We start from the raw sequence: 144,179 nt of genomic DNA, 5'->3' as shown, positions 1-144,179 counted from the left end.
GGATAATTGCTTGAACTCAGGAGGCAGAGGTTGCAGTGAGCCAAGACTGTGTCACTGCACTCCAGACTGGGTGACAGACCAAGACTCCATTTCAAAAAACAAAACCAATCAACCAAACAAAACTTATGTGAAGTTTAAGAATATCTAACACTTAGAAAAGTCAGAATACTGGTTACCTCTGCATGGGTGGGTGGTATTGATTTAGAAAGATTCCAAAGGAATTTTTTGGGCTGCTAAAAATGTTACATAGAGGTTGCTCTGTATGGTTGTTACATGAGTAAATACAAATGAAAAAAATTATTGACTAAGAGAATTTGATTCATGGGTACAAATATACAGTTTGATAGAAGAAATAAGACCTAGTGTTTGATAGATCAGTAGGGTGACTGTAATTTACAATAATCTATGGTATATTTCAAAATAGTTAGAAGAGAATAATTCAGATGTTTCTAGCATAAAGAAAAGACAAATATTTAAGGTGATGGATAGCTCAATTACACCGATTTGATCTTTACAAATTATATGAATCTATTAAATTTTCACATGTACCCCCAAAATATGTACATCTATTTTGTAGCAATAAAAATTATTTTAAAACTTCACTGAGCTATACACTGAAGATTTGTGTATTTTACTGTCTGTATTTCATGCTTCCATAAGAAATAAAGTATGTATATATCCAGATTATAGGCCTAGTCCTGAAATCGTCCTGTGTGATCCTCCAGGTCTCTTTCCCCTGCTGCAGCAATTGGAGGAGAATTCTTCTTCTTTCTTCATCCTCCACATTCAAAATATAATTAAGTCTTGTCAGCTCCACTGTCAGAAACATCTAGAATTTACTTCCTATCTCCATCTTCCCTTGTCTACCCTAGTGCAAGTTATTACCATCTGTCACCTGGACACTGAAATAGCCTTATTCATTTCGATGACTGTATAGTATTCCATCCCAAACAGTATGTAGTGAGCTGAATGGTAGCCCCAAAGATATGTCCATGTTCTAATCCCTGGAACAGTCTCAGCCTCCTCGGACTGCCATAACAAAATATCATAGATGGGGTGGTTTACACAACAGGAACTTATTTCTCACAGTTCTAGAGGCTGAGAAGTCCAAGATCAAGGTGCTAACGAGGTAGGTTTCATTCTGAAGCATCTTCTCTTGGCTTGTAGGTGTCTACCATCTTGCTATATGCTCACATGACTTTTTTTGTGCACGAGGGGGTGAAAGACAGAGCAAGCTCTATGGTGTCTTTTCTTATAAGGGCAGTGATCCTGTCACAAGAACCCTGCCCTCATGACCTCATCGAATCCTAATTACCTTCCAAAGGCCTCACCTCCAAACACAATCACACTGGGGGTTAGGGTTTCAACTTAAGAGTTTTAGGGGGACACAAACGTTCAGTTCATAAAAAACCTGTATATGTGACTTTATTTTAAAAAAAGGATCTTGCAGATGTGCTTAAAGAGCTTAAGATGAAGAGATCATCCTGGATTACTCCATATAGGCCATAAATGTCAGCACAGGTATCCTTATGGGAAGGATGCAGAGGGAGATTTTACACATAGACAAAAGCACACATAGGAGGAAGTACATATGAAGACAAAGCAGAGAGATGTGGCCACAAGCCAAGGATAGCGACAGCCACCAGAAGCTGGAAGAGACAAGGAATGGATTCTCCCCTAGAGCCCTTAGAGGCATCATGGCTCTGCTGACACATTGATTTCAGAATTCTCCAGAACTGTGAGAGAATAAATATGTGCTGTTTGCAGCCACCCAGTTGGTGGTGATTTGTAACAGCAGCTCTAGGAGCTAATACACTATACTATAATTTATGTGGCCATCCCCTATTGATGGACACTTAGGTTGCTGTCGGTTTTTTATTTCAAATCATTTTGCAATGAACATTCTTGTACATTGTCTTTTCACAGTTGCACAAACATTTCTATTGGAGAAGCTCCTAAAAATTAAATTGCTAGATTAGTAGACATGAGCAGTTGAAATTTTGATAAGTACTGGGGACTGGGTTCTTTCAAAAAAATTGCTCCTATGCTGTGCTCTTTACATGGATATGAGTTTGGTATTATTATTGCTAACCTCTTGCAAATTTGGAAACTGAGGCTCAGAGAGCTTAAACCACTTGCCTAAAGGTATGCATTTGGGAAATGACTAAGTCAGGGTATAAATCTTGCCTCTCTGACTTTTTTTGTTTAAGATAATGAATGTAAACCATTTAGCATTCTATTTGGTACTGAGTTGGTGTTGACTAAATATTATTATTACCACACTTTTTGTTTTTTTCCTCAAGCAATATCATGTATGATGAAATTAATAGATATTTATTGAGTAATCACTATGTGCCATATACTGGGTTTGATGCTAGGGGTATAGCCATGAATATGTCAGATATGACCCTTGTGATTCAAGAGCTAATAGTCCATCAGAGAAGACAGATTTTAGTATAATAATTCTAAATGTGATTAGTACTATGGAGGGAGACGTGCCAAGCTGAGGAGGCATTTAGGGGTTGGGGAACCCTGTGGCTTTTTGAATCTGTGCCTAGTAGGTGAGGCAAATCTGGTTCTTTTCACTGGTTTCTGGGACTCTTTAAACCCCCATGTTAAGTAGAACAGTCCTGGGAAATAGTGATTTGTCAGTACCAAGCCTTAGGGGCCTTTACCGGGGTCTAACTCAAATGCAGAAGCCGAAGAGCCAGCCCAGAGTTTAGTGTGGATTTTACAAGTCAGTGAGGCTGAACAGTAGCTCCCAGACTGGTGATAAATGTGTTGGAATTTCTCGCTGGATCTTCCAAGGCCACTGTCAACTCAGTGTCTTTATTTCCCTAGACTGTTAAGGAGAGGCTGGAAAGAGTCATCCAGACTAGAATCCCACACTCCAGCAGGGGTCTTCAGGAGAACTTTCTTGGGTAGGGAGGTTTGAGCATCTGCACTTGGCCTGAGTCCTGGGTGATCTGGAGCATCCTCCATCCTAGGAGGTGGATAAAGATGGAAGGAGATGAGGGTGAGCTCCTAAAACAGGGACCATGTACCACCATCCCCATATCTCTGTGCCAAGAATTGTGCCAGGCACAAATAAATTATTGTGAAGTGACTGAGTTAGCAAAAGAAAGGTGCTTTACATGAAAAGCAGAGTCATAATTTACGAGTGTATTCCTATCTGTGACATTTTCCCTGCTTCTCTTGCTATGATTTCTGGCATTGTCCATTTAGTATTATTTCCATTCTCTCTCACCCCAGGCTCAAATGGATAATATGCTAATCAGTGGATGAGGAACCAGGTAAGGAAGGTGGGATTTTTTTTCTGAAACAACATAGACTGACTTGTCAGAGAGTAAAAGCAAACAGAATTATATGGGAGGGAGAGATTGTGTGAGATGTTCACGGGTAGTGGGGTTTGGAGATTTGGAGGGAGAGCTGGGAGTGATGAATGTGCCGGAGAGGTGTGGGGCAATTGGTCAAACAAAGGGGTCCTTTAAAGAGGAGTTTCTGTAGATCATGAATTTGATCCTCCTTTAATGCTGACCAAGAGATGCAAAAGACTGGACTAGCATACTTTTGGTTGCTGGACTGAGTTTCTTTAAATTCTACAGACTGGGCCACATGGGAACCTGAATTTGATACAGGTTATATGTATACTTTTGAATCAGTTCTGGCGTTAGTAACTGCTGGCCTTGACTGTTCTGAGATCCCACTGTAATTGTTGGTGGTCTTGATGCTTTTGCGCAATAATGCTAATAGCTAGTAAACAGCAAGAACTTACTAAGCACCACGCACTGTCCTAAGCTTTTTAGATATGCTACCCTATTTAATGTTCATGACAGTATTTTAAGGTATATGTTATTATTATTTCCATTTTACAGAGGAAGAAACTCATGAAAGAGAAGTCAAGCAACTTGCCCAAGGTCATACAACTAGCAGCTGGTAGAGGTGGGATGTGCACTCATAATTTTTTTAATCATAGAAAAGGTTCAAAAGGATGTCCATGGTGATTATTTATGGACTTTTCAACTTGCCCATTAAATTTTTTAAAAAAGGAACATTTATTGTCATGAAGAAAGAATAAGAAATCACTTCTGTGTTGGCTTGGATTGCTTTTGACTGCAAATAAGAGAAAATAACAGTGACTTAGACAGAAAATGGAAATGGGGGTTGTTTTTAATCTCTTAGCAAGCTGTCTAGAAATGCATGGCTGCTGTCATTAGTTCAGTCATCAGGGACCCAGGGGCATTTGCCATTCCAGATTCTACATTGACTCTAGAAACTGTGTTCTCAACCTCTTTTCTAAGCAGCTGTCCAGGCTTTCAATTCTCACAGTGCCATGGTAGGTCAATATTCTGTTGTGAAGTGTGAAGATACATTATCTGTCCTTGCTACATTTAATTTGAGAAGATCTCATCTCAATATTTATTAGAACTAATTTTTCTCCCCAGGACACACATACTCACACACACATAGCCCATCATTTGGCTTATGCCAAGATCCAGCTGTTGCGTCTTACCTAGACCTCCCACTTCCCTCTTCCCCGCAGATTCTGTAGTTGGGCCTCCCCAGTGCCAGTCTCCTTTTCATTTTATGATGAAATTTCCCTTAGGACCTGAGCCATCCCTCCATGCAACTGGGCTTCCATTGCCTGATCCATCTCCTCTAAGAAGATGTTCAAACATATATACATCCCGACTACGGAAAGGATTCAAGCTTTTTCCTCTGTCTTATGTTTCACTGTGATGTACAGAAACACTTGGAGGAAGAACCGTTACTCATCTCCACAGGTGGAAGTCTGTCAATCCCAGTTCTGACCCTGCTGGGTTCCCCATGAGATTTCAAATAAATGATACTGTTACACTGAAAGCAGCCTATAAGTGGAATTATTAATAAGGCCTAAATTATTGTAGATAATAAGTAGGATGAATGGTGGATGCTTGGGGTGGGGATTTAGGCTCCATAATTGGAAGCTATGATAGACATATGTATACTCAATATCTAAACTTCCTTGTTGCTTGACGGCAGAACCCCATTTTTGCTACAGGCAGTGGTTTATCCAGTCCTAGGCTATGAGTCCTGATGAGTCAAAGCCAATGATGACAAACCTGTTCTTCACATTGCCAGCCTTTCTTGCAGCTAGAAATGACACAAATCAGGCCAATGGGAACTAAATCAAGTCTGCTGTGAGTGCTTCTGGGAAAATGATGTTTCCCAAGAAAAGGGAAAAGACAGCTGACACCATTCTTTCCTCTCTTTTCCTGCTCGAAAAGTGTCTGCATATGAAGTGATCATCTTGAAGCCATGCTAAGAATGACAAATGTCCCTAGGTCTCTGATGACTGAACTAATGACCACAGCCACCTACTTCTGAACATCTTTCTAAGAGATAAAAACAATTCCCTCAACTTTCCTTTTTTTTGTCTAAGCCACTGCTAGTTATTGTTCTGTTATTTGTCGCCGAATGCAATCCAAGGTAATGGAGAAGTGATTTCTTATTCTTTCTGCTTGAAAATTAGTGCTTATTTTAGAAAAAAATTTAAATGGGCAAGTAAAAAATCCATAATCACTATTGACATCCTTTTGAAACTTTTCTACAATTAAAAAAATTAGTTATCATTTATTGAGCATTTAGTGTAACATGAGAAGTCCATGTTAAATATTTTACTTGCTTTATTTCATCTCATGCTTGCAACAGTTCAGAAATTATGCACTTAATCCCTCTGAATTCCCCTCTTCCTAGTAAAGTTGACCATTGGTATTGATTTGTTTCTTATGATTACAGATTTTTTCCTATGCAATTACATATGCAAGAAGGTTTGCATGGTAATTATTTCTTACTAGGCAAACAGTGCATCAACTTGCTTTCTGCCCTTAAGAATGCATCTTGGGAATCTTCCACCAAGATGGCCGAATAGGAACAGATCTGGAGCACAGTTCTCAGCGAGAATGACGCAGAAGGTGAGTGATCTCCACATTTCCAACTGAGGTACCAGGTTCATTTCAATGGGACTGGTTGGACAGTGAGTGTAGCCCAGGGAGGACAAACGGAGGCAGGGTGGGGTGCTGCCTAACCCAGGAAGTGCAACGGTCAGAGGACCCCTCCCCCTACCCAACAGAGGCCATTGGGGACTTTTCCGGCCACTCCAGCACTCCAGTTCAGATACTGCGCTTCTCCCATGGTCTTTACAGCCCACAGACCAGGAGATCCTCACTGGGGCAACAAGCGCCAAGAGTTTCTAGCACAGACCTGGGCAGCTGTTTCAGCCAGCGTTGTGGGTTTCTAGCACAAATCTGGGCAGCTGTTTTAGCAGGTGCCCAGAATGCCTGTGAGACAGAGCCATCCATTTCCCTGAAAAAAGGGGGTTGAAGGCAGGGAACCAAGTGATCTGGCTCAGTGGGTCCCATCCCCACAAAGACCAACAAACTGAAACCCACTGGATTGAGAGTTTTGCAGTTAGCACGGCAGTTTGAGCTCCACCCAGGAGGGTCGAGTTTGGTCAGGGGGAAGGGCGTCCACCACTACTGAGGCAGTCTGATATTACCAAGGCAGTCCACCATTACTGAGGCAGTTCTAACCTTACCTGTGTAAACAAAATCACAAGGAAGTTCACACAGCAGCTGGACAGAGCCCACGGCAGCTCAGCAGCACCTCTGCAGGCAGACTGTGACTAGACTCCCTCCTTGCTGGGTAGGACATCTCTGAAAAAAAGGCAGAAGCCCATCAGGGACTTAAAAATAAAGTCCTACCTTCCTGGGACAGAGCACCAGGAAAAGGGGCAGTTGTGAGTTCTGCTGCAGCAGACTTAAATGTCCCTGCGCAGCCACTCTGAAGGGAGCAATGGAGCTCCCAGCACAGCACTTGAGCTCTGATAAGGGACAGACTGTCACCTCAAGTGGATCCCTGACGCCTGTATATCCAAAGAGACACTTCATAAAGGAGAGCTCTGGCTGACATCTGGCAGGTAACCTTCTGGGATGAAGCTACTAGAGGAAGGAACAGGCAGCAATTTTTGCTGTTCTGCAGCCCCCGTGGGTGATTCTCAGGCAAGCAGGGTCTGGAGTGGACTTCCAACAGTCCTGCAGCAGAGGGGCCTGACAGAAGGAAAACCAAAAAACAGAGAGAGCTTCAACATCAACAGAAAGGACATCCACTCAGAGACCTCATCCAAAAGTCACCGACTTCAAAGACCAAAGGCAGATAAATCCATAAAGATGGGAAGAAATCAGAGAAAAAAGACTGAAATCACCAAAAACCAGAACGACACTCCTCCTCCAAGGGATCACTACTCCTCACCAGTAAGGGAACAAAACTGGATGGGGAATAAGTTTGATGAATTGACAGAAGCAGGCTTCAGAAGGTGGGTAATAACAAACTTCTCTGAGCTAAAGGAACATGTTCTAACCCAATGCAAAGAAACTAGGAACCTTGAGAAAAGGTTAGACAAAATACTAACTAGAATAACCAGCTTAGAGAAGAACATAAATGACTTGATGGAGCTGGAAAACTTCCCCAACCTAGCAAGGCCGGCCAACATTCAATTCCAGGAAATACAGAGAACACCACAAAGATATTCCTTAAGAAGAGCAATGCCAAGACACATAATCATCAGATTCACCAGGGTTGAAATGAAGGAAAAATATCCTAGGGGCAGTCAGAGAGAAAGATTGGGTTACCCACAAACGGAAGCCCATCAGATTCACAGTGGATCTCTCAGCAGAAACCCTACAAGCCAGAAGAGAGCAGGGGCCAATATTCAACATCCTTAAAGAAAAGAACTTTCAACCCAGAATTTCATATTCAGCAAAACTAAGCTTCATAAGTGAAGGAGAAATAAAATCCCCTATGGACAAGCAATTGCTGAGAGATTTCATTGCCATCAGACCTGCCTTACATAGCTCCTGAAGGAAGCACTAAATATGGAAATGAACAACCAGTACCAGCCACTGCAAAAATGTACCAAATGGTAAACAGCATTGACGCAATGAAGAAACTGTGTCAACTAATGGGCAAAACAACCAGCTAGTATCAAAATGGCAGGATCAAATAATACATAACAATATTAACCTTAAATGTAAATGGGCTAAATGCCCCAATCAAAAGACACAGACTGGAAAATTGGATAAAAAGTCAAGACCTATTGATGTGCTCTATTCAGGAGACCCATCTCATGTACAAAGAGACACATAGACTCAAAATAAAGGGATGGAGGAAAATTTACCAAGAAAATGGAGAGCAAAAAAAAGCAGGGGTTGCAATCCTAGTCTCTGTTAAAATGGACTTTAAACCAACAAAGATCAAAAGAGACAAAGAAGGGCATTACATAATGGTAAAAGGATCAATGCAACAAGAAGAATTAACTATCCTAAATATATATGCACCTAATACAGGAGCACCCAGATACATAAAGCAAGTTCTTAATGACCTGCAAAGAGACTTAGATTCCCACATAATAATAGTGGGAGTCTTTAACACCCCACTGTCGATAGTAGACAGATCAATGAGACAGAAAATTAACAAGGATATCCAGGACTTGAACTCAGATCTGGACCAAGAGGACCTAATAGACATCTACAGAACTCTCTACCCCAAATCCACAAAATATACATTATTCTCAGTACCACATTGCACTTACTCTAAAATTGACCACATAATTGGAAGTAAATCACTCCTTAGCAAATGCAAAAGTACAGAAGTCATAACAAACAGTCTCTCAGACCACAGTGCAATCAAATTAGAACTCAGGATTAAGAAACTCACTCAAAACCACACAACTACATGGAAACTGAACAACCTGCTCCTGAATGACTACTGGATAAATAATGAAATGAAGGCAGAAATAAAAATTTTCATTGAAAACAATGAGAACGAATACACAATGTATCAGAATCTCTGGGACACATTTAAAACAGTGTCTAGAGGGAAATTTATAGCACTAACGCCCACAGGAGAATCAAGGAAAAATCTAAAATCGACACCCTATTGTCACAATTAAAAGAACTAGAGAAGCAAGATTGAAGAAATTCAAAAGCTAGCAGAAGACAAGAAATAACTAAGTTCAGAGCAGAACTGAAGGAGATAGAGACACAAAAAACCCTTCAAAAAATCAATAAATCCAGGAGCTGGTTTTCTGAGAAGATCAACAAAATAGATAGACCACTAGCAAGACTAACAAAAAAGAAAAGAGAGAAAAATAGTTGCAATAAAAAAAGATAAAGGGGATATCACCACCGATTCCACAGAAATACAAACTACCATCAGAGATTACTATAAACAACTCTATGCACACACACCAGGAATGTAGAAGAAATGGATAAATTCCTGGACACTTACACCCTCCCAAGACTAAACCAGGAAGAAGTTGAATCCCTGAATAAACCAATAACAAAGTCTGAAGTTGAGGCAGCAATTAATAGCCTGCCAACCAAAAAAAGTCCAGGTCCAGATGGGTTCACAACCAAATTCTACCAGACATATACAGAGGAGCTGGTACTATTCCTTCTCAAACTATTCCAAACAATATAAAAAGAGGGAATCCTCCCTAACTCATTTTATGAGACCAACATCATCCTGATACCAAAACCTGGAGAGACATAACTAAAAAAGAAAATTTCAGGCCAATATCCATGATGAACTTCGATGCAAAAATCTTTAATAAAATATTGGCAAACCAAATGCAACAGCACATCAAAAAGTTTATCCATCACGATCAAGTAGGCTTCATCCCAGGGATGCAAGGCTGGTTCAACATACGCAAATCTATAAACGTAATCCATCACATAAACAGAACCAAAGACAAAACCACATGATTATCTCAATAGATGCAGAGAAGGCCTTTGACAAAATTCAACAGCCCTTTATGCTAAAAACTCTCAATAAACTAGGCATTGATGGATCGTATCTCAAAATAATAAGAACTATTTATGACAAACCCACAGCCAGTATCATATTGAATGGGCAAAAACTGGAAGCATTTCCTTTGAAAACTGACACTAGACAAGGGTGCCCTCTCTCACCATTCCTATTCAACATATTATTGGAATTTCTAGCCAGAGCAATCAGGCAAGAAAAAAAAAATAAAGGGTATTCAATTTGGAAATGAGGAAGTCAAACTGTCTCTATTTGCAGATGACATGATTGTATATTTAGAAGACTCCATCGTCTCAGCCCAAAACCTCCTTAAGCTGATAAGCAACTTCAGCAAAGTCTCAGGATACAAAATCAATGTGCAGAAATCACAAACATTCCTATATACCAGTAATAGACAAATAGTCAAATCATGAGTAAACTCCCATTCACAATTGCTACAAAGAGAATAAAATACCTAGGAATACAACTAACAAAGGACATGAAGTACCTCTTCAAGGAGAACTATAAACCACTGCTCAAGGAAATAAGAGAGGACACAAACAGATGGAAAAACATTCCATGCTCATAGTTAGGAAGAATCAATATAATGAAAATGGCCATATTGCCCAAAGTAATTTATAGATTCAATGCTATCCTCATCAAGCTACCATTGACCTTCTTCACAGAACTGGAAAAAAAGAACAAAGCTGGAGGCATCACACTATCTGATTTCAAACTATACTACAAGGCTACAGTAATCAAAACAGCATGGTACTGGTAACAAAACAGAGATATAGACCAATGGAACAGAACAGAGGCCTTGGAAGTAACGCCACACATCTACAACCATCTGATCTCTGACAAACCTGACAGAAACAAGCAATGGGGAAAGGATTCCCTGTTTAATAAATGTTGTCAGGAAAACTGGCTAGCCTTGTGCAGAAAACTGAAACCGGACCCCTTCCTTACACCTTATATGAAAATTAATTCCATATGGATTAAAGATTTAAACATAAGACCTAATGCCATAAAAATCCTAGAAGAAAACCTAGGCAATACCATTCAGGACATAGGCACAGGCAAGGACTTCATGACTAAAACACCAAAAGCAATGGCAACAAAAGCCAAAATAGATAAATAGGATCTAATTAAACTTAAGAGCTTCTGCACAGCAACAGAAACAATCATTAGTGTGAACTGGCAACCAACAGAATAAGGAAAATTTTTTGCAAGCTACCCATCTGACAAAGGGCTAATATCCAAAATCTACAAAGAACTAAAACAAATATACAAGAAAAAAACAACCCCATCAAAAAGTGGGTGAAGGATATGAACATACACTTTTCAAAAGAAGACATTTACATGGCCAATGAACATATGAAAAAGGCTTATCATCACTGCTCATTAGAGAAATGCAAATCAAAATCACATTGAGATACCAATTTATGCCAGTTAGAATGGTGATCATTAAAAAATCTGGAGACAACAGATGCTGGAGAGGATGTGGAGAAATAGGAATGCTTTTGCACTATTGGTGGGAGTGTAAATTAGTTCAACCATTGTGGAAGACAATGGTGGTGATTCCTCAAGGATCTAGAAATAGAAATAACATTTGACCCAGCAATCCCATTATTGGGTATATACCCAAAAGATTATAAATCATTCTATCATAAGGACACATACACACGTATGTTCATTATGGCACTGTTTACAATAGAAAAGACTTGGAACCAACTCAAATACCCATGTATGATAGACTGGATAAAGAAAATGGGGCACATATACACCATGGAATACTATGCAGCCATTAAAAATGATGAGTTCGTGTCCTTCACAGGGACATGGATGAGGCTGGAAACCATCATTCTCAGCAAACAGACACAAGGACCAAAAACCAAACATTGCATGTTCTCACTCATAAGTGGGTGTTGAACCATGAGAACGCATGGACACAGGGAGGGGAACATCACACACTGGGGTTGTGGGGTAGGGGGCCAGAGGAGGGATAGCAGGGGGTGAGGAGACTGGGGAGGGAAAACATTCGGAAGAATATCTCATGTAGGTGACGGGGGGATGGAGGCAGCAAACCACCATGGCATGTGTATACCTATGTAACAATCCTGCAAGATCTGCACATGTACCCCAGAACTTAAAGTATAATAAAAAAATGTTTTAAAAATGTATCTTGGAGATTTTTCTGTGTCCGTTCAAATCTATCTCAAAATTCTCAACAGCTGTGTAGTAAGTAAGAAAACCCTTTTAAAGAATCAGGGCAGCTCAAAGATGTCGTGGGCTGCTTAAGAGCTTCTTTTTAAGAGGTTCTTTTTTGTCCCTGGAGGAACCAAGTAGAAGGAAGATAACATTTGGAGAGGGAGGTTAGCATCACATGACAGGTTGGACTACGGTGGACTTGAACAACCATACTTACCCTGGGATCCTATCATTCTCTGGCTTGACAGGAACTTATCTAGTTTTCTTCTCCCTGACATAAGGTTGCTTGAGTACCTGACAGTGGTTGACTAAGCTGTGTTAAAAATCATGATTCAGCCAATAATACCACATGGATGATTAAACATGGAAAATTAGATCCATGGCCAGGTGTGGTGGCTCACGCCTGTAATCCCAGCCCTTTGGGAGGCCAAATTGGGCAGATCACCTGAGGTCAGGAGTTTGAGACCAGCCTGGCCAACATGGTGAAATCCCATATCTACTAAAAATACAAAAATTAGCTGGGCATGGTGGCACATGCTGGTAATCCCCACTGCTCAGGAGGCTGAAGGAAAAGAATCACTTGAACTTGGGAGGTGGAGGTTGCAGTGACCAAAATTGTGCCACTACACTCCAGCCTGGGCGACAGAGCCAGACTCTGTTTCAAGCAAACAAGCAAGCAAACAAACAAAAACAAAACAAAACAAAGAGAGAGAGGGAGAAAAAGAAAATTAGATCCATGGCTATTTCCTTGAATGCTCGCAGTCAAAGCAAGACATGCTGCTCCTGTGGACTGGGGTTGCCTGATCTTTTGGCTGTGGGTGAAACAGCCTCCTTGATGAGAAAGCAGGTATGACAGGCAGAATAATGGCCTCCCAAAGATGTCCACATCCTAATTTCCAGAACCCATGAATATGTTGTGTTACAAGGCAGAGAAGAATTAAGGTAGCGTGTGGAATTAAGTTTGCTAATTAGCTAACCTTAGGGAGATCAGACTGGAATTGCCAAAAATAACCACAGGGTCCTTAGATGTGGAAGAAAGAGGAAGAAGGGCCGGTGTCAGAGTGATGCAAGATGAGAAACACTTGACCCCCATTGCTGACTTTGAAGACGGGAGACAGGGCCATGAGCCAAGGAAAAGAGCCGCTGGAAGCAGGAAAAGGCAAGAAAATGGAAAATGGAGTCTCCAGAAAGGAAAGCAGCTCTGCAAGACACCTTGATTTTAACCCATTGAGACCCGTTAGCAAAAACAGCCTTCACAACAGTAAGATAATAAATGTGTGTTTTTAAGTCACTAAGTTTGTGATGGTTTGTTACAGCACCAGCACAACCTAGTACAGAGCCTAGCTCAGAACCAGGTAAAGAACTTGGGCGATCTAACAGCAATCTGCATTTAGTGAAAGAGAAAGCCATTTTCCAGTTTTTGACATATCTTAAAATAGTGGTTAAAGGCACAATTTACTAGATACGTAATTTGAGAAAGTCACTTCACCTCTATGAGCCTCAATTACCTCATAAGCAAAGTAGGACATTGCTTATACCTGGCTCCATGGTTTGCAAACTTGGCTGCATATTAGAATCTTTGTGGAGCCTTTTTAATCTGCATCAATGAATAGGCCCCTTCCTACATCAGCTGAAAAGAAACATTTTGGGTGGGATCTAGACATCTGTAACCAGAAAAAAAAAATTGTCCCCAGGTGCTTCCAGCACATTGTTAGAGTTGAGAACCATTGACCTGGCCCAGGTAGTTGGAGGTGTGGGAAAGAGAGGATGTTAGACCAATGATTAGAATCACCTGGAGGAGCTTTTGCAAATCCTGGTACCCAGGTCATATCTCAGACCAAGGAAATGAGACTTTCTGGGAGTGAACCCAGGGATCAAGAGTGTGTAAAGCCCCCAGGTGATACTAATGAGTAATCAAGGTTGACAATTTCTGGTACAGATACAGTGAAAAAAAAGCACTTGTTATAGGAGGAGTTTGCTCACTATTATTATTGCTTTTTTTTCTCTTGAAGGGCAATACAGCAATTGTGATTGATCGTATGAGTGTTGGGATCAGCCAGACCCGGCTGGGATGACTGGGATCACTCTGGCGCTTTCTGGCTGCAAGACCTGAGCAAGTGCTTCTCTCTGAGCTTCACCTTCATATCTAGGAAGTGTGCCTTAAAACGTGGTGAGTGTAATGGTTGGACAAGAGAATTTTTGTCATGTACTGTGCATCTGGTCAGGCAAACAGTGGGCACTGAAATGTGTTTTTGGGGGCAGTAATTACTATGATTAATAATAAGAGCCCAGAGTTGGTTGACAATCTTGGCTTCACTTGCTGAGCTAAGTGGTTCACATCTCCAAGCCTCAGTTTCCCCTTCTGTGACATTGACACTACTTACCTTAAAGGCTTCTTGTGAAATGGGTATACATTTCATAATGTACTGTATACATTTAAAAAATGGCAACTTGAATGATTACACACACACTAAAGAGAGGTCACATACCTCCCCTAGTTGCTCTGTCAAACACACCTAGTTTTAGAGCTGAGATCACAGTCTGGCTACGTCTTTCCAAAATATGTAATTATTTGATCTGAATTGTGTTTATATATGTTTTGAAACTAGTCTCCATTTCTTTAAAAATCAAAAGCTTGGCCAGGCGCAGTGGCTCATGCCTGTAATCCAAGCACTTTGGGAGTCCGAGGTGGGCGGATCACGAGGTCAAGAGATTGAGACCATCCTGACCAACATGGTGAAACCCCATCTCTACTAAAAATTCAAAAAAATTAGCCGGGCATGGTGGTGCGTGCCTGTAGTCCCAGTTACTCAAGAGGCTGAGGCAGGAGAATTGCTTGAAACTGGAAAACAGAAGTTGCAGTAAGCCAGGATTGTGCCACTGCACTCCAGCCTGGCGATAGAGCAGACTCTGTCTCAAAAAAAAAAAAAAAAAAAATCAAAAGCTTGGCCAGGCGCAGTGGCTCATGACTGTAATCCCAGCACTTTGAGAGCTGAGGCGGGCAGATCATGAGGTCAGGAGATTGAGACCATCCTGGCTAACATGGTGAAACCCTGTCTCTCCTAAAAATACAAAACATGAGCCAGGTATGGTGGTGGGTGCCTGTAGTCCCAGTTACTCAGAAGTCTGAGGCAGGAGAATCACTAGAACCCTGGAGGCAGAGGTTGCAGTGAGCCGAGATTGTGTCACTGCACTCCAGCCTGGGTGACAGAGTAAGACTCCATCTTAAAAAAAAAAAAAAATCTAAAGCTCATATATACATATATAAATGCCTGGTTTCTCTTGAAATATGAAGTTTTGGCAGCTGTTCCCAAGTTCACAGGTCATACTTTCCTTTCTAAAACTCAGTAGTAGCATTTAGATGACATCAGGCCTTAGTCAGACTCAATGCTCCTTTTTATAATAGAAAAATCTTATAATACCCTCTTTACTATCTGGAAGTGAATTTCACAGATAATATAATCCATATATACATATAACTTCAAAAAATCAATATTATGTCCTGGCAGTATTATAGAGAATAAAGTGAAAGCATTTACAATAAGATAGTACCTATATCCAGTATTTCAATATGTAAATGTTACATAGGCCTCTACCATAAAACATAATGATATAGCCAGATAATTGCTTCTATATATAATCACTGTGGCAGCCACAACTGCAAACACAAACTTGTACAGATGTGTTGTGTCACCTACAAAAAAGTACCACGCACAGGGCTGCTATCCGTGACCTGATTTTCTGAAACAGTGCCTAACTTTTATTAAAGCTCTTAACAAAACAAAGACTAACCCTTGATCAATTGACCTAGCAGTTGTATCCCTTTAAAACTCAATGTCTACTTAAACCATGCAGAAATTTTTAAGGGGGTTTATATGTACAAGGGAGTTAGGGTTAGGCTCAGGCGATTATGAAGAATTTGCTTTTTACGGATGTACATATTTGGGAGAACATTTATGAGATTGCATTGCACATCCCCAGACCTGGTGACAATCCAAACAAACCCCACAGTGTTCCAGACCTCCCCCAGGGGGCAACACCATCCCCATTGAGAACTTGTGCTTTAGGACAAGAAACTCGTAGACACTTTTGTGCTCAAGGGCTTTCATGGAACTTGATTATGGAGACTACTTAGCCACATCTCATATTTCCACTTATCAAGTGCTTGCAGTAGGAGATTGTTTTTGTTTTTCTTTTGTTTTTCATGGTGAAAGGCATTTCTTTGGGTGAGAAGAATCTCTTATTGTTATTATGGAGTCAACTGAGGAAGCACAGATTTATTATCCCAAGCCAGGAAAGCCATAAAAATATGAGATCTGTCAAAAAGAGCAATTATTTACTCAAAATGTAATAATTATGATAACAGTAATGGCTGTCTTTACTGAGCACCTACTGGGAACTATGCTGAGTGCTTTCTAAGGGCATTCTTATTTAAAATCAAGACATGTTTTTTACTGAGATCAGATATGTGCTATCAAGATCAAGATTAGTCTGTCTCTCTCTCTCTTTCTCTCTCTCTCTCTCCTCCCCTCTTTCTTTCTGTTTCTCTCTCACACACAGATGTGGTCCCTGGATATTGCCACACAGGTAGTCTCACGTGGGGGAGCAAGGGAGAACGATGCAACATTTATTGAGCACCTACTATGTACTGGCTCTCAGGAATTTTATATTTTATCTCTCTTTAAATTGCTCAGGTCAAAAACCTTGGAGCCACCCCAGAACTCTGCATCCAATCTGTGGGCAGTTCTGTTGGCGCTACCTGCAGAACATTTCCAGGGTTTGATCACATCCTCATACCCTCACTGCTAGCAGCTTGGTCCCGCCCCCTGTTACTATAAACCCTGATTATTCCAGCAGTTTCCTAACTGCTTCCACCCATCCTTGTCTTCCCCCTCCTCTCATTAGTTGCCCAGTTCTATGCCAAGCTATATGGGAGCCTGAGGCCAAAGGAAAAATCAGAACGCTAATCTTATATTTTATTTAAAAATGTTGATATTGGCCGGGCATGGTGGCTCCCGCCTGTGATCCAAGCACTTTGGAGGCCAAGGCGGGCGGATCACCTGAGGTCGGGAGTTCAAGATCAGCCTGACCAACATGGTGAAACCCTGTCTTTATTTAAAAAAAAAAAAAAAAAAAGTTGATATTTTGTTTATGATGGCTTTTTGCATAAATTTTGAGATTTTAAAAAAGATTGCATTAAAATATTATTTATCTTGATTACTGGGGGGATTTTTAGCTCAAGGCAAATGTCTCACTTGCCACACCCTAGTTTTTAAAACATAAGCCTGGTAGTATGACACCACTGCTCACAAGCAACAACTTACTCAGGAAAATCCCAATTCCTGACTGGAGCCCACACAGCCATGCATGGTCCGCTGTAGCCTTTCCTCCCATCTCCTTCCCTGCAATTCTTGGGTTTGATCACTCCATTCCAGCCACCCTGGCTTCCTTGCTGTTCCTTGGACACTGCAGGTCAACTTCTGCCCAGGGCTTTCCTTCAGTTTTCGAGAATGTTCCTTCCCTACCCATCTGCTTGGCACATTGCCTCACCTCCTTCAAGCCTTTGCTCAGAACTCACCATTGCAAGGAAGGCCATCCCAATCACCTTCATCACCCAACCTGTGGAACCTCAGCCCACACCCCTCCCCTGCTCTGCCCTGGCACCCCTGGCCTTCTAGAACCTGCCCTGTGTTTTTAGTTTTCCGTAGCATTTATCACTTTGCAAATCCTAGATAATCTACTCATTTATTAGGACTGTTGTTTGTCTTCTTCCTAGTGTGTAAGCAACTCAGGAGGAGAAATCTTGAACTCTTTTGCTCACTGAAATATCCCATGTGCCTAGAACAGTGCCTAGCACATGGTGGATGCTCCATAAATATATATTGCATAAATCCATAAATTGCATATAGTTCTTATATTCTTATCCTGGGACACTACTATTATTCCCATCATATACTTGAGCAAACTGAGGCTCAGACATAGATGGGTTTCCCTGAGCCACACAGTGACTGAGCAGGATTTCAGCCTGGAGTTTTGACTCCCATGTCCTCTTTGTTTAATTGTGGCAGCACTGGGGGCGGTGGTTAAGAGCACAGGCACTCAGGTCAAACCACTGGAGTTCAAAGGCTGGGTCAGACTGGTCCTAGTTGTGTAATCATTTACTCTGCATGACTTATATGATCTCTCTAGGTATACTTTCACACTTGCAAAAATAAAGCAAAACAAAAAGACTAATGCAGTATGGTCCTAAATCCAGCAGTTACATAAAATAAATCCTTTGTTTCTCTCAGCTCAACATCAAATACAAAGTCAAACTTTGACTGTTTTATCTTCTGAGTATGTCTCTTAAGCCTGTCCCCTTCTCTCCATCTTCACTCTACCACCCTAAGCCAAGCTGTGAGCATTTTTTGCTTGGACTATTGCAGTAGCCTGCTAGCTGGTCTCCCTGCATTCACCCTTGCCTATACATCATCCTTTACATGCCAGCCAGAGTCATCTTTTATATAAATCAGATCATGGTTCTCACATGCTTTAAACCCTTCATTATCTTCCCATCAACCTTAGAACAAATCTGGCCTCCTTACCTACCCCGTCCAGTGCTGCATGGCCTGGCCCCTGCCTCTCTCCCTTGTGATGCACCAGTCCCTCGGGCCTTCTGTCACTGCCTAGGACCTGCCAGACTTTTCTGCCACAGGACCTTTGCACTTGCTGCTCCTTCTGCTTGGAAGGCTCTTTCCTTGTCATGCAAAGCTTAGCTCAAATGCAACCTCCTCAGAGAGCTAATGCAGAGTTTGGGTATGGTGATGGTGATGGTGATGGTGATGGTGATGGTGATGATGATGGTGATGGTGATGATGATGGTGATGGTGATCGTGATGGCGATGGCGATGGCGATGGCGGTGATGGTGATGGTGATGGTGATGATGATGATGGTGATTATGATGGTGATGGTGATGGTGATGGTGATGGTGATGATGGTGATGGTGATGGTGATGATGTTGATGATGGTGATTATGATGGTGATGATGATGGTGATGGTGATGGTGATGATGGTGATGATGATGGTGATGGTGATGGTGATGATGATGATGGTGATTATGATGGTGATGATGATGGTGATGGTGATGGTGATGGTGATGGTGATGATGATGGTGATGGTGATGGTGATGGTGATGATGGTGGTGATGGTGATGGTGATGATGATGGTGATGGTGATGGTGATTATGATGGTGATGGTGATTATGATGGTGATGATGATGGTGATGGTGATGGTGATGATGATGGTGATGGTGATGGTGATGATGATGGTGATGGTGATGGTGATGGTGATGATGATGGTGATGGTGATGATGATGGTGATGATGGTGATTATGATGGTGATGGTGGCAGGCATTGCAGCAGGAGGTAGGGCTCACCTTCCTTTGCTCCTTTCTTCATATTTCAGGTTCACCTTGTGTCTCCTCACTATGTGTACAGCCCCATTCATCTGGGGCCCCAATTTTGGGCAGGTGACAGTTTTGGCTCTACATGGGCAGGTGACAGTTTTGGCTCTACATGTGTCTACAGCTGAAGCTACTCCCCTCTTCCCCCAGAAACTTCATCTGGCTTTGCTGATGTTCTGCTATACAGCTGTCTTTTTGTTTTGTTTTGTCTAAGCCATGCTAGTTAGGTTTTTCTGTTATTGGCACTTCCCTTCTCAGTGAGTCCAGTGCAGGGCAGGCAAGAAGGAGCTTTGTGCCCCTTATAGCAGGCGGTGGTGCAGATTCAAGTGAAGGGGATTGCCTGAAGTAAGGGATCACCAGGGAACTGCTGAAACCCAGATGAACCCCCTGGGGCTCTCTGCTGTGGGTCACATCATCTGGACCGAGGGAGCCTACCTTGCTGCTTCATTTCCAGCTCTTCCCCTAGGTTTGCCCTGGCCCTTGGCTGTTCATCATTCAATGATTTGTATCTTGCCTAGAGGCTTCCCTTTCACCTCTCCACCTGAAACATGTCATTGCAGCCTCCAAGGCTCAGCTTGAAAGTCACCTCCTCCTGGAAGCCTTCCCAGGTCTGTGATCACATTCCTATATGCACTTCTGTAGGTCTTGCCATGTGCCTTGTTATGATGGCATTGAATCTCATTACATTATAGGTTGTTTCCTGTCAATGACTTAGTCCATTCATTTATTCACTCATCAACTTTATACAAAGCTCTTGTTGTGTGCTGAGCAGTATTCTAAAACAGTGTTTCTTTTTTTTGAGATCGAGTCTTACTCTGTCACCCAGGCTGTAGTGCAGTGGTATAATCTCAGCTCACTGCAACTTCCACCTCTTGGGTCAAGTGATTCTCCTGCCTCAGCCTCCAGAGTCACTAGAATTACAGGTGTGCATCACCACATCTGGCTAATTTTTGTATTTTTAGTAAAGATGGGGTTTCAACATGTTGGCCAGGCTGGGCTTGAATTCCTGGTCTCAGGTGATCCACCTGCCTTGACCTCCCAAAGTGCCGGGATTACAGGAGTAAGCCACTGCGCCCAGCCAAGAACAGTGTTTCTTAAGAGTGTTTTTGAAGAACTTTCTGCTTCAGAATCAACAGGAGCCCTTGTTAAAATGCAGAGTCCCAGGCACTACACACAAGCTGTCAAGCTAGATTGTCTGAGACCAGGGCCCATGGATCTGCACAATTAAGATGGAGAAGATCTATTTGCTATACTTGCCGTTTAGATAAAAAGATCTAAATATCTACTTGCTCTTGTAGAGAGTGCTAAGTTGACAAGGACATGGTCCCTATCCTCGTCGTACTCTTAGTCTGGTGGACTGTCCGTCTTCCTCACTAGCTGTGAATTACTCAAGGACAGGGATCATCAGGATCTAGACCAGTGCTTTGTATGAAGAAGTGGATGTTTGTGTAAGTAACACGTTCAGTCAAAAGTGCTTATAGAGTAGCTTCCATGTTCTGTATGCCATTCTAAACAGGATGTAGCAATATCTATACCTGCTTCTGTATCTGATACTGCAAGACCAGTATCATGTCTAAACCAAATAGACATCTCTGCTGTCTTAGTTCATTTGAGTGTTGCTTCAAAAGAATACCCAAAGCCGGGTAATTTATAAGGAAAAGAGATTTATTGGGCTCACAGTTCTGCAGGCTGTACAAGCAGCATGGGGCCAGCATTTGATTTTGGGGAGGGCTTCAGGCTGCTTCCATTCATAGCAGAAGACAAAGTGGAGCTGCCATGTGAGGAGTTCATATGGCAACAGAGGCGAGAGAGAGAGAGAGAGAGAGAGAGAGAGAGAGAGAGAGAGAGAGAGAGAGAGAGAGGGAGGGAGAGAGAGAGAGAGAAAGTAAGTTACTAATCACTACAAGGATAGCACCAAGCCATTAGGGAAGGATCTGCCCCCATAAACCAAACACCTCCCATTAAGTCCCACCTCCAACACTGGGGATCAAACTTCAACATGAGGTTTTGGGAGACAAATTCCCAACCTATGGCACTTGACCTCATGGAACTCACAAAATGAAGCAGTCAATAAAGGAAATCCTAATTTTGTTTCGTGACATTGGTCTCAGCCTTTTGCTTGAGTCCCAAGTCCCATGTGGCTGATTCCTGGTGATGACTCTATCTTTACCCCATAATACACTCCTTGCTGTCTCTGCTACAGCCACTCAAATCTTCTTTCAGTCTCTCCTACTTCCATGCTCTTTCCTGCCACAGGGCCTTTGCCTATGCAGTTTCTTCTACTTGAAATGGCTTTCTCTCCTGTCTTCATGTGGATAATGACTTTTTTTTTTGAGACAGAGTTTTGCTCTTGTTGCCAGGCTGGAGTGCAATGGCATGATCTCAGCTCATCATAACCTCTGCCTCCCGGGTTCAAGTGATTCTCCTGCCTCAGCCTCCTGAGTAGCTGGGATTACAGGCATGTGCCACCATGCCTGGCTCATTTTGTATTTTTAGTAGAGATGGGGTTTCTCTATGTTTGTTAGGCTGGTCTCGAACTCCTGACCTCAGGTGATCTGTCGGCCTCAGCCTCCCAAAGTGCTGGGATTACAGGCGTGAGCCACCGAACGTGGCTGATAATGGCTTTTATCAGTCACACCCTATGTTGGTCATTGTCTTGGCAGAGAAGCCTCTCCAACCTTTTTCTTCGGTCACTTCCTCCATTGTAGATCCTCTGAGCACCAAGACTACTCTTTCTAGACACAGCCACAGTTACATATTTGCCTGATTTTTAGATGAATGTCTGCATCCCCTGCAAAACTGAGCTCCATAAGTTCAGAGGCCAAACCTGCCTTGCCCATCACTTTGTTCCCCACACCTACTTTAGTGCATGGCACCATAAATGTGTAGTGAGTGAAAAAATGTGTGGTTCAAACCTTGAATCTCGACTTCTGTGTCAACAGCATGCAGTTATGTGTGCCTGTGACAAAAACAAGCCATTGCAAGAGCAACAGAGTGTCTGCAGAGGACAAAAGGCTTGACCTTTTCTCCTTCCCAGGGTGAAGGCACAATGAACAGGTACCCTATGATAATGGGATACTACAAATGGTAAAGAGCCCAGCACTGGAATGTGAAGAGCTGAGGTTCCAATCTTGTCTCTGCACTCATTAGCCAGGTAGTATTGGGCAATTCACTGCACAAATATGGGCCTCAGTATTCTCATCTGCAAAATGGGTTGATGACCTACTTCACAGGGTCATTGGGAGAATCAACACTTGCTAACATTTATGGAACACTAACCACGTGCTCATCTCATGTTCACAATTGCCCAATGGAGACGGTAGCAATAATAACATTATCAAATTTTAGAGATGGAAACACTGAGGCCCAAGGTCACGTAGTGAATGGTGGATCCCGAGTTTAAGGCAGTCTGGCTCCAGAGCCTGTGTGTCTAATTGCTGTGCTGTATTGTCAGATGGCCTATACGTGGTTCAGGAGAGCACTTAGCATGGTGCCTGGCACATGCACTCACTAAATGTGGTCTGACCTTCTCATTGTCCCCATGGCTTGAGTTGGGGGTCAGAGAGGACTGACCCTGGCAACTATTTATGGCTTGGCACAGTCAGGGAGAGAAGGAAAAGGACTGAGGAGGGAATCTCAGACTTTGAGATGCTTAACATACTCCTGCGAGTTGCTCAGCCCCACATGAAAAGGCTTTTTGACAAACATCTTTATCATCAACATGAAAGAGACTGTTTTATGCTGAGGAAATGGTGGTGCTCAGACCCTGGCTTTCCAGCTATTTCTAAAGGTGACCTGAAGCTGGGAAATTTAACCCTTTTTCTTTTGGCACCTCTGAAATCCTTTCCATATTGTTCATCATCTCAGCAGATACTTATTCAGCAACTACTGCATGCATAGCACCATACCAGACATCATGGGGCATACAAAAGAAATAGGAGATGCAGCCCCTGCCCTCTAGGGGAGTGTAGTCTTACAGGGTAGGCTTGGGATTCAGACAAACTTGGCTTGAATCCCAGCTCTACAAGCTAAGTGACTTCAGATGAGTATCTTAACTTTGCAAAACCTGTTTCCTCACCTGTAAAATAGAGATGATAACATCACCTTCTTCAAAGGTGTGTTATGAGCTAATGAGCATAAAATACTCAATACAAAGACTATTTCAAGAGAATTGTTAAATAAATGTTAGCCATTAGATGGTGACGGTGATGATGATGGTGGTGATTCTGGTGAAAAGTAATGATTATGGGAATAATGGTGATGGAGATGATGCTAATGACACTGAGTTAAGTCCCAGTTTGTGATGGGCAGATTTATGACCTATACTTACATGGGTTCAGATGGACCTGGGTTCAGATCTGAGTTCTGCTGTATCTTCAGTTATGTGACCTTGGGCCAGTTCCTCAACCTCACTGAGGTTTAAGTTCACCATGTTTAAAACAGTGATGAGTGTCCCAATCTTGTACAGTTGTCTCACATTCAGGAGTGCACTCAGAGGGGCTGCTGCCCAGTAAGCACCCATTAAGTGGCATTTCTCCTCCCTTTCCTTTCCTCCCTCATAGAATCTCTTATTAAATCCCAAGGAGTTGCATATTCTCAAGAAAAGAGCTTGAGCCCTGAAGTCTGTGCTTTGGTCTCAGTACTCTTCTCCAAGTAAGAGGAATCTCCCTAGACTAGGGCTGTATCAGGAAGTGTGTGGGGAACAGGTGCATCCAGGCCTTCCATAACCCTAGAACTGTGTGTCAGAAAAGGTCTAGAACTCGGACAAATACCTAAATTCTTTCTTTCTCTTTCTCTCTCGGTGGCCATAGACTCTTTCTCTTCTTTTGTGGTTACTTGGTGGGAAATGTCATCCTCCTGACTCCTGAATTTCCAGGTTTTCAGTTTAAATAGACAGCAGAGCCTGAATAGCTCCTTTAATTCCATCCCAGGTATTCTTGGGAGGAAGAATCTGATTGGTCCAGTTCTAGGGAGGCGTCCTCCACTGTCCAACCACCATTGGCTGGGAATGTGGGATAAGGAGTGGGGCTCAGAGAGTATAAATATAGTTGCCAAGGGTTTCAGTGGAGTGTGGAGTGAGGGATATTCTTAGAGGAGGATGAACACCAAACTGCTTATTGTAGCTTGGCTAAGATTTGTTGCACATTTCCTATGAGCAAGGCACTGTGCTAAGACCTCTGCATTTATTATTATTGAATCCTCCCAATAACCCACTGAGTGAGGTTCTGCTTTTATCCTTACTTCAAAACTGGGTAAAGTGAGGATGGGAGAAAGACAGCAATGTGCCCAAATGCACACAGTTGGAAGTGGCAGAGCCTTCACTCAGCCTCCCCTCATGTCGCTGTTTCCCTAGGGAGCTGCTGCCAGATTGATGTGCTCTTGCTCTTTGAATCTTGGAGAACAAGAGGCTCCATGCTTTGGTGAAACTCCAGCTGCCTGATGACGATTGTTATAAAGTTAGAGCACCTGAAGTTTGATCACTTAGCATTAGCTATGCTGGTCATAGCCTGTATTCCAGAACTGTGTTGAGAAATGCAATTTGTAGCATCCCAGGTGGAAAATTTCTGATTCTCTCTGATGGAGGGTGCCAAGGAGAATTGGTCTCTATCCTGGTGGAAACATAAACATCAATTCTGAGAATGAAGGGGGAAAATAAGGTCCTGGAAATTGATGGAAAGCTGTCTGTTTGGCATCTTGAAATTAACCAGGACTCCCCCTGTTGCTGCCTTCTTGGGCTCTGTCTATGGATTTCTGAGATACATTTTTAATCCTCCTGTTACTTCCTGTGACCTGGAAAAGAATATAGATTGTTAGGTGCTTGGGCCATAGAATTTACACACAGGGAGAATTGACCTGATGGGGGATGATGAGGCTGTTCACTCACCAACCACACAATTGTATGTGCAGATGATGGACGTGTCCAGGACATTGCCTGGCACGCAGAGGGTGCTCAGTACATATCTGTTTTGTTCCTTTCTGTTCCTTTAGAGCAAATGTCATGCTGAGTTTGGGCCGTTATTTGTTGTTGTTGACAAATATCTGTTGCTAACCAGCAGAGGGCACTATGAATGCATTTGGTACATATTGAAGGGAGGACATTCTAGGAAAGAGGAAGTAGTACACCACAATGCGATATTGCACTGTGTAGTAAGCCTATTGATAGTTAATGCCTCCAGGGACACACTCTTCCAGATACTCAGCAACCAGATATTAAACACCCATTATAGTCTTGATCCTGGGTTAGGTGCTAGTAGGGATGTAATAAACCACATTATTCTATACCTCCATCAGATATAGTAAAGCAGAGCCCTCAGTTTACAAGGTTAAGGGGGACAAGGGTAACAAAAGGTATGAAGTGATAGCTACCATTTATTAAGCACTCGCCAAGTGCCAAGCATTGTAGCTTGGCTAAGATTTGTTGCACATTTCCCATGAGCAAGGCACTGTGCTAAGACCTCTGCATGTATTATTATTGAATCCTCCCAATAGGAGGATGCATTTGAATCCTGCCAAATGCATTTCATATGTTATCTCGCTTCAGCTGCCCAACAACTCCTGCAAATAGGTAGACATTTTACAGAAGAGGAAAGTGAGGCTTATGAAAAGAGTTTAAGTAAATATAGTTTTGAAGGGTAGAATGGGGATTTAAACACAGGTCCCTATGGCTTCAAAGTCCACACATTTAACTTCAAAGCATCGTGGCTTCAACAAGTAGTTTAGGCAGTAGAACTGTGACTGTGAGGGATGATGAGAGTAACTATTCTTTCATCTTGCCACTTTAGCTATTCCTGGGCATTTAGTATTACAGTTAGACTGTATGTGTCTTGGCAAGCAGATTTAGGATGCTATATTGTGATCTAATGTCTGTAATAGCATATATGAAGCAGAGAAGCAGGTATACCCTCTCCCTTCCATACCCCTTTCTTAGGGTCTTCAGAGTAAGTGGAACAAGAATAAATGCTTAAAGTGAGAGAAATATGGTCTTATGCATTCCTTCTCTGAATAAATAAAGTCTGGTGCACCCTCACCCTTAACATTTGCACATGAATTTGATATTAAAGAGCTTGAATAATGTTTCACATTCATTAGGATATTAGTTATCTGTTTATACCAAGCTTGTTTTCCAAAATATTCAGGGTAGCTTACAAGGATGCGTAAAAAACAGAATAAAAAAAATAAAAATTAAGATAAATAAGACAAAGAAGGGAAACTATCTGGAAAAATAAGATGAACTCAGGAATAGAATAATGCATAAATTACATGGCAAATAGCATGATCCTGATCTGTAAGCATCCTGAAGCCAATGCAGAGAGGGAAATGTGCCAGTCAAAGAATGAGTAGAGTTCATACGGCAAAAAATTTGGTGGCTCAGGAGAGACACGTCTATTACTGATTCAAGGATGAGGAAGACATTGATATGTTTTCCTGGAGCCTGATAGAAAGGACACTATGTAAAGTAATGAACAGTATCTTTAGTGATGCCCTTATAGAAAACACGACTCTCATCTGACTGTCCTGTAATATGTCCCACCAAAGTGGAATTTAGAAAAGTAAGAGTTCTCATGAAGGGAGGCAATATAAGGTGCAAGTAGTCTGCTCCATGATAACATAGGATGCTATTAAGATCACACTGTTAGAGACACAAAGAGAAAATAGCTAAGGAGATTATCAGAATCATGAAGATTACACAGGTAGTGCGAACATCTAGGTCAAGTTTGGAAAGTGGGTTTAATATTGCATGGCATCCCCAATCAATTACAATGGAGAGACATTTGAGCTTCTATCTGTGGTGAAAGTGTGCTGCAATTGATTAGTGATGTCTGCCATGGGTGAGTGGTATCATTGATGGTTTGGACTGCTGTTGATGCTTGTTAAGGACCCTAGCTCTGAATGAGGTCATGGGTCACTTCAGTCACTCTAGTCCCTTACTTCATGACAGTTTTGTTCCTAATTGATCTCATGCAGATGGGTATCTCTTATCTTGATATACTTCCTAAATTAGCCAAATGTAATGTTTCATGAAGCACTAAAGGAGAGTCAATAAACCTTCCTCTTGGTGTCTACATCCCATTTTGCCTTCAACTGTCTGAGGCCATAGGAGAAATCCCAGGTCACTGTACTTCATTCTCTCATAACACAGAGTTGGAAGACAGCCAGTCAGTAGAGTGCTTTGAGCAAGAGAAGTAGCTTGAGGAGAGCTGGTTTTCTTGTGTGTTTCTGGAGCTCAAATGTTTCCAAACCAGGAGGAACTCTTCATTCTCCAGGGTCCTCATCCCAGACACAGCAGCTTCCCATTGTAGGAACTGCATCTGGGGTTCTTCACCATCACAGATGATCAGAATCGTGTAGTGAGCATGACTGACAGGAAGGACTCTTGGATTTCTCAAGTCATTTTCCACAGCAACAGCCAGGAGGAAAAACCAGGGAATCCACCAAAGTCAGCAGAATGGAATGCAGAATCTTGATTATACTCTCATTCATTCATTTACTCATTCAACAAGCACTTCCTGAGCATTTCCCATGTGTTAGGATATTTCTTTTTGTTGAATATAAAAACATAAATACTTTTTTCTGCCCCAATCACTCAGAGCCCATCTGGATAGACAGTCATGTATATAATTCCAGTGCAGAATGGCAGGACGTATGTAGTAAGAATATGTTCAGAGTACAAATTGGAGAAATGGTGAAAAAGAATAATGGCAGCCATTTATTGAAAGCCACTTGCCGTGTGTCAGGCACTGTGTGGAGTGCTTATATACATTATTTCACTGAGTGCTCACAACAATCTATGCAATAGAAAAGCACTATTATTGTCCCCATTTCACAATGAAATTGAGGCTTATGGTAGGGGGTGCCCAAGGTACCAGGTAGCAGAGCTAAGATTTGAAGACAAACTGTCTTTAGGTGCAATGACAGGCATAGGATAACTGCTATAGACATTTCTACTTGCAAAGGGGAGATTGTGAGGCGTACAGAAATCACTGGCCCATAGCAATCCTAAACTCTAGCTGGCTCAGATTGGCAGTCTTTTGGTTCAGACTCAAGGCCTGGAAATAATTCTCCATGGCATTGGCTCCACTTTCTGGCTCTTGGTTTCACCATTCAAGTTATCTTTTTTTTTTTTTTTTTTTTTTGAGATGGAGTCTCACTCTGCTGCTTAGGCTGGAGTTCAGTGGCATGATCTCGGCTCACTGCAACCTCTGCCTCCTGGAAGTTGCTCACTGCAACCTCCGCCTCCTGGGTTCAAGCTTCAAGAGATTCTCCTGCCTTAGCCTCCTGAGTAATTTTTGTGTTTTTAGTAGAGATAGAGTTTCACCCTGTTGGCCAGGCTGGTCTTGAACTAAGTTATCCTTCCTTTTTTAAAAAAAGGTGGTGTGTGTCATTGCTGAGTAATTTTTGCAGCCTGTCTCCCACTTACAGAAATGTTGTGGTCTGAAGGTCTCTTTCAGTTTTGTTCTCTCTGTCCCTATCAGTTTAAGATCGTAGTTTTTTCCCAAATATAATTATCTTAAAAACATTGTGTGTTCCTAGTAAATAGTGTCTAACTTAATTTCCTAGTCCATGTGCATAAACTACTGTTCTATACACTGCAAAGTGAGCAACTTTGGAAGGGTGTAAGCGTCAAAGAAGAATTCACAGAAAAAGATGAAACTCTTATGCTGTCCCTCTGTGAGGTCTGGAGCAGCTGCAGTCATATTGCATCCATGAGGGGAGGAACAAAATCATTGCAGAGAAGCTGATGCAAAATGCTTCTGTAGTTGAGCTACTGAAATAACTCTAGAGCCATCTGCCCCTAAATATTTTTTTCATGAGAAAAAAAAATATGTTTTTAAAGGCCAAACAGTGAAAGCATCCTGACTACCTACATTCTCCTTTTTTTCTTTTTTCTTTTTTTTTTGGCTTGGTATGCTTTGCCTACCTGACCTTTTCTTGTCCAGCTAATTTGCATTTGATCTATAAGACTCCGACCCACTCCTTTCCTGACACCTCCTGCCCTTTCTCACCCCAGGCTAGGGGCCCTTTCTCTGGACTCCAGCAACTCCTGTGCTTACCTTTCTTATACCTATCACAATACATGAGTACCTCAGATTCTTTCTGTAGAAAGTCAGAGTTGAAATAAATAGTAGTCATCACGTGGTGTTACAAGTGAGAGATTACTTGTCTGTATAATTTCATCTGACCCACAGACTAAGAGGTGTCTTTTTCTTCTTTGTCCCAAAGCCCATCGTTTGGCATATGAGAGACATTTGGTATATGCCTTTCAAATGAAAGGGTGAATGAAAAAGGTGCTATACCAACTTCTCTCAGAACTGAGGCATGTATGTCCTCCATTCAGGACACCTGAAAAGAAAGAAAAGACCTGGGTCCCTGGTAGCTGAACTAAGGTCCCTGACCTCTGGATTTCTTGTAATGTGGTAGGAACGAACACTCCTCTGTCTGCTGTGACTTGCAGCCAGATGCATTCTGAGCTGAAACAGAACTGTCTTCAGGAATGCAAAAGAGTACCTAGACTAAAACTGATTCAGTTCAGCCAAGGACCTGCCCTCATTAAGACTGGCCTCCCAGCCAGAACTTATGTCAAAAGGAGGGCTCTGGGCCCAGGCTTAGAGGTCAAGTGAAGTGGCAAAAAAGGAGGACCCCGGAGTCAGACTGCAAGAGTTCAAGTCTTGACTCTACCACACATACTTGGGAAAATAGCTTAACTGCTCTAAGCTTGCATTTCATCCCCTAAAATGGGGATTCCAACAGTGCTTACCTTATAGGGTTGAGTGGAATAATTAAATAAGATGATGCATGTAAATCCTTGGCCCATAGTAAGGATGCAATAAATATTTACTCTTATTATTAACTATTGTTATGAGTGAGATCAATGCGTAGGTCAGTGCCCAAATCAAAGATTTCTATTTGGAGATGCTGCACACCACAGCCCTCCCTCTCTTGGATATTCACAATGTCATGAAATGTTCTGAGAAGTCCTGGAGTAAACTTGTTTTTCTACCTTTTAAAAATTTGTAGAGCATTAAAAGCTTGAGAAAAAGCAAAGTTATATAAAATGCCCTAGTCTCTTGCTACTTAAAGTAGCATCAACATCACCTAGGAGCTTGTTAAAAATACAGAATCTCAGGCCCTCCCCAAGACATACAGAATCATAATCTGTACATTCTAACAAGAATCTCCAGGGGAATCATGTGCACATTACGGTGTGAGAAGTGCTGGACTAGGAAAGATTGCTAAGGGGAATATTGAAGCATGTGAGTTAGTCTCAACCGTCAAGGGGGCTCCAAGATCTCATACCTGAAACCAGTAAAGCACAACGTGAAAAAAAAAAAAATGTAGTAGGGGGAGGAGTTAAAATGTTTGATGCAGACTGTGCCATAGGGATAAATAGATGGGAAACAGAGTATGTAGCTTGCAACACCTGGGAAGTTTGCCTAGATGAGGTGAGCCTAAAACTGAGATTCAGAGGATAGGAATGTGGGAAGGCATGGGAGTTTGAAAGCTGTGAGTTTGAAGAGGAAGACAAGCATGGCTTTTCTGGGCCAGTTAGACTCATAGGCTTTGAGATGTTCACCCTGATGTGAGCTCCTTGCTCCAGTTTCTCAACCAGTCAGCTATCTTAGGACTATCTTAAGTCAGCCCTTTTAGTCTTAGAAGACCTTAAAGGCAAAACTGGAGCAGTGAAACTCATAGCTTCAAAGCCTCCACTTTAGCTGTGTGCAGAGTCTGTTGGTGCCAACATACCAAAGTCCTGGACTGAGAAGCCTTTCTTTCCAGGCCCCTGCCTGTTCTAGGCACTAATGTGTGATTTGCATCATAACAATATTTACCACTTAGTGAGCACCTACTGTATGCTGGCTGATATGGTTTGGATCTCTGTCCCCACCTAAATCTCATGTTGAAATGTAATCACCAATGTTGGAGGTGGGCCATATTGCCCAGGTTGGTCTTGAACTCCTGGGCTCAAGTAATCCTCCTGCCTGGGCCTCCCAAAGTGCTGGAATTACAGGCATAAGTCACTGTGTTTGGCCAATAAAGTCCTTTCATTTGGAGCTTCCCTATCTATCTCTCTTGGCAATTCTGGGGTCTTTGTTCTTCAAAGCTCTCCAGGGCACTGTTGCCTTCTAACACTGTGTCATGCTCAGCAGTGATGAAACTTGAATTTCCTGGAGGCATCTATTTGTCTTGGTGCTTCCAATAGTCCGTGGCCTCATCCCTATCCCATTCTGGGTAAAAATATAGACAGACCAGGGATATTGTGACATTTAGAAGCCTCCAAAATGTTGTTAATTTACATCAGTTTATTAGGAACTGGGAACTTAGAATCTCTTTAAAGGATTATTTGCAAGAGCTGTTTTTATTAGCATGCTGGGTTTAGGTTTCTGTTTAATAATGCCCTGGTGGGCAAGTTGGAGGGAGAGTTGATTGTGTATGGGAAAATGCATTAATCAAGAGTATTACTGATGCAGACAGAGTTGGATTAAGAAGCAGAGTTGGATTAATCAGGGCAGTGGTCCTATTTCAAGAGGGGTTAAAACATCACTGGAAATAAAATCAGACAGAAAAAAAAGAATGTCCCTCAGGACGATTCCAGGATCAGATAACTTGTGTAAGATGCTTGGATGGGGATGGGGAGAGACATGCTGTCACAATAACTGAAGTTCAATCAATTTCCTTCCAGGTAAGTGGGACCCTGTTACCTGGAGGTTTTGCTCAGTGGGCTATGCAGTCTTGGGGCTGGAGCTGAGTTCCCTGGGCAATGGAGGAGAAGCTCTGGTGATTAAGATAGGGCTTTCCATAAACTCGTTAAGTTTGTTCATTCACTCATTTATTCACTGTATCAATCAATCATTCAATCACGTGTCTAGTAACTATTTACCTGGCTCCTACCTGGAGGAGCCATGTCTATTCTAGATGCTGGTGATATGGCAGTGACCATGACAGACAGGATTCATGTCCTTCAGGAACATTCTAGTAGGGGTGGTGGTAGACAATAAACAGACACATGAATAGGATAATTTCAGGTTGCACTAAGGTGTGGGCTGGCCAGTGGTCTACAAGTTGACTTTTTCTGGAAACTCCTCAAACAGGGATGAAGATGAATCCCTGCACCAACTGGATCCTCTCCTCTGGGAATTTGAACTAGAAAGATGGCAAAGTTGGTCAGTTAGTAGCAGTAAGAGGAAAACATCCATCTTGTTCCTGCCTAACCTATCATAGTTCATTAAAATACTCACTTCTTTATTTTATTAAGTTCTGGGGCGCATGTGCAGGTTTGTGACATAGGTAAACATGTGCCGTGGTCATTTGCTGCACCTAAAATACCTACTTCTGCTTTCTTGGAAATACTGCGGAAGGCATCATTCTGTTCTTCCTCCTTTCTTCCTCACTCTACCCGATGGGAGTACGTAGACGATCTGTTGGTGATGTTGGGAACAACACCTGAGCACGACCAGCTCAGTCTTTTCTTCAAGCTCCGGTTTCGGAGTTGCCCCGCTCTAAGGAGCTCCATGCCTGGCTCTTGCTTCTGTGTCACAGGATGAGATGCCCTCCATACCCCCTCAGGCCTCTTCTGGCTCAGCAGGTGTGGAGCTGGCTGTGCTGGGAGCCTCTACTCTTGGCTCAGATCTCTGCTCCAATTTCTAGTCTTGAAGAGAAAGAGTTCTTGCCACTGGTCACAAGTCTACATTGTGTTTGTTGCCCAACTTTACCTCCCCTAAAGCTGATATCTTTATTTTGATTTGAGGGGCGGGGGGTGAGGCATGGGAAGGATGGCAGCTGCTTACAGGTGGATCTAGAATTTGAACCCAGGTGGCCAGGCCCAAACCTGCATCCTTGATAATTTTGGTGTATGGATAAGGCCCTGTATCTCCCTCGAGGAGCTCACCACTCTATGCTCTATGACTATTTCTCAGTTGGGTCATAACCCAGAAGGAGAAGAGATGTAATTGGAAACACAGAGAACTCGATGGAACTAGAAGCTTGTACAAAGAGAGGCAAGACAGAACTAGTGAATTGTGTTAGCAATAGACCTCTAGACGGAAAAGCATTCTGCAGTTCAGGGGATGCCAAGATAACCCAACCACTGGAGCTGTTCTTAGATTTTGAGGCTTCATATTTCCCAATTATGCTCCTGCCTTGGTATGGTCTGTGGTCTGGCTGGCTGATTGTTCTACGGTTCCCTAGAGATGCCTGTCTCTATTCCTATAGTCATAGTCTTATAATAAGCTTCCTTGCTTGTGTTAGCTTGAGTGAATTCTTGGCAACCAGAAGAACCTCGCTAACATGAAATAAAAAGACTTAATAGCCTTTCTTCATCCCCAGAGATTCAACACGCTTTAACAGGCAAACTTTTTTTTGAAGCTGCAGCATATGCAAGGTTCATTTCTAGACCTTGAGAATAATAACAGCTAATATTTAGAGTGTTTTCTATATATCAGGCCCTTTCCAAGCTCATATTAGCTCATCTCATCCTCATAACACAATTGCATAGGTAAAATTATTTCCACTTACAGAAGAGAAAACTGAGACACGGAGCATGTAAGTAATGTGCTCAAGATTTCATAGCTGGTAGGGGTTATGGTCATAGCTAGTAGAAGTTTGGTTTTCTCTAGAAGTAGCTCCTGATTCAAGGATTTGAGAGCAAGTGGGGAGCAAAGGGGAGTGAGGGAAGGAGACATGAAAAGGAAGACAGCTACTCAAGGGTGAATTTTCCAGCTAGCTACCACTGTGGGCATCTAGAACTTAATTCCACTGGAGAAACACTGGGAGCCAGGTAGACCATGTGCCTTAGCTATATCCCACCTGAGGGATGAGGGAATTCTGGCTCTCTACAGTTGACCTTTGGACAACACAGGCTTGAACTTTGCAGGTTTACTTATATGCAGATTTTCTTCCACCTCTGTCACCCCGAGAAAAGATCAATCCCTCCTCTTCCTCGTCCCCCTCAGCCCACTCAACATGACAAGGATGAAGACCATTACGGTAATCCACTTCCACTTAATGAGGAGTAAACATATTTTCTATTCTTTATTATTTTCTTAATAACATTTTCTTCTCTCTAGCTTGCTTTATTTTAAGAATACAGTACATAATGCACATACAAATATGTGTTAATAGACTATGTTATTGGTAAGGCTTCCAGTCGACACTAGACTATTAGTGATTAAGTTTTGGGGGAATCATAAATTGTGTGCAGATTTTCAATTGTGTGAGGGTACACACCCCTAACCTCGTCATTGTTCGTGGGTCACTTCTCTCAGGCATTGCTTGAGCACTGCTTCTGCATTGGAGGGCAGGTATTAATGCTCTGGCACTTCTGCCTGGACATACAGGCAGCAAAGTGGACTCCATCATCAGGCAAAGGCCCTTAGGTAAAGATATGCAGGTGCCAGCTGTTGAAATAACATGAGCTCAAAAGTCAGACTGCCTGGGTTCAAATTGTGGCCTTGCCACTTGTAGCTATGTGACCTCAAAAAATCACTCAGTCTCCTACTGAGCCTCACCTTCCTCATCTGCAAAGTGGGAATTAAAGGGTGACCAGCAGCTGGGGATTGTTGAAAGCAGGAAATGAGATTACATATTTGAAATCCTAGCACAGAGTAAGTCATCAGTCAAAATACCCAGTACTGCCGCTGCTGTTGACGTTACTCTGGTGCTAACCTGTAATTACCCTCACTTCTCCGTTCTTCCCAATTCCAGCCATACACGGCTCCTCAGATAGCCCCATGCTCCTTCATATGTCTCTGCTGTGGCTGGGATATTTTTCTCTACACCTCACCTACATCCCAGCCTGTCCCATTTGTTCTTCTAGGCCCAGCCCCATAGTCACCTCCTTAGAGAAGCCACCTAGAGGTCCTGCCCAATCCCAGCAGAATCAAGGGGTGGGAGTGAGGCATGGGAAGGATGGCAGCTGCTTACAGGTGGATCTAGAATTTGAACCCAGGTGGCCGGGCACCAGATCTGCACCCTTGGTCACTTTGGTGTATGAATAAGGCCCTCACCTCCCTCGAGGAGCTCACCATGGGCTGGCTTCTTTCTTATGAGACAGCCTGCTCAGATTTTCACAGAGTGAGCCCTGGGCCAACAGAGCTGGATTCTGCTGGGATTGGGGTAGGGGCTCTAGGCAGCTTCTCTAAAGAGGTGACTATAGGGCTGGGCATACAAGAATGAACAGGACAGGCTGGGAATTGGGTGAGGTGTAGAGAAAAACATCCCAGCCGCAGCAGAGACATACGGAGAAGCACGGGTATGGCTGGAATTGGGAAGAACAGAAAAGTGAGGGTAATGACAGGTTAGCACCAGAGTAACATCAACAACAGCAGCGGTATTGGGTATTTTGACAGATGACTTACTCTGTGCTAGGATGTCCAATATGTAATCTCATTTACTGCTTTCAGCGATCCCCAGCTGCCGGCCATCCTTTAATTCCCACTTTGCAGATGAGGAAGGTGAGGCTCAGTAGGAGACTGAGTGATTTTCTGAGCTCCTGTAGCTAACAACTGGCAGGGCCATGATTTGAACCCAGGCAGTCTGACTGCTGTGCTCATGTTCTGACACTTAACCATAAGGATCTCTCAAAAGACCTTGTAGTTCATGAGAGAGATCTGAACTTGACTTTTTAGAGCAAGAGACTGATTTAAGAGACTTTTCAGAGATTGAGCCAACAGGAGATGGTGACCAAGTGAATATGGGCTGAGGATGTTTGACCCCAAGGACTGCAGACACGTGCAGCACAGAGGAAAAAAAATGGGATGTAGGATTTGGAATTAGACCTGTATTTTAAAATGCTGTCTTGGCTAGGTACAGCAGCTCATACCTGTAATCCCAGCACTTTGGGAGGCCAGAGCAGGCAGATCATTCGTGGTCAGGAGTTCAAGACCAGCCTGGCCAACATGGTGAAACTCCGTCTCCACTAAAAATATAAAAATTATCTGGGCCTGGTGATGGGCTCCTATAATCCCAGCTACTTGGGAGGCTGAGGCAGGAGAATTACTTGAATCCAGGATGTGGAGGCTGCAGTGAGCCAAGATGGCATCACTGCATTCCAGCCTGGGCAACAGAGCAAGATGCCATCTAAAAAAAAATGCTGTCTTCTAGATTCATCCATGTCTCTACAAAGGACAGGAAGTTGTCGTTTTTTATGGCTGCATAGTATTTCATGGTGTATATGTGCCACATTTTTTTGTCCAGTCCATAATGAGAACACTTGGGCACAGGGAAGGGAACAACACTCACAGGGCTAGGTGGGGGAGGGGAGGGGATGGGAGGGGAGGGGAGGGACAGCAGTGGGGGCGGGGAGGATGGGGAGGGATAGCACCGGGAGAAATGCCTGATGTAGGTGATGGGTGGGGCGGGGGATGGAGACAGCAAACCACCATGGCCTGTATGTACCTATGCAACAATCGTGCAGGATGCAGGACGTGCACATGTACCCCACAGCCCAAATACAATTTTTAAAAAATGCTGTCTTAATCCCGTTTTGAGGCCCTGGCTAGTGGTCAGTCAGTTCCCCTTTGTGAACATCTGATTAAGTCATACTCCAAGCACTCTGTGCCACCTTGGGGCTCTCACACTTGGGGACACTCTGTTCCACCCCAATTGCCAGGTACCATGTAACTAGGTACCATGTAACTAGGGTTAGCCCCTTGTGCTGGAACCCACACAATTATTCAACTTAGCAAATCCATGAGAAGTCAGTGAAACCTAGCTAATTCCACCCTCCTTGTCATATATAAGCTTTTACTTACGGTCCAGCTTGTTGTCACCCTGTCCCCGGGTGCAGTCCCTTGTGTGGCCCTGCATGGTGAACTTCTCTGTTTCAGAGCTGGAAGTAACAACATGTTCTGCCTTCCATCTATCTGAGTGTCGCTAGATTGTATCTCACCATCCAAAGAATCCTTAAATCTCACACACCGCCACCTGGGCTGGAATCCCTGGCTCTGCCACTTAATCACCCAGCGATCCTGGGAAACTCATTCATGTCTCTGAGTCTCAGTTTTGTTTTGTTTTGGTTTGTTTTTTGAGCATTTTTGAGACAGAGCATTTTTTTGAGACAGGGTTTCACTCTGTCGCCCAGGCTGAAGTGCGATGGTGCTATTTTGGGTCACTGCAATCTTTGCCTCCTGGGTTCAAGTGATTCTCATGCATCAGCCTCCCGAGTAGCTGAGATTACAGGCACACACCACCACACCCAGCTAATTTTTGTATTTTTAGTAGAGATGGGCTTTCACCATGTTGGCCAGGCTGGTCTCGAACTCCTGACCTCAGGTGATCTACCCACCGTGACCTCCCAAAGTGCTGGGATTGCAGGCAGGAGCCACCGCACCCAGCCTTGAGTCTCAGTTTTTTCATCCATAAAGCAGAGTCAATATTCGATGCCTTGAATGGACCAAGGAGAAGGGAAAATTAAATAATGCAGACAGAGTCTCTGGCACATGTTAGACGCCCCCTTTTCCTCTCTTTTTCTCAAAGAGCCAGTTTGGGCATTAGAGAGCAGGGATGAGGCTTCCCAATGGTTCCTGGAAATCCCAGAATAAAAATATCATCTCTTGTGTCCACTAGGAAGATCCTGGTCAAGTCCTCCCTTGTAAATATCAGCAAAATATATTTGGGGGGCAGTACTGAGAGGCTCAGGGGGACCCTTAGATGAACAAATAAACTATTTGTGCTGTGTGCATACCTTGCTTTTCTGGCACCTGTACACCTATTTCCTCCTGGCCTGCAAATGCCAGAACACCACTGAGCGTGCCCATTCGACTTCAGAGATGTTTATGCTACAGGGCAGGAAACATGATTCCTCCAAATGGCTGTGGAGCAGGGAGGTCTGCAAATCACAGCACGGAGCCCCTCCCAGCTTCCATCACTGTGTTTCCTTCTAACACGCAAGCAGCGGAGGAAGAGCCCCCTGAGACCATCAAAATGAAAAACACCAGCCTGTTTTCCACGCATGGGGGACGTCGATGCATCCGGAATCAGCTATTTCACAACCTGTTTGTCCGGAATCTTATATCTAAATTATATTCCGCGAAATTTAATAAATGAGGTTTAATAGAATGCACTCGGGCAGCACTGATGAAATCTGTCATGGAAAATATTACGATTTCATTGTTTTTCTATAACCTCCTTGGGACCTGTTTCTTCTTATTTCCACACCTCCTCCTTTTCCTCCCATTTGCGGGTTTTTAAGTTTTTAGCTTAGCTTTGGAGTCTGGTGAGGCCGCTGGAGAGTGATTCGCTCTCTCTCACCTCCATTACCCACAGCAGGGAGGGGCTGGATGCCTTGGTCTCACCCTTGCTGGGAGTAAACAAAGTTATAAACAGTTGTTTTAAAAAATAGTTGGTTTCAGATGAAAAATTTCTGCATTCGATTTGTCTTGTGTACCTAGAATGCCACAGTAGCACTTCTCCCCCAGGGAAATATGTTGGACATTTCGGCTTCGGTGTATAGCCTGTCACGAATGCCATGGAAACCCAGCGCTGCACAGAACAGATAAGATCATCGCAGATGCAAAGACTGCCTGGTCTGTGCTGGGCCCTGCACTTCATAGCTCTACATGATGTTTAATCCCTAGGACAACCCTATGAAGTAGGTCCTTTTATCGTCATCAGTTACTGCAAAGGAAATTAGGACTCAGAAAGGTTTAGTAACTTGCTCAAGTTGCACAGCACCAAGCAGTGAAGGCAGAATTTGAACTGAAGTCCATCTGGATTGAAGGCTCATAGCTTCAGCTTCTTTACAACACTGCTTTCTGCTGTCTCACTCTGCAGATAGGAAAACTGAGACTCAGGTAAGTGAAGAATGAGTCGTGGTTAAGAGCCTGGGTTCTAGAGGACAAATACTTTTTGACAGGGTCTTGCTCTGTCACCCAGGCTGGAGTGCAGTAGTGTAATCTTGGCTTAGTGCGACCTCCACCTCCCAGGCTCAAGTGAACCTCCCATCTCAGCCTCCTGAGTAGCTGGGACCACAGCTGTGCATCACCATACCTAGCTACATTTTTTTATTTTTTGTAGAGACAGGGTTTGGTTGTCTTTACAGCCTGTTGCTCAGGCTGGTCTTAAACTCCTGAGCTCAAACAATCCACTTTTCTTGGCCTCCCAAGGTGCCAAGATTACAGGCATGAGCCACTAGAGATCAAATGCATTTGTGGTATCACCTTGGGCAAATTACTTACCCTCTCTGAGCCTTGGTTTGTACATTTGTAAGATGGATTAGTATGAGGATTAGGAGAGAATAGATGTGATGTGCTTAGCACATGCTTGTCATGGAGTGAATACTCAATGAATTTTAATGGAAAAAGAAATGACCGCTTCAAGCTCAGTTAGAATTGTGTGTGGTTATAACTGAAGACCAGGCAACCTTGTCAGGAATTGTATTTGGTTCATAAATCAAGAGGCTTGCTATCAGATGCTCAGGATTACATCTGCAAGAACATCCTCAGGGACCCAGGCCCCTTCTACTTGCCTGCTGTACCATTCTCCATTCTCATAGTATGGATCTCTTCCTCATGGTGTCAGAATGGCTGCTGTTGCAACTTCAAGCATTCTGTCCATGATCCAGGCAATAGAAAGTGGGTGTGGCAAACCCCTTTATCCGAAGAAGCTTTGTCTTTCTGTCCCGGAAGACACTATCCCTAGATTTGTGTCTCCTCTCTGGCCATAACCACCCCTAGCTGCAAAAGCCTCTGGGAAGGTGAAGGTGTTGGCCACATGGGCTGAGTGTGTGTGAGTTGATATTTGAACTTGGATCTTATTAAGGCCAAAGCCTCAGGCCTTACTACAATGCTACACTTCCCCTCACTGTCTCTGGTGTGGCCACAGGAAAACCGAGGCCCCAAGAGGAGAGATGACTGACCATTGCCACCAGGACACAAGTTAGAGCCTGAGCCGGTTTCCTGAGTTCCAGTCCAGCCTTTCCACCATGCCAAGCAATCTTACCAATGGTAATTTTATGTTTACATAAATTGAAGCCCTCTAGTTCTAAATCCCAGACCTTATCTTCAAAGAAATAGGCCAGAGGATGTGACAGGGGCTGGAGGACAGAGTCAGCTCAGGGGCAGTGCTGGCCTCCGGCAAAAGTCACTCAATAACCTCCTCTAGCTTCAGTGTTTCATAGCGAGAGCCCTTTGATGTTTCCTTAATGGCTCTGACCGTTCCTCATCCCCAACCCTCACTTTAGGGATCTGAGTGTCATCCATTCCCATCCTGTGCCCTCATTCCATGGAACTCTGCCTGCTGCTCTGTAAGGGGACACTCTTGTCACACAGGTGCACCACACAGTCAGATAACCCAATAGGCATCAGTGACATTGAATGTATCGGTAAATTAGATCATTCTATGGGTGGACTTTGCAAATCCATATGATGGATACTCCTCTGAAAGAGCATTTAATTTTTTTTATTTATTTATATATTTTTCTCTTTTTATATATATATATATATAATATATATATATATATATATAATATATATATATATTATTGTATTTAGGCTCTGGGGTACATGTACACATCCTGCATCCTGCAGGATTGTTGCATAGGTACATACAAGCCATGGTAGTTTGCTGTCTCCATCCCTCCCACCATTGCCTACATCAGGCATTTCTCCAGGTGTTATCCCTCCCCATCCTCCCAGCCCCCTCCCCCACTATGCCCTCCTCCCCTCCCCTCCATCCTCCACCTAGTCCTGTGAGTGTTGTTCCCTTCCCTGTGCCCAAGTGCTCTTATTGTTCATCACCCGCCTGTGAGTGAAAACATGTGGTGTTTGGTTTCCTGTTCTTGTGTCAGTTTGCTGAGAATGATGGTTTCTAGATTCATCCATGTCTCTACAAAGGACACGAACTCATCATTTTGTATGGCTGCATAGTATTCCATGGTGTATATGTGCCACATTTTTTTTGTCCAGTCTATGGGCATTTGGGTTGGTTCCAGGTCTTTGCTATTGTAAATAGCGCCACAATGAACATACATGTGCATGTGTCTTTATGATAGAACTATTTATAATCCTTTGGGTATATACCCAGTAATGAGATTGCTGGGTCAAATAGAATTTCTATTTCTAGATCCTTGAAGAATCACTACACTGTCTTCCACAATGGTTGAACTAATTTACACTCCCACCAACAGTGTAAAAGTCTTCTTTTTCTCCACATACTCTCCAGCATCTGTTGTCTCCAGATTTTTTAATGATTGCCATTCTAACTGGCGTGAGATGGTATCTCAATGTGGTTTTGATTTGCATTTCTCTGATGACCAGTGATGATGAGCATTTTTTCATATGTTTGTTGGCCGCATATTTGTCTTCTTTCGAAAAGTGTCTGTTCATATCCTTCGCCCACTTTTTAATGGGTTTGTTTGTTTTTTTTCCTGTAAATCTGCTTTAGTTCTTTGTGGATTCTGGATATTAGCCCTTTGTCTGACAGGTAGATTGTGAAAATGTTTTCCCATTCTGTTGGTTGCTGGTTTACTCTAATGATTGTTTCTTTTGCTGTGCAGAAGCTCTTACGTTTAATTAGGTCCCATTTGTCTATTTTGGCTCTGGCTGCTATTGCTTTTGGTGTTTTAGTCATGAAGTCCTTGCCTGTGCCTATGTCCTGAATGGTTTTGCCTATGTTTTCTTCTAGGGTTTTTATGGTGTTAGGACTTATGTTTAAATCTTTAATCCATCTGGAGTTAATTTTTGTATAAGGTGTAAGGAAGGGGTCCAGTTTCAGCTTCCTGGATATGGCTAGTCAGTTTTCCCAACACCATTTATTAAACAAGGAATCCTTTCCCCATTGCTTGTTTTTGTCTGGTTTGTCAAAGATCAGATGGTTGCAGATGTGTGGCATTCCCTCCAAGGCTTCTGTTCTGTTCCATTGGTCTATATCTCTGTTTTGGTACCAGTACCATGCTGTGTTGATTACTGTAGCCTTGTAATATAGTTTGAAGTCAGGTAGTGTGATGCCTCCAGCTTTGTTCTTTTTGCTTAGGATTGTCTTGGCTATGTCAGCTCTCTTTTGGTTTCATATAACGTTTAAACTGTTTTTTTCCAGTTCTGTGAAGAAGGTCAATGGTACCATTGAATCTATAAATTACTTTGGGCAGTATGGCCATTTTTACAATATTGATTCTTCCTAACCATGAGCATGGAATGTTTTTCCATCTGTTTGTGTCCTCTCTTATTTCCTAGATCAGTGGTTCATAGTTCTCCTTGAAGAGATCTTTCACCTCCTTTGTTACTTGTATTCCTAGGTATTTTATTCTCTTTGTAGCAATTGTAAATGGGAGTTCACTCATGATTTAGCTCTCTGTTTGTCTGTTTTTGGTGTATAGGAATGCTTGTGATTTCTGCACATTGATTTTGTGTCCTGAGACTTTGCCGAAGTTGCTTATCAGCTTAAGGAGGTTTTGGGCTGAGATGATGGGGTCTGCTAAATATATGATCATGTTGTCTGCAAATAGGGACAATTTGATTTCTTCTTTTCCTAATTGAATGCCCTTTATTTCTTTTTCCTGCCTAATTGCTCTGGCTGGAACTTCCAATACTATATTGAATAGGAGTGGTGAGAGAAGGCATCCTTGTCTAGTGCCAGTTTTTAAAGGGAATGCTTCTAGTTTTTGCCCATTCAGTATGATATTGGCCGTGGGTTTGTCATAAATATCTTTTATTGTTTTGAGATACATTCCATCGTTACCTAGTTTATTGAGAGATTTTAGCATGAAGCACTGTTGAATGTTGTCAAAGGCCTTCTCTGCATCTATTGAGATAATCGTGGTTTTTGTCTTTGGTTCTGTTTCTGTGGTGAATTATGTTTATAGATTTGTGTATGTTGAACCAGCCTTGCATCCCCAATATGAAGCCTACTTGATCATGGTGGATGAGCTTTTTGATGTGCTGTTGGATTTAGTTTGCCAGCATTTTATTGAAGATTTTTGCGTCAATGTTCATCATGGATATTGGCCTGTAGTTTTCTTTTTCAGTTGTGTCTCTGCCAGATTTTGGTATCAGGATGATGTTGGTCTCATCGAAAGAGTTAGGCAGTATTCCCTCTTTTTGTATTGTTTGGAATAGTTTCAACAAGAGTGGTACCAGCTCCTCATTGTATGTCTGGTATAATTCAGCTGTGAACCCATCTGGACCTGGACTTTTTTTGATGGGTAGGCTATTAATTGCTGCCTCAACTTCAGCCCTTGTTACTGGTCTGTTCAGGGTTTCAACTTCTTCCTGGCTTAGTCTTGGGAGTGTGCAAGTGTCCAGGAATTTATTCATTTATTCCAGATTTACTGGTTTATGTGCATAGAGTTGTTTGTAGTAATCTCTGATGGTAGTTTGTATTTCTGAGGAATTGGTGGTGATCTCCCCTTTATCGTTTTTTATCGCATCTATTCAATTCTTCTCTCTTTTCTTTTTTATTAGTCTAGCTAGCAGTCTGTCTATTTTGTTGATCTTTTCAAAACACCAGCTCCTGGATTTATTGATTTTTTGAAGGGTTTTTTTGTGTCTCTATCTCCTTCAGTTCTGCTCTGATTTTAGTTATTTCTTGTCTTCTGCTTGCTTTTGAGGTTTTTTGATCTTGCTCCTCTAGCTCTTTCAATTGTGATGACAGGGTGTCAATTTTAGATCTTTCCTTGTTTCTAACGTGGGCATTTATTGCTATAAATTTCCCTCTAGACACTGCTTTAAATGTGTCCCATAGGATCTGGTACGTTGTGTCTTCATTCTCGTTGGTTTCAAAGAACGTCTTTATTTCTGCCTTCATTTCATTGTTTATCCATTGGTCATTCAGGAACAAGTTGTTCAGTTTCCATGTGATTGTGTGTGGCATTGAGTGCTTTTCTTAATCCTGAGTTCTAATTTGATTGCACTGTGGTCTGAGAGACTGTTTGTTATGATTTCTGTTCTTTTGCATTTGCTGAGGAGTGCTTTACTTCCAATTATGTGGTCAATTTTAGACTAAGTGCAATGTGGTGCTGAGAAGAATGTGTATTCTGTGGATTGTCCTATAAATGTGTATTAGGTCTGCTTGGTCCAAATCTGCATTCAAGTCCTGGATATCCTTGTTGACTTTCTGTCTTGTTGATCTGTCCAATATTGTCAGTGGAGTGTTGAAGTCTCCAACTATTATTGTGCGGGACTCTAAGTCTCTTTGTAGGTCTTTAAGAACTTGCTTTATGTATCTGGGTGCTCCTGAATTGGGTGCATAAATATTTAGGATAGTTAGCTCTTCTTGTTGCATTGATCCTTTTACCATTGTGTAATGCCCTTCTTTGTCTCTTTCGATCTTTGTTGGTTTGAAGTCCATTTTATCAGAGACTAGGATTGCTACCCCTGCATTTTTTTGCTCTTCATTTGCTTGGTACATCTTTTTCCATCCCTTTATTTTGAGCCTATGTGAGTCTTTGCAAGTGAGATGGGTCTCCTGAATACAGCACCCTGATGGGTCTTGACTTTTTATCCAGTTTGCCAGTCTGTGTCTTTTGATTGGGGTGTTTGGGCCATTTATATTCAATGTTAATATTGTTATGTTTGAATTTGATCCTGCCATTTTGTTGCTAGCTAGTTGTTTTGCCCGTTAATTGACATGGCTCCTTCATTGCATTGTTATTCTTTACCATTTGATATGTTTTTGCAGTGGCTGGTACTGGTTATTCCTTTAGTTGTTTAGTACTTCCTTCAGTAGCTCCTGTAAGACAGGTCTTGTAGCGACAAAATCTCTGAGTAATTGCTTGTCCATAAAGGATTTTATTTCTCCTTCACTTATGAAGCTTAGTTTGGCCAGATATGAAATTCTGGGTTGAAAGTTCTTTTCTTTAAGGATGTTGAATATTGGCCCCCACTCCCTTCTTGCTTGCAGGGTTTGCCAACATATCCACTGTGAGTCTGATGATCTTTCCTTTGTGGGTGACTCAACCTTTCTCTCTGGCTGCCCTTAGGGTTTTTCCTTTCAACCCTGGTGAATCTGACAACTATGTGCCTTGGGGTTGCTCTTCTTGAGGAATATCTTTGTGGTGTTCTCTGCATTTCCTGGATTTGAATGTTGGCCTGCCTTGTTAGGTTGAGAAAGTTCTCTTGGACAATATCTTGAAGAGTGTTTTCCAACTTGCATTCATTCTCCCTGTCACATTCAGGTATGGCAATCAAGTGTAGATTAGGTTTTTTTCACATAATCCCATAGTTCTTGGAGGCTTTGTTCATTTCTTTTCACTCTTTTTTCTCTAATCTTGCCTTCTCGTTTTATTTCATTGATTTCATATTCTATCTCTGATATCCTTTCTTCTGCTTGATCGATTCGGCTGTTGAAACTTGTGTATGCCTCGCATAGTTCTCGTGCTGTGTTTTTCAGCTCCATCAAGTCGTTTCTGTTCTTCTCTAGGCTGGTTATTCTAGTTAGCATTTCGTCTAACCTTTTTTCAGGGTTCTTAGTTTCTTTGCGTTGGGTTAGAACATGGTCTTTTAAATCAGAGAAATTTGTTATTACCCACCTTCTTAAGCCTGCTTCTGTCAATTCGTCTGATTAATTCTCTTTTTTTGTTCCCTTGATGGTGAGGAGTTGTGATCCTGGGAGGAGAAGAGGTGTTCTGTTCTTTGATGGTTTCATCCTTTTTGCGCTGGCTTTTCCCCATCTTCGTGGATTTATCTCCCTTTAATCTTTAAGTTGGTGATTTCAGGTGTCTCTTGAGTGGACATTTTTTCTATTGAGGTTGGAGCTGTATCTTTTTTGGCCTGTAGAGGGCGTTGCTGGGCTCTCGGGTTCAGTCAGGTTGCTGGGTGGGTGGTCCTTCCCTGGAGTTTGTTTGCAGGTGAGATTGGCCCCGCCTTCCCAATGGCGTCTCGTCCACCCCTGGAGCTTCCTGGTTGGGGCCAAGCTGGTGTATTTGCTGCCAAGCTCTCTAGCGAGGGCTTCAGTTTAAGTTCTGTGGAGGTGGGGCCTGCCGGCCTTATGGCCTGTTTCCCTGCTTTCAACTCTGCCTCCCTCTGTGGGATGGTCCCTCCTGCTGGCGTTAGTCTAAACTCCCGCCCAAGTCCCTGCGACAACTTGCTGCGCCTGGCGGTAGCTGCTGCTCAGATTTGCATGGACTCCCCACGGCGCCCCACCGTCTGGCAGGCCGCCGTGGACCGTGGGTTGCAGGAGAGATGAGGTAAGCACAGGATCCGAAACGGAGCACCGAGGGGGTTAAGTGCCCCGACCCTCCCAGCCGGCTGCACGTTTCAGGTGGGGACGCCCCTCCCATCTTGATTTCCTACCCCTGGGTGGCTCTCGCCCTGCGGTTCCTTCCCTGGGCCCAATTCCAGGCCCTATCAGTCCCGCAGAAAAGAATCCAGCACCTCGTTTGGAACCGTGAAGTCCTCCAGCCCTCTGCTCGCATTAGCTGGGAGCTGTGTTCTGGCGCTGCCTTCTCTTGGCCATCTTGGCATCCCCTCCCCCACACTATTTTTATTTTTTTAAGACAGGGTCTCACTCTGTCACCCAGGCTGGAGTGCAGTGGTGCGATCACAGCTCATTGCAGCCTTGACCTCCCCGGGCTCAAGTGATCCTCCCACCTCAGCCTCCCCTAGTAGCTGTGACTCCAGGTGTGCACCACCATGCCCAGATAATTTTTATATTTTTTTGTATAGGCAGGGTCTCCCTATGTTGCCCAGGCTGCTCTTGAACTCCTGGCCACCTTGGTGGATCACTTGTAATCCCAAAGTGCTGAGATTACAAGTGTAAGCCACTGCACCTGGCCTGAAAGAACATTTTAACAGGGGCCTTCTGGAGACAATTTCCTTCTCCAAGGATGACTCCACTAGGGAAGGTCCTAATTCAGCAAGTGGTTGGGTGGGCTCCCCCCTACACACACACACACACACACACACACACACAGACACACACCCGCCCAAGTGTCAGGAGACCATCAGGTGATGATCAGGCTGTTAACTATCTCTCTAAAATAACAATTGGTCACAGTTGGTGCCAGGGAAAGGCAGTCTCCCAATAGATAGGAAACCCCTGAAACTGGTGATCAGCAGCTTCCCAGTAAGCTCTCAGGAGTTGGGCAGGTGGGCTCAAGTGTGCGCATGTGGACAGCCCACCCCAAGGGAAAAATCAGGGCAGATGTAACGCAAGACCCCGGCATTATGCCAACGTATAAAACTCCAAGTCAAAAGATCAAACCGTACACTTGATCGCTCAAGTGGCCTGCTTGGCTCTCTTCCAAATGCACCTTCCTCCTTTTCATTCCCATTATAAAGCTTTTTAATAAACTTTCACTTCTGCACTGAAACTTGCCTCGTTCTCTCTGCAGTTCTGCCACCTCTTGAGTTCTTTCTTCTGAGGAGGCAATAATTGCGGTTGCTGCAGACCTGTACGGATTCACCACTGGTACCGTACCTTGGTGCCATGTCTCAGATATGTTCCACCACTAACCCCTTTCTCTCCTCTTCTGCAGTGACAGTGGAGGTCATGCATTGAAGATTGCAGCAGCACATGACAAATGGAGCCTGGATCCCTGAGTCATTGCTTGGAGGAGAGCCATCAGGAAGACCTCCTGAGTGGCATCAAACTGTGAAGTCGGTAAGAAATAAACCTTGATTGTCTTAGGCCACTGTGATGTTAAGTTGGTTTGTTATGGCAGCCAGCAATGTCTTCTTATATCACACAGGATCTGTGATGCCAGAAATTGCTATCCATTGTTATCTATTTGCATCAACTGATTTGCACTGGAGCCTTCTGGGGGATAAATGCCACCAGCCTCAGTGACTTGGTGTTCAGACATAATGCCATGCATGATAGCTTGGGTAGAGGGAGATGGAGCCGAATAAGGAAAAGTTGTAAAGGGACCAAAGGATCCATTCAGGTGAATCCACTGGTAGGAGAACATTTCAGTGGACATTGTGACTCAGTTTCAGCAACAAGTCCTGGGGGCTCAAGGAAAAGAGTAGTTCTAAAAAAAAAAAACAAAAAAAACTGTGATTCTTTTATCATCATAGATTTAGCACTGTTGGGAGAAAAGGATTGTATGGGTAAAAATACAAAGTACCACAACACTGTGGTTCCCAGCACCAGTGCAGTGGGGTCCTCCTGTGGGGCAGGTGATAAACTATTTACATCGCTAGGAAAGTCAGTGCCAATCTGAGGGAGCTCTGAGTGCCACAGGTGGAAAGCAGTGCTGTGGCAGTGGTGGTATAAAAACAGCAGCTTCCCTGTAATTCCAGCACTTGGGAGGCCAAGGTGGGCAGATCATGAAGTCAGGAGATGGAGATCATCCTGGCCAACATGGTGAAACCCCGCTTCTACCAAAAATACAAAACAAAACAAAACAAAAGAGTCAGGCATGGTGGCGCATGCTTGTAGTCCCAGCTACTTGGGAGGCTGAGGCAGGGGAATTGCTTGAACCTGAGAGGAGGAGGTTGCAGTGGGCCGAGACCAAGCCACTGCACTCTAGTGTACAGACAGAGGGAGAGTCCGTCTCAAAAAAAAAAACCCAAAAAACAAAAAAACAAAACAAAACAAAAAAACCCAGCAGCTTCTGGGAGTACCAAATACTAATGCGACATCATCCCGTAGGAATTTCTAGACTGGAATGAGAAACTTGATGGGGATCAGGGATTTTGCCAGTTATGCCTGTGGGAAGAGGGACCATGGAGCTGGTGAACTCTGTTCTCTCCCTGCGTGTGACTGTATTTGTGTGCATACCAGCCCTAGAGTCCTGGCAGCGCTCAGGGCGCCATCCACACCAGGCAGCATATCCATAAATGCAAAGTGAACACAGAGCAGCCCGAGGAGAGGAATCCCAAGGGGATTTATAGCAAAGGAAACAGTAGGACAGGCTCTAGCGGACTCACCCTTGTTGCCTGAGAACACCGGAAGATAGATGGTGGCTCTAAAATGTCACAACAATGCCCAGCTTGTAGGGGCCCCTAACTCCTCTTCCTTTCTTCCTCCAAACTGTTTGTCTTTTCAGACTCAGCTGTCAACTCCCTTCCCCTGCCATCTCTCTATAGGAAATCGCAGCCCTTATCCAGCACGGGTGGTCTCTCTGTCACCAATTTTTAGCTGCTTAGAATGTGAACACAAAGGGGGAAATACAATTTTAAAAAAATGCATGACTGTAACTGATTTATTAATAGCCCATAATGTTGGTAATGGGCAATCTATAAGTCTGTTCTTAAGAATTTATAGGGCAAATATTCCAGAACCATATTAAAGACACCACTCATAAATGCCTGCAAGCCTCAATCTATTAACTTAAGTGGTGGGAGAATAACATTATCTGCAGGAAAACAAACAGAGATCCAGCCCCCAGTTCTGATTTCCTTAGATGCTCCGAAAGGCGCACAGTAAGTAAGCAAATTGTATGACGTGCCGTCGGCAAAAGTGTCCTGTGCATAGATATCAGCCATTGCTTTCTTAACATGTGTGTGTTCATTTCAGAAAGGCTTGAGCTTGGGGAAGCATGGAGGTGGGATCAAGAAGTCAGCTGGGCTAGGGGTGGTGGCTCAAGCCTGTAATCCCAGCACTTTGGGAGGCCAAGGCAGGTAGATCACGTGAGGTCAGGAGTTTGAGACCAGCCTGGCCAACATGGTGAAACCCCATCTCTACTGAAAATACAAAAAATTAGCCGGGCGCGGTCGCGGGCACCTGTAATCCCAACTACTTGGGAGGATGAGGCAGAAGAATTGCTTGAACCCAGGTGGCAGAGGTTGCAGTGAGCCGAGATCGCGCCGTTGCACTCCAGCCTGAGTGACAAGAGAGAGACTCCATCTCAAACAAAACAAAACAAACAAAAACAAGAAGTCTCAGCTGGTGAGGGTAGGACTGGGGAGAGGCAGAATCAGGCCAGGCATTAGAATCTTTGCCTTTTTTTCTTTATTTGTTAGTACCCAAAATAATTCTGAATATAAAAATAAAACATGCTCTCTATTGAATATTTAACAAATACTGGCAAATGTTAAAGAATAGGAAAAAAAAAATGACCCAGCATGCAAGCCACCATGGATATCCTCTTTTTAAATCACTGTTTCTTACAGAGTGGTGGGTAGGCCACTTGTATCAGAATTGCATCAGGGATGAAGGGTGGGGCCTCATTATAAATGAAGATTCCCAGGTCCCACCCAGATCTAAATCAGAATATCTACGGGACTTGGCTCTTCAGCGTCTATACTTTCAGCAAACTCTTCAGGTGATTCTGAGGGAAGCATGCTGAAATTCAAGAAGTTTGATTTTTTTTTTTTAAGTGATTGTAACCTCAGTACTGGTTCCCAAATGCCAACTCTCAAGTTAGTAAAATCAAAATCACTTGGGGACAATATTATGCACAATTGCCAAAAGGTGAAAACAACCCAAATATCCATTAGCTGATGAATAAATTAACAAGTTGTGGTATAGCCAGGTTGGGTGCTGTGGCTAACACCTATAATCCCTGTACTTTGGGAGGCCGAGGCAGGCAGATCACTTGAGCCCAGGAGTTTGAGACTAGCTTGGGCAACATGGTGAAAACCTGTCTCTACAAAAAGTACAAAAATTAGCTGGGCGTGGTGGCATCACCTGTGGTCCCAGCTACTAAGGAGGCTGAAGTGGGAGGCTCGCTTGAGCCTAGGTGGTGGTGGTTGCAGTGAGCCGTGATAGTGCCACTGCACTCCAGCTGGGGCGACAGAGTGAGACAGAAAATAATAATAAAAAATTAATGAAGCGATACATGTTTTGACATGGATTAACCTTGAAAACATTATGCTAAGTGAACAAAAACAGTCACAAGGAACAAATATTCAATGATTCCATTTATGTGAAATGTCCAGAATAGGCAAATCTATACAGAGAGAAAGGAGGTTAGTGGTTGCTAGTTGCTGGGAGGAGAGAGTGAGAGATGGGCTTTCCTTTGGGGATGATAATATGTTTGGGGATTAGATAGAAGTGACGGTTGCACACATTGTGAATGTACTAAATACTGCTGAATTGTACATTTTAAAATGGTGAATTTTATGCTGTAAATTTTGCCTCAATAAAAAATTAATTTTAAAAAATTACTGAAGGAAACAAACAAAAATCCAGATTCCCTGGCTCTGTACTCGGAGATTTTGCTTTGGTGTATCTGGGGCAGAGCCCAGGACTCTGAATTGTAGAAGGAAACCTTCGCAGCTACTTCTTATGCAAGGCCAGGTTTGACTGCCCCCGTCTGAGCTAGAACTTAAGCCATAAAGATTCAGAAGGTGGTTGGGCACTGTGGCTCGTGTTTTCATGTTTATAATCCCAGCACTTAGGGAGGCCAAGGCAGGAAGATCGCTTGAGTTCAGGAGTTTGAGACCAGCCTGGGCAATGAAGCAAGACCTCGTCTCCCACTAAAAGAAAAAGCAAATGAGGTGGGCATGGTGGTGTGTACCCAGAGTCCCAGCTACTTTGATGGCTGAGGCAGGAGAATCACTTGAGCTCAGGAGGTTGAGGCTATGTGAGCTATGATTGCACCAGTGCCTTCCAGCCTGGGCAACAAAGTGAGACCCTGTCTCAAAAAAAAAAAAAAAAAAAAAAAAAAGATTCAGAGACAGGATGTGTCAAATATTTAAGCCATGTGCAAAATGATAGTCTCCCTTTTTGCTTCCCTTAAGTCTTTGTTGTGGACCAAATGTTTGTGGCCCCCACCCTGCCCCAAATTTATATGTTGAAGCCCTAACCCAATATAATGGTGCCCTTGGGTGGTAATTGAGTATAGATGGGGTCATGAGGGTGGGGCCCCCATGATGAGATTAATGTCCTTATAAGAAAAGGAAGAGTCCAGAGCTCTCTACCATGTGAAGGTACAGCGAGAAGTCAGCCATCTGCAAGCAAGAAGGCAGACATCTGCAACCTTGCAACAGGCTCCTTACCAGGAACTGAATCTGCCCTCACCTTGATCTTGAACTTCTCAGTCTCCAAAATGTGAAAAGTGTTTCTTGTTTAAGCCACCCAGTCTATGGTATTTTGTGATAGCCCCCTGGGCTAAGACAGCCTTCTAAGACTTCCACGCCTTTGCTTGTGCAGCGCCTCTGCCCAGAATTCTCTCCTCCTTCTTGACCTCTGCAAACTTATCCTAACCCCCAGCTCAAGTTCTGACTTTGGAAGGCTTATTGAATGAGTCTTCTCACCTTCTGAGGCATTTTGTCATTACTCAAGGCATTTAGTGGGTTGAATTAATTCAGTCTTTGACTGCATTTGATTTGCCTTCATCTTGCATCTGGTTCTACTGGCTGCATATTTTTTTCTTCTACTGTCATTTGCATTTATTTTCTGTTGAATTACTCCCATGCCATCAGTTTTGGTTTCTTCAGTGTCTTCTGGGATATCTTTTTCTTCTGTGCAACCTCCTCTTCTGGCTGAGTAACAATCTGTTCCTATTCCTTAATGATCAGCTCGACGTGGCAGGGAGAGCTCATGTATGGGTTAGTCCAGCCGTGAGCTCTTGAAGTCCGGCAGTACGTTTTTAGGTGCTTTGCTTACCTGCATAAGCTCAATGACCAGAGAGTCTACATCTAAACCCCTAGGTTCAGCAGGACTCTGCATTTGTAAGTACATACAGCAAAAATTCAGCACTCTTTTTGTGGGCCACTTTCCCTGTGTCCAACCTTACTGTTTGGCCTGGGCACACCCAGAACGCTACCCTTGTCACATTGCAATGATACACATTGTTTCTGTAAAGTGACATCTTTCAGATACTTGGCGGCTTTTTGTATATGCATACCCATGATGGCCCAGGCAGTTCCACAGCTCTTCTAAAAGTGAACATGAAGATTTGAACCCCTTGATTTGCATGATTTTGTGGGGTTTTCTGGGTCAGTAAATTGCAAACCATTTTCACGAGTCACCTCAAGATGCTTGGGCTGCGTAATTTTTTCATCGTATGTTTATTTTTTTTCCCTTGTTATTAAAATACGAGGTTCATACTTTTTCTTGGGTGAGAATTCATCTGTCTCCCTCATTCAACTCTGAGCTTCAATAAGGCAGGGTTCCCATCTTGTTAATCTAGCGGCTGCCCATCACAATGACTCCTTCTCCATCAGGCTCTGCCTCAAGTCAGCAGATTCGCTTCTCTCCCACGCGTCTCATAGGAAGAGCAACGCTGATCAAAACAGTAGAATATTGACAGTGTGTCTTATTGAACACTTATGTCCCAGGCGTTGCAGAAATTCATTACATAAATCTTTTTCTTTGATCCTTACAACAACCTTACAAAGATACTGTTAGAATTATCACCCCTTTACAAATAAGAAAATTGAAGTCGGGAGAGCAATTTGCCCAGTGTCAAAGAGAGCAGAGTCAAAGATGAAAGCGAAGCTGAAGTGGAATTCACCTGTGTCTGACTCCTAAGTCTGTGGTTTTGAACACTACCTCCCACTTGCCTCCCGTTCTTTGTGCCTCAGTTGGTGCTCTTAGCACTTTTGCCTTGTAGGCTGTGGTTCCCCATCATTCATTCATTCAGCAAACTTTTTGAGACAGTGCACAAAGGGGTGGAGACTCAGATGAATGAATGAATGAAGTGAAATCCCTGCTTATATTCGAGATTTCTGTTTGTTCACTGGGCAGCTCCCACTTTCATTTCACAGATCGTTTCCTTTATTGAGGTAACCTCTCCCCATTGGAGACAGTGTGATGGGGCCATAATTGGGGGCTGTGCTCTACTCTGGCCAAGGAGAGGGCCTTTGCTCTTAACAAGGCCAGTCCACCATCCCCTCCCTGGAACTTGATGCTGAGCATAGGGACAAGCGGCTGAAGAGATCTGAGGTTCTATTTCCAAACTAGCTTCCTGGAGCATCCTTGGTTCATTCCCAAGGCCCATTCTCCAAACTCATACTGATTTCTTGAGCCCTGACATCCTTCTAATAAACTCCCTTGTTGTTTTAAGTTAGCCAGGGCAATCTCTGTCACCTACAACCAAGGAGCCCTGAATTATACAGGTAAGAAGTGTATGCAGTAGGGGTGCAGGGCAAGGGTACCTAATTCAGCCTGAAGAGGTCAGGGAAGGCATCCTGGAGGAAGTGACATCTGAACTGAATCTTGGAGGAGTAATAAGTTATAGAAAGGGATGGGAGAAGGGTACACAGGCTGAGGGAGAAGGATGCTCATAAAAAAAAATCAGTAGCTTCTATTGGGCACTTTTCTCACTTAGCTCATGTTAACAACTCCTTGAGGTTGGTGCTATCACTGCTCTTATTTTATAGACATAGACAGGACTCAGAGAGGCAGCGTGATTTGCCCAAGGCCACACAGCTAAAGAATGGTAAAGATGGGGTTTGCACCTAGTTCCATCAGCCTCCAGAGGCCTCGATTTCACATTAGGAGGATTAATATTTAGTCTCCAGACACCAAGTCTAGGGGCCATTGTGGTCAGCTGACAACATCCCTCCTGGGGCAGTGGTGGTCTTTTTAGTAGTGTGATTCCTGTTTCTGGGCGTTCCTCAAGGAGGCCTCTCTGCAGGCATATGGGGCTAATGGCTGAGTTGTTTTTATTTTCTCAGTAAGAGTCATCGTTTATTTCTTTTTAGGAGTTTGGGCAATTAGGGGGGCCAGGTGGCAGGCCCTTGTGAATTGCCTTTGTTTGTGGATCTGCTGCAGCCTCCACTGTGGCTAGGGAAGCAGGGAGCTGCTATGCATCTAGCTTCTGGGAGGGCATGAGGGGCTGTCAAGAGCAGAGAGAGCCTGGAATGCAGCCAAGGGCAAGGCCAAGTCAGGGAGGGCTTCCAGGTGTGTGTGTGTGTGTGTGTGTGTGTGTGTGTGTGTGTGTGTGTGTGTGTGTGTTTGTATTTATGTATGAAAGAGATAGAGGATGGAAGTTGGGGGACAGGACATGGGCTGAATTTCCACAGCCTAAATTAATTTCTCCTTTTCTTAGCCCCCTCCTTTCTTCCTTCATTCAATTTATACATTTATTTTTCTCCTTTCAAATATTACAGTTCATTTTAAAGAAAAATTCAGTTATAAAAATGGAAAACAAATAGAACCCAAGTTCATGACCCCCAAATCAATCGCTGTTTAAAATCTGTCACTTTGGGAGGCTGAGGCGGGCAGAAAACTTGAAGTCAGGAGTTCACTGGCCAACATGATGAAACCCCATCTCTACTGAAAACACAAAAATTTGCTGAGCATGGTGGCGGGCACCTGTAGTCCCAGCTACTCTGGAGGCTGAGGCACGAGAATTGCTTGAACCTGGGAGGCAGAAGTTGCAGTGAGCTGATAGTGCCACTGCACCCCAGCCTGGGTGACAGAGCGAGACTCTGTCTCAAAAAAAAAAAAAAAAAAGTCTGTGATCACCCACTTTTATCCTCATCTGTAATCTCTCTTTTAAAAAAATAACTAAGTGGGTAACGGGTGCACCCAAATCTCAGAAATCACCACTAAAGAACTTATGTAACCAAATACCACCTGTTCCCCCAAAACCTACCAACATGAAAAAAATTTTTTTAAAACCCCAAGTGGTATATCACATATATTTTTGTAGCAGAAATTTTTTTGACTGCATGGTTTCTTTGGTTTTACAACTGTTTATTGGGTGTCTTCTGTGTATCAGGCACTATTGTAGGTGTTGAGGATACATCAGTGAACAAAAAGACAAACATTTCTGTCCTCCAAGTACAAGCCAAAGTCCTCACAAGACCCTATGTGATCTGCCCTCCATGTTGTTTCCCTGACATCATCTCCTGCCACGACCCTTTGTCTACTCTGATGCAGCCACAATAGTCTCTTCTCTATTCTTTGAACAAGGCAACGAGGGAAATGCCTGCCTCAGAGCCTTCGCATTTGGTCTCTTTGTCTTAAAGCCTCTTCCCTTAGATATAACATGAATCACTCTCATTTCCTTCAAGTCTTTACTTCTTAACAATGCCTTCCTGGCCACCCTCTTTAAAATTTCTAATTCTACCCAACTAATTCATACCCTTATCTGCTTTAAAGTTTCACCCTAATAGGTATCGCTAACAGCCTATCTGATTTCTTTTTCTTTGTTATTATTATGTTCAGTGGAGTATACACTCCCTAAGGGCAGGGATTTTTGTCTGTTTTGCTCACTGCTATATCTCCCAGAGATGTGCCCAGAATTGGCACATACCCATTGTTTAATAATGTTTGTTAAACTAATTGAATGAATAAATGAAAACAAGTCGACTTATATATGTTTCCCAAAATGATTGGCATAAATACCATCTTATTTTAGTTTTTATTTTCTTGACTGTAGATGAGGCTATGCATCTTTCCATGGTATTTATTATTTGTGTTTCTTCTGTGAACTGCCAATTTTTCTCCTAAGTTGCTTATTTTATTCTTATAATTTACAGGAACTCTCTATATACTGTTGCTTTTAACTCTTTGTTGGTTATGTGCATTGCAAATATTTTCTCTGGTCTGTAGCTTCTAAAAAAATTATGGGTTGCTTTTACTTATGATTTGTTTTGTTGTGTATAGTTTTTAAAAAAATCTCTGTTGTAGAGTTTACATTTTGGTGGGATGAGACAATAAAAAGAATAAAAAATAAACAGTTATATGGCACACATATATTTTAATATATATGCAAATATTAGAAGGACATAAGTAGGAGGAAGAAAAATAAAGAGGGAAGGGGATAAGTAGTCTGTGTAATTTAAAGGGAATGGTCATGAAAGGAGTTAGGGAGAGAGACATTTGAGCAAGGATGAGGTGTGCACATTTGTTAGTACTGCTTCAGTTGTAAGTTGCAGAAACTTCCTTGATCTTGTTAATTCAAAAGGACATTTATTAGAAGGATGATACTGGACAGACCATGGACTCCTGGGGTGGGCGTGTGGCTGGGACATGAAAAGGTTGACACAGAAAACTGGGGATTGAACTAGAACATGGCAGTCCATCTCTACTTTTTTTCTGCACACTTGTTTCAGCTTTCTTAGCAGACGGAATCTCTCTGCCACTTAGTCCACATGGTGGGTGCAAAAGACGGCCCCTGACCATGTTCACTCATTACAGGTCCAGTTACCCAGGGAGACTGATTTTCTTGGTTCCAATTCTGTATTTCTAGGAAATGGAATCTGATTGGCTGGGCTTGGATGAGGTGTTCATCCCTGGTCCAATCAGCAGCAGGAATAGTCCCATTGTACAAACTGGGGGGCATTAAGGGTATGGCAGTTGTAAGACCCCGTTTAAACACTGATTATGCATGCAGTGTGCATGGGCAAAACACACACACACACAAATACATACACACACATAATGAGGCTTCTCATCTGCTATTCTAAATACTTGGTGTGGGATTTCCACCTTGACTTTATAATCAGAAAAATCTCCTTTGTTTTTAATTAAAGAGATAATTGGACTTTTTTTTTTAAGTGAACTAGGGAACAGGGGGGTATCTCCCCACTGAAAGCACAGAGTTCTTTAGTAACAAATTCCTGCTTGTTATGACTACTCATGATGCCAACCAATGGTGCCAATTACAGCAGTCAATCTTAGATTTTTCTGCAGCCTGACATTTATCTAGTGGTCCACTTTGCCTCTCAGTTTTGTTGATAGCAATTGGAGGAAGGATTAGAGTTCTTACTTGGAAAGGTCAATAAGCAAAGGCCCGGAAGCCATTTGAATCCTCCTCTGTCCTTTCTAGTTCTGACTCGACTCTGACTCGTGTGATATGGTTTGGCCGTGTCCCCACCCAAATCTCACATTGAATTGTAATAATCCCACATGTCAAGGGCAGGGCCAGGTGGAGATAACCAAATCATGGGAGCCGTTCCCCCACACTGTTCTCTTGGTAGTGAGTAAGTGTCATGAGATCTGAAGGTTTTATAAATGGGAGTTCCCCTGCACAAGCTCTCTTGCCTGCTGCCGTTTGTGACGTGACTTTGCTTCTTATTCACCTCCCCTCATGATTGTGAGGCCTCCCCAGCCTTGTGGAACTGGGAGCCAACTAAACCTCTTTCCTTTAAAAATTACCCAGTCTCGGGTATGTCTTTATTAGCAGCATCAAGACAGACTAATACATCATGCAAAGAAATTAGGGATACAAAATGGGGATTGCAGAATGGACCAGTTTTTGTCTTAAAAGAGCTTGTGCTTTTAGTGGAGAGATAGACTAATCACACCAATCAACCTGTGATTATAAACGGAGATAATACTGTGAAGGAAAGAAACCCATTCATGAAAATACACAGTAACGAAATGAGACTACGTTGGGGAGTTAGAAAGGAAGTGACATCAGAGTTGATATATAAAGGTAGGGAATTAACCAGGTGAGGGAGGGGCCCAGGGTGTTAGGAGAGAGCAGCCAATGTCAAGGTCCTATGGTAGGACATTTGAGGTCCCAGTCTCTCTTGCCTAAGGGCCTCCTATTCCTCATTTGAAAAACCTCATTGTGTCCAAATATGGTGGGACATCTGAGCGACCGCGAGGAGGCCAATGTGGCAGGTAGGCAGAGAGTGATCAGGTGGGTGATTCAATAAGAAGAAGGGAGGCAGGGCACACCCTGTATATGTGGCCTTCTGAGCTATGGTGAATATATTGGTCTTTATCTAAAGGACAATGGGAGGCCATTTAATGGGCTTTAAGTGGGGACAACATGATTATATCTGTGTTTTTAAAAGGTTCCCTGCCTAAAGATTAGATTGGAGCTAGAGTGACTGTAGCAAAGTCAGAAAGGCAATACATTGCAATTGTCCAGGCAAGAGACGGAAATGGGTTAGATTAGTGTGGTTTAGGTTGAGACAGAGATAAGAAGATGGATTTGACATATTCAACAGCGATTTAATAGAGAAAATAGACAGGGCCCAGTGATAGGTTAGAAAAGGAGAGAGAGAGGAGAAAAAGGGAAGGGGAGATGGGGAGGGAGATAGGGAGGGAGAAGGGGAAAGAAGAGGCTAAGTGAGGAGGGCGAAAGAGGGGAAGCCATGAATGATGCCGTGACTTGGGGAACTGCGTGGATGGCTCATGAAGATTGGGTCTGTTGGAATAGAAGAAGATCATGACTTTGACCTTGGACATGCTGAGCATGGAATGCACTTTAGACAACAAATACGATGTATTATGTTCAACAAAAGATGTTGAATACAAAGTATTTTATATGAGTCTGTAGCTGAGAAGAGAAAACTTTCCTGAAGGTAGATATTTGGAAGTGTTTGTCAATAAGTGGCAGTTTAATTTTGGGCATGGATAAAACAACCTAGAGAGAGAATAGAGTAAGCCTTGGTGTTCCTCACTAAAACTCAGCGAAAAGACAAAGTCCAACATGCCTCCTTTTTTCAACACTCACTATAAACACAACAAAATAGACCTCTCTTCTTTCTCCTTGGGGCAGAAAAAAGGGTGTGGTGAAACAAAGTGAATTTTAAGCAATGAGAAGCAGTCTATATGTATGAAGTGAGGGCAGCAGTTCCTACCTCCCAGGATGGGATCATATGGCTGGGTTTTATTGGCCTGCATTAGTAGCTTAATGAACAGGGGCAAGTGGTTGCATTAGAAGCCTCTCCTGATCACAGCGGAAGCATGACTGCATCACTGCAAAATGATGATACTTGGGGTCCCAATCTCTCTTGCCTCCTATAGGTCTTCCTGTAATTCCATAGGTCCCGTTCCATAGGTCTTGCCTTCCATGGGCCCTCCTATTCCCCATTTGGAAAAGGCTATTGCTTCTCTTAGCAAGAGCAACACATGGATCACTGCATCAGGGTATAGAAACCTCATTCCAGGACTTCTAGCTTGGCATGAGAGCGAAGTCTCTAGTCACTTAGAGAGCAGGGGGTGGCTGCATAGACAGCAATAATGGAAGAACAATAGCAATGAGCATCAGCAAAAACAGCTTCCGGGAGATCGACTGGGGAGTCTGGCCTTGGGAGAAGGTATCTGAATTGATAGCTGACACCTAGCCTGATATTAGGACATATTAGTGTTAAAAAGACCGAAGAGGTACTGTTTTTTTTCCTGCACATTTGGGCAGGTAAAGTCTCCCTGTTGAGGCACTCTCAAGTATCAATAAGAGGGTGGCATCACATGTCCCCAACCTAGCGGAAACTGGGGATACCACTCGCAGACATTTAGATGATGTGCAAGCTTTCCCATGATTAATGAATAGCAATGAGCCCTAGAGGATCATGTTGGGGAAAAGTGGGAGAAGATGTTGCTGTTGGTCTGAGAAGATGTGGGAAGAGGGTCAACATGCCATTCTGGGCTATGGAAATAGCAGTGGAACATTCTTTTAAGAGTAAAGAAAGCTGGGCTTTGCTGCTTGTTCAGTCCCTAATCTTTGAAGTCCTGGGATGATCTTTAGCAAAGAATTCTACCTTTCTGAGAGCTTCCAAAGACCCCTTCAGAAAATGGGAGTGAAGACATGAGGCTTTCAGAATAATTTTCTCCAAAAGGGATGCATTTTTTTCTCTGGATGACTGCCTCTCATTTATGAAGACTTCGTGCTGTTTCCCCATGATCTGGTTTGTACTAGTTACCATTTACTGAGCACCTTCTTACACCAGGCATTGTCCCAGGCACTTTACATGTGCTACCTCACTCAATCCTATGTGGTAGAAGTGATTATATGTCTCCATTGAAAGATGCGAAATCCAAAACTTAGAGAGGTTAAACAATTCACCAAAGGTCACACAGCCAGGAAGGGGCAAGCCTGCCGTACCCACACGAGTCTGCTGAGGGTGAAGCAGGTGTGCTTTTTCTTTTGCTAGACAGACTAGAATAACTAGCAGTTCTTTGCATTCTCTAACTCTCTCAGGATGAAGTACAAAACTCTTCAGAAAAAGCTTAGCGTTGCAAAACCAAGCATCCTGGAATGGAACTGTAAAAAATACATTTCAAAAGAACATAATGAAGTTTTAAAAAAAATGTCTTTTCATTGTTTTTCTTTTTTCCTTATTATGAAAGCAATTCATGTTCACTATGGAAATTTGGAAAATACAGAAAAATATAAAGAAGAAAATAAAAATCACTCTAATCTTATTACACAAAGAAAATTGCTGTTAACATTTATTTTATCTCTCAGCAGTCTTTTTGGTATGCCTAAATGTACATACATATATATTTTTAACATAATTGGGATTGTCCTGCCAAATTGTCTTCCAGAACGGTTGAGCTAATTTACATTCCCACCAGCAGTGTTGGAGCATATATCCCTCATCCTGGCCAGTACAGAGGTTTTTTTTTTTTCTTTTTTCTCTCTTTTGTCTTTGCAAGTATAATATGTTTAAAAGGCAGTCTTATTGTTTCCATTTGCATTTTTTGATACTGAAAACATGACTTAATAAAAATTTAAACATTTTCAAAGCTTATTAGACATATATATTCTACCGAGAATTATGTTTTTCGTTAATCTTTTATTGGAGTTTTAGTTTTCTTTTATATGTCTTATTGATTTGTAAGAGCTCTTTACATATGACAGTTTTTTTTTAAATTAGTCTGGGCTAGCTGGGGAAATGAAGTTTCTCCTTTGTCCTTTATCTTCATTAAAATTTCTTCTTAAGAAGTTGGTGTGTGGTGTTCTAATTTAGCTTACAATTTTTGGAGGAGCAAAAAAGTTCTAAGTTTTAAAAAAAAATCTTGATCAAATATATAGATAATTTCTTTTTGTTAAAAGTTTAAAAGGTATATTTAAGACTTTACCCCATCACTCTAGATTATTCATTAGCTAACCAATGCCCCCTAGTTTCCCTAGCTTCGGTGGAAGGTAGGTGTCCTCTGCAGAAAGGGAGAGGAGATGGACTCTGATTTAAGTCATTTGGAGAAGAAAAAGTAAATGCAGAGGAAAGAGGAAGCAGTGGAGAAGCCTACTTTTATTATGTCCATTTTTACTAATGAAGAAACTGAGGACTAGAGAAGTAGAGCCAGTTGTCCAAGGTCACTCATCAATTTGTGGACTGAGTCATCCGTTCAGATTTTTAAGGAGCGGGAGAAACCTTCACCAGGCCTCCTGCATCCATCCATCCATCATCCTAGTTAGTGCTTGATGGGAGTTCTTCCTTTGGGGTCTTGTCTGCATTTTGAACAATTAGGGGGGTGGGGAGTGGGGGAGAGATAACATGGGGAGAAATGCCAGATATAGGTGATGGGGAGGAAGGCAGCAAATCACACTGCCATGTGTGTACCTATGCAACAATCTTGCATGTTCTTCACATGTACCCCAAAACCTAAAATACAATTAAAAAAAAAAAAAAGAACAAGAGAGAAGTGAAAGTTCCATTCTCCGGGTATGGTGGAAGTTTATGAAAACAGTTAAAACCAATTATAATTGACCCTTGAATAACAAGGAGATTAGAGGCACTTGACTTGACCCCCCTGCTCAGTCAAAAATCTGCATATAACTTTTGATGCCCCAAAACTTAACTACTGATAACCCACAGTTGACGGGAAGCCTTACCAAAATATAAAAGTCAACGAACGCGTTTCTTGTGTCTTACATGTATTTTATACTTACCATAAAGTAAGCTAAAGAAAATGTTTAAGAAAATCATAAGAAATAGAAAATAGATTTACTATTCATTACATGGGAGTGGATCATCATAAAGGTCTTCATTCTCATCGTCTTCATATTGAGAAAACAGAGGAGGAGAAGAAAGGGGAGAGGTGGGTCTCCCTGATTCAGAGGTCGCAGAAGCAGAAGAAAATCCAAGTATAAATGGACTTGTGCAGTCCAAACCCATGTTGTTAATGAGTCAACTGTACATTCAAGGGTCAAAAGTAATTTTTGGTTGGTTGTATCTAGGATTGCCCAAGCCACAATTCCTTTCTGGTGACAAAAGTAGTTGGAGGTTAATCAATGGCTAGGCTGCTACTTTTATTAAGGATGTGGGACTACAGCCCTGTTGGGAGAGACTGGGTAGATTTCCTCATGTCTTGTAGTGTGTCAAGCACGATATCCTGTCAACTGGGGGCCAAACTGGAGTTGTTTGGATGAGGTACTCCAATAAGGCACTCTATTCAATCTTCACAACAGCTCTAAAAAGCAGGTTCTGTTACAGGAAAGAGGTTCTGATGCAGGCCCCAAGAGAGGGTTCTTGGATCTCCCACAAGAAAGAATTCAGAGCCAATCTGTAAAGTGATAGCAAGTTTATTAAGAAAGTAAAGGAACAAAAAAATGGCTGCTCCATAGACAACAGCCCCAAGGGCTGCTGGTTGCCCATTATTATGGTTATTTCTTGATTATATGCTAAACAAGGGGTGGAGTATTCATGCATCACTTTTTTAGACCATGTAGGGTAACTTCCTGACATTGCCATGGCATTTGTAAACTGTCATGGAGCTGATGGGAGAGTAGCAGTGAGGATGACCAGAGGTCACTCTCATAACCATCTTGGTTTTGGTAGGTTTTAGCTGGCTTCTTTACTGCAAACTGTTTTATTAGCAAGGTCTTTGTGACCTGTATTTTGTGCTGACCTCCTATCTCATCCTGTGACTTAGAATGCCTAACCATCTGGGAATGCAGCCCAGTAGGTTTCAGCCTTATTTTACTCAGCTTCTGTTTAAGATGGAGTTGCTCTGGTTCAGAAGCCTCTGACAGTACCAGCTTTATTCCCATTTTACAGATGAAGAAACTGAAGCACAGAGTTTAAGCCATTAAAGACTCCTTGACACATGGCCCAGGAATGACCAGGCCTTATTCCCAGGGTTGCTGCCACTCTCCCCAGGATGATCTTCTGACTCAGCTACTTATGCTGATGAGGGCAAGTTAAAGCTCAAGGTTACTCATGCTGCTAAAGGGCAAGGTGGAAATGCTGTGAAGATTATATACAATCATCTGCCTATGTCTACCCCAGCCCAACTAGAAGCAGGTCCCCCTATTGTGTATCTATTACCACTTTCTTCCTCATTCCCTTCCCACCCCAACCTCCACCCGGAAGATCTGCCTCATCAAACTTCTTTCTCATCAGAGGGAGACAGTGTTTCTCTCCAGAGTGGCTCTTGGCGTGTAATTACTAATCAGATGTAGGCAATCAAGAAGCATTTCCATCCCCCCATTTTCCTTCTCTCCTCCCCTCAAGGGACGCCTTTCTGGGGGAAGGTGACTCCTTCAGGAGTTCAGATTAACATCAACAACAGGGGTTGGGAGGTGGGGAGAGGCTGAAGAAAGGCATCAAACTCGTTTGCAAATTGCAAATGACAAGGCATCTTTTGCTGCCGGTTTGCTCTCTGCTATTTTAAGGGGCCTCATTTAGCATAATATTTGCATCATTTGTGTCTTACCGGATAATTAGGAGTAGAGACAAATTCTTCTTGTTCCCAGACTAAGGGCATTGGGGTGGAGAAGAAAGGAATCTCTGGAGATGTCTCAGGCTGGAAAGCTGTTAAAAGTTACTTCCTCCAGCCCCCTTCTCTTGCTAAAATTCCCAGAACATTAGACATTCTGAACTGGGGTCATTGCTCATTGTTTGACTTCAGGGACCCTTCTGAAACTCTAAGCAGAATTCTGTGTTTATAAAATTGCTTGCAATTTTTTTTTCCCTTGGAGAGAAGGTACATAGCTTTCATCAGCCTCAGAAGTGTGCAACTCTCAAATTAAATGACATACAGTGGGCATCTGCTTTGCTTCACCAACATCCATTTACCCTTTTTCAAGTCCCAGCATCTTGTTTTTCCTTAGGGGAAACGAACCGTCTTCCATCCTCATTCCATTTTAGGTCTGCCCTATAGGACTTTCTGTCATGATGGCAATATGCTCTAGAATCCACTTTTCCAAAGAGGGCCAGGAAGCTGCCCATGCTTTATGCAGCAGCCATGAGGGTCCCTGGTGGTGGTCTACATTTTAGCCTGGCTTCTCTGGAAGCCTGTCAAATTCTCCCTTCCCTCTCATTTACTTGTGTTTCCAGTTGCTACTGCGGTAATGAGTCAATGGCTGAATATATTTAAATGCAAAATACCATTATCCTTCATTAAAAGGCTTGTCACCACTGGCCTCTGTAGAAGAGAGTGATTATGCTATTAAAGGCCCCTTGACACATGGCCCAGGAATGACCAGGCCTTCTTCCCAGGGTTGCTGCTGCTCTCCCCAGGATGATCTTCTTCTGACTCAGCTGCTTATGCTGATGAGGGCAAGTCAAATCCCTGTGAAGCCAAATTTGTAGTTGGGGGAGGGTGTCAAGGGCTTAGGACAATGCTGCCTTTTTTCCTCATCCTCCCAGGTGTCTGAGTAGAATCCTGTTCCCTGCTAGAGATCCACTTCCCGTTTCTCTGACCACCGGGTTCTCAAGCCTGACTTGACATCCTTCTTCTCTTTCAGTATCCTTTTAGAAAACGTGACTCTCCTCGAATAGTCCACCATTCAACTTTGAAAATCTAATCCTTGCCTAGGACAGGATTTGACAGTAGTTAATAGCAGCATAGGCTGTGGAGTTGGGCATAACCATGTTTATAATTCTGCCACTTATTCACCGCGTGACCTTGAATAAGGGCAGACAATTTTCTTTAAGCCTGTTCACTTAATTTCAAATAGGGATAAATAGTGTGATAGACACTGTTGGTCTCTACTCAATAGCCATGCCACATTTCTTCTTTTCATGCCTATCTCTCTCTATAGAGGTTGAAAAAGCCAGATACATTCCCACCCTTTCTTGTAGCCAAGGGTAACCATGAAACTAAGTCTTGGCTAATGAGATAAAAGGAAAGTTGGCTTAGAGGATTCTGGAATAATTTTTTTCCAGTAAAAATAGAGTAGTGTTTGAGAAGAGGTCTTTTGCTACCTTTCTTCCTTTCTACTTTGGATGCTGTTGTGTGAGGTAGTGATGTCTGGAGCCATAGCAGCTATTTTGTGACCATGAGGCAACACATTTGTGAATTTAAACTAGCACTCTGAGGTTGATGGAAGAGCAGGATATAAGAACCTGGATCTTTGATGGTTGTCATTGAGATGCTGAACCAATAGTGGGGCATTCTACTTCTTTGTTCAGAATGTCCTTATTGCTTAAGCCTTTGGCAGTCATATTTCCTGTTATGGGCAGAGAAATATCATTTCTAAATGATATATCAATCCCAGGCTCACAGGTGGTTGTAAGGAATAAATAACATAATATATGAAGAATTTCCCACATAGTCTCACAAGCATGATAGCATACAATAAGAGCAGCATTTATTATTGGCAGGAATAGCAGTACCCAGAGATTCACAGGTGAGATTTGAGGAGGCATTGGGAAATTTGTGATGTGTAAAATTTGACCCTCTTTTGCCCTCCTTTCTTACCTGGATAGATATTGGAATCTGAAAGTGTTAGCACCAGAAGGGAATCTTCGATCTTAGATTCAGCTTAACCCTTGTCTTTTTATAGACAAGAAGACTCTCCCTTGGAGTAGGAAAGAGACTCTCTGAAAGTCACATAAATCATGACACATGGTGGCAAAGCCAGGGCTGAAGATTGACATCTCTTGGATTTGGAGGCCAAAGTTCTTCTTCACTCAGTTGCCTCCATTCCTATTCCAACAAACTCGAAGGTTGTTGGCAGGGAGAGGTTAATGAGACATCATATGGGGAATTGTTGTGATTCTTAGTGCATGTGGTTTAGTGTTTTGCTTCTCTGTCAAATGGGCAGAAGATATCCTGGAAGGGGAAAGGTCTTAGCTGGAGGCTCTGTGCCTTGCTGGGTGGTACATCTGTATTCACGGATTCATTAATCCATTCACCGATTGATTCATTTATTCAAGAACTATTTACAAAGTGCCTACTCTAAGCTAGACACTGGGTAGATTTTATTTAAAATTTGTGGGAATGGGCCAGGTGCGGTGGCTCACGCCTGTGAGGCCGAAGAGGGCAGATCACTTGAGGCCAGGAGTTTGGGACCAGCCTGGTCAACATAGCAAAACCCTGTCTCTACTAAAAATACAAAAAATTAGCCAGGTGTGGTCTGAGCTACTCAGGAGGCTAAGGCACGAGAATTGCTTGAACCTGGGAGGTGGAAGTTGAAGTAAGCTGAGATGGTACCACTGCACTTCAGCCTGGGTGACAGAATGAGATTCTATATCTAAAATAAAACAAAATAAAATATAAAATAAAATAGGTCGGGCGTGGTGGCTCACACCTGTAATCTCAGCACTTTGGGAGACTGAGGCAGGTGGATCACCTGAGGTCAGGAGTTCAAGAACAGCCTGGCCAATATGCTGAAAACCTGTATCTACTAAAAATACAAAAATTAGCTGGGCGTGGTGGTGCACCCCTGTAGTCCCAGTTACTCGGGAGGCTGAGGCAGGATAATCACTTGAACCTGGGAGGCAGAGGTTACAGTGAGCCGAGATCATGCCGCTGCACTCCAACCTGGGTGACAGGGCAAGACTCCATCTCAAAAAAATAAATAAATAAAAATAAATAAAATAAAAATGAAATTTATGGGAATGAATTGGGGCAGAGAGTGGTAAGTGAAACTCCTACTCTCCCCACCCCCACTCCTGGAAAAGCCCTATTGTTTATCAAGTAAAATTGTCATATGTAAGGATGGATTTATAATCCACTTGTTATAGTGGATTCTTTTCTGTTTGGATTCTCCAATAATGTACCATAAAACCTGATGCTATTCCCTATTTCTGGGATTACCTTTTTTGGGACATGTATTGAGAAGGTCCTAGTTACTCAGTGAAGATTTGGGAATGGTCGTGCTGATTTCCAGGCCTCTTTCCTTGCAGGGTGAGGGATTACATTGAGATGGGGCCTGGAGCATGGAAACTTCACATAGGAAGTGAAAAGACCTGACTTTGGAGATGGGCAGCTTGGGACTGAAGGCAGATGGCAGTGGGTAGAGGGTGAAGAAAGGTAGAAGAACCTAACCTTTCAGGTCAGAGGGGCTTGTATTCTAATTCTTCCCTGCTAATTCCCAGCTGGGTGACCTTGGGTAAGTTGCTCGTCCTCTCCATGCCTCATGGATCTATAAAATGTTGTAGAGATAAAATGAGATGCCATATTTAGAGCTCTTTGCATAGTGGTTGGCTCACACTATCCTGAGATAAGGATTTGGGTGCCAGTAGTGTATCTGGAAAGTGATCCCAAGAAGTACCCTTAGGGGTGAGTGAAGTTACAAAGGAAAGGGGAAAAGTCAATACAGGGTTATTATTGGGTGAACTAACACTAGGGGCAACCGAAGCTCAGTCCCACTGCAGACTTCTGGGAGATGTGGTAGAACATCTCTCAGGGTCATCTCACTTATGAAGTAAAGAAGCTGGGCCATTTATCCTCTGACTCCCACCCACTATGGGGTAAGTAAGTGCTGCCACTGGGACATGAACTCCCAGAACTTCCAGCATGTCCTGAGTGAGCAGGGAGGAAGCTTTCATGTGGATTCCTGCAGTGCAACGCTCTTCACTCTTGGAACAGTGAACACCGAGGATGCATGGATAGACTGATCTAAGTTCAAAGTCATGTTCTACCACTTACCACTAGATATGTTTTCTTGAGCAAATCATCTACTCTCCTGGCTACTCAAAGTGTAGTCCATGGAGGCATGGGTGTCACCAGGGAGCTGTTAGAAATGCAGGTTTGGGGCCCCCATTCCGGATGTATTAGTTATCTATCGCTGCCAAACAGATTATCCCCAACCAAGCAGCTCAGTCACACATTTACTATCTTGGCCACAGTGTGTTACTTTCGTTGACATGTATGGGGGCTGCTGGTTTGTGGTTAAAGACAAGGGAGATTTAAGGCCAGAGGCCTTGGGGAGGAAGGAGAGAGAAATAAAGTCAGCTGAGTGTCTGTCCCTCTTTTTACCAACTCTCCACACCTAGGCTAATGGCTTAATTCTGAGGTCCAATAAAATCAGCAGCTGTGATGGAAAGTCAAAGCTGTCTGGTTTAAGAAATATGTCAGATGCTGCACCCAAGCAAAGCTTCTTGGGGATAAAGTGAGAGCTTGTTTTAAGGACGTCATCTCATCATCTCTGCTTGAGGCCTCGTGCCGAAGGTTCATGTTGACCTTTAGAGTATACAGCTGGGGATGGGGACAAAAGTCAAGGAAAGTGCTCTGAGCAACTGTAAGACCCAGCTTTCTGCTCTCTGTCCTCCTCCAGCCAGTGGCTCAGGAACTGTGCCAGCACATGGGGGTGCCATGGAGTAACTGCTCACTATGCTTATGGTGCTGTTTTAAACTCCTTAGGTGTATTAAGTAACTTAATTTTTACAACAACCCCATGAAGTAGGTATCTGTTATTATCCACATAATACATACGAGGAAACCAAAGTTCAGAATGGTGAAGTAACTTGCCTTGCCCAAGGTCACACAGAAGTTAATGTGACCTCAGTCAGGTGTACTACAGAATGCCAGTTCTGACACAGTCACGTTGCACACCTTTAGGCCATCAAGAAGTTGATGATTGCACTTCAGGGAATGTTATCTTATGTTGGTTTTCATGTTTTTTCCATATGTCTTGGTCAGTTTGTGTTGCTATAAAGAAATACCTGTGGCTTGGTAATTTATGAAAAGAGGTTTATTTGGCTCACAGTTCTGCAGACTGTACAAGAAGCATGGTGCCAGCATCTATTTCTGGTGAGGGCTTCAGGCTGCTTCCATTCATGGCGGAAGAAATGAGATCAGATCACATGATGAGGGAGGAAGGAAGAGAGAAAGGGAAGGTGCCAGCCTGTTTGTAACAACCAGCTTTTGGAGACACTATCAAGTGTACTAACAGAGCGAGAACTCATTACTGGGAGGACAGCACAGAGCTATTCATGAGGGATCTGCCCCCATGACTCAAACACCTCCCACCAGGCCAACTTCTAACATTGAGGATCAAATTTTAATATGAGGTTTAGAGGATCAAATATCCAAACTATGGCACCGAGTTACCTTTGCTTCTTCCAACCACCTTTCATAAAATACATTTTTATATTTCTACTGATTCATCCACTCATTTATGTAACAAATGTTTATTGAGTGCTTACTGTGTGCTGGTTCCATTCAAGGGGCTGGAGATGCACCAGGGAATGCAACAGACAAGATTTCTGGGTCTGGGACACTCATATGCTTGAGGGTGGGGGGAGACAGATAATAGACAGATGAATTAGCCACTATATTAGAAAACAACAAATGCTATAGAAAAAAAATGATCAGGGTAAGGGTGATTGACAGTGTGTGTTGGAATTTTAAATAAGGTGATCATGATGGCTGGGTACGGTGGCTCATGCTTGTAATCCCAGCACTTTGGGAGGCCAAGGCATGTGGATCATGAGGTCAGGAGTTCAAGACCAGCTTGGCTTAGATTGTGAAACCCTGTCTCTACTAAAAATATAAAAATTAGCTGGGCATGGTGGCAGGAGCCTGTAATCCCAGATACTTGGGAGGCTGAGGCAGGAGAATCTCTTGAACCCGGGAGACAGAGGTTGCAGTGAGCCGAGATTGAGCCACTGCACTCCGCCCTGGAGGACAAAGTGAGACTCTGTCTCAAAAATAAATAAATAAATAAATAAAATAATAAGGTGATCAGGAGGTGAGGGAATGAGCCGTGTGGACACCTGGGGGAAGAGCAATCCAGTCAGATGGAACAGCCAGTGCAAAGCAGATGGCCAAAGCATGCTGGGTGTGTCCTAGGAGCAGCAAGGAAATTGGTGTGATCAGAATAGAGTAAGCAAGCAGAGGGTAGTGAAAGAGATTATCACAGAGGTAGCTGGGGCTGTAAACAGGTAGGGCTGTTGCAAAGACCTTGGCTATTCCTTTGAATGATATGAGAATCACTGGAAGGTTTTGAAAAGAGATGTGACTTGAGTTATATTTCAAAAGGAACACATAATACAACAGTGTTATATTAAGAATAGGCTATAGAAAGGCAAGGAGGGAATCAGGAATACCAGTGGGGAGGCTACTGCAAAAACCCAGGTAAGAGATGATGAGGGGTTGGACTAGATGGAGCTGGTGAGAAGTGACCAGATTCTGAATACAGAGATGAAGAGTTTCCAGCAAGCACAAGCATGAGTTTGAGATTTGTTTTCTCTACTTTTCACAGCTGTCCAGGTCATGGGGGCCTGGGTAACTGAGATTCTTTGGCACCAAAGGCAGCTACTGAGACCCTTGGCTCCTTCACAGGGCTGCATAGATCAAACATGTCTCATCTAGGAGTTATTGCTGGCAACATCTTTAGTCTCTCTGGCAGGGAGATCAGTGGAAGCTTTTATCTTAATTAAGTTACATAGGGTGCCATCATCCATCCGTCTTCTCCAATTAACCTGGGGGAGAATGTGAGGATGATGGTGGCAGGGAAGACAGCCCCAAGCTGATAAATATGGATCAAAACAAACTGGTTGGATTCTCTGAGGACTCATCAGAAAGGAGGATAGAGGAAAAGAGGATCTGTCAAAAATGTTTTGGTGGAGAAAGGAGTTCAGAAGCCTGTCTTCTGGTGGAGGATTGATTTAGGAATCACTCCAATGGACTGAGCAGTGCTTCCTAAGCTTTCCTTAATGAGAAAACACCATCTGCACTCCCCAGACTTGTGGTCAGAATGCCAGGACCCTGGAATCTACTGATGTCTGCAGCTGGGGTGGCTTGAGTAGGCTGTCATAGCTAGATGTGATGTGGTGGCATATCATTCTGGATATACATTAAATTCATCAGCAGAGAACTAGAAAGATGAAGGAAGAAAGAGAAGGAAGAAGGGAGAAAAAGAGGAACAAAAAAAGGAGGGAGGGAGGAAAGGCGGGAAAGAGGAAAGGTGGGATGGAGTATGGAGGGAAGGAAAGAAGGAAGGAGGAAGTGAGTGAGAAAGGAAAGAAGAAGGGAGATAGGGGTCAGGTGCAGTGGCTCACACTTGTAATCTCAGCTCTTTGGGAGGCTGAGACAGGCAGATTACTTGAGCTCAGGAGCTCGAGACCAGCCTGGCCAACATGGTGAAACCCCGTCTCTGATAAAAATACACAAATTAGCCAGGTGTGGTGGTGCACACTTGTAATCCCAGCAACTCGAGAGGCTGAGATGGGAGGATCGCTTGAACCCAGGATGTTGAGGCTGTAGTGAGATGAGATTGTATGTCTCAAAAAACAAAACAAAAAAGTCTGGGTGCCGTGGCTTATGTCTGTAATTCCAACAATTTGGGAGGCCAAGGAGGGCAGATCACGAGGGCAGGAGATCAAGACAATCCTGGCTAACATGGTGAAACCCTGTCTCTACTAAAAATACAAAAAATTAGCCCGGTGTGGTGGCTCGTGCCTGTAATACTAGCTACTGGGGAGGCTCAGGCAGGAGAGAATTGCTTGAACCTAGGAGGTGGAGGTTCATTCTGAGCCGAGATCGTGCCACTGCACTCCAGCCTGTGTGACAGAGCGAGACTCCGTCTCAAAAAAAAAAAAAAAGGGAAGGAGGGAAGGAATGAGGGAAGAAATTTAGGGTCCTATATAAGATTGCAATCTGTTGCGCAGCCAGGGATAAAATTCCCTAGAATAAGGGCAGCGGGTTTCTGTCCAAGGTGCTGAATTTTTAGCTCTCTCTTCTTTTGATGCCCCTTTTTGCTTCCTACATTATTTTGGGGGGGTGGGAGGGAGCAAAGTCTCACTCTGTCACTCAGGCTGGAATCCAGTGGTACCATCTCGGCTCACTGCAACCTCTGCCTCCCAGGTTCAAGCAATCCTCCCACGTCAGCCTCCTCAGTAACTGGGACTACAGGCGTGCACCACCACACCCTGCTAATTTTTGCGTTTTTTTGTAGAGAAAGGGTTTTGTCATGTAGTGGCTGGTTTTGAACGCCTGACCTCAAATGATCTGCCTGCTTTGGCCTCCTAAAGTGCTGGGATTACAGGCATTAGCCACCATGCCTGGGTCTACATTCAGATTTTGATAAGTATTTATTAAGCACCTGTCGCCCTTCACCACACTCCAGGTCCTGTGATACACCATGGAAATTCAACAATGAGTAAAGCTGGCAAAAATTCCTGCCTTCTTAAAGCTTATCTTCTAGTAGGTGGAGATATATAAGAATTAGGGGGAAAAAGGTAAATTGTTTATTAGAGGTGAAAAGTGCTTTGGGGAAAAAATAGAACAGAAAAGAGGAACAAGGAGGGCAAATTTTGATGCATCTGCAAATGATATTGTCAGCTTAGACATCAGTGAGATAGTGGCTTCTGAATAAACATTTGAGAGGAAGCGAGCTATTCAGGTTTGCCTATATTTTCACGACAATCAGTGGTATCATTCACGTTTCCCACCAAATCCCTGTTCTTTCCCACGCCAGTGCTTTTGCTTATGATATATCCTCTTCTTGGTATGCTCTTCTCCCCGACTGCGATCACTACTGTGTTCAAAGCTGACCCCTTCTTTAAAAATCCCTGTATATTAATATATTAATAAATATCACCTCCCTTAAAAAGCCTACCCTAATTGTCCTTTGACAGGAAGTGATATTAACCTTCACAGCACAGTATAGGCATCACTCCCTGGCTCTTTGTGTCTTTGACTGTGTTTCTGCATTGTTTAGGTCCTGAGGTTGTCCCCTCTATTCTGGAAATTCCTTAAAGGTAGAAACTCTGCCTTGATGGTTAAGATCACAGTGTCTGACACTTTTCAAAAGAAGATATTTATGCAGCCAATAAACATATGAAAAAAAGCTCATCATCACTGGTCATTAGAGAAATGCAAATCAAAACCACATTGAGATACCACCTCATAGCAGTTAGGATGGTGACCATTAAAACATCAGGAGACAATAGATGTTGGAGAGGATGTGGAGAAATAGGAACACTTTTACACTGTTGGGAGTGTAAATTAATTCAACCATTGTGGAAGACAGTGTGGCAATTCCTCAAGGATCTAGACATAGAAATGCCATTTGACCCAGCAATCCCATTACTGGGCATATACCCAAAGGATTATAAATCATTTTATTATAAAGACACATGCACACAGATATTTATTGCAGCACTGTTCACAATAGCAAAGATTTGGAACCAACCTAAATGCTCATCAATGATAGACTAGATAAAGAAAATATGGCACATATACACCACGGAATACTATGCAGCCATAAAAAAGGATGAGTTCATGTCCTTTGCAGGACATGGATGAAGCTGGAAACCATCATTCTCAGCAAACTGACACGAGAACAGAAAACCAAACACTGCGTGTTCTCACTCGTAAGTGGGTGTTGAACAATGAGAACACACGGACACAGGGAGGGAAACATCACACACCGGGGTCTGGGAGGTGGGGGCATAGTGGGGGAATAGCAGGGGGTGGGGGGATTGGGGAAGGATAGCATTAGGAGAAATACCTAATATAGATGACAGGGCGATGGATGCAGCAAACCACCACCATGGCATGTGTGTACCTATGTAACAAACCTTCACGATCTGTACATGTACCCCAGAACTTAAAGTATAATAAGTAAATTTTTTGAAAAAAGATCACGGTGTCTGGAATCAGACAGACCTGCATCCAAATCCCAGTTTCTCTACTTGATAGCTGTGAGGTCTTGGACAACTCACTTTACTTCTGTGAACTTCAGTTTTCTTATCTGTAATGAAGAGGTAATAATATCACCTGTCTAATTGAGTTGTTGTGGTAATTAAACATCAATGAATGAGAGACATTTAGCAAGATTCCTGGGACATGGTTAGCATTCAGGAAATGACAGCTGGCATTATAATTACTTTTCCTCATATCCCCTCTGCCTATCCAAGGTCCTGACATACAGTTCTTACCCTATAAAATATGTGAATGAACACATTTCTTTATAAGTCTTTCTCAAAGAGTGGTCTATCAACCATATGTACAAGAACCAAGCAAGGGAACCTATTAAAATGCATATCCCTGACCTCTCTAGCCCATCCCTCCTGAACTTAGATGGCAGGAGCTCAAGAATCTGAATTTTAAACAGTGTCAGGGTAATTCTTATACACGCTACATTTTTAGAATCACTCGGAGTAAATACAGTTCAGAGATAAAGGACATTGATTCTCTGGAACTAGATTTTCTGGGCTTTAATTCTGGCTCCACCACAACGAAGCTGTGTAACCTTTGGCAAAGTATTTAACCTAACTATGCCCAAGTTTTCCCCTCTGAAACATGGGGATGGTAATAATAGTAGCCATAATATAGAGTTCTTTGGGAGACATGTATATAGTAGATGTATATATTTAGTAAGTATACATACACACACGATAGCTGATAGCTGTTCTAAGTTATACATCTGGCATACAGTGAGTCTTAGTTATTATATTCTGTTTGCAAGCAACCTCTGTGAATAGTCAGTTCACATGAATTTCACCAGGGGGCTTTTGAGATTGCTTCAGAGGTCTCCTTGCCTGACAGCCTTGCTTCACTCTGTGTGCACAGCTGTTCTGAAGACATGAACCTTAGTCAGAGGGAGAATGAACCCAAAATGAGCCTCAAGCACTTGCCCTGCTGCTGCTACTGCTGGTAGGAAAATAGCATTCTCTGCTCTTTAAAGAGTTCCTCTGGCAGATGTGCATACAGCTGTTCCACCTCCTTCCTGCAGGCAGAGAGCAGGCATATGCTGCCAAGAGTTTGAGAAAGAGTGCCACCACCAACTCACACAAGCAATGCCTGCAATGTCTTCCCTCCCCTTCTCTTCCTGAATTTCTCCTCAAGGAGGTCATGGGTGAGAGACATCTTAGTTTGAGCTACCTGTAGAGGAGAACTTGAGGTGGGAAATCCCCAAGGGGGGAGAATTTCTAGAAATGAAGAAGGAGGGAAAGAGGAGGCAATCTGGAAGGGTGGGGGTGGCTAGGATACACAAGGTTTGTTGGTTGAGTTTAGTTCTGACAACAATGTCTTGCTGTGTGACCTTGGGAAAGTCACGTTACCTCTCAGATTCTTATTTCAAGATGACCAGCACAGTGTAGGGGAGTGAGCAAAAGATTTGGAGCACAACCCACGTAGGTTGGAATCCTGGCTTTACCCATACCAGCTATGTGACCTTGGACAAGGTGTCTTCACTTCTTTGTATTCTTCATTTTCTCTAAAGAAAGATGGGGTGTGGAAATATTTGTCCTATTTGCTCAGCAGATTTACTGCAAAGATGAAGTGACCCAATGGATGTTCAAATACATCCAAAAATATTAAATGCTACAGATGAGTGAGGTTTCATCCACTCCATCTATGGAAACTTGACTCGTCCCCCTGAGCCTTGGGCAATATTGTGTGGGCGCAAAAAAGAATTGAAGACAAGCTGCCAGAAGAGGAGTTGCCTTGTTATGGGTGCTGCCTGCAGAATGATTAGGTTTCAACACACAGCTCACTCCATTTACAAACAGCTCCAGGCATTGGCAGAGGAGAAGGACATGGCTTTCATCCATCGTGACAATGCCTCCTTTTAGGAGGCAGTTTGGTGCTATGGTTGAGCACAAGAGGCGTAAGATGGGCTTATTTCAAATCCCAAGTCTATCACTTTTATCTTTGTGACTTTGGGAAAATCACTTCATCTCTCTGAGCCTCAGCTTCCTTTTCATGAAAATGGAATAATCATGCCTACCTAATAGCATTATGGAGAATTAAAAGGGATAAAGTGTATATAAAATATTTTGCCCAATATATTGTACTTAATAGATTTTCAATGGACAAATGCTAGTTTTTATTTATTTATTTTTTGAGTCTGAGGAAAGGACAGCCTTCATAGGGTTGACAAGTGATCCCGCAGCCATGGAAGCAGATATTCCATCAGCTGGAAATGTGAGGTATGTTCGAAAGAGCCCCAGACTCGGGATCACTGTGGCTGGAGGTTGAAACCCATTGTTGCTGTGTGATTTTCAGATGTGTCCCTTCCCTTCTCTAATTTTTAATATTCATATCTGTAAAATGGGAGTAAGCAGGCTTAATCTGTCTCAGAGGATTGTTATGAGGCTCAGATGTACAAATTCATGAGAAAATGCCTTGTAAATTTGAAGGGTGCCATATAGCTGAAGAGAGGGAGCTCTTGTATATGACAGCTGCATACCGTCTTGCCACCATAGACTTTCTATTCTTTACCATTCTAAAGCTTTTGAGCCAGGCAGACTAGGCCAAACGGAATTTGGCTTCTGAAAGTCCTCTATTTCTGGAGTCTGGATCTCTGGAAGTGGAGGACTGCCCTAGCTACAAAGCTCCACCCTCCTCTGATGACATCACACAGAGTAGAACCCATCACTCCAAGTTTCTTAAAGCTCTTCCTACTGGCAAATTTATTAATACCTGACTAGCTGAGCCAAGACTGTCCAACCCCTTGAGGACATACTACAAACTGCCACCCATTCTGCATTCCACACCCTCATTCTCAGGGCCCTATGAGGAAACAGAAAGATGGGAGTTTAAAGAAAACTCAGCGAAAGTACTATTCACAGAGGAGCAGGTAAGGTTGGGAGAACCATTGAGGGATTTTGAGGCACCGAGAAACTAGCAGTAGTTGGGGGCTGTTACCACCCCTAGGCTTAAATATGCAGAGAGGAGCGGGCCTACCAGAACTTGGTCACAGGTAGAACCAGGAAGGAAGCCAGCAGGAGCTGTAGTCAAGAAGGACTTAGCCACAGCTGGTTGGGTGCAGTGACTCATGCCTGGTAATCCCAGCACTTTGGGAGGCTGAGGCAGGTTCAGGAGTTCTAGACCAGCCTGGCCAACATGGTGAAACCCCGTCTCTACTAAAAATACAAAAATTAGCTGGGCATGGTGGTGCATGCCTGTAGTCCCAGCTACTTGGGATGCTGAGGCAGGAAATCCACTTGAACTCAGTAGACAGAGGTTGCAGTGAGCCAAGATCACACCACTGCACTCCAGCCTAGGTGACAGAGTGAGACTCTGACTCCAAAAAAAAAAAAGAAGGACTTCACCACAGCTGGAGCTGCAGCACTGAGGCTAGGGGCAGTAGGGCTGGAGAGAGAAATACTTAGAACTCCCTTCCAGCTTTCTAATCTTTTCTGGTAACTCCTGTTGGTCAAACCTACTGGGAAGCCACAGGACAAGGAAGCCTGTTGATACCAGCCATATAGGCCAGCCTCTTGGGACCTGGGGCAGTGCAGAGCCATGGCAGAGAGTGGATCTGGCTGGGGAAGTGCCACAAACAGAGAATAACCAGTCCAATCCCAAATGTATCCCCACTCACTTGCTCTGTTGGGCCCCCAGACCTTGTGTGAAATGTCCATTCTTCACTTTTTCAGAGCAATGTTGTCTCCCTCAGGGACTCTTAAGAGAGCTGACACAAGAAAATTAAAGTTTTGCCAAGGTGCTAAAAGCAAAATGCAGGCAGAGTTGGAATGCTTCAGTCGTAGGCTGGGCAGCGAGCTCCAGGAAGGTAAGGAGGTCGATAAACACAGTGTCCCACTCTTTCCAGGGCTGCTCTTGCTTTCTTCTTTCCTTGTTGCTTGAGGGGCATTTAATATTCTTGGCAACAGCGTAGTGATTAAGAGCATAGCTTTGGAGTCAGACAGACCTGGCTCTTCCACGCCTGACTGTGTAAACTTGGACGTGTTTGTTAACCTCTCTGAACGTTGGGTCTCTCATCCATAAAACAGGAATAAAGCTACTTCATAGAGTTGTTACCAGGATTGAAGGATATGCTAAAAACAAAGGATCTGGCCACGTAGTAGACTGTCGGGAAGTGATAGTTGAACTATTACACAGTTACTAGAGCATGACCTTCCCTGGTGGACTTACATGGCTGCGGTGCAGCCCCTTCTCAGCCCCCACCTCAGCATCCTTGCCTCTATCAGATGCATGCTGCTGGCCCTGTGCCCCCAAGAAAGGCTGTTTGTCTGGCTCAGTCTGCAGAGCTCTGGGCAGGGAGGCTTGGAGAATGCAAATATGCTCTTATCTGAGCAGCTGCAGCTGCTTCCTTCCTTGAGTCCGTCCCCAGGAACAAGGGCAGGCTCTGAGCCCCCCAGGATGCCTCAGGCTTCTTCTGGCCCTGCTGAATCTATAATATCAACAATAACATCCAGCAATATCATGGGCTTTTCCATTTGCAAAGTGTTTTGATTTTCATCCTCCTATTGTAGCCTCCCAATGGTCCTGAATTTTTATCACTTACCATAGTCTACAGAAGAGGAAAACCAAGGTCAGAATGGCCAAGAGACTTGCCCAAGGTCACAGGGCTAATTGTTGGCAGAATGAGGATTAGAACCCATGCAGTTTAACACCAGAGTTAAAGTTCATTGTATTAGGGAGGGTGCTTCTGGCTGCAAGTAATAGAATGATTCAATATATTTAAAAAAGACCTTCATAAAGTTTGTAACAGGTAGTCTGGAGGTCATTTGGTTCTGTGGTTAGTCAACATCTCAATGATGTCATCTGACTTGGATTCTTTCCATCTCTGAGTTCATGGGAATTACCCTCAGGTCAGCTCCTCTTAAGGTCACAAAGTGGCTGCTGTGATTCCAGGTGTCACATGCAGCTACAACATCCAGGGAAGATGAGAAGCCTGCTCTTAATTATGTGGCCTGGACCTCTGCCTCCTGACTGTGTGGTGCATTACGTCTGAGCTGACATGCCATGGGCACTTCCAGCCTGGATTCGTGACGCTGGAAGCTTCTCTTGATGACGGGCTCTTCCCAGTCTGCCACTCTTGTGACAGCTCCAGGACAACAGCTGCATGAGCCACTTAACAGGGAGGCTCAGTGGACTCCCAGGTGTCACTGTCCCTGGCCCTTTAGGGGAAAGAAAATGCCACCAGACACTTGGCGCTCTATGAGGAAGGCTGTGGTCTCTAGGCCCCTCCACGCTAGTTTCAGATAGCCCTGACCATCTGGAAAGAAATAGGTGGACTTTTTGCATGGCATGTTTACTGTGGAATAGCTTGTTCCTTCAGCAAACATTTTTCTGGCGAAAAATATTCCACAAAAAATTAAAGAGAATTCATTTTCATCGTTTACATGCATTTCATCATCAAAAAAAATTTTTTTAAGGAAATACTCTTCATTAAAATTGTTTTATATGTGAATGTGTTTATTTGGGAACAGAACGAAGCTGATGAGAAACAGCTGAACGAACATGTGGTTTTAAAAATGTTACATAATGACAGAGAAGGAAACAGGAACAAAAATTAAATAGGATAATGCATGTGACAGAGAAGTCTGGGTCCCCCACATACTTAGCGACAAGAACATCTATAAATCTTGACACTCATGCAGGGAGGAATTAGGGCCAGTTATCGAGGACTTTCTATGTGACAAGCACTTTGCAAAATGACCTATTTCATTTTTAAAATCTTCAGCACAGCTCTACAAGGGAAGTATTTTATCATGCTGCTTTTACAGAGGAAGTACGAGAGTTTGAAGAAGTGAAATGACTTACAAAGTGTTTCAGCTAAAACCTGGTAGTGCTGGTATTTGAACCTCGATCTGGCTGAGCCCACAACCCCATGTGCTTATCTGCTCCGTGGGTCTGGTCTCCAGGATTCCAGCTCTGTGTATCCTACACCAGGCCTCCAACCTGGCTTCAGCTTCAAAGTAGAAACATGGTCATTGGAGTGGAAGGTGATCAAGACCCTAAATTCTTCCCTCCCCAGCCCAGGCAGAGGTACCGCTGCTGCTCTGATTTATCAAGGCTCGAGGCAGTCCAGCTTGTCCAGCTTGCGAATTCTCAGGGTCTTTCGAGAGCCTTTTGTGATGTGCATCCCTATTCCTGTCCGGACTCAGCTGGCTGCTCTCTATCCATGAAAAATTTGATGTTTGACTTCCTGTTTGTGCTTGAAAAACAGGGCTGACTCTGGAGCTAAATTTATTTAAGCCAATAAATAAAATTTGAGCGGGGTGAGTTTTGGAGGGGTGGAGGTGGGATGCTGGAAAAGCCTGCAGGGAAGAAACCTCTTCTGCCTCTACAGCTGTTGGAAAGGAGACAAGAGAGTATGTTCCTGTGGTAATCAAGGAAGATAACAATGAGCATGCATTGAGTCTCTCCCAAGTGCCAGCTGCTGTTATCTGGAGTGTGGTTTGAGCATCAGGATTTTTAAAAGCAATGAGGAGAAGCCAAGAGGCATACAGAGCCAGCTGAAGGTGCTCAGAGGAAGAAAACACGATGACCGAGGGTGTTTGGGGCAGGAGGTAAAGTCAGTCTGTGAACAGGCAGTCTCTCTGACCACATGGTGGTCATGCATCTTTTTCTGCTTTCAACAACATCAGAGACCAGCGTCTGGCTGCCACTGCATAGACACTCTTAGCCTATTTCCTGGAGAGGATGCTTGTGACCGTCAGAGTCAAGCTTCATAGTTCTTTTGAGGTTTAGGCTTGTGGAGATACTTTTTGGCAGGCCAAGTAATTTTTACGGAAGAAACTGGGCTTACTGGATTGCTCAAACTTTGTTACCCAAGTGGGCAGAAGAGCTGAAATGGAACCGAAAAGCACGCACAGATCCCCATGTGTTCCTTTGTGTGTGGGAGTATGTAGGCTTGAGTGCAGGCAGGGAAGATGAACACATGAGGGACATGTGGATGAATGTGTGATGGTTGCAGGGACATCGCATGTGTGACTTTGGGAATATCTTAGGCATATGTTTATGTATGTTTGTGTGTGTTGATCCATGCGTATGCAGACCAAGAAAGTATATCTCTGTGTGTCTGTTGAGGATGTCTGTGGGTGAGTTTATGAGATGAAACTTGTGCACCTATAGGTACATGGAAACAAAAACATATGCATGTGAGAAAGTATCTAAAGTGTTTGTATTTGCGCGTATGAATTAGCCACTGCCACATAATGCTGTGTAACAAACCACCCCAAAGCTTATTGTCTTACAACAATTAGCACCAATCCTGGGGTTGGAAAACTTTTTCCATAAAGGTTTCAGATGATATAATTTTAGGCTTTGTTGACCATGTGGTGTCTATTGAAACTATTCAACTCCACCGTTGTAAAGTGGAAACAGCCATAGGCAATACATAAAGGATGGGCGTGGCTGTGTTCTCTTAAACCTTTACTTACAAAAATAGGAAGAGTTTGGGTTTGGCCCATACACTGTAGTTTTCTGATCCCTGGTCTAGTCTTATGCTTCCAGGTTTGTAGTTTGTGGTTAATCTAGATTGGACTCTTGTGGGTGGCTCTGCTTTGGGCTGTGAGTCCATCTGGGCTGCTGTACACACTGCACATGAAGTTTTGATCTGCTCTGTGTCCATCTGGGGGTCCTGACTGAAGAGGCATGCTCTATTCCTGGCAGATCATTGGAGACCAAGAGAACAACCCAAAGCTTACAAACATACTTAAACCCTCTTTGGATAATTGTCTGCTAATGTTTCATTGTCCAAAGCAATTGAGAGGCAATTGTGTGACGAAGGACATAGACATATGGTTTTAATGCAAAGAGGGTGCGAAGAATTTATTTATTTATTTATTTTTTGAGATGAAGTTTCGCTTCTGTTGCTCAGGCTGGAGTGCAATGGTGTCATCTTGGCTCACTGCAACCTCTGCCTCCCGGGTTCAAGTGATTCTCCTGCCTCAGCCTCCTGAGTAGCTGGGATTACAGGTGCCCACCACCATGCCTGGCTAATTTTGTATTTTTAGTAGAGAGAGTGTTTTGCTATGTTGGTCAGGCTGGTCTTGAACTCCTGACCTCAGTTGATCCACCACCTCAGCCTCCCAAAGAGCTGGGATTACAGGTGTGAGCCATTGCACCTAGTCAAGAATTTTCAAACAATGATGCAAAATACTGTAACATGTATAAAGGCATGTGTGAAACTGTGTGTGGTGGGGTGTATGTTAGAGAATGTTTTGTATGTGTGGTTTTTAGAGGATGCATTTGTGGCCACATGTGCAGCTGAAGTTGCTGCTGTGTATAACACACAAGCACAGCTAATAGAACTGATTGTAAAGCACTTCAGTGACTGAAGTGAGGAGGACATTTAGAAGATGCCATATACCTGAGAGACTATGTATGTGTGTGCCTCTGGGTGTATATGCATGACTATAAAGATGTCTCCGGATAGGGGGCGTGTGTCAGGGGTGCATATGGGAGCACCTGCATGCTTCTCAGGAGTGTGTGTGCATATATTGGTTTGGGGGAGAATGAGGGCAGAGAGTAGGAGTGAGAGATGAGAGATGGCACACACCCCCCTTCCCCTGGCACAGTCTCAAAAACCACTCCAATCTCACAACGTGAGTTCTTTGTAGCTAAGATTAATTTTCTTATTTAGCATTTATGTGGCACTTTGGATCTGCAAAGTGCTTTACAATCAGTTTTATTAGTTAGTTGTGCTTGTGTGTTATATATAGCAGCAACCTCAGCTGCACCCAGATACCGTCTCCAGAGATGTGAACTGAACAAGGCAAACTTTATCCTCTTCCTCAAGCTTTGCTCATTTCCTGAGATGTCGGCTTTTTTCGTGTGGGGGCAAATGTGAAAGTGGATTGGTGATGGTGATGCTTGGAGGTGCTAATGCGAACCTGCTTTCCAAGGCTTTCCCTTATCTGATGAGAAATCACTGATTGTAACCTCTAGATTACCTGCTTGAGGGGCTACTTGCAAGGCTAGTTTAAAATGACTTCCATTTCTTGTGTTAATGCACTTGTTTCTTGTATTTGTCCTGATTTAAACTCCTTGCAATGTGGCTACTGACCTGCCACATTGCAAGGGTGTGAGTTTCCCCTAAAGCAGACTATGCAACAAAGACTTAGGCACAAAGAATTCATTAGGGAGGCGATTCCAGGAAGCATAAGCCAATAAAAGGTGGGGTGTTGAGCAGTTACTGCTGTGAGCAACTGGAACTTAATTCTGCTGAGAAGCCAGGCTTCAGAAACTTTTCCTTAGAGAACTGAGCTACGCACTCCCACACCGGACTGGTTAGCGGTTGTGCCCCAGGATGTTAACTCCCCTACACATCTCAGTTGAGACTACTTCAGGCCAAGTAAGCTTCTCTGGAGTTGGAGAAAGTCCTCAGGTGAAGAGGATAACCAGACATAGTTGTTGAAGGTGGGAAGTTTCTGCATGGGGGAATTATCTGCTGCAGCTGCTGATAAATTCACACGGCCCAAAGGCAGGGTTAGGGATCAACAGTGTCTGCCATGCCCTCCAGCACCCTAGTGAAATCTTTTCTCGAGGTTGTAAATTCCATGAGTGGGTCCTTGGCTCAGTGTCCTCACCCTTTGCAGCAATTGATTGTCTGGGGACTCTGTGCCATCCTGGTTTCTCTTTCTCTCTCCAGCTGCTCCTTCTCTATTTCTCTCTTTTTTTTCTTTTCCGCGAATGTGGATATTTTCCAAATATCTCTTCATTTTTTCCTTCCCCATACTCAGGCTCACCAACATCCTATATGATGCGCCATATTGAAAGCTGTAATCATCACCCCTCTTTCCAGTGCCTAGTCCTGTATTAGCACTGCCTCATCGAAACAGTCATCAGATAATCACTTGAGCAACTCAAACTCAGCATTTCCAAATCTAACTCACCATCCTCGACCTCCTCCTCCTCAAATCAGCTGCAACCTTGCTTCCCAAGTGTGTTTCAGGGCCAGCCTCATCAGCATCACCTGGGAGCTTGTAGGTGTAGACTCACAGGCCCACCGCAGACCAACTGAATCAGGATGTGTGTTTTTAACAAGTCACTGGATGATTTGTGTGCATATTAATGTTTGATAAGCATTGGTCTACACTGTTGATTCTCTTGGTTTCTGTTAATGGCACCAGGGTTTTTCCAGTTACTCAGTCTTTCAAGCTTTGCAATCACTTGAATCCTAGGAGTAAGTATCCACTAGCTTTCTCTAGCTCAGGATTTTTGTGGGATTTGGGTCTCAGACAACAAGTAATAATAATAGTATAACTGGTATTGATATGTTTCAGTTGAATAAGTCCATGACAATACCATTGCACATACAATTTCACTTCAATAAATATTTATAGAGCTGGTCTATGGTTGGTTCCGCGCTAAGCTGTGATGATGTGCTATTGAACCAAACTCAATCTTTACCCTTGAGGACTTCACAGTTCAGAGGAAGTGGTCACAGATAGACACAGAACGAAGAAGCAAAGATGCCCTGGAAACCGAGAAACCCTAACAGCCCTGCAGGGTCAGAGGAGAGTCTGAAAGGAACTAGAAGGATGAGCAGACCCAGCTAGTGAAGGTGGGAAAAAGAAAGGGATCTGGGCAGAGGAATGGTTTGTGCACATACTGGACTGGGATTGGGGCAGGGTACATTGGAGGACTCTGCCCTGTTTGTGACTTGGGGGGAAATCACCGTACCTCTCCTGCCTCTCTTGTCTCAACTCTTAACATGCAAACAGTAGTGCCTACTCCTCAGGGTCATTGTGAAAATTCAGTCAAAATCAGTACATTTCAGAATTGTAACTACTTGGTCCTCATAAATATTGATTGAATATAAACTGTCAGCAACCGCAGCTTGTACCTTAATTATGGAAATAATAATCATGGTAGTGGATTGAATGGTGGCTTCCCCCCTCCCCCAAAAGATATGTCCCCATGTCAAATCATTTGAACCAGGGCATGCAATTTTATTTGGAAAAAGGGTATTTGCAGGTGTAATTAAAGACTTCAAAGATGAGACCATCCTGAATTACCTGAGTAGGCACTATATTCAATGTCAAGTATCCTGATAAGGAAAGGAGAGGACACAGGACAAGAGGGAGGCCACGTGAAGGTGGAGGCAGAGATTGGAGTGATTTAGCCACAAGCCAACCAAATACCTGGAGCCAGAAGCTGAAAGAGGCAGGAAAGGGTCCTCGCCTAAAGCCTTTGGAGGGAGCATGGCCCTGTTGACATGCTGATTTTGGATTTCTCCAGAACTATGAGAGAATAAATTGCAGTGATTTTAAACCATGAAATTTGTGGTAATGTATACAGCAGTGGCAAGAAACTGATACACATGGTTATGGATTTTTGCACATTCTCTACCCGTCAGGTGGGGATTCCTCCTCAATGATGTTTTGAAGTAATGCTATTATGCCCATTTTATGGATAAGGACTCCTGAGGCTCATGGAGGAGAAGCACTTCTTGCTTGCTCATTCATTCACTCAATATTGACTGACCTCTTAGCTGACCAGACACTGGGGGATAGAGTCATGGGTAAAGGTTTGCAGAAGTCTCAGGGTTTATAAGCTTAGAGGAGAAGGAATAACCATCTATACTGGGTTGAATGGTGCCTCCTCTCCCCAAACTCATTTCTACCTTGGACTTCGGAATGTGACCTTATTTGTGAAATGGGTGAGTTCTCTGATTCCCCTTACAGGATGTGTGACAGAGGTGTGGCTTGCCTGTTCAGTCACCCCGCAGCTCAAACCCCTAGGGTAATCAAGCAGGTGGGCAGGTGCAGAGGCTGTGCAAGTGCTTTGGGCTCTTGGCCCCACAGTAATGTCTAGGGGTAGGTGCTTGCAACCCCAGTGTTACAAAGCTCTTTCCAGCTTTGCCATCTGCAGACATCTGGAGTGTTAATCAGCTCAATGGACCCTCTGCCTTATCAGAAGGGCAAAGGGCCAGTGTGACAGCTTTCTATATCCCGAGCTCTTGCCCAGTGACCCAGAAGAATCGGATCACACGAGTGCTCAAAGGATGAGTGCAAGGTTTTATCGAGTGGTGGAGGTGGCTCTTAGTGAGATGGATGGGGAGCCTGAAGCGGGGATAGAGTGGGAAGGTGATCTTCACCTGGAGTCGGGCTGCCCAGCCACTGGATTCTTCTCCGACCACCCCTAGCCAAACTCCTGTTGGCATCCAGATATCTCTCCTCTTCTCTCTTTCTCCACCATGTTGTTCTGCCATCCATCTGCTTGCCTCCTTGTCTCCTTGCCTGCTGGTCTGCTCTGGAGCTTGGGGTTTGGGGTTTATATGGGGACAGGATATGGGGTATGGCAGGCCAAAAGGCAAATTTTTGGGCTTGAAAACAGGAATTCCTATTCTCATTTAGGGCCTCAGGTATCCAGGCCTCAGGGTGGGGCCTTTACCAGGGAACCACCCTCTTCTACCCAGTGTTTCCCTGTCTCCTTCCTGTTCATATCATTTGGAAATAACATGACAGATATAATCAAGTTAAGAGAGGTCATCCTGGATTAGGGTGAACCCGAATCCAGTGACTGGTATCTTTATAAGATGAGGGAAATTTGGACAGAGAGACATGGGGAGAAACCCATGTGACCATGGGCAGAGATTAGAGTGATGTATCCACAAGCCAAGGAATGCCAAGGATGCTGGCAGCTACTAGAAGCTGGAGGAGACAAGGAAAGATCCTCCCCTGGAGCCTTCAGAGGGAGCGTGGCCTTCTACACATCCTGACTTGCAACTTCTAGCCTCTAGAACTGGGAGACAAGGCATACGTGTTGTTTTAAGCCATCCAGTTTGTGGTCATTTGGTATAGGAGACCCTGGAAACTTATACGGCATTCAAGAAATATACATGATTGTACATGTGGAAAGTGCAGCTTAGGGGGCTGTGGGAACCTGGGAAGGGGAATGGAGGGATGAACAGGGAAGCTTCCTCCAGGAAGGCATGCTGGAGCTGAGATTGAGGGTCAGGTTGGAGTTAGTGTGCAAAGAGGGGAGGGAACTCTGAGCCAGAGGGAAGAACAGGTGCCAAGCCTCTGTGGATTGAGAAGGACCTCGGTGCTGGAGGAGCGGAAGGTCAGAGCGCAGAGGGCACAGGCCGGCAACAGTGGAGCTAGAGCTGCACGCCAATCGTGACACGTTCCAGGCCCGGCGCTTCGGGTCCTGGGTTCTCCTCCGGGGGCTGCTGGGTCGGTCTGTCTGTCTGTGTGTTCTTCGCTGGCTAGGTCTGCTCATCCTTTGCATTCCTTCCAGACTCCTCTGACCCCCCACACTGCCCACCACGCGGGATGTTTGAACACGAATTTGGAGGTCCTCATTTGTCCTTGAACGCGGTGGGGAGTGGAGGAGGGTGCCTGGAAGAGACACAAAAGCGCTTTGTGCGACAGCGCCCAACAGCCTCTCCGCCCGGAGCCTGCTCAGCGGTGAATGGGCCGCGGACAAAAGCGTCCCCTCCCGAGTACCTGTAATTGGAGCGTCCACGTGCGCGGGCGCCGCTGAAATGCAAGGGACAAAAGGGAGAGGAATGGCCGCAGCTTCTGGCTGCCCGTTGCCATGGTTTCCGCGGGGCTGGTGACGGGGAGGGCGGTTACCAGGCAACGGGAGAGGGAGATCAAGACAAAGAGAGCCCGGGAGAGGGAGAGGTCTGGGGCAGCTGTGAGTGCCCGTGCCGTGAGGTGGGGCAGAGACAGAGGAGGGTGCAGGAGAGACACAGAGGACAGAGGGAGGCAGAGAGGGGAGAGATGAAGGAGACAAGAGAGACAGAGAGCAGGGAGAGGCAGAGAGAGAGAAAGAAGAAAGAGAGCGCGAGAGCGCCACATTAAAAAACAGCTAACAGAGGCTCATAGAGACAGAGACATTCATTCACTTACTGTGTGCCAGGCCTGTGTGCCTCTGGAGACAGGGCTATTAGCAAGAGAGACACCCTCCCTGACCTGAGAACTCAGAGACCTAGGGAGAAAGAGCCAGAGGAAGATGCTCCCTGGCCTCCCCTGGGTGCGTGGGGCTCTCTCTCCAGGCCAGTGTCTCCCGGAAGCTGGTGACTTCAGGGCAGGGCGTGCTCAAAGCCATCGTACCCTTCCTCCTAACTTCGGGTGGTGTCCACAGGCAGCTCCGCTCCCAGGAGGCTGTTGGACAAAGTGACTTCTGGTGGAACAAGGCTCAGTCTCTCCCTGGCAGCTCTGCTGTGGTTTGCCGACTATGATGCTTGAATTTCCTGCTATTACAGTGATCGTGGACAAGTTAATCATTTAGTTATTATACAGCAACAAAATGCTGTTAAGTGTGTCGCTCAATTGCTCCTGTATGCTAGGTATGGTCAGCACTTCTACTTTACAAGAATGGAAACTAAGGTTCTGAGAGATGAACTGTCTTACCTAATGTCACACAGTTACTCAGTGGCAAAGCCACTAAGGTCTTCTGATCTCTAGCCTGATGTTCTTCCTTCTGCTTATATCCCTATCTGGGCCAAGGCTTATTTGTTTACAAGGAACAGAAGCCTACACAAATTAATTCTAGTGAAATGGGGGATTTATGAGAAGGACATTAAAGAGACTCCTGGGCCTCAAGGGCAGGAGTCGGAGCTGGTTTTCACAAGAAACTCCACTGGGCACTACAGAGAGCTCAAAAGTCATGGAGACTATTCTTTTTCTGTCTTTCTGAGACAGACTGTCTGGTGGCTCCTTTCTGCTTCAGTCTGCACACTGGCTCAGATCCAAAAAATGCCAAAGTGACCTTCAAAGAAGTCTCCTTTCTTTTCCAGTTTAAATTTTCAAGAGACAGCCTGATTGGCTCACTTAAATCAAATGTACAGTTCTGATCCAATCAATTCTGGCCAAGGGTCAGGCCCCTAGCATACACCATGAGTGGCCAATTGACTTGTGGTCAGTTCCTCAGTAGGAGTTGCCAAAACAGGTTCTGTGGATGGGACAGACACTGTGAGTTATCCATGTAAACTCACTCACTTCCATCCTGGGGATACCAAGAATAACCTTGCTTGCCTTCCAGGGCTGTTGTAAGGAGCTCACACTTATCAAAGGAGTTTGCAAAGTGTTCAGTGCCACAGAAAAGCAAGTCATTACTTAGGTGGTATCTGGATGACAAAACCATATTGTCCGTGTTCACCTCCTTTGCCAAGATCATGGCCTGAGGCCAATGGGGCAGTGTGCAAGAAAATTGTTATTGACAAAGGAGTGAAGAAAAGGAGAGTTCAGAGGATAAGTGAGCTAAAGTGTGTGCCATGATGAAATGAAAATGAAGAGGAGGATGTAATTCCTCCATTCTCTCACTTACCCATTTAATAAGCCCCATGAGCGTACAATGTGCCAGGAACTATACCAGATGATGGAGATACAATGGTGAAAAAGACATGGCCTCTGTTCTCTGGGGACTCAAAGGGGGCGAGGTACCAGGCATATAACCTGCCAGATACTATGTATTTTAAGATGTGCTTTGAAAGGGATGTAATGGGATCAGAGGAGGTGACTTAACCCAGCTAGAAGCACCAAGGAAGGTGTTGTACCGAACTCCTGTCAACAACTCCAACCAAAATGGCAGTGTGCTTTGGAGACAGTGAATGAGACCTAGGGTTTACTGGAGGGGTTACATACAGGGACATCTGATGCTCAAATGATCTCATCTTTGGCTAGTGGAAGACCATTAAGGTTGGTCCTTGAGTCCTCTAGAAATAACCCTAATATATCAACAGCTTTCTCATACTTTGGTATGATAATCCTTTCAGACTTATCTTGCACATTTTCTACTCAAAGCCAGAGTCAGCCATTTCTCTAAGGAGCTCTGACCTCTTTGAGTGGGAAAATGGTATTTGAGACCATAATCTGAGTGGTGGGAGTGCTCACTGCTCCTGGGTTAGTTATTGGCTCTAGGTATTTTAAGAGGGCAGTTAGAAAATGCATAATTTTTCAGAGAAAATACACAATCAGTTCAGACTGATATTTCTCATTCAAAATGAGGATACAGTGTTTTTCCTTTGATTGTATATCTCCTTTAAACTGAAAAGCTTGATTTTTAATGACATGAACTTAGGTACATATTGCTTCACTTTACAATACAAATATATGGTATTTTGGAATGGAAATAACCATATTATTACTAAAAATATCATTGAGAAAGATTATCAGCTAGCATTTATTCAGTTTCTGACTTTGTCCCAGTCATGGTACATAGATCATATTGCTTAATCCAAAAACAAACCAAGAGGGTGGTGAGATTATCATCCCTGTTTTACTGATGAGAAAATTGAGGTTTAAGAGGTCACAAAGTTACAAGTCAGTAAGTGATGAAAGCAGCATTTTAATCCCCAACTATCTGACTCCATTACTTTCTACTACTTTGGGTTTTATTTTTTTTCCTCTTGTCTTTTGGCATTAATAAGGTACCTGCTCTCTTACTGCACGGGCTACCTGGTTATTTAATACTCCAAAGATGCCTTGACATCCATTATTTGGTACTGCATAGAGGAGACAGAGAGAGAGAAAAAGAGGGAGAGAGAAAAGGAAGCAGTTTACTGGCTCAATGTTATTGCTAGAATAGAATGCTTCTTAAGAAACATGTTGGCTCATACTTTCAAAGTGACAGATTATTGCTTTCAGTTTTATTAGCAGATGAGTTCTGTTTAAAGGTGTTGAGTATTTCTCCTCTGCTGCCAGATTGTTTTAAGTGAGGGAAGCATATGGGAGGAATCCCAGGGCCTTGGGAAAAGATATTATCAGGCAAAAGCTTGAATCTACTGGAGAAGTTTTATAGGGGTCACTGGCTCCCCACCTTTGGGTGTTTGCTCAAGCCTTTTTCCCAAAATGAAATATCTTTTCTTTTTAACTCTGCTTATGCAAATAATAGTCAACTTTAGAGACCTAGATTCTTTTTGAACCTTTCCTTGATTTTCCCAGCCTGTAATACTGTTCTCCTCTCTAAACTGCTTGTACTGGGTTGAATAGTATTCCCCCAAATTCACATCCTCCTGGAAACCTAAGAATGTGACCTTATTTGAAAATAGGGTCTTTGGAGATGTCATTAGTTAAAAGGAAGTCATACTGGATAAGGGTGTGTCCTAAATTCAATTATTGGTCTCCTAAGAAGAGGGTGCAAAGATACACAGAAAGAAGACAGCCATTTGAAGACAGAGGTGGAGACTGGAATGACGTAGCCACAAGCCCAGGAATGCTAGGGTTTGTCAGTAGCCACAAGAAGCTAGAAAAAAGCAAGCCAAGATTCTTCCCTAGGGCCTCTGAGGGAACATGGTCCTGCTGCCATCCTGATTTCAAATGTCTAGGCTCCAGAACTGAGAGATAATACATTTCTCTTGTTTCAAGGCAGCAGTTTGTGGTAATTGGTTACAGCAGTCCTCGGAGACTAATACGGCACCTAATTCAGCACTGGGGGAGGAGGGCAAGAATGGATAGTCTGGGGTAAATCTTAAAGGATAATTAGGGTCCTCCTGGACCCTAGTGGACAGTGAGAGGGAACAGGGAAAGGACACTCCAGGAAGCAGGAGCTAAGTCCAGGAGCAGAGAAACTGAATATTGTCCAGGAGAAGAGAAATAGATCAGGGTAGGTAGGCACCTGCATGCAGGGGCAGCTTTTCTAGAATGATGCAGGACAAGTGTGAGATGAAGCTGGGAAGGTAGGTGAGGCCAGATTGCTCAGGGTCCCAGAGGCCACATGAGGAACTTTGAGGCTTCATGCAGACACCAGGGAACCCTTTGAGGCATATGAGCCAGAAAGAGACACAGCAGTCATCCTGAATGTGTCTGGAGGTTGCAGAGGGTGAGCTCAGTGCATGACTGATTTCTTCTCCATATTGACATTCAGTCTGGCACCTGCAGAAGACATGAAATTTCCTCCTTGGGTGGGAGCCCTGCCTCTGGGTCACCCCTAAGTCAAACCTCCCATGGAGGTGGTGTTCATGGAGATGAGTGTTCCTCCAGCTCCTATCTTGACTCTATCAGACACTGCCTGGAAGTCCATCCAGCTGGCAGCCACCGACCTCTATTTGGTCATTTCAGAAGGTTCTCTTTTAATCTATCTAGCCAAGAAAGCTGAGGAGGGGCCTCCCTCTCGCCTCTGCCAGTCCCCAGTCTAGATCCCACTGCTCTCTCTGGAGCACAGGGAGATCCACGCTGTCTCCAAGGAGACCAAGGAATTCTTTTATTACTATTATTATTTTTAAAACTCCCTAGGCTTGCGTTAATTGGCAGTTTCATGACCTCCAGGATGCACCTGGCAAGATCCTAGGATTCCTTCTGGGAGGTTGGGGCAGGGAAGCGAAGGGGATGGAGAGCTGCCTGGCTACTGGTTTAGCTTTCTGTCCATCAGGTTTAGCCCTAACTTTGCCCCCTCCCCCAACATTTCTCTCTAATTCTTGAGTACCTATCCTCCCCACCATCCCCTCACCAGCACACCTACTTAGATATTGGTCAAAGAGATGAGAGGACCTGCGATTTCATGGCAGGTGGAGGATGTCTGTCAACCCTATAGCTTGACAGAATACATCCCAGAGGTTATGTGAAGAGGGTCTAGAGTCATTCCCCACATTGCCACTTTCTAGCTGTGTGACCTTGGCCAAGTAGAACCTCTATGTGCCTCAGTTTCCAGCTCTGTCAAATGAAGATAAATACCTACCACCTGGGACTCTGGAGAAAATTATAGAAGAGAATGCTTATAGAAGGCTTAGCCTGGTGCCTTGAATATCTTAAATAAAATAAATGTGAATTAGCCTTAATAAGTGTGGCTGCTTTTATTTCTGGGAATAAAGGATGGTTGAATGAAAAAAGCACTAAGAGACAAGTAGACCTAGGCTTGCATTCCCACTTTGCTGCTTATGTGCTTGGTATCCTAGACTTAGCTAATTTAACTCTGTGAGCCTCCATCTCTTCATCTTTAAAATGGAAGCAATAATCCCTAACTCTCAAAGTTGTGTAGGTGAAGATGAGAGAATATTTATAAACTGCTTGACACTTAGCAGGGGCTCCAAAACTGCTTGATTCTACCACTTACTGTGACTTTGTGCAAATGACATTCACTCTCCTGCCTTAATTTCCCCATCAGGAAAATGATGACAATAATAGTACCTACCTCATAAGTTTGCTGTGAGAATTAAAAAATGTAAATGCCCATCAATGGTAGACTGGATAAAGAAAATGTGGCACATACACACCATGAATACTATGCAGTCATAAAAAAGGATGAGTTCATGTCTTTTGCAGGGACATGGATAAAGCTGGAAATGATTATTCTCAGCAAACCGACACAAGAACAGAAAACCAAACACCACATGTTCTCACTCATAAGTGGGTGTTAAACAATGAGAACACATGGACACAGGGAGGGGAACATCACACACCAGGGCCTGTTGGGGGGTGGAGGGGGTAGAAGAGGGATAGCAGGGAGTTGGGGGGATTGGGGAGGGATAGCATTAGGAGAAATACCTAATATAGATGACGGGGGGTTGGAGGCAGCAAACTGCCATGTCCTATGTATACCTATATAACAAACCTGCACGATCTTCACATGTACCCCAGAACTTAAAGTACAATAAAAAAGAAAATAAAAAATGTACTGTAAGCAAAGCTCTTAAAATGTGCTGGCATTGTTAGATATTATAATTATTATAGTACTAAAAGTTGATAACCAATATTTATTAAGTACTTAATTTATTAAGTACTTACTATGTTCCAGGCACTGTGCATTGCAGCCCTATGACTTAGGAGCTCTTATCAGCCCCACTTTACAGAAGACTAAGTTGAGGCTTAGAGAGTAAGATATCTTGCCCAAGGTCACCCTGCCTGTAAGTGACAGAGTTACTATCATTATCAATGAATACAGTGGTGTGGATATGTGGGAACAGTGACCAGAACCCAGCACAATAGCCATCTTTGTGTTTCCGGTTCAAAAGGCCCCTAGGGAGAACTGGACTTCGGGTGCAGCCGAGCCAGGGTGATGGATGAACAGTGACAGTTCCTGCTGAAGAGTAAACACAGAGAAATATAGGTCAGTTCTGACAGCCAAGCCCCCATCCGCTTGTTTTACCCCAAAGTCAATCTTGTCAACTTGATCTTCTGCCCTGAACTTCAGCTGTCCTCCGGATGTTCTTGTGTTTCATGAATTATGCAGACTTGACAAAACGTGTGCTGCAAAGATTAAAAACTCTGTTCTTTTTGTTGGAAGACCTTTCTTTCCTCCACTGGATGTTTTTTCTTCCTCTTGCTCTCATAGCATAGATTTTAGCCACCCTGCAGAGCACCTTCTCTCTTCTTTCTCTTAACAACTCAATTTGTGAATCCATTGCTCGGTGCTAGTCTCACTGCAGATTCTTTCTCATTAATGAAATCTACTTTACAGAACCCCAAAAGGTGTCCTGGATTAGCTTCTGGGAATTTCCCTGAACAAATTTAGTGGATTAGGACTCCCACAGAAAAGCCCTGAATTGTAGCATGTACTCATATCCATGGTATAAAGACCACCATGGTCAGTTTCAAGCTACCGTATGAAGTCACTAAATATGAACTTGGGAAGAGATATCCACAGTCAGCTCTCATGAGCTGGTAGGAGCTGGCTTCAGCACATGACTGGGTTCAATTCTTATATGCGATGGAGGCAATTATTATTATTGGTTCACGTATGGGTCCTGACCATGCCACTTATTAGCTGTGGGAATCTGGGCAATTTACTTAACCTCTTGGAGCCCCGGTTTCATCATCTGTGTAGCAGTCAGGATAGTCTGGGTGTTGCTATAGTAACAGATAACCCCAAATCTCAGAGTCTTTACATAACAAAACTTTATTTCTCATTCAGGTAGTGTGACAAAGGCAGGGGGGTGTCTTTGCTCATCAAAGCTTTTCAGGTAAGTGGGCTAATGGAGGCTTCTTGTTGATGTGTTTTCACAATCATTTTCATAGCAGGGAAAAGGGGATATGCTGAATTGCATGCTCTCTTTTAAAGCTTTTACCTGAAAGTGGCATATATCACTTGTACTTACATTTTATTAGCTGAAACAAGCAAATGGCAATTCCTAAATTCAAGAGGGTAAAGTACAGTAATCCTAACATGTGCCTGGAAAGAGAACCGGAATTTCTCGAGAAGCAGCCTTGATGATTGCCCTAAGCTCTTAGGTATCATTTTCTCTGGTGGCTTTTAATTTTTTTCATTAACCAGCCATGGTTGGAACTGAGCAGAGAATGTGGATGGGCATTACGTCTCTAGTTAATCCCCGTTTTTCCGCAGAGACCCTGGAGACGACCATTTAGAATGCTAGGACCTCAAATAACATGATTGAAAACCTACAAATCTTGTTCCACTCTCATTTTTTAGATAAGAACTTTGAGAGGGATGTGGAACCTAGCTCAAGTCACATGGTAGATGAAGGTCAGAAGCCTTCATCTGACCTTGGTTAAGACCAAGACCTAACTCCCAGCCAGTGCTCCTTCCCCTTAGTGACATTCCATCACCCCAAACATCATCCTTGTTCATGAGGATCACTGGTACAGCAGGTGGAGCTGGAAAGGTACACACTTAGTTATGTAACAATGAAGGGGTTTAAGCCAGAGGAAGATGTTGGTCATATGTGGATAGGACATGTCCCCAAGAGTCTTTGAAAGGAGAGTCCCCACCAAGCACAAGCTGGAGGCATCAAGAGGAGGGAAGCATCAGGGAGGAGTAGAATAGCTCTGGGACCACAGCGGGGGGTGAGGAATCATTCAGAGCTGGATTTTGGAGGTGGATGGCACATCAGTCAGGACTTTATGTTACAAGTGACGTAAAAGTCAATTCGCACTTACTTAAACAATCAGGAGAATTTATGGCCTAGGGTAATTGAAAAGTCCAGAGATGCATCAAGATGCAGGCTGGCTTTATTGCAGCAGCACAATGGATGTCACCAAGAATTCAGGTACTTTGTGACTTCCCAGGCTCCAGGATCTCTCTGTGTAGCTGTAGAATGGTTGTCAGAGTCCTTTTCACCGTGTTGTCTGAGGGGTGAGAGACAGTTCCTTCTGGTAGCACTTGTGGAAAAGAGAGAAAGCTTTTCCTTCCTAAGAACCTCTGCAAACATGTTCCGATAACTCATGGATCTTGAGACTGGCTACATATATTTATCCCTAAACCAATTGTGTGCCCAGGAGGTGGGCTATACTGATGGGCTCAAGCCAGTCAACCCAAATCATGTGGCTGAGAAGAGGGTCTTGCTGGCTTCAGAAAGGATGGTCAGGGTACTGTTAGGAAAGGAAACATGGATGCTGGGAGGCCCCAAACATAAGATTATCCATTGCCGCTGGGTGGACAGAGGAAAGAGAAGATGGGGTTTGAGGTGGCAGTAAAGCAGCTTACTCAATAAGAGTGAGCCTGTCCATCAGAGCTTCCACTGGGCCTGGTGAGTCCTGGACCCTCCTCTCTATATTATGCCACTGTTTCCCTGTCTAAAATATTGTATGGCCCCTGACTGCCTTTCAACAAATCTAGATTTTCCATTCGGGGTGCAAGACCCTTGGAAAAGTAATCCTGGGGTGTATTAACAATGCCTTTTATTTTCTGTATTTTGATGCTTTGACTTCTGGGGCCTCGCTGACCCTTGAGGGACTGCCCCTCCCAGGGTTAGCCAATTACTAGAGGTAGGAAACAACTAGGATACTGAGCGTGCTTTTAATCTGCAAACCAACCACCAGAAACCACACTCCAACCACCTCCTTTATCAGGCCCTCATACTTTGGGGTCACTGCTATAATTACCCAGGGCCTGGTACCACACAACTAGGGATGGCCCCTATACCCCAGAGACTGCTGAAATTATTCCAATTAGCCAATAATAAGCCTGCTTGCCCTGCTTTGCTTGTTCCTGCCTGTGGATACCACAACAAAGTCTCTGGCCCACAACTTCCGCTCTCTCCCTCTACCTCCTGACCAACTTTAATTCTTCTCTGTGTACCCCCCTCTGCCCAACGGCAGGCATCCTCCTCTTGGGAACTTTAAGTAGCAAACTGTGTTTCCAATGTCAGTCATCTTTTGATATATTGGCCTCACACACCTCAAATTTTCTATTTGTGCACTATATATATGTATTTGTTTTATTATACTTTAAGTTCTGGGGTACACGTGCAGATTGTGCAGGATTGTTACAAGATAAACACTTGCCATGGTGGTGGTTTGCTACATCCATTGCCCCGTCATCAACATTGGGTATTTATCCTAATGCTATCCTTCCCCAATACCGCCACCCCTCACTACTCCTTCCCTAGCCCCCCAACCCCCAGACCCCAGTGTGTGATACTCCCCTCCCTGTGTCCATATGTTCTCATTGTTCAACACCCACTTATGAGTGAGAACATAGTGTTCAGTTTTCTGTTCTTGTGTCAGTTTGCTGAGAATGATGGTTTCCAGTTTCATCCATGTCCCTGCAAAGGACATGAATTCATCCTTTTTTATGGCTGCATAGTATTCCATGGCATACACTATATTTTTTAAGTGAGGATATGAAGATGGCTGGTTTTAACCCCTGCATCTCTTATCTTTAGCTCTGGAATCTTCCGTAAATGATACAGATTCTCTGCTCTAGATTTATCTTCTCTATCACCTATAGCAGTTGTCTCTGCAGAATGAGGTTAAAGAAAGCAGCAGTTGCCTCCATTTGAGTGGAGGACCAAGCTTCATAGACAGGTGAGCCCAATTTCCCTTTCCACTCCACTGCACTCTATCTCTCTCAATATCACCACATTCAGCAGCTGGAGCACATCTCACCTGAAGCATTTACCTTATTTACCTTCTAATGCACCCTCCCCATAGGCCCCAGAGCTTTGGCAAAGCTTCTTAACACTTGGTTGATGTGGCTGCTACATTCTGGAGTTTAGGAGGATATTCCTGCAGTTGTTGCCAAGTGAGAGAATAAAGAGGCAGGTGAGGACCAGGAAGATGATCTGTATTCATCAGAGTCCCAGCAGGAAACAGATGGCACACTAAAAAGAGACTAGAAGAGTTTGCCGATCTATTTACAGGGGCAGGGACAGGGGCAGGCTCAAGGAGATGACCAAGGAATGGTAAAGCACCAAGGGGCTGGCATCAGAGGGGAGATGCTAACACACCAGATCTGAAGGGGCCAGGAAAAGAATCATGTTTCTGGAACCCTCCACATGACCTGTGGTTGTGCAGGGGAGCTCACCTGACAGGAGCCAAGGCCATAGGTAGACAAACAACCATTGCAAAAACTATAGCCTGGCAGGGAGGGAGCAGCGGGAAGAAACAGCTTCCCCCTCCTTCCCCACCTATTCTCTTGCTGCTGTGTCTCATTGCTCTAACCCAACTGAAAGCCAGAGGACAAGGCTGCACCTTCATGTAGTTCATAGAAATCAGCCTCCTAGGGAGAGGGCAGGGAAGAGAGGAACAGATGGTAGTTCTGACAAAGCAGATAACCAGCATAAGGTCTATGTTCCATACTGGTGACCCAGAACACAGCTGAAGAAAGCCTTGGCCAGAGAAGTCAAGGAAGCAAGGAAGTTGAGGGGGCGGCATGTGTGAAATCCTCTACTTAGCCAACTGCTTCTTCTTTGGCCACTCTGGGATAGCTAACAAAATAAAACATGGTGGTATATTACAGTGGAAGTCATGACTGGCATCAAGCAAAGAGTACAGGACTTGGAGTTACAGGACATAATTCATGCTAAAGTGTCAATGGCTGACAATGCCATTGCTTCACTAAGGAGACACCCGAAGCCTAGAACAGTGAGACATACTGTCCAGAAGGAAATGGGCCAGGGTATGAAGGATGAAGACAGGGTCTACTGAAAGATAGTTAGGATAAGAGACTGAGAGGAAAAAAGATTCAGAGACAATCTCTTTCCATTTTTCAGTTTGCTCAGAATGCATTTCCACTAGAATTAGCCTCAACAATCCAAGGATGTCACACTTTCATTATCCTGCCTTTAGAGCCATTTTCATATTTCCATATGGGGAACAAGAGTAGAGATGAGAAGTTACCATGGCCAAGCCAGGAGGAGATTGACTGGGTACCAAGATATAGCACCAGAAATTACGTGTTGGGTTAAACAAAAGGATTTGTTGGCAGTAAATTGACAGCCCTTGTCTCTCTTGCGTAAGCTTGTGCTAGTCTTAAAGGGATGAGCTGGGAAGAAGTGAGGTATTTCTGTCTTTATCTCAATTAGATATTGGAAGTGCAATTCAGAGAACTTCAACTTCAAGATTCAAGTCTAAGAGATGAATGATGGCCTCCAAGATGGCCCCCTGTAATTCTTACCACATGGCATTTATGAGTTTTTGTAGTTTCCTCCTCATTTGAATGAGGGCTACACCATTGGACCAGTAGAACATGTGTGACTTCCAAGGATAGGTCATAAGAAAGATTGCAGCTTCTTTCATGGTCTATGGAATTGCTTGCTCTGGCGAAAGCCAGCCGCCATGCTGTGCTGATGCTCAAGCAGGCCTGTGGAGAGATCCATATACAGAGGAACCAAGGCCTCCTGCCAGCAGTCGGCATCAGCTTGGCCATGATATGGGTGGACAACCTTGAGAGCAGATCCTCCAGTTCTTGTCAAGCTTCAGATGACTGCAGCCCTGGCCAACATCAACTACGTGAGAGACCACAAAGCAGAATCAAATTTTTGACCCACAGAAAGAGTGAGAGGTAATAAATGATTATCATTGCTTTAAACCACTAAGTTTGGGGTGGTGCAATAGATCACTAATACAAATGGAAATTATTATAAAAATGTATTCTTCCACAGTTTATAAACTTTCCCGATCCATTTACTCACTTCCTCAACATTGAATCACTTAATAAATATTTACTGAGCACCTGCTATGTGCCCAGGAAAGGGAATATAGCTGTGAACTAAATAGACTACAATTTCTGTTCTTATTGAGCATATAGGCTCATGTCTCTTGACTAAAGGAACCATAGTGTCATTATTAGGTGCATGGGCTCTGGGGAGAGCCTACCATCAAGTCTTTGCTTGGTTACTTCTTACCCATATAGCCCTGGACAAGGTGCTTCTTCTCAGTTAACCTCATTTTCCTTATCTGTAAAATGGGATTAAGAATAGTAGCTACTCCATAGGAGCATTATACGAAATAACTGAGATGATAAAGTTTTTTCCAGTGCTAGGCACCTAGTAAGTGCTCTGTAAATGGTACCTGCTGTTATGAGTAATCTTACAGCATCTCAGGAAAGTATGTGAGTGTTCTTGGTCCCATTTTACAGATGATGACTCAGCCTCAAAGAGGCCAAATGACTTTGCGCAAGGTCACATAGATGTAGGGCTTGATTCCTGTCTTCAGACTCTACAACCCAGTGCTCATCTGAAGTTCCACAAGAGACAGTTCCTCTGGGAGAGACCGTGAGTTGGGCCCCACTTCAGTTGTAGGCTGCATCCTTAGCTGTCTGGGTATTGCCTTTGATGTTTTTCTCATGATTAGGCTGGGGTAATGGGTTTTTGGGAAGAAGAGCACAGAGCTTAGGTGCCACTTTCTTGTGTCATATGAAGGGTACATGCTATCAAAATGATTTATTGCTGTTGGTATTGAACTTCATCACCCGACTGAGGTACTGCTTGTCAGGCTCCTCAACAGTAAAGTTACTCTTGCCCCACCCTTTGCATACTGTATTTTCTGGGAAGGGAGTCACTATGTGTAGCCTACACTTAGAGACGAGATTTGTGCTCCCCTTCTTGACAACAAAGAATCTACATAAATGATCAGTTTTAACGTGATTTTTGGGTGGTGGAATTTCCCCATTTCCCCATCCTTTTTGAAGATAAGAAGGGGGCAGCTAGACCCATACAGTGGAAGACAGGATCTAGTACCAGAAGACTTGAGCCCTGAGTAGCCCCAGTTGGTCTGGAAAAATGTGTCCTAGAGGTGAGGAATTCAAAGTGTCTCATTCAGGACGGATCAGAATTAATTAGTGAGTCGACTGGGCTGATTCATGTTCACAATTAATTATGCCAGAAGTTGACAATTACTCCTGGCAACAGGATAATGGGGAGGCCTAGGAGACTGAGCAAAGCTCCAAGAAGGCATCTTATCTGCTGGGAGAGAACACCTCCCCCAGCCTCAAAATCCAACCCTCCAGTGGAGTGATAGGCAAAGCCTGAGACTTGTAGTTTACAAAATAAGAAATATGAATAGCCTGCACTTATATGAAATGCAAATAAAACACACATCCATTTTTGCTTACCAAAATGGCAAAGGACAAAAAATATATAATACCTAGTACTGGTGTGGGTGTGAGAAAGTGGATATTCTCATATATTATTGACAAGAGAGCAATTAATAATATAGAAGAATTAAAGATATTCACACTCTGGATTATATACTCAACTGTTATGAATTTATCCTAGATTATCATAAATATGGGCAGAGATAAAGCTATAAGGATATTCATTATTCTCTTATTTATCATAATGAAAAATCAGAATTAACCTGAATGTTTAGTGGCAAGTGATTGGCTAAATACATTTTCTTTTGTCCGTGTGGTAGAGTTTCATGAAGTTGCAAAAATGGTCCTATGGAAGAGTGTTTCTCAAACTGTGCTGGGGAGATGTACATGGTCAGTGCCTCACCCATTTCTCCTCCCTTACTATTTCGGTGTATGCTTAGCAGGCTTCCAACTGCCAGCACCTGACTTCTTTGCCTGAAGGCTTTCTTTGGCCACTGAACTTCTGTTTGCCTTCCCTGATGAAATAACATCCCTTTCTCCAATATCGTTCAACCAATGACTGGCAGGAGCTGATCTATAACAGTGCTTCTCAACTGAAGGTGAAACTTTGCCAATGCCTGAAGATGTTTTTTGCTGTCATGACTGTGGAGAGTTGGGGATGCTGCTAAACATCCTGTAATGCATAGGACAGCCAGCCCTGTAACTAAGAATTATATAGCCCTAAACATCAATAATGCTGAGGGTGAGAAACTCTTGTCTATAAATATTCCAGTTCAGTTCCCTGCAAATGGGATAATCCTGAGGTGTGCATTTTACCCTAATTCCCACTGGAATTAATCTCTAGTTGCCCACAGTGGTAGCTGGCTTGACAGTGCACCTTCCCTCCCTCACCTACTGCTGTTTCTTGCACCTCTCAAATAAACTACTTGATCTTACATCCTTGCCTCGGGGTCTATTTTTAGGAGAACTCAGACTTAGCCTGTGGGACCACAAACTTGCCAGAGGATTTGATGATACCTTCCTTGGTCAACAAAGTGTGGGAGCGACTACATACTCTAGCACCTTTTTTCTGTTTTCTGAAATTCACAGTGCACATTGCATGTTCCTAGGAGTCCCACAACAGAAGTAATCAAACCTCTTTTTCCTTTTATTTTTTTTTTCCTCTCTCCCTTTTTTTTCCTTTCTTGGAAACTTTTGGGGAATATATCAACACTAGCTATTGAGATCTCATGGAATTAGTGGTCATGTATTAAATTCTCCTCTATACCAGCAGTTTCTTAGAAACTGCTGGTATAGAGGAGAATTTAGTAACATGAAAAGTTGTTTATGCCTTTTCCTCCATTCTTGTCTAGTTCCCTGAGACATTTTCATCTTGGTGTCTGCACGCCTAGCAGAGCCCTATTCAGAGCTGGACTGCCATGTGGTTGATGAATAAATGGATGAATGAATGCGTGAAAGAGTGATGGGCTGCAGTCCTTCTGCCTTCCTCCTCCACCTAGGCCCTCTCAGTTCCACATCTTGCTCAGTGAAATGACAGGCAGCGTAGTAAAGTGGTTGGGCTCTTAGACTCCACAGCCAGGCTGTCTGGTCATGCATCCTCACTCTGCTTTCAGCTGAGTGACTCTGTGCAAGTTATCTAACCTCTCTATGTCTCAATTTTCTCATCTATAAAATGAAGACAGCAATAACTTTTACCTCCTAAGGTTGTTGTGAGGCTTAAATGAAATAGTATCTATAGATGTGTTTAATAAGCACTGTATAAGCACTGCTTAGTAAGCACTATGTAAGTGTTGAATAAATAATTTATTCACCTCTGTGTGCCAGGCATTGTCACCAACATTATCTCATTGAAGTAAACAAAATGTGGAATATGCAAGGATGCGCTCTGATATCAAACTGCCTTGGTTTAAAGCCTAGCTCTCATAACATACCAGCTATGTGACCTTAGGCAAGTCACTGAATTTGGCCTCAGTTTTCTCATCTGTAAAATGGGGGATAATGGGTTCTTCGAGTGTCAGGGTAGTAATGAGAATTAACTGGATTAATATGCATAGTCAAGTGCTGTTAGTTATAAGCTTTTATTTTTATTTAACCCATAACAATCCTATGAAGTAGGTATTATTATCCCCATTTTGCAGAATGGGAAACTGAGGCACAAAGGAATGATGTCACTTGTCCAGGTCACACAATTGGGAGGTGGCAGCATCAGGATTGGAGTTTACACCTGTCTGACTCCAATAAAACTCCACTTTTGAGGGATCTGTCCTTTTTTGAGAGGGAGCCACCAGGCCCCCCAACCCCACATGCATATGGGGACTCAGAGGGATATCATTGACTGAGTCTAGGCGATTCTTCTGCAGACCAAGGTCTACGGTAACTTAACAAAAGCAAAAAGACAAACACGTTTATTGCAATGTAATTGCTGCCTTGCTTAAAGTAAACATCTCAACACAGAAGACCTTTTCGGTTCTGTAGCTGCAGGCAAGTTCGTCTTTTGGATCACTTAAATTGTTGACAGCCTGTATAGGAGGCTACACACAAATCAACAGCCAAGATGCCTTTAGGTGCAGATGTGTGCATGTGATGTGTGCTCCAGTGGGGCTGTGCAAGGGCGGAATGGACTAGAGTCAGCTTCAAATATTTTGATGTGACCCTCAGTAAGAAATACATTTTACATCACAACTAGTACATCTTCTCTCTCTCTGTCGCTCTCTGTCTCTGTCTCTGTCTCTCTCTCTCTCTCTCACACACACACACACACACACACACACACACACACGTATACATATGCATTGGGTTATTTTTTCATTTTTAAAAAATGCTGGTTCAACCCACTAAATTAATTTCATGACACTGTGGCACCATGTTGCCGCCCACAGTTTGGAAAAGCTTAGATTAGACCGTGGTTGCCCAAACCATAGTCTAATCTAAGCTTTTCCAAACTGTGGGCTGCAACATGGTGCCACACTTTGGAAAACTGGGGGAGCTGGGACACTCAGATATTACAGAGAAGATGGGAAGATGCCCTTGAAGTGTTGCCACAGGATTAAGGGCAAGTCTGTCAACTGGAGTGAGATAGACCCTTGCACTAGATGTTCGTAAAGTCCCACTGCCCCTCAGAAGCCCCTGCGTTCTTGCTGACCACCTCTCCCACCATCCTCCTTCTTGCTAACTTCATCAGGCTTCATTGACCCCTTTGCTCGCTCTTCCTATAACACATCAGTCATGTCCACATCCCAAAGCCTTTGCATCCAGCTGCTCCTAATGCTCTGAACCCTCTGCCTCCCAGGTCTTGCTTTCTTGATGTCTGTCTCTGCAAAGATATCAGCTTATCATCAAAACTTTCCTGTGCTCCTGCAAAATGGCAGCTATCACTTTTATATATTTGTCTTGCTTTATTGTTCTTTTTAAGTTATCACCACTTAATATATATTTAGTCATCGTCTAGCTCTCTCCACTCAAAAGTAAGTTGTATAAAGGCAAAAAATGTGTTTCTTTTCTTGCTGTCTCTCAGGGTTTAAAGTGGTGCCTGGTGCATAGCAGGCACTTAGTAAGCTTTTGTCAGATGGCCCAGTGCCCACCACATCATAAACAATTTGTAAATATTAGTGGTCATTTTATTTCTAGGGTCATTTTTTGGCATATATCTCCTAGGAAATCTTTTTAAAAAACTCCATTGAGAAATAATTCAAATGCCATACAATTCACCCAGTTAAAGTATGCAATTCAGTGTTTTTTAGTATATTCAGAGATATGTGAAAACATCTTATAAAACATTATAATTGCCGAAAGAAACCTTGTACTCTAAAAATTTTTTAAATCAACAATTAAAAATTGTATTTATCATGTACAACATATTGTTTTGAAATACATACATTTTGTAGAATGGCTAAATTAAGCTCATTAACGTGTATTACCTCACATACTTACCTATTTTTGTGGTGAAGACATTTATAATCTAATCTCTTACCAATTTTCAAGAATACAGTGCATTCTTAGTAACTGTAGTCACTATGTTGTACAATAGATCTCTTGAGCTTATTCTTCCTAACTGAAATTGTGTACCCTTTGACCAGCATCTCTCGGCCCAAGCCCAGTCCCTGGGAACCACCATTCTCCTGTCTACTATGAGTTCATCTTTTTTTGAATTCCATATATCTGTGAGACTATGTATTGATATTTGTCTTTCTATGCCTGGCTTATTTCACTTAACATAATGTCCTCCAGTTTTATCAATGCTGTCACAAATGAGAGGATTTTTTTTTTAAAAGACCAAATAGTATTCCAATGTGTATGCATAACGTTTGTACCACGTTTTCTTTTTCTATTATTTTATTTTAAGTGCTGGGATCCATGTGCAGAATGTGCAGGTTATATAGTTATACCTGTGCTATGGTGGTTTGCTGCACTTATCAACCCGTCATCTAGGTTTTAAGCACCGAATACATTAGGTATTTTTCGTAATGCTCTCCCTCCCCCACATACTAAACAAGACGACTGCAGGTGCAGATAAGAGCTACAGGAATAAACCAAGCTGATGGAAGAGGGAAGCAGAAGGACCACATACTGTGGGGCGATCAGAGGAAGTATCATTTGAACTGAGATCTCAATAAAGAGGAGTTCATATTTTAAAAATCTGGTGGTAGAATGTTTCAGGCAAACCCAAGAGCAAACACAAAGGCTTAGAAGTAGTAACAAGCTCAGCAATTTTGAGGAACACTTACGAAACGAAAATCCAAGTGTCATGTCACTGCTCTTATTAAAGCTCCTCCAAGGCACATTACCCTGAAGATAAAATTTCAGTGGCATCAGGCTTCTCACGATCTGGTTCTCACCCTTCTCTACAACCACACCTGTGACCACTCAATCGTGAAATTCTGTACTCAATGTTTTTTGAGCTTAAACTTGAATTAGAGCCACCTGGAGGGCTTGTCAAAACACAGATTGCTGGGTTCCACCTCCTTTAGTTTCTTTTGCTGTGAAGGAGTTCTTAAGTCAGTAAGGCTATGGTAGTGCCTGGGAATTTGCATTTTTTTTTTTTTTTTGAGATGGAGTCTCGCTCTGTCACCAGGCTGGAGTACAGTGGGACCATCTTGGCTCACTGCAACCTCTGTCTCCCGGGTTCAAGCAATCCTCCTGCCTCAGCCTCCCCAGTAGCTGGGACTACAAGTGTGCACCATCACACTTAGCTAATGTTTGTATTTTTAGTAGACATGGGGCTTCACCATGTTGGACAGGATGGTCTTGATCTCTTGACCTCACGATCCGCCCACCTCGGCCTCCCAGAGTGCTGGAATTACAGACGTGAGATGCTGATGCTGCTAGCCCCGACTCCACTCCAGGAAATACAGCTTTACTGCAAGCAAAGTGAGTTCTGTCTTACCTCTGGGTCTTTGTACATGGAGAGCTCTCTCCCTGAGGTGCCTCCACTCTTTCCCTGCCTCCTTGACTTGGATCACTCATACTTTGGGTATTAATCTTCCCTGATTGCACTAACACAGAGAAGGATTCTTTTTTCATGCACGTCCTCAGCCCTCTAAGTTTAGCCCTTAATATCACAGATTACTCTACCCACACCCTGGATTGGAGGCAGAGATCTTTTCCTACTGCTTTGTTGAAACCTCAACACGTGGTACAATGCCTGGCACTTAGTCTGTGCCCAATACATTTTGTCAATGTGATATGATAATTAGAAAGGGCTCATGATTTGAGTTACTTTTTTAGCAGTCAGCCACGCTCTCTCTGTGGTTTGGGGCCAGAGCCATGTTAAGTGGTCCACTTAATATTAACTCTGGCCTCATTAACTCATGTGGAAACCCACCTATCTATCTTTCTAGGTCAACGCCATGTTCCTTTCTTATTTATAAGTTTCTGCAACCAGGGAGTCTAGCCATTGTTTCTGAATTTCCCAACCTCCTCATCTCCCAGGAGACCTCATCCAGCCCCAGAATCACCTGGTCTTGCTGCCCTCTGGTCACTGTCACAATCTTCATGTTTCTCGGGCATAGGTTTTTTTTTTTTTTTAATTATACTTTAAGTTCTGAGATACATGTGCAGAACGTGCAGTTTGTTACATAGGTATACACGTGCCATGGTGGTTTGCTGCACCCATCAACCCATCATCTACATTAGGTATTTCTCCTAATGCTGTCCCTCCCCTTGTCTCCCACTGCCCAACAAGCCCCGGTGTGTGATGTTCCCCATCCTGTGTCCATGTATTCTCATTGTTCAACTCTCACTTATAAGTGAGAACATGCAGTGTTTGGTTTGCTGTTCTTGTGTCAGTTTGCTGAGAATGATGGTTTCCAGTTTCATCTATGACCTTGCAAAGGACATGAACTCATCCTTTTTTATGGCTACATAGTATTCCATGGTGTATATGTGCCATATTTTCTTCATCTAGTCTATCATTGATGGGCATTTGGGTTGGTTCCAAGTCTTTGCTATTGTGAACAGTGCTGCAGTAAACATACACATGCATATGTCTTTATAGTAGAATGATTTATAATCCTTTGGGTATATACCCAGTAATGGGATTGCTGGGTCAAATGGTATTTCTCCTTCTATTTCCTTGAGGAATCGCCACACTGTCTTCCACAATTGATAAACTAATTTTCACTCCCACCAACAGTGTAAAAGCGTTCCTGTTTCTCCATACCTTCTCCAGCATCTGTCGTCTCCAGATTTTTTAATGATTGCCATTCTGACTGGTGTGAGGTGGTATCTCAATGTGGTTTTGATTTGCGTTTCTCTAATGACCAGTGCTGATGAGCTTTTTTTCATGTTCGTTGACCTCATAAACGTCTTCTTTTGAGAAGTGTCTGTTCATATCCTTCACCCACTTTTTGTTGAGGTGGTTTGTTGTTTTCTTGTAAATTTGTTTAAGTTCCTTGTAGAGTCTGGATATCAGCCTGTCATTAGATGAATAGATTACAAAAATCTTCTCTCATTCTGTAGGTTGCCTGTTCACTCTAATGATAATTTCTCTGGCTGTGCAGAAGCTCTTTAGTTTAATTAGATCTCATTTGTCAATTTTGGCTTTTGTTGCCATTGCTTTTGGTGTTTTAGTTATAAAGTCTTTGCTCATGCCTATATCCTGAATGGTATTGCCTAGGTTTTCTTCTAGGGTTTTTATGGTTTGAGGTTTTATGTTTAAGTCTTTAATCCATCTTGAGTTAATTTTTGTATAAGGTGTAAGGAAGGAGTCCAGTTTCAGTTTTCTGTATATGGCTAGCCAGTTTTCCCAGCATCATTAATAGGGAATCCTTTCCCCCATTGCTTGTTTTTGTCATGTTTATTGAAAATCAAATCAGATGGTTGTAGATGTGTGGAGTTATTTCTGAGGCTTCTGTTCTGTTCCATTGGTCTATATATCTGTTTTGATACCAGTACCATGCTGTTTTGGTTACTATAGCCTTGTATTATGGTTTGAAGTCAGATAGGATGATGCTTCCAGCTTTGTTCTCTTTGCTTAGAATTGTCTTGGATATGCAGGCTCTTTTTAGGTTCCATATGAAATTTAAAGTAGTTTTTTCTAATTCTGTGAAGCAAGTCAATGGTAGCTTGATGGGAATAGCATTGAATCTATAAATTACTTTGGGCAGTATGGCTGTTTTCATGATATTGATTCTTCCTATCCATGAGCATGGATTTTTTTTTTCCATTTGTTTGTGTCCTCTCTTATTTTCTTGAGCAGTGATTTATAGTTCTCCTTGAAGAGATCCTTCACATCCCTTGTAAATTGTATTCCTAGGTATTTTATTCTCTTTGTAGCAATTGTGAATGGGAGTTTACTCATGATTTGGCTCTCTGCTTGTCTATTATTGGTGTATAGGAATGCTCGTGATTTTTGCACATTGGTTTTGTATCCTGAGACTTTGCTGAAGTTGTTTACCAGCTTAAGAAGTTTTGGGGCTGAGATTATGGGGTTTTCTAAATATGCAATCATGTCAGCTGCAAACGGAGACAATTTGAATTCCTCTCTCCCTATTTGAATACCCTTTATTTCTTTCTCTTGCCTGATTGCCCTGGCCAGAACTTCCAAAACTGTGTTGAATAGTAGTGGTGAGAAAGGGCATCCTTGTCTTGTGCTGGTTTTCAAAGGCGATTCTTCCAGCTTTTGCCCATTCAGTGTGATATTAGCTATGCATTTGTCATAAATAGCTCTTATTATTTTGAGATATGTTCTATTGATACCTAGTTTACTGGAAGTTTTTGGCATGAAGGTGTGTTGAATTTTATCAAAGGCCTTTTCTGCATCTATTGAGATAATCATGTGGTTTTTGTCGTTGGTTCTATTTATGTGATGGATTACATTTATTGATTTGCTTATGTTGAACCAGGCTTGTATTCTAGGGATGAAGCCTACTTGATTGTGGTGGATAAGCTTTTTGATGTGCTGCTGGATTCGGTTTGCCAATATTTTATTGAGAATTTTTGCATCCACGTTCATCAGAGATATTGGCCTGAAATTATCTTTTTTTTGTTGTACCTCTGCCAGGTTTTCATGTCAGGATGATGCTGGCCTCATAAAATGAGTTAGGGAGGAGTCCCTCTTTTTCTGTTGTTTGGAATAGTTTCAGAAGGAGTGGAACCATCTCCTCTTTGTACCTCTGATAGAATTAGACTGTGAATCAGTCTAGTCCTGGCCTTTTTTTTTTTGGTTGGTAGGCTATTATACTCCCTCAATTTCAGAACTTGTTATTCGTCTATTCAGGGGTTTGACTTCTTCTTGGTTTGGTCTTGGGAGGATGTATGTGTCCAGGAATTTATCTATTTCTTCTAGATTTTCTAGTTTATTTGTGTAGAGATGTTTATAGTATTATCTGATGGTAGTTTGTATTTCTGTGGGATCAGTGGTGATATCTCCTTTATCATTTTTTATTGTGTCTATTTGATTCTTCTGTCTTTACTTCTTTATTAGTCTGGCTAGCAAGCTATTTTGTTAATCTTTTCAAAAAAACATCTCCTGATTTCATTGATTTCTTTGAAGGGATTTTTGTGTCTCTATCTCCTTCAGTTCTGCTCTGATCTTAGTTATTTTTTGTTGTCTGCTAACTTTTGAATTTGTTTGCTCTTCCTTCTCTAGTTCTTTTAATTGTGATGTTAGAGTGTCAGTATTACATCTTTCCTGCTTTCTGATGTGCACATTTAGTGCTATAAATTTCCCTCTTAACACTGCTTTAACTGTGTCCTAGAGATTCTGGTACGTTATCTCTTTGTTCTCATTGGTTTCAAAGAATTTCATTATTTCTGCCTTAATTTTGTTATTTACCCAGTAGTCATTCAGGACCAGGTTGTTCAGTTTCCATGTAGTTGTGCAGTTTTGAGTGAGTTTCTTAATCCTGAGTTCTAATTTGATTGTGCTGTGATCTGAGAGACTTTTATGATTTCTGCTTTTTTGCATTTGCTGAGGAGTGTTCTATTTCCCATTATGTGGTCAATTTTAGAATAAGTGCTATGTGGTGCTGAGAAGCATGTATATTCTGTTGATTTGGGGTGGAGAGTTCTGTAGATGTCTGTTAGGTCCACTTGGTCCAGAGCTGAGTTCAAGTCCTGAAAATCCTTTTTAATTTTCTGTCTCATTGATCTAATAGTAACAGCAGGGTGTTAAAGTCTCCCACTATTATTTTGTGGGAGTCTAATTCTCTTTGTAGGTATCTAAGAACTTGTTTTATGAATATGGCTGCTCCTTTATTGGGTGCATATATATTTAGGATAGTTAGTTCTTCCTGTTGCATTGATCCCTTTACCATTATGTAATGCCCTTCTTTGTCTTTTTTGACCTTTGTTGGTTTAAACTGTTTTATCAGACTAGGATTGCAACCCCTGCTTTCTTTTTTTTTGCTTTCCATTTGCTTGATATATATTCCTCTATCCCTTTATTTTGGCCTGTCTGTGTCTTTGCATGAGTGATGGGTCTCCTGAATATAGCACACCAAAGGTCTTGACTCTTTATCCAATTTGCCAGTCTGTGTCTTTTAACTGGGGCATTTAGCCCATTTACATTTAAGGTTAATATTGTTATATTTGAATTTGATTCTGTCATGATGCTTGCTGGTTATTTTGCACATTAGTTGATGCAGTTTCTTCATAATGTCATTGGTCTTTATAGTTTGGTGTGTTTTTGCAGTGACTGGTGCTGGATTATCCTTTCCATATTTAGTGCTTCCTTCAGGAGGTCTTGAAGGACAGGTCTGGTGGTGACAAAATCACTCAGCATTTGCTTGTCTGCAAAGGATTTTATTTCTCCTTCACAGAACTGGAAAAAACCACCTTAAACTTCATATGGAACCAAAAGAGAGCCCACATAGCCAAGTTAATTCTAAGCAAAAAGAACGAAGTAGGAGGCATCACACTACCGGACATCAAACTATACTACAAGGCTACAGTAATCAAAACAGCATGGTACTGGTACCAAAACAGAGATATAGACCGATGGAACAGAACAGAGGCCTCGGAGACAACACAACCATTTGATCTTTGAGAAATCTGACAAAACAAGCAATGGGGAAAGGATTCCCTGTTTAATAAGTGGTGTTAGGAAAACTGGCTGGCCATGTGCAGAAAGCAGAAACTGGACCCCTTCCTGACACCTTATACTAAAATTAACTCCAGATGGATTAAAGACTTAAACATAAGACCGAACACCATAAAAACCCTAGAAGAAAACCTGGGCAAAACCATTCAGGACATAGATGTAGGCAAGGACTTCATGACCAAAACACCAAAAGCATTGGCAACAAAAGCCAAAATAGACAAATGGGACCTAATCAAACTCCACAACTTCTGCACGGCAAAAGAAACAGTCATTAGAGTGAATCGGCAACCAACAGAATGGGAAAAAATTTTTGCAGCTTACCCATCTGACAAAGGGCTCATATCCAGAATTTACAAAGAACTAAAACAGATTTACAAGAAAAAAACAAACAAGCCCATTCAAAAGTGGGCGAAGGATATGAACAGATACTTTACAAAAGAAGACATACATGAGGCCAACAAACATATGAAAAAATGCTCATCATCCCTGGTCATTAGAGAAATGCAAATCAAAACTACATTGAGATACCATCTCATGCCAGTTAGAATGGTGATCATTAAAAAATCTGGAGACAACAGATGCTGGAGAGGATGTGGAGAAATAGGAACACTTTTACACTGTTGGTGGGAGTGTAAATTAGTTCAACCATTGTGGAAGACAGTGTGGCGATGCCTCAAGGACCTAGAAATAGGAATTCCATTCGACCCAGCAATCCCATTACTGGGTATACATCCAAAGGATTATAAATCGTTCTACTATAAGGACACATGCACACGAATGTTCATTGCAGCACAGTTTACAATAGCAAAGACCTGAAACCAACCCAAAAATGCCCATCAATGATAGACTGGACAGGGAAAATGTGGCACATATATACCATGGAATATGATGCAGCCATCAAAAACGATGAGTTCGCGTCCTTTGTAGGGACATGGATGAACCTGGAAACCATCATTCTCAGCAAACTGACACAAGAACACAAAATCAAACACCGCATGTTCTCACTCATAGGCGGGTGTTGAACGATGAGAACACATGGACACAGGGAGGGGAGCACTATACACTGGGGTCTGTTGGGGGGAAATAGGGGAGGGACGGTGGCGGGTGGGGAGCTGGGGAGAGATAGCATGGGGAGAAATGCCAGATATAGGTGATGGGGAGGAAGGCAGCAAATCACACTGCCACGTATGCACCCGTGCAACAATCTTGCATGTTCTTCACATGTACCCCAACACCTAAAATGCAATAGAAAAACAAAAAACAAAAACAATGAGTTTGTGTCCTTCATAGGGACATGGATGAATCTGGAAATCATCATTCTCAGCAAACTGACACAAGAACAGAAAACCAAACACCGCATGTTATCATCACTCATAGGTGGGTGTTGAACAATTAGAACATGTGGACACAGGGAGGGGAGCATCACACACTGTGGTCAGTTGTAGGGGTGGGGCTAGGGGAGGGACAGCAGGGGGTGGGGAGGGTGGGGAGGGATAATGAGGGGAGAAATACCATATATAAGTAATGGGGGGATGAAGGCAGCAAACCTTACCTTGCCATGTATGTACCTATGTAACAATCCTGCATGATCTGCACATGTACCCCGGAACCTAAAGTACAATTTAAAAAAAAAAAGACATTTGAGCTTTGGATTTTCTTTCAGAGTAGTTTTTTTGATCACTGATTCAATCTCATTACTTGTTATAGGTCTATTCAGATTGTTTCTTCTTGAGTCTGTTTAGGTAGTTCATGGCTTTACAGGCATGTGTCTATTTCATCTCATTATCTAATTTATTGGCATAAAATGGTTCATGATGTTCCTTTATAATTCCTTTTTACTTTTGTAAAGCCAATAGTAGTTTCCCCTCTTCATTTCTGATTTTAGTAATTTGAGGCTCCTCTCTTTTTCTCTTTTGAAAATTAGCTAAAGATGTGTCAATTTTGTTAATCTTTACAAAGAATCAGCTCTCAATTTCATCGATTTTGTGCATTCTTTTCCTATTCTCTATTTAACCAATTTTCCTTTAATCTTTATTATTTTGTTCTCTTTGCTTTTGGTTTAGTTTGCTCTTTTTTTTTTTTTCTAGTGCCTGACGGCAGAAACTTATGTTATTCTTGATATCTTTCTTCTTTTTAATATAGGTATTTACAGCTATAAATTTCCTCCCAAGCATTGCTTTAGCAGCATTCCATAAATTTTGGTATGTTGTGTTATCAGTTCATTCATCTCAAAGTATTTTCTATTTTCCCTTTTCATATCTTTTTTGACCCATTGGTTACTTAGGAGTAGGTTGTTTAATTTCAATATATTTTAAAATTTCCCACATTTGTTTTTTTAAATTCATTCCTAATTTTATTTCATTGTGACTAGATAACATACTTTATATTATTTCTATCCTTTTAAATTTGTTGAGGTTTGTTTTATGGCATAGCATATGGTTTATCCTGAAGAATGTTCTATGTGCACTTGAGACAAATGTATATTCTGAGTTTTGGGGTAGAGTGTTCTGTAGTGTCTGTTAGTTTAAACATGTTTAATGTTTATAAATGCTCATCAACAGTGGATTGCATAAAGAAAATGTGGTATATATACACCATGGAATATCATGCAGCCATGAAAAAGAATGAGATCATGCCCTTTGCAGCAACATGGATGGAACTGTAGGCTATTATCCTAGGTAAATTCACACAAGGACAGAAAACCAAATACCACGTGTTTTCATATATAAATGGGAGCTAATCATTGAGTACACATGGACATAAAAAAGCAAAGAATAGACACTGGGGCCTACTTGAGGGTGGAGTATAGGAAAAGGGTGCAAACCAAAAGCTACCTATTGGATAGTATGCTTATTACATGGGTGAGGAAACATTCTAACCCCTACAACATGTAATTCACCCATGCAACAAACCTGCACATGTAACCCCTGAACTTAAAATAAAAATTGGAAAAGAAAAACATTTATTAAATAAGTTAAAATTCTGTATTAGAAAATATTCACTTAAGGCAAAAGAAAGCAGTAAAAAGAGTGGAGAAACAAAAGACATGAAATATATAGAAAACAAACAGTAAAATGACAGACATAAATTAAACTAGATCAACAATAATAATATAAATAGATTAAGAAATCCAATCAATAGGCAGAGACTATCAAACTAGATGGAAAAACAAGATCCAACTATATGTTGTCTTCAGGAGTCATACTTTAGATTCAAAGATACAAATTAATTGAAAGTAAAAGAAATGGGAAAGATATATCATGCAAACAGAAACCACAAGAAAAATAGAGTGTCTATACTAATATCAAACAAAATAGACTTTAAAACAAAATATGTCACTGGAGATAAAGGGGAATTTTTATAATGATAAAAGGGTCGATCCATCAAGAAGATGTAACAACTATATACGCATCAAACAACAGAGCATCGACATGTGAAATAAAAACTGACAGAAATGAGGAAAGAAACAGACAAATCAACGAAAATGGTTAGAGACTTTAATAACTTGCTTTTAGTAATGGATAGAAAAACTAGGCAGAATACCAACAAATAGAAGACTTGAGCAACATTATAGACACATTTATGGTGACTATTTTCTGTCAATTAGTGGCTTCCCTATTGATTTTCTTAATGGTATTTTTTTAACAAGCAGCAGATTTAAATTGTTATTACATCCAGTTTATGAATTAAAAAAAATGGTTAGTGCTGTGACACAATAAACTTTGGTTGTTTTTATTGCCCAGTATGTGGTATTTTGTTATAGCCACCCTAAAAAACTAATACATCAGTTTTTTTCTCTTTCATGAAATTTTAAAATCAGCTTGTCAATCTCTTTTGTCTGGGATATTGATTTGAATTCCATTCAATCTGAGGAGGATGGGCATCTTAAAAATATTAAGTCTTCTGATTCATGAACATGGTATATATTATTCCATTTATTCAAGTCTTCTTTAATTTCTCTAAGCATTCTTTTTTCATTTTCAGTATAAAGTTCTTGCACATTTTAAATTAAATTTATTCTAATTATTATATTAGCAAAGATATTTTTCATCAAAGATAGATATAATTAGAAATAAATTTAATTTAAAATATACAAGACCTATATATTTATATGCTTTTATAAATTCTATTTTTTTCTAACTTTGTTTTCCAATTGTTTGTTGCTAATAGAAATAAAATTTATGTTTATTATATATAGACATGGATCTCATGACCTTGCTAAATTAATTTATTCTAGTAGATTTTTTTTGGCTTAATTCATTAGGATTTTTTATGTTTAAAAGCATGTTGTCTGGCATGGTTGACATTTGTTTAAAATAATTTGCAGTAGGATATAGCAGACTCCCTCTATGACCTTGGTCAGGCATCTGATCTCACTGAACTTTGGGGGACCTCACTGTAGAGGGAAGGTATTATTGAGACTGGTCTTTGAGATTCCTTTTAGATCTAAAATAATAAGGGACCAGGCTCTACCATTTGCTTATTCTGTGACCCTGGGCAAAATACTGCACCTCTCTGAGCCTCAGCTTGCAAATTTGTAAAGTGGGCATAATCATAGCAAAATATCTGTGTCATAAAGTAGTTATGAGTATTATGGTTCCACAAATAAAGACAGGTTGGGCTAGGGAAGTTTTGTAAAGGCCAGCCCAAGCATGTGGGGGCACCATCATCAAGTGTACCCAGAGATGTATGTGTGTGCACATGAGTGTGTATGAAGCCACCAGCTTCAAACAATAGTTCTCAAACTGAAGTATGCTTTGGAATCCCTGGAGAAGCTTGTAAAAATACAGTTTCTTGGGCTCCACGTCCATAGGTCTGACTCATAGCCCTGGAAGGACCCAAGAACCTTCATCTTTAACAAACACCCACTGAACAAAATCCTTGCTTTAGGCAATGGTTCTCATCCCAGGCTGCATGTGAGAGTTACCTGGAGAGCTTTCAAAACTTTTGATGGTCAAGACCCCTGGAACTACTGAATCAGAATCTCTGGTAGAACTACTCCAGATAAAACTGACTCACTTACCTGATTTACCTGCCTGTCAGGTGTATTAGTCCATTTTCATGCTGCCGATAAAGACATACCTGAGACTTGGAAGAAAAAGAGGTTTAATTGGACTTACAGTTCCGCCTGACTGGGGAGGCCTTAGAACCATGGTGGGAGGCGAAAGGCACTTCTTACATGGTGACAGCAAGAGAAAATGAAGAAGATGCAAAAGAGGAAAAGTTTCCCCAGATTAAACCATTAGATCTCGAGAGACTTATTCACTACCACGAGAACAGTATGGGAGAAACTACCCCCATGATTCAAATGATCTCCCCCAGGGTCCCTCCCACAATGTGTGGGAATTATGGGAGTACAATTGAGGATGAGATTTGGGTACAGACACAGAGCAAAATCGTATCATCAGGTAAATATTTAATCCTCCACTCCTTATGTTTTTCTCTCTCATTCTGTATATCTCTTGTTTTGTGTTTCTGTGTTTTGGTCAGTTTCTGTGTCTGTCCCTTTCTTTGACTGACTATCTCTCTTGTGCACACATACTCTCTGTCTCTCTCATCTGTCTCTGTATACTTGTGTCATCTCTCTGGTTGATGCCTCTGAATCACTGCCTCTCTACATCTCTCTTGTTTCTACTTTTTCTCGAGTTTGTTCCTGTGTGTATCCCTGTGGTCTCTGCCCTGGCTCTCTTGGTCTGACTCTGGGCTGTCTTGCCTTTCTCTGGTCTTGCCCTGGTGTGCATCTCTCTGTGCATCTGAGCCTGTGTGTGTGATGCATAAGTCTCTGTTATTCTCTATCTTCTGTCGTTTTCTTTTTCTCTCTTGTAACCCCCCCACCCCTCTTCCTCCCAGCTCTGCAGTTTTTCTGTGAAATAAAAGAAGAGTCTCCTGTGGAGAAGCCTGAAATACCAGTTCAGACCCCCAGACCCCTGCAGACCTCAGAATGTTTAGCTCTAATCAAGAGCCCCCATCGGAGTCTGCCCCACTCTCCTGTAGGGCTTATCTGGGGCTCTCAGCCTCCTGTGCCGCCAGAGATAAGGTAGCCTTGGTGGCAGAATTAACTTGGGCATGACCCTCAACCGACCAGATAAGAAGCACAGGTTCTGGGATCCTGGAGAGACCCCATCCCTGAGGCGGAAAACTGGCCTTTCTAGCACTGACCCTAAGCATGTCAGAGTGCACCCTGGGGCCTTATGACCCATTCAAATAGTCCTTAGAAAGATCAGACTAACTTCTTTCTTTGAGCTAATATTGTTAATTCATTATTAATTAAATATTTGATTTACTCAATATTTGTTGGACACACTATGAACCAGATTCTGTTCTGAGAATACAGTGGTGAAGATTTTAAAATGCAATATTGTAAATCTCAACACTCATAATAACTATTGTTCCATGCACTGTGTTCTAGGAGCTTAATTTACAGAAGCAGCTTTATACCAGAATTCCTTGTGGGGAGAGAACTGCCCCTTTACTGGAAAATAAATATGTGCATGTAATTATTTTAGCTATTAATTAATTATAGCTATTAATACAATGGACACTTAACTTCCAGTATTCAGAGGTGATATTTAAATGTTTAATAAATGGTAACCTACTGCCATTTACCAATGAGAACATTTTCCTCACTTCTCAGTTCTCCAGTTATTTAAATAAACGTCAAATTTGTCATTCATTTATTCACTCATTAAATCATTCAGTTATTCTTTCTTCTAGCATAGGGTTAAGGGACTCCTGAGTATCAGCACTGTGTTAGGAACCAGGGGTATAATTAAAAGGACATCATAAGGAACTCACAGGAGGGGGATAGAGAAAGATACTGACTGAGTTCATGGAACATGACAAAGGAAAGGTTCAGGAGTGCATACCTGGGTGTCTAACTTAGAAGAATCAGGGAAGGCTTTCTGGAAGGGACATTAATGCTGAGACCTAAGAGGTGAACAGGGTTAATTTGATGAGGTCTGTTTCTTGCCAATTTTGTATATTCCATAGGATAGAGCCTGAACATAGTAGGGATTCACTAAATCAATAGATGGTTAAAACATGATGATTCTGAAAGCAATTCTCTGGTTGAGTGGTAATTGACTAGGGAAGCTATAATGAAGATATATTATCTTTTTCAGAAACAGTACTATTAGCATGTTATTTGTTGATGCCTGCACCCAGCAGCTGACCAAGAATCAAATGCAGTTTTCTCCGCTCAAATCCATGGTGACGTCAAAGCTTTCAGCAAATTATTTTCCTACTTACTAGCCCCAGACCAAGGGGACAAATAAGAGCCCAGGAAAGTAGGCCTAGGAGGCAAAATGAAGTGGGAGTGAACATTAAGATCTAGGTTTTCAGACTCACGCCTGTAGGCGGCCATGCTGATTTGTGTTCCTAGAGCTTCTGTTCTTTTAGAAAAAAACCACAGTCTGAATTTTCATGTAAAATTTTCTAAATTTTCTGTTGGAATCTAATTTAATTTTAAAAAAATATTTACACATAGCAAACCAGGTATCTATGGCTGTATTTGACTGTTATCCCAGATTTGGAAGTTATTTCCTGCAAATGAGGAAGGAATGAAAGGGACTTTTATATGTACTATGCAGCCGAGTTGTTTTAAACATTGTACTACATGTCCTATGGATCTTCATCATGAATATTCATTGTATGAATATTCCTGTTATCTTATTTAATTATTGCAACAACCACATGGGACAGTTACCATAATGTCTGTTGAGGAAGATTACCATGTTAAGTCTGCAGGGACTCAATATTAACCATAAGGAACTTAGTATTCAAATGGAATTAGAAGTAAACGAAGAAGAAGAGAATGGTTTTGAATTAGAGACCTGGTATTATAAGACTCTCAGGTGGAAAGAGCTTTGAATAACCAGATAATTGTCTAGAAACCATCCTTTTGTTGGTTGGGCATCCGCTTTAATTGCTTTAAATACCACTGCTCTTTTCTGCAACTTTCTTGCCTAGAGGGTTTTCACATCCTGGGATAGAAACTTGTCTCCCCTGTTATGTAAAATGTATGTAACTCATAAAGTGATTCACTATTAATTAGTGTCAAGTCTGTGGTATCTCAGATCCACCTGGCTGAGCAACACTGCTATACTGTCGGTTTCTGTTCTCTTGATGTCTCTGAAATAGTTAAATCATTTGATTTAATTGTCTGTAGGATTTGCATTTTAGAAAAGACAGTCAGAAAACATGTTCCTCAACTGTGGACTTCTGTCATTTTTGCCACCGAAGTGAGCATCCTATAACACTAGCATATCAAGAACTCTTGTATCAGTGAGGATTTCACCACATGGGCTCTGAGGCCCCTCGGAGTGTTTCCAAGTGGGATTTAGCCAAGTTGTGGATCTGCAGATCATCCCTGTGGAGATGTTGTCTGTTCTAAGATCTGAACCCCATAAACAATCCGATAAAAGGGTTTAACTATTAATATCTCAGTGGCATTGGGCAGTCGGAAACTGACCTCCCTTGTTGCTTAGCAGAATGAATCTCAAATGCCAGTGTGCATTAAACCATCAGGTTGCTTTTTAGATCGCAGATTCCTGATCCAGGTACCTAGAAATTTCTGATTCACTGGGAGTGTTTGTTCTGGTAAAAAGCTAAGCAAGAGGCCCAGTAATAGCGTGGCTTAGAGAACAAAGAAGTTATTGCTTCTGCATGCACAACAATCCAAAGTGAGGGTTCCTTATTTTTGGAATCTGTTTCATATGATGTGGCAGAGTAAGGAGGGCCACATATTATTTGACAATCCTCTCATTGAGAAATGAGGTTGCTGACCCCTCCCCTTGAATCTGGGCAGACTCTTTGACTGCTTTAACCAAGAGAATGTTGTAGAAGTGACTCTGTGCCAGTTCTGGGCTCAGGATTTAAGAGACTGTAGACTTCCACTTCTTTGATCTTGTAATGCTCACTCTTAGAACTCAGCAGCCATGCTATGTGGAAGCCCAACACCCTGCACAGAGGCACAAGTGGAGAAGAGGTAGAATTTCTAGCTGTCAGCCCTAGATGAGCTCAGTTTGCCAACTACGTGCAAGGGCTTAATTATCTTAGAGGCATTGGGCAGTCAGAAACTGACCTCCTTGTTGCTTACCAGAGTTACCTCGGAAGTGGATTCTCCTGCCCCAGTTAAGTCTTCCCACCTGGTGCTGTCCTCATCAATCTCTGCCCAAATTGTACATTCGCAGGTCCAATAAATGACTGTTATTTAAAGTGACTGAGATTTAGGGTGGTTTGTTATGTAACTGTAGATAACTAAACCACATAGGCATTCAAAGACCCAGGTGTCTTTCCTCTTGAGGCACCCCCATTTTCAGGAAACATTTCTTAGTCGACGTTAGTTATCATTTACTTACAATGTTAAGTTACAACCGTATTCAGATTCCAGGCAATGGGAGACAGTAGAGAAGCCATGCATATTTCTTATCCAGCTCGCTTAGGTCTGGCACGCATTACTTTTGTTCACATTTCGTTAGTGAGAACTTGTCACGTGGCTGCATTCAGTAGCAAAGAAGACAGAGAAATGCAATCTCTAGACATGCAACCATATTCCAGCAGTGAAGAGAGAAGAGGAGAATGGGTTCTGCTGGAATTTTAGCTGTTGCCATCATACTGGCCTGGAGCAAAGCACAGAGATGTGCATTTTGGCAAACCCCCAGGAGATTTTGATGTATGTGATCCAAGCACAGCTGTGAGAAGTATGAGTTTTGAAATCAATCAGACTTGAGCTTAAAACTAAATTCTATTATTTACCAGCTGGGTGGCGCCTGAGAGTTTTGGTTTCTTTGTGTATATAAAAATGTAGAAAATAGTAATTCCTACCTCAGGAGGCAGTTGTGCTGATTTGATAATGGCCTGCATGAAAAGTGCTAGCACAGGCTTGGCACAAAACTGATATAAAAATAAAAAAACATAAACAAGGAAAAGAAAAAATAGAAAGGTTTTATTGTTAACTGAGTCAAGAGTTCCATTCTATCTTTTAAAATCACCAATTTATTCAGTCATTATACTTAAAATATTCCTCTTCACCCTCACATCAACTCTAGTCTTATCCCCAATTTGCAGATGAGAAAACTGAGATTCAGAGAAGTTAAGGAAGTAGACCAAAAACAACATTGGTAAGCACTGGTGTCAAAATGTGAGCCAAGATTATTTCTGGTGGTGTTTGGTTACAGATGCTGTATTAAAAACAAGTGAAGAGAAGTAAAAGGAATGGTTTGGGGGCAAAGAAGTAACATTATCAGAACTTTGTTGTACACAAGGGAATCTGGGAGTGTTGCCATGAGATGTGTGGAATGGGGAAAAAAATGAAGTCAGAAGGAGCAGCTTATGAATAGGCTGGACAGGAGTGGTGGCTCATTCCTGTAATCCCAACACTCTGGGAGGCTGAAGTGGCCAGGTCACGAGATCAGAAATCTGAGACCAGCCTGACCAATACCATGAAATCCCATCTCTACCAAAAATACAAAAATTGGTGATCATTAAAAAATCAGGAGACAACAGATGCTGGTGAAGATGTGGATAAATAGAAATGCTTTTACACTGTTGGTGGGAGTGTAAATTAATTCAACCATTGTGGAAGACAGTGTGGTGATTCCTCAAGGATCTAGAAATAGAAATACCATTTGACCAAGCAATCCCATTACTGGGTATATACCCAAAGGATTATAAATCATTCTATTATAAAGACACATGCACACTTATGTTTATTGCAGCACTGTGCACAATAGCAAAGACTTGTAAGCAACCCAAATACCCATCAATGATAGATTGGGTAAAGAAAATATGGCACATATACACCATGGAATACTATGCAGCCATGAAAAAGGATGAGTTCATGTCCTTTGCAGGGACATGGATGGAACTGAAAACCATCATTCTCAGCAAACACACAAAACCAGAAAACCAAATACCGTGTGTTCTCACTCATAAGTGGGTGTTGAACTGTAAGAACACATGGACACAGGGAGGGTAACATCATACACTGGGGCCTAGGGGGTGGGGGTCTAGGAAAGGAATAACAGGCGGTGGTGGGGTTGGGGAGGGGTAGCATTAGGAGAAATACCTAATGTAGATGTCGGAGCGATGGATGCAGCAAACCACCACCATGACATGCGTATACCTATGTAACAAACCTGCACGAACTGCACATGTACTTAAAGTATAATAAATAAATTTTAAAAAATACAAATTTAGCTGGGCATGGTGGTGGGTGTCTGTAATCAAAGCTACTCAGGAGGCTGAGGCAGAAGAATCACTTGAACCCAGGAGGTGGAGGTGGCAGTGAGCCAAGATCATGCCATTACACGCCAGCCTAGATGACAGAGGGAGACTCCATCTCAAAAAAAAAAAGAAAAAGAAAAAAGGAATAGGAGGAGGAGGTTCTGAGCATGGATAATTAAAGTAACTGTCTTCCCACTGCAGTTACTTACCTATACAGAGACAAACCTAGAAATAGCAGTCCCATCCTTCACTCGAGAAGGCCCCTGCCAGACTGACCACCCAGTTCTTTCACTCATGGAGGATATGACCGAAAATGTTTTCAGGGTTGGTTCCAGACACTATAGGCAGTTTTTGTGTGCCTCAGTTTACCTATTTGGAAAATGGAAATTCAATGCCAGTGATGGCTATTTCACAGAGATTCAGTAAGAAAATGCATGGAAATAGACTTAAAAGTTATAGTCATCAACCCGAGTTTAAAGTTTTACCTTGAGCAACACACAATAGCAGAAAGCACTCATTTAAGCTTCAACTTCATAATTGATTCTTTTTATCTTAGTTTTATAAATTTAAAATTTCAGATATTAAAGGATGAGGTAGTGGAGGGAGATTTTCTTGTGTTGTTGTTTCCATGGTGACCAACTTGCAGGCATTAACTGCTGGCTGAAATACAGATAAGAAAGAAAAAGATGGCAAACTGGCCAGATATGGTGACTCACTCCTGCAATCCCAGCACTTTGGGAGGACAAAGTGGAAGTTTTGTTTGAGCACAGGAGTTCGAGACCAGCTGGGGCAACATAGGGAGACCCTGTCTTAACAAAAAATAAAAAATTAGCCCTGTGTGATGGTACATGCCCGTGGTCCCAACTCCTTGGGAGGCTGAGGTGGAAGGATTACTTCACCTCAGGAGGTTGAGGCTGCAGTGAGCTGGGATCATGCCACTGCACTCCGATCTGGGTGACAGAACAAGATCCTGTCTCTAAAATAAGAAATGGCAAAGTGCTTTGCACAGAGCCTGGCACATAGTAAACAATCACCACCTCTATTAAAGCAGCATAGACATAGAGGCTTGTCATGAAGAGCATCTTGGGAAATTCTCTTCTCCTTTGGAATGCTTCAGCCTGAATATTTTGAGATTTAAAATGTTTCTAAAGCAGGGAAACTTTAAGGGATAAGACTTGGACAAGGAGTCTGATTTGTGGATTTCCCCTTATTCTGAGCCAACTGCACCACGGGGCTTCACCTATCCCAGTTTCTTTGTGTCTCATTTAAGACATCTTTGCCTACCTCAAGCTCAAGATATTCTTCTATATTGTCTCTAGAAGTTTTATCTTGTTTCCTTTCACATGGAGATCTATAATCCACCTGGAATTGGTTTTTGTATATAATATGAGGTAGCCATCAAGATTCTAATTTTTCATGTGGATGACCAATTGACCCAGAACCTTTCACTGAGAAAGCCATTGTTTCTCCATCACTCTTCAATGGCACCTTTCTTATAAATCAAGTGTCTCTAGGCTGGGCACAGTGGCTCATGCCTATAATCCCAGCACCTTGGGAGGCTGAGGTAGGAAGACTGTTGCCCAGGCTAGGTGTTAGAGACTAGCCTGGGCAACACAGGGAGACCCCATCTCTACAAAAAATTAAATAATTAGCTGGGCTTGGTGGTGTCTACCTGTAGTCCCAGCTACTTGGGATGCTGAGGCAGGAGCATCACTTGAGCCTGAGAGATCAAGGCTATAGTGAGCCATGATCACACCACTGCACTGTAGCCTGGGAAAGAGCAAGACCCTGCCTCAAAAACATAAAATAAAATGAAAAGTCTCTATGTGTGAAGGATTTGATTCTGAGCTCTTAATGCTGTTCTACTGGTTTATTTCTTTTTCCTGTATCAAAACATGCTCCATTAATTACTCTGGCTTTATTATAACTCCTGATATCCACTCAGGAAAATCATCTGACTTTGTTCTTCTTTGTGATAATCTTGGCTTTTGATTTTTCACACATATTTCAGAATCACCTTGTAAATTTCCACCAAAACAAAAACTTGCTGGGGTTTTGATTCTGATTACAGTGTCTATATCAATTTGGGGAGGATTGATGTCCTCACAGTATTGATTTTTCTTCATAATAACCCTGTGCAGTAGGTTCTGTTGTTATCCCACTTGACAAATACATTCCTCCCGTGTAGCTGGGGCACAGGAATGTGAATGAATCCTGTGGTCTACCAAGGAAGAAGAGTGGGCATTGTCTGCCCCTCCTGGAAGATATGCTTTGTCATTTACTTTGTTCAGAATTACTGGCTCATGGCAGTAATATAAAGCACACTGATTGTAGTCGGTATGATTATATTGCTTTTTAATTTTCTTTTTTTTTTTTTTTTTGCGACAAAGTCCCATTCTGTCACTCAGGCTGAAGTGCAGTGGCACAATCATGGCTCACTGCTGTCTTGACCTCCTTGGCCCAGGTGATCCTACTGCCTCAGCCTCCTGAGTAGCTGGGAACCACAGGTGTTCACCACTATGCCTGGCTAATTTTTTAAGCATGTGTAGAGATGGAGTCTCTTTATGTTGCCCAGGCTTGTCTTGAACTCCTGGGCTCAAGAAATCCTCCTGCCTCAGTCTCCCAAAGTTTTGGGATTACGGGTGTGAACCACCGTGGCCAGGCCTTTTTAAATTTTCTGGTAACCATGCACCTCTCACTCTTTGCAACTGGGGCAGGCTATTCCCACCACCCTTAATGTGCCACCAACCTAATCTCACCAATTTGATTAACCAACAAAAGTCATCAATTTGGAAGTAAGAAACACAGGTAGGTAAATAAAAGTGATGTCAATTTTTTGGGTGAGCATGGTGGAAGACACACCCAGCTTTTCAAGGGGAGCAATGGCAAGGGGTTGTTACATAAATGAGCCATGAATGGCCTCTGTATATTAGCCCCAACTTGGCCTCTGTATATTGGCCCTTGGCTGTTTATTTTTTCACTGTAGGCTGAGACCTACTAGGTCAAAAGCCTGAGGAATGAAATTCACATTTTTGCACATCCAATTGTTTAAGAAAATAGCCCGAAAAGATTTCCAGTCATTTAAAGCCTATGCTGGAAAACCTCAGCTCTTAGCCTTTGGAAAGAAAGGTCCTTGGGCTGGGCACGGTGGCTCACACCTGTAATCCCAGCACTTTGGGAGGCTGAGGCAGGCTGATCACGAGGTCAAGAGATCAAGACCATCTTGGACAACATGGTGAAACCCCATCTCTACTAAAAATACAAAAATAAATTTGCTGGGCATGGTGGTGCATGTCTGTGGTCCCAGTTACTCAGGAGGCTGAGGCAGGAGAATTGCTTGAACTCAGGAGGCAGAGTGAGCCAAGATCACACCACTGAACTCCAGCATGGGCGACAGAGTGAGACCCCATCTCAAAAAAAACAAAAAAGAATAAATAAAAAATAAAGGGCCCTGTAGTCATGGGGCCCCAAGCCACTACTGCCCTTTGGCGCTCTCTGACTCGGAGACCCCCTACTGTGCTGATGAGTCCCATCATCTAGACAAATAACCCTGCTGTCTGAACCCCTTTCTTCCAGGAGTCCCCTTGACCTCCTTTCCTCTGGATGGTCTCCTGCTGTGAGGACTTCACCTGTCATACAGCCACATTCAAGTACTGCTCAGTAATGCTTGTGGTGTATCACTGCCTCTGCTGGTCCTATCTTTTTCCTTGATCAGCCTCAAAATGGAAACCCCTAGCAGAGGTGGTGTTTAAGACAGTTACACTGAGGTGTCTATAGCACAGTGGTAGCAGTTGTCCTTGCTGAAGTGTTGCAGTTTAGATTTCATTCCTGACAATACAGCTGTCCCCCTTTATCCTTGAGGGGTATGTTCCAAGACCCCAGTGGATTCCTGAAACCACAGATAGTGCTGTACCTGATTTCCATTCCATCGGAAGGCGTTTCTGTTCATGTCTTCCACCCACAAATGCAATGCTTTTTCCTTCTTAACTAAGCAGTTACCACGCACTGTAGCCATGACTTTTGCAGTCTAAGATACGATAGCAAACTCGCATGAATTTCTTTTCCTTTTTCACAATTTCACAGATAGAAAATTCGTTCTTACTGTAGATCTTAGCAACCTCAGCATATGATTTTTTTTCTTCCATCATTAAGTTGAGAACTTTCACCTTTTTTACATTAAGGAAGCATTTTGGCATATCCAAATTGCTAGCATCACTGTTCTTGTGCTTTGGGGCCATTATTAAGTAAAATAAAGGTTACTTGAACACAAGCACTGCAATACTGTGGCAGTCAATCTGATGACCTAGATGGCTTCTAAGTGACTGACAGGTGGGGATGCTGGACAAAAGGAGGATTCCTGTGCCAGGAATCTTGTCCAGCTCACACACGCCAGACACCTGCTTGTCCAGAGCCAAGGATTAGAGAAATAGCAATTAGGATTCTGTTGTTGAGCTGGAGGGTAATGAATGGTGTCTCCCTTTGTAGTGGCCCCCTGTTAGGAATGACTCCATGTGTTCAAGAGCCCTCAAGTCCCCCCTTCCATTTGGCCAGTGTTCAATGACATCATGCTGAAGGAACCAGCATGCTGCTGGCCAAAGGACCCCAATAAATCATACTGTCAATGTGAGAAATCAGCTAGACCTTCCCTGGAAAGGCATCCTCATCCAAGGTACCATTAGTAATGCTGCTATTTGCAATCATAATAAAAATAAAAGTAATAGGAAAATCGCATAGAGGCAATTCTGCTGCCTACTGGATTTTTAATTTTCTTAAGGATGCCAGAGGCAATCTTGGGCCCATTATGTCTAAATGAGGCACATTATAAAAGGCTTGCAAAGTCCAAACTGCTTTTACAGTCATTAATTAGCCAGACTTCTAAATAGGCCCATAAGATTAAACTTGGGTATGGTCTCTGGTCTCTAGAATGGGGCTGTAGTATGCAGGGAAGTCAAATATCAGTTGTTCAGTAATTACCTGCCCTTCTTTCTCATCTCAGTTCTAATCAGATGTTGCCTTTTGGGAGGTTGAAAGAGGGAAATGCTACATAACCCAATGCCCAATGAGAATGCTCTGAACTTCCCTGTAAGGCTGTGGGCAGTGTGAGCACAGAGGCCGATGGTGTCATCTTGTTCCTATGCACACAGCATCTTGTGCTCAGTAGGTGTATCAGCCAGCATTCCTGGTAGCAACTGAAAGAAATTTCACTCTCTCTTTCTTCACCTAAAAGAAAACATACAAGAAGGATTTGGGGGTGCATGAAATGAATGAATGAGGAGCTGAAGAATCAGGCTTGCAAGAGAATAAGCACCAGGAATTCCAGCAAATGTCCAGCAGCAGGAATGGTATGGTTCACAGCTTTAACCATCTTCAGGCATTTGCTCAAGATTCTGAGCCCCTAGAGAGAGCACCTGATTCGATGAATCTGAGTCGCTATCCCATTCTTTATGACTTCCATAGTGGGAAGGGGCACTCATCCAGAACCAGTCACAATGGGAGACTTTCCAAAATGGAGATCCGTGTGCCATCAGGTCAGGAGGAGTTGTTTCCTGGATAGCTTCCAATGACAAACGACTCTGGTCCAATATGGTTAGTAAATGTTACTTGCTGAATTGAATTTGCTACTCATGTTCCTTTGGATAGAAAGAGGTGTCTCTCTAGAAAGGAAAAAAATAAGAAAATGTGATTTTTTTTCCCTCTGGGTGTGGACAAGAGAGAAGCTTTTGATGTACCAAGAACTATGCTAAATATGGCCTGTACATTGTCCTCACAACCTATAAGGTGGGAACTATTCATAACCCCAGTTTACAAATGAACTTCACATGGATGAAGTCATTTGCCCAAGGATACAGGTGGAGCACAGGTTCAAACTTAGATAGGTCAGTCTCCAAAACTCATGCTCTTTTAACTATTCCATGTACTTTCTTCTCCCACTTCTGGTTTGGGGCAGAACAAATCTTAAAAAGACAAAAGGGCTCCCAGCTCTACAAACTTGATAGAGACTCGACTGAATGAACAGACATATCCAAAAAGGATTATAAATAGCTGTCAGCAGGGAGTGATGAGCCTGGGAAACAGAGAAAGGAGATGATGATCAAGTGTGTTCAATGCTGTTCAGGGAATGGGAGGTCATGGGCCATGAGGCTCTGCAAAATCTTATCCTCTGGCTGGCAGGTGGATTTGTATAGTGCAGATAAATGATAAATGGCATCAAACAGTCCTATAAAGAGCATCCCCCTTGCTCTAGATCCAATCATAAGAGGTAGTTTTCTGATGAGAATTTGGGTTTTAGTGGTACTGGTTTTCTGGGAAGAAGTATGCTGACCAGGGGACCTAAGTGTCCAACCCATTTGAAAGTTAGAGTTTTCATTGCAAAGTAATACCTTAGAATTCACACATCACATACCAGTCTCCTGAATTTGGAAATCACCAGAAAGCAGTAGGTAAAATAGTAAAAATTTTTATAAATTGGGATACTAGGGATTGAATTCCAGCTCCTCCACTTTCCAGCTGAGTGACTGTGAGCAAACTCTTTGCCTTACCATGGCTGAGCTTCCCCATCAGTAAAATCTGATGGTATCGAGAGTATATCCCTATATCCAAACTCATCAAATTATATACATTAAAGATGTGCAGTTTTAAAATCTTAATTATACTTTAATAAAGTTATTGTTACAAAATAAGAATAAAAATGATGATGGTTCTTAAGTGGTATGTCTACAGTGTTGGACCAAAGCTCTAAGTCTTTCCTCTCAGCAAGTGCATACTCATTGTAAATTAATAAATTAACACTCTGGTTTTACTCCTCAGCCTTGTGGACACGGTCGATATCCATTCACAGTGCACTGGAAGATCTGCTCTCCATGTGCTGATTCATCCAGCTGTAATACTGCAAGGTCAAGTTCTGTCCCCAGACCACAGAGCACCTGCTATGTACCATAAATGTCTTCAAGTGCTGGGTATTGAATCTGAGCAGAAATCTGAGGGGTTATTCATGTGGATACCCAGGAGAAGAGTAGTCAATTTTTTTTTAATTTTATGATGAGTACATGGGTGTTTGTTCTAGTATTATTCATTAGACTTGTATATATTTCATAAATACTATTTTACATCTATTCAACATTTAAAAAATGATTTAAAACAGAGCATTTCAGTTGGGGAGAATAGCAGGTAGAAAGGTCTTGAGGTGAAAGATAGCTTGGCAAAGTGGAGGAAGTCCAAGGAAGCCAATATTTTTAGAGAGCAGAAATAGAGGGATAGAAGAGGAGGTGAGACAGGTTCAGGGAGACCAGCTCATGTGGGACATTGTAGGCTCAGGCAAGGATCTAGCTTTCCCTCTGAGTATACCAGGAACCACTGCAGGATTCTGAGTAGAGGAATGACATGAACTGACTTATGTTCGGACAGAATCCATCTGACTGCTCGTAGAGAATAGACTGCAGCTCAGAGAGAGGCAGGGAGACCAGGGAGGTGGTCACTGCAAAGGCCCTGGTGAGAGGTAATGGAGGACCAGACAAAGGTGGTGGCCATGGACATGGGGAGAAGTGGTCAGATCCTGGATATACCTTCCAAGCAGAGCTAGCAGGATGCTCTGACAACTTGGCTCTGGAGAGGGAGAGGAAGGAGACCAGGCAAGGATGATATTATGGCTTAAAAAAAGACATATTGAAGTCCTAACCCCCAGTATCTCAGAATGTGACCTTCTTTGAAAATAGGAGTTTTGCAGAGGTAATTAGTTATGGCTAAGTCACATATACGGCTGGTGTCCTCATAAGACAACCATGGAGAGACACAGAGATACAGGGTGAATACCAACTGAAGAGGGAGGCAGAGACTAGAGTGATGCATTTGCAAGCTAAAGATTGCTGGAAGCTACCAAAAGCTACGAGAGACGCATGGAACAGATTATTCTTTAGAAACTCCGGGAGTAACCAATCCTGACAGTCCCTTGATCTTCAACAGCTTGACTCCAGAATAGGGAGACAATTTCTGTGGTTTGAAGTCACCCAGTTTGTGGTATGTTGTTATAGGAGTCCTAGGAAAGCAGTAGAGATGATTTGAAGGTTTGAGCCTGAGCAACTAGAAGGTTATGATTGCCACTGAATAAGGTAAGAAACACTAGATAAGGTTCTCCGTAGAGAGAGTAAATGGGCAGTTGTATGCATATGTGATTCTGGGTTTATAGGACAGGTTAGGTTTATTCCTGTAGAACAAGGTTTCTCAGTCGTGGCGCTACGTTTGAAGCCAGATAACTTATTTGTTACACAGGTCTGTTCTATGCATTGTAGGATGTGTTGGCAGCATCCCTGGCCTCTGTTATACAGATGCTAGTAACACCAGCCACCCTACCCAAGTCATCACAATTAAAAAGTCTTCAGTCATTGACATCCTTTAGGAGGTGTCTTAGTCCACTTGGGCTGCCATAACAAAATAACCTTAGATTAGGTAATTTATAAACAGCAGAAATTTATTTCTCATAGTTTGGGAGGCTGGGAAGTCCAAAATCAAGGCACCAGCAGATTCAGTGTCTGGTGAGGTTGTCTCTCTCTCTCTCTCCCCCCTCCCCTCGCCCGCCCCTGCCCTTTGAGACAGGGTCTTACTGTATTGTCCAGGCTGGTGTGCAGTGGCATGATCATGGTTCACTGCAGCCTTGACCTCCTAGGCCCAAGCAATCCTCCCACCTCAGCTTCTTGAGCAGCTGGGACTACAGGTGTGTGACACCACGCCTGGCTAATTTTTTTAAACTTTTTTGCAGAGTCAGGGTCTTCCTCTCTTGCCTAGGCTGGTTTTGAACTCCCAGGCTCAAGCGATCCTCCAGCCTCTGCCTCCCAAAGTGCTGGCATAAGTGAGGTTGCTCTCTCCTTCAAAAATGGCATTTCCTTCTGATAGAAGAAGCAAGCAAGCTCCCTCAAACTTCTTTCATAAAGACACAAATTACATTTATAAAGACAGAGCCCTCATGGCCTAATCAACTCCCAAAGACCCCACCTCTTAATACCACCACACTGGGGATTTGGTTCAACATACAAATTTAAGGGGAGGGGGCACAAACATCCATATCGCAGCAGGGGACAAAATTGCCCTTGGTTAAGAACCACTGTTACAGAAAAACTCCCGGAGCTGGGCTGTACTTGGTGGCTCATGCCTGTAATCCTAACACTTTGGGAGGTTGAGGCAGGTGGATTGCCAGAACTCAGGAGTTCAAGACCAGCCTGGGCAACATGGCAAAACTCCGTCTCTACTAAAAATAAAAGAAATTAGCTGGGAGTGGTGGCATGCACCTGTAGTCTCAGCTACTCGGGGAAGCTGAGGTGAGGGAATCGCTCGAGCCCAGGAGGCAGAGGTTATAGTGAGTCAAGACACTCCGCTACACTCCAGCCTGGGCAACAGAGCGAGACTCTGACAAAAAAAAGAAAAAAGAAAGAAAAGAAAAGAGCAAGAAGGGGGGGGGGGGAGGGAGGGAAGGAGGGAAGGAGGGAAGGAAGGGGCTCCCAGAGCCTAAATTTACTAAAACTTGAATCTTTATTCTTCTGTGGATTCCTAAACTTATTTATTGTTTCATTGAAAGTTCTCATGAGACTCTCCTTTCAGTTTGAGCCAATTAATACCATCTGGTCATATTTGTTTAATTGTTTATCATGTGTTTCCACTCTAGAATATAAGTCCACGAGGACAAGGATTTTGCTTTTCTTGTTCCCAAATGTATCCCCAATGCCTAGGCCAGTGCCGGGCACATAGTAATCTACCTCACAAATACTTGTTGAATACTCTATGAATTAATAATTGCTGCCATTTACAAAGTACCTTTATTTAATAAGAACTCTTCATATATTAGCTATTTGATCCTCATAAAAACTTTCCAGGGGTATTAATTATTGGTTCTATTTTTATTTGAGGAAATCAGAGTTCAGAGAAGTTAACTATCTTACCTGAAATTACATAGAAAGTGACAGAGCTGCTGTCAGATCTGTCTGACTCTCCACTGACATTTTCATTGCCTCTTTCATTTTCACATTTTCTCTTTCTATTATGGAGGTAGCTTGTTGTGATACTTGACAAAGCTATTTTGTGGATGTTGCATCCACTGGGCCCTGAGGCAAACAATCAGGTCTCCCCTCATAGGGGTTGATATGGGTATTACTGGAACTCCCACAATGGAGTAGAAGGAGCCCTGCACTCAGGCCAGCCAGAGAAGCCTTTGAATCCACCACTGCTTACTTCGTGTTTGGGCAAGTTGTGTGACTTCCTCAGGTCTCCTTGCTTTCATTTGTCAAATGGGAAAAATGATAGCCTCTTGAGGTTGTCGTAAAGATTGAATAGAGGGTTGGGTGCAGTGGCTCACGCCTGTAATCCCAGCACTTTGGGGGCCAAGGCAGGCAGATCACCTGAGGTTGGAAGTTCAAGACCAGCCTGGCCAACATGGTGAAACCCCATCTCTGCTAAAAATACAAAAATTAGCTGGGTTTGGTGGCATGTGACTGTAATGCCAGCTACTTGGGAGGCTGAGGCAGGAGAATCGCTTAAGCCAGGAAGGTGGAGGTTGCAGTGAGCAGAGATTGTGTCACTGTTCTCCAGCCTGGGTGACAAGAGCGAGACTCTGCCTCAAAAAAAAAAAAAAAAGATTGAACAGAACAATATTGGTGGAAATGATTCTGAACTATAGAATGCTGCACACATGGAAGCCACTAGACATTTCCTGCCTGACTCATTTAGGTATCTCTGCAAGTAATTCAGCTAGGTTCTTTTGAACAATCCCATTTTAAAAAATTATTTTTGAGTTACACAAGTAACACATGGCAATATTCTTCTTTTTTTGAAAAAATCAAAACATTATAAATAAAGCTAAGAATTCTTTTAACCACCCCCTCAATCTTTGTTCCTTTCCTACCTCTTTCCTCTGGAATGTGTCCTTCCACACCTTTCTCCATGTTGTAAAAAAAGTGTCCATAGAAAACATGTTGGCCAGGTGCGGTGGCTCACACCTGTAATCCCAGCACTTTGGGAAGCCGAGGTGGGCAGATCATGAGGCCAAGGGATTGAGATCATTTTGGCCAACATGGTGAAACCCCTTCTCTACAAAAATACAAAAATTATTTGGGAGGCTGAGGCAGGAGAATCACTTGAACATGGGAGGAGGAGGTTGCAGTGAGCCGAGATCTCACCACTGCACTCCAGTACTCCAGCCTGGTAACAAAGTGAGACTATCAGAAAGGAAAGGAAAGGAGAGGAAAGGGGAGAGGAGGGGGAGGGAAGGGAGGAAGGAGGGGAGGGAGGAGGGGAGGGAGGGGGAAGGGGAGGGGGAGGAGAGAGAAAGTGGACGGGAGGGGAGGGAAGGGAAGAGGAGGGGAGGGGAGGGAAGGGAAGGGAAGGGGGAGGGAGGGAAAGAAGGAGGGAGGGAAGGAAAGGAAGGAAGGAGGGAAGGAAGGAGGGAAGGAAAAGAGAGAGAAAGAAAGAAAGAAAAGAGAAAGGAAAGAAAGAAAGAAAAAAACATGTAGGGCTGAGTATGGTGACTCACACCTGTAATCCCAGCACTTTGGGAGGCCAAGGGGAAGAATTACTTGAGGCCTGGAATTTGAGAGCAGCCTGGGCAACATGGTGAGACCCCATCTCTATTTTTTTAAAATCACAAATAATAAATAAGGAAAATATATAGTATTTCACCTGTGTGTATGTATATACAAACGTAAATCATGTCATATTGTATGCATCATATTGCAACTTGCTTTTTTTTTTTTCAATTCAAAGTATGTTGTTGAAATTCTTGAAAAGTAGTATGGCTTTTAGAGCTAGGTGACCTGGGTTTGAATGACCTATGTACTCATGTGGCCCTGGGCACATTATTTAACCTCTTGGTAGTTCAGTTGTTCTGTGAGCACTATTTGGGAGCCTCCTTAAGAACTGTTGTAAGGATTAAACTGCTTATTGTGGGTAGGCACTTAGGAGAGTTTCTGGAGCACTCCTACCCCTGAATATGTGTGCATGGATATTATTATCTGTCTGACAGAGGACGTGGTCCTTTTGCTGCTACAAAGTGTTTCACAGTGTGATTATTTCCCCATAGATGGATATTAGATCATTTCCCATGTTTTGGCTATTACAAGCAACTCAGTATTGAAAATCTTTGTATAGCTCTCATTGTGCACATCCATCTGCATTTTTCTCTAGGATACATGCCAGAGAGAGAAATCTCTGGATCCTAGGGCGCATTTTTGTTTTAGTAAATATTGCCAAACAGCCCCCCAAAGGAGCTGAACCAAGGTACACCTCTATCAGTAGAGTGTGAGGATCAAATTCTTACCAGATTGAATCTGCGTTTTTGGATAAACCTAACCCCTCTCATGTTCATTAAGCCACCATCTATTTTCAGAGCTCAGTTGACATCTCTGGCTGCTCCCTCTTCATTTTTTCCAGCTTTGTGTCCTCAAGCAGCTCCTTGCTATTGTTTTCCTTCCTGGCTCCTGTTTAATGCGGCCAAGTGCTTTTGGAATCCTGGGTAATATAATGGCAGACAACGTGCAACGGGCATGTGAAATTGGAGGTGCTGAATGTAGCGTTTGTAAGGAGTCTTTGGCATGATTTCAGCCTGAAATGGAGCACTTTGCACTCAGCCTAAATTGCCTCAATTGCACCTGGCATGCTGGGTAGAGGAGGTGCAGCTCAGACAAGCTGAATGTTTCTCCGGAACAGGATGGGCTGTCTCCCCCAGTCTTGGAAGCAGGTCACCAGCTTACCAGGGAGATAAGACTTAACCTAGCCTTGGACTGGAAACAAGACTTTACTTTCAAACCCTACAGATGTTAGCAAAAGACCCTTTTGTTGGTGACCTCAGGGTGGTAATTCCTTAATATAGAGAAAGGAAAAATGTGGTCATTTAGGGCCACAACTGACCGTTGTAAAATCCACTTCATTTATGCATTATTATTTGGGGAGAAGCATAAGATTTGCAAAACAGAACTGAAAAGATACTCCCAAAAAATCCAGATACGCTCCTTAGCAGCTCCCTGGGAGTAGAAGATGAATTTAAAGTGATCATATATTTTTATTTTTTCATCCAAAGTTTACCCCCGGCAATCTTTCATCACGATGATTGCGTTTAGTCAACTATCAGCTGGGGTGACTATTTTGTTCTACTTGCTCTCCCTGCCTGGAAAAAAAAAAGGGGCTTTGAAATAAATATCTAGAATAGTTCTTGGCATTCAAATGCTAATGAGATAGTGAGGCAAAGCGTTGGACTCTAAATGTTTACATTAAAATGGAAATATGTAATCGATTTTTCCAATAAGGTCTCCTATTCACTGTTAAAATATACTTCATGAGGCTAAAAACAAAGCAACCACAAAAAAATCACCCTCTGTAAGTAGTAGCAGCTGAGGCAGCAACTTCTTGGTGAGCTACAGCCCAGACCAGGTATAGAGATAATTGTTTCCAATACTGCATCAGTACATACCATTGTCTTTGTTATAATAAAAAGAAAAGGAGATTTATTTCTTAGCTAGGCATGGGATTATTATCATTGTAGGTGCTTTTTAAATGGTGGTGAGTATTATTTTACTGAGTAAAATAATACTTCTCTTTAGGTGTCTCTCTCCAACTCCCCCACCTCCAAAAGTTGATCTTTCAAAATGATAATGTTGAAATTCTTTTAGTCTGTTTATTTGACAATTGCTACATGGTTTGGGAAAAAAAGTGGATTAAACACTAGTGTTTTGGAGTTTAAGAGATGTGTATTGGAATTCAGGTTCTGCCATTTCCTGGCTGTGCAGCTTAGGGTCTCTTTGAGCCTCAGTTTCCACATGTGAAAAATGCTGCTCAGGCTCAAAGAAGAGCTGGGTTACCAGAAAATGTGGAAAAGAAAGCCCACTTTAGATAACAATCCAAAATATCTTCCTATTATGGGTACAACAAGATATCAATAATAAAATGAACTAATGTTTATCTTGTGTTCATTATATGCCAGTTACTGTTTAAAAGCTATTTGCATTAACTAATGTAATTCTTCTAATAACTTTATTAAATAAATACTATTATTAGGTAGGTACTTATATCAGTTTTGAAATATCCTGGTTAGGTTATTCAAACAAATATTTGCTGACTGTATTTGTATTCCTCAGCAAAATAGGATTCATTGATTTAGTAATTAAAATATATATTGAGTACCTACTGCGTACCAGGCAATGTGCCAAATTCCGGGGATATATTGGTGAGCAAAATTATACAGTCTTTACTCTCATAGAAATGATAGTCTTGTCTACTACCATACCATCCTGAATGTGCCAGATCTCATCTAATCTAGGAAGCTAAGCAGGGTCGGGCCTGGCTACTACTTGAATGGGAGAAATTAGAGTCTGGGTAAAAAGGTAGATTGTATTCCGCTTCTCTAAAAAATGGTGAATTGTTATAAAGTGAACAAAATGTGAAGGACAAGGACTTGCTCCTGTAAGAGACGCTAACAAAGACATCTGCTTTACAATAGGAAAATGACTTGGGTGCTGAGATTTAAAGGAGATCAATCTAAACATTTAGATTGATTAAGCCAGAATTGATTAAGTGAGGGACAGAGCATGGGTGGGTGTGTTCCAGGTAGTGGGAGCAACCCTTGCATATGCCCAAAATGGGAGGAACATGGCTTTGAACATCCTTTATATATATATATATAAATATATATATATATATATATTTTTATATATATATATATTTATCTAAGCCATGTTCTTCCCATTTTATATATATATATGTGTGTATATATATATATATGTATGTATTTTTTTGTACTTTAGGTTCTGGGATACATGTACAGATCATGCAGGATTGTTGCATAGGTACATACATGGCAATGTGGTTTGCTGCCTCCATCCCCCCATCACCTATATCTGACATTTCACCCCAGGTCATCCCTCCCCAACCTCCCTACCTCCCGCTGTCCCTCCCCTAGTCCCCCACAACAGACCCCAGTGTGTGATGCTCCCCTCCCTATGTCAATGTGTTCTGATTGTTCAACATCCATCTTTGAGTGAGAATATGCGGTGTTTGATTTTCTTTTCTTGTGTCAGTTTGCTGAGAATGATGGTTTCCAGATTCATCCATGTCCCTACAAAGAATACGAACTCATCATTTTTTATGGCTGCATAGTATTCTGTGGTATATATATGACACATTTTCCCTGTCCAGTCTATCATTGATGGGCATTTGGGTTGGTTCCAGGTCTTTGCTATTGTAAACAGTGCCACAATGAACATATGTGTGCATGTGTCTTTATAATAGAATGATTTATAATCCTTTGGATATATACCCAGTAATAGGATTGCTAGGTCAAATGGAATTTCTATTTCTAGATCCTTGAGGAATTGCCACACTGCCTTCCACAATGGTTGAACTAATTTGCATTCCCACCAACAGTGTAAAAGTGATCCTATTTCTCCACATCCTCTCCAGTGTCTGTTGTCTCCAGATTTTTTAATGATCGCCATTCTAACTGGCATGAGATGGTATCTCAATGTGGTTTTGATTTGCATTTCTCTAATGACCAGTGATGATGAGCATTTTTTCATATGTTTGTTGGCCTCATATATGTCTTCTTTTGAAAAGTGTCTGTTCATGTCCTTTGCCCACTTTTGAATGGGTTTGTTTGTTTCTTGTAAATCTGTTTTAGTTATTTGTAGATTCTGGATATTAGCCCTGTGTCAGATGGGTAGATTGCAAAAATTTCTTCCCATTTTGTTGGTTGTCAGTTCACTCTAATGATTGTTTCTTTTGCTGTACAGAAGCTCTGGAGTTTAGTTAGATCCCATTTGTCTATTTTGGCTTTTGTTGACAATGCTTTTGGTGTTTTAGTCATGAAATCCTTGCCTATGCCTATGTCCTGAATGGTTTTGCCTAGGTTTTCTTCTAGGGTTTTTATGGTGTTATGTCTTATGTTTAAGTCTTTAATCCATCTGGAGTTAATTTTAGTGTAAGGTGTCAGGAAGGGGTCCAATTTCTGTTTTCTGCACATGGCTAGCCAGTTATCCCAACATCATTTATTAAACAGGGAATCCTTTTCCCATTGCTTGTTTTTGTCAGATTTGTCAAAGATCAGATGGTTGTAGGTGTCTGGCATTGCCTCCACGGCCTCTGTTCTATTCCATTGGTCTATGTCTCTGTTTTGTTACTAGTAGCATGCTGTTTTGATTACTGTAGCCTTGTAGTATAGTTTGAAGTCAGGTAGCGTGATGCCTCCAGATTTGTTCTTTTTGCTTAGAATTGTCTTGGCTATGCAGGCTCTCTTTTGGTTCCATATGAAGTTTAAGGTGGTTTTTTCCAGTTCTGTGAAGAGAATCATAGGAAGCTTGATAGGGATAGTGCTGAATCTATAAATTACTTTGGGCAGTTTAACCATTTTCACAATATTGATTCTTCCTAACCATGAGCATGGAATGTTTTTCCATCTGTTTGTGTCCTCTCTTATTTCCTTGAGCAGTGGTTCATAGTTCTCCTTGAAGAGGTCCTTTACATCCTTTGTTAGTTGTATTCCTAGGTATTTTATTCTCTTTGTAGCAATTGTGAATGGGAGTTCGCTCTTGATTTGGCTCTCATTTGGTCTGTTATTGATGCATAGGATTGCTTGTGATTTCTGCACATTGATTTTGAATCCTGAGACTTTGCTGAAGTTGCTTGTCAGTTTCATGAGATTTTGGGCTGAGACAATGTGGTCTTCTAAATATACAATCATGTCATCTGCAAATGGAGACAATTTGACTTCCTCCTTTCCTAATCGAATACCTTTATTTCTTTTTCTTGCCTGATTGCTCTGGCTAGAACTTCCAATACTATATTTAATAGGAGTGGTGAGAGAAGGCATCCTTATCTAGTGCCAGATTTCAAAGGGACTGCTTACAGTTTTTGCCCATTCAGTATGATATTGGCTGTGGGTGTGTCATAAATAGCTTTTATTATTTTACAATACGTTCCATCAATACCTAGTTTATTGATAGTTTTTAGCATAAAGGACTGCTGAATTTTGTCAAAGGCCTTCTCTGCATCTATTGAGATAGTCATGTGGTTTTTGTCTTTGTTCTGTTTATGTGATGGAATACGTTTATAGACTTGTGTATGTTGAACCAGCCTTGCATGCCCGGGATGAAGCCTATTTGATTGTGATGGATAAGTTTTTGATGTGCTGTTGCAATCAGTTTGCCAGTATTTTATTGAAGATTTTTGTATCTATGTTCATCATGGATATTGGCCTAAAGTTTTCTTTTCTAGTTGTGTCTTTGCTGAGTTTTGGTATCAGGATGATGTTGGTCTCCTAAAATGATTTGGGAAGGATTCCCTCTTTTTGGATTGTTTGGAATAGTTTCAGAAGGAATGATACCAGCTCTTCTTTGTACAGCTGGTAGAATTCGGCTGTGAACCCATTTGGACCTGGGCTTTTTTTGGTTGGTAGGCTATTAATTGCTGCCTCAATTTCAGCCCTTGTTATTGGACTATTCAGGGATTCAACTTCTTCCTGGTTTAGGCTTGGGAGGGTCAAAGTGTCCAGGAATTTATTCATTTCTTCCAGGTTTACTGGTTTATGTGCATAGAGTTGTTTGAAGTAATCTCTGATGTTAGTTTGTATTTCTGTGGAATTGGTGGTTATATCCCCTTTATTGTTTTTTATTTCATCTATTTGATTCTTCTCTCTTTTCTTTTTTATTAATCTGGCTAGCAGTCTGTCTATTTTGTTGATCTTTTCAAAAACAGGCTCCTGGATTTATTGATTTTTTGAAGAGATTTTTGTGTCTGTCACCTTCAGTTCTGCTCTGATCTTAGTTATTTCTTGTCTTCTGCTAGCTTTTGAGTTTTTTTTTTGATCTTGCTCCTCTAGCTCTTTCAATTTTGATGATAGGGTGTCGATTTTAGATCTTTCCTTGCTTCTCGTGTGGACATTTATTGCTATAAATTTCCCTCTAGACGCTGCTTTAAATGTGTTCCAGAGATTCTGGTACATTTTGTCTTCTTTCTCATTGGTTTTGAGGAACATCTTTATTTCTGCCTTCATTTCATTGTTTATCCAGTCAATATTCAAGAGCCAATTGTTCATTTTCCATGAAGTTGTGCAATTCTGAGTTAGTTTCTTAATCCTGAGTTCTAATTTGATTGCACTGTGGTCTGAGAGGCTGTTTGTTATGATTTCCATTCTTTTGCATTTGCTGAGGAGTGATTTACTTCCAATTACGTGGTCAATTTTAGAGTAGGTGTGATGTGGTGCTGAGAAAAATGTATATTCTGTGGATTTGGAGTGGAGAGTTCTGTAAATGTCTGTTAGGTTTGCTTGGTCCAGATCTGAGTTCAAGTCCTGTATATACTTTTAATTTTCTGTCTTGTTGATTGGTCTAATATTGACAGTGGAGTGTTAAAGTCTCCCACTATTATTGTGTGGGAGTCTACGTCTCTTTGTAGGTCATTAATAACTTGCTTTATGTATCTGGGTGCTCCTGTATTGGGCACGTATATATTTAGGATTGTTAGCTCTTCTTATTGCATTGGTCCTTTTACCATTATGTAATGCCCTTCTTTGTCTCTTGATCTTTGTTGGTTTAAAGTCTATTTTATCAGAGACTAGGATTACAACTCCTGCTTTTTTTTTTTCTTCTCTTTATTTGCTTGGTAAATCTTCCTCCATCCCTTCATTTTGAGCCTATGTGTGTTGTTGCACGTGAGATGGGTTTCCTGAATACAGCACACCAATGGGTTTTGACTTTTTATCCTATTTGCCAGTCTGTGTCTTTTGAATGGGGCATTTTCCCCATTTGCATTTAAGGTTAATATTGTTATGTGTGAATTTGATCCTGCCATTTTGATGCTAGCTGTTTGTTTTGCCCATTAGTTGATGCAGTTTCTTCATTGTGTTGATGGTCTTTACCATTTGCTACATTTTTGGAGTGGCTGGTGCTGGTTGTTCCTTTCTATGTTTAGTACTTCTTTCAGGAGCTCTTGTAAGGCAGACCTGGTGGTGACGAAATCTCTCTGCAATTGCTTGTTTGTAAGGGATTTTATTTCTCCTTCACTTATGAAGCTTAGTTTGGCTGGATATGAAATTCTAGGTTGAAAGTTCTTTTCATTAAGGATGTTGAATATTGGCCCCCACTCTCTTCTGGCTTGTAGGGTTTCTGCTGAGAGATCCACTGTGAGTCTGATGGGCTTCCCTTTGTGGGTAACCTGACCTTTCTCTCTGGCTGCCCTTAGCATTTTCCCCTTCATTTCAACCCTGGTAAATCTGACAGTTATGTGCCTTGGGGTTGCTCTTCTTGAGGAATATCTTTGTGGTGTTCTTTGTATTTCTTGGACTTGAATGTTGGTCTTCCTTGCTAGATTGGGGAAGTTCTCCTGGATAATATCCTGAAGAGTGTTTTCCAGCTTGGATTCATTCTCTCTGTCACATTCAGGTACACCTATCAAATGTAGATTAGGTCTTTTCACATAATCCCATATTCTTGGAGACTTTGTTCATTTCTTTTCACTCTTTTTTCTCTAATCTTGCTTTCTCATTTTATTTCATTGAGTTGATCTTCAATCTCTGATGTCCTTTCTTCTGCTTGGTCGATTCGGCTATTGAAACTTTTGTATGCTTCACAAAGTTCTCGTATTGTGTTTTCAGCTCCATCAAGTTATTTATTTTCCTCTCTAAGCTGTTTATTCTTATTAGCATTTTGCCAAACCTTTTTTCAGTGTTCTTAGTTTCTTTGCATTGGGTTAGAACATGTTCTTTAGCTCAGAGAAGTTTGTTATTACCCACCTTCTGAAGCCTGTTTCTGTCAGTTCATCAGATTCATTCTCCATACTGCCTTGTTCCCTTGGTGTTGAGGAGTTGTGATCCCTTGGAGGAGGAGAGGTGTTCTGGTTTTTGGTGTTTTCATCCTTTTTGCACTGGTTTCTTCCCATCTTTGTGGATTTATCTACCTGTGGTCTTTGTAGTTGGTCACTTTCAGATGGGGTCTCTGAGTGGATGTCCTTTTGTAGATGTTGAAGTTATTTCTTTCTGTTTTTTATTTTTCCTTCTAACAATCAGGCCCCTTTACTGTAGGACTGCTGGAGGTCCACTCCAGAGCCTACTTGCTTGGGGATCACCTGCAGTGGCTGCAGAACAGTAAGGGTTGCTGCTGGTTTCTTCTTCTGTTATCTTCATCCCAAAAGGGTACCTGAGCTCTTCTTTATGAGATGTCTCTTTGGATATATGGGATTTGGGGAGCTGCTTGAGGAGAGAGTCTATTCCTTATAGGAGCTCAAGTGCTGAGCTGGGAGCTCCATTGTTCCATTCAGAGCTGCTGAGCAGGTACATTTAAGTCTGCTGCAGCAGAACTCATAACCACCTTTTTTCCCAGTTGCTCTGTCCTGGGAAGGTGGGGCTTTATTTATAAGTTCCTGACCTGCTGCTGCCTTTTTTCAGAGATGCCCTGCCCAGCAAGGAGGTAGTCTAGTCACAGTCTGCCAGCAGAGGCGTTGCTGAGCTGCCG

The sequence above is a fragment of the Aotus nancymaae genome, unplaced genomic scaffold (genome assembly GCF_030222135.1).
Source record: "Aotus nancymaae isolate 86718 unplaced genomic scaffold, 86718_ANA_hifiasm-v0.15.2.pri h1tg000021l, whole genome shotgun sequence".
In the NCBI taxonomy this organism is placed as follows: domain Eukaryota; kingdom Metazoa; phylum Chordata; class Mammalia; order Primates; family Aotidae; genus Aotus; species Aotus nancymaae.
The sequence above is the reverse complement of the archived record's forward strand: the minus strand, read 5'-3'. Positions refer to the sequence as shown.